The 144,179-nt window shown below is 46.5% G+C and overlaps 1 protein-coding gene and 1 pseudogene across 2 annotated transcripts; both read right to left on the bottom strand.

Annotated features, from left to right (window-relative positions):
• Nucleotides 1-69,087: 69,087 nt before the first annotated feature.
• On the bottom strand, nt 69,088-128,598 carry TMEM260 (transmembrane protein 260). Of its 2 annotated transcripts, XM_058666488.1 has the most exons (16): nt 128,350-128,598; nt 124,019-124,050; nt 123,162-123,313; nt 98,703-98,880; nt 96,031-96,144; nt 91,991-92,170; nt 91,148-91,188; nt 88,306-88,389; nt 86,031-86,145; nt 84,503-84,672; nt 82,435-82,606; nt 80,208-80,356; nt 76,365-76,541; nt 74,123-74,176; nt 72,325-72,415; nt 69,088-69,456 (listed from the first exon to the last, which is right to left on the bottom strand). In XM_058666488.1, the coding sequence occupies exons 1-16, from the start codon at nt 128,507-128,509 to the stop codon at nt 69,187-69,189; spliced, it is 2,139 nt and encodes a 712-aa protein (XP_058522471.1). In that variant the 5' UTR covers nt 128,510-128,598; the 3' UTR covers nt 69,088-69,186. The 2 variants fall into 2 exon arrangements, with proteins under 2 accessions (XP_058522471.1, XP_058522472.1); XM_058666489.1 differs by lacking the exons at nt 123,162-123,313; nt 124,019-124,050; nt 128,350-128,598 and adding an exon at nt 100,931-100,949.
• LOC101535605 (small ribosomal subunit protein uS2-like) lies at nt 107,330-108,236 on the bottom strand (annotated as a pseudogene).
• Nucleotides 128,599-144,179: the final 15,581 nt, after the last annotated feature.

The following is a 144,179-nucleotide window of genomic DNA, read 5'->3' as shown; positions in this document are numbered from 1 at the left end:
GGAGAAATGTCACTGAGCAAACAAGAAGCTTTTGCTGATTCTGTATCTGAAATGACTTTAGAAATGCAATACAGCAGCTTGTTGCATCCAAATTGTAGTAACTGGAGTTATTCTGTGTGGCAAGCCAACCAAGCAAATACGAGCTAAGACCCAGACTGTCCCCATCCAAAAAGGGTATAGATAGAGCACCATGCACCCCAAATGCTTGGTTCTCTTCCCCAAGGGCACCTGACATCAGCTGTTGCTTGTATATCCCTCCAAAGGCATTTTATGCCCACTCACACTTGCTTAGAAGGGTCCACGTCCTGTTACGTGGCAGCACATGGTGCGTGAGTCTCTCTGTTTCTCTAACCTGGCAATATGAAGAGCCTGGCTCCATGTAGGGCATCTCAGTTTTTTAAAGGTTTGACTAGTAATTCACTTAACCCATTTTCTTTTGTGATATAGGCAAATCTCCATATGCCAACTAATGGGAAACACTTCAGAGTTTGTGGGGAGCGGAGTTAAAAGGTAAAGTTTGTTCTGGTGCAGCACACTTTGAAATCTATGCATAGTTTTTCCATATTGTGCATTTCGTACACATTTTTGAGACTTCTCCTATGCATAGATTGCAAATTTCTTTTGCACTTTGAAAAAAAATTTAATTTGCTTATTTGAAAGGCAAAGAGAAAAAGAGACATCCTATCTTCTGCTTAACTTTCTAAACACCCACAACAGTTGGAATTCAGCCTCGTAGAAGCCAGGAGGCTGAAACTGAACCCAGATCTCCCAAGTGGGTGGCAGGAGTCCAAGCGCTTCGGCCACCATCTTGGCACATCAGCAAGCAGGAAGTTAGAATGTGGCATGGAACCGGGACTCAAACCCAAGCATTCCAACAGGAGATACAGCTGCACCATGTGGCATCTTAGCTACCAGGCCAATCACCCATCCCAAACTTACATTTTAATTTCCACCTTCCATAAAAATTTTTTTCTGCCTCCCCTTCCATCAAAATTTTAAAAGGGCTTATTGATTTATTTGAAAGTCAGGTTGAAAGAGAGAGATCTTCCATTTGTTAGTTCACTTCCTGATGGCCAGTGCTGAGCTAAGTAGCTAGTAATTTCATCTGAGTCTCCCACAAGGGATGACAGGGGTCCAAACACTTGGGCCATCTTCTCCTACTTTTCTCAGGCCACTAGCAGGGAGCTGGGTCGGCAGTGGAGCAGGTGGGACTAGCATGCTCATATGGGATGCCAGTCACAGGCGGCGGCGGCTTGACCTGTTTTGCCACAACACTGAGCCCTATATACTTGTTGAAGTAGCCTCGTATGTCTGTAGGAAAAATTCCTGGAAGTGGACCTGCTGGGCCAGCATGTGATAACTGTCTCCCGCTTGCTTTCCAAAGGGGCTGCACTAACATGAATGTCCAGCAACAGGTGGCAGTGCCTGGTTCCCTGCTCATCACCCAACCCCAGGCATTTCTGGGGTCTGTGCTAATCAGGTAGGTGAGAACAGGTATGGCAGGGTAGTTTTAACTTGCATGTTTCTATGAACGATGTTATGGCTGAGAAGGTAAAGGGCATGTTTGTGTGTGTGTGTGTGTGTGTGTGTGATGCACATGCGAATCTCTAATGCCACAGTCTGAAGGATTATTGAAGGAATGTCACAGGCATGTTTCCACACACTGAACTGTGAGACCTCTGAAAAGAGGGGACACATCACAGCAAAACTCTTCATGGCCTCAAGGAAATACGTGGACAGCAAGAAAGCTGCAAAAGGAAGGGCTTGGGTTGTTAATGTGAGGTTATCTCTGTCTTGCTGTATAGGTTTTTCTAGATGAAAGAAAAGTCTTTTTGGAGACTCAAGATTTTATCAGGAGAGGTTGGGGAATCAGTGACCAGGCTGCTATCCGATAGAGATCTGACGAATTTCTGGCCCAGGAGGTTCCGGGGCCAAGACTCAACTTTCCTTCAGAATGGTCTCAGGCTCAGCCTTAAAGTCGGCAGGAAATCCCAATTGCTCCTAATGAGGTCTTTTGTTTTGTTAATTGCTCTGGGAACTTCCCCAGCGAGGGTAGAAAGCCTGGGACCCACCACGGTTTGGCTGCAAAGAGCACGCCTCGGTCCTTTGAGAAAGGGGCTGGTGGAGCCGCTCCAGAGGGCAGAGGGCGGGCCTCCAGAGCTGCTCCAGAGGTGGCGTGAGCCAGCTGGGCTGGGGAACCAGTAAGGTGAGAGTGGAGCTCTCCAACCACCTCCTTCCAGAAAAAGGAAGCTGCAAAAAGGGGCCTTGTGAACATTGCCCTGTGAAAAAAAAAAATTTTTTTTCTTTTTGCAAAAGTCACATTGATTGACTGGGTTTCAGCACCAGTGCCCAGAAGTCACCATGCTCCTACGAGAAACATCCGCTTCCGTTTTCATGCGGGCTGCCTCTGGTCTCTGGGTATTTGAGCCATGTTCATATTCACTAATATGCATTAGTGCTTGCACTTCTCCGTGCAGCTGGCCTTGCTCCAGACCCTCTCCCAGTAACCTGAAGCTCAGGAATACAGGGGAGAGACATCAAAAAGTCAGGCGTCAGGGCCTGGCATGATGGCTCAGTTGCCTAAATTCTCACTTTGCAAGCACCAGCATCCAATATGGGTGCTAGTTGTTGTCCCAACTGCTCCACTTCCCATCCAGCTCCCTGCTTGTGGCCTGGGAAAGCAGTCAAGGATGGCCCAAAGCCTTGGGATCCTGCACCTGCTTGGGAGACCCGGAAGAGGTTCTTGAATGGCCCAGCTCCGGCCATTGCTGCACTTGCGGAGTGTACCAGTGGATGTGAAGTTCTTTCTGTCTCTCCTTCACTCCAAAAATCTGATCTGCCTTTCCAATAAAAATAAATCAATCTTTAAAAAAAAGCACAACAACCAAAACTTGTTTTGTTGTGTTAGTTTCTTAATACTCTTCTACAGCCACAGATCTCACTCAAGATGTGTGTACATTAAAAATAGAAATAATATACAGTTAACACATGCTATGTATTAATTCAACCCATTCTTACTGAACACCTACTATGTGTCAGCACCATTTAAAGTGTTGACAACACAGCACAGAACAAGACGGGCGAATAGTCGCTGTTGAGGAGCTGACATTCTTGCGGGAGGAATATGTTATAAAATTATTATCATTGTGAATTATGAAAAATCAGTGGTGATCTATTATGCAACTTTTATCATTCAGGTGATTTCCCTTTTGAGTAAGAAAGAGCTCTGATAATCACTTTGGAACAAGAGAGATAGAGTCTGAGCAAAAGTGGACATCTGGTCACCCCAGGAATGAGGACAAAGAGTCGTCACAGAGTCACACAGAGAGGCTGCGGACACACAAGCCAGAGCCGCAGGCCCGGCATCCCGGTTACCTTGGTTACCGGTCTATGGACCAATTTTCTCCAACCCCGAGGCAGTTATCAGCAACCTTGGTTGTCTCCAAGTTCTGTCTGCCAAGCATGTGGTCTCTGTCACCATGCGTGGTCTGGAAGCCGGGGTTACAGCTTAGCTCACGCTGCGACCTTCGGCAGGGCCCATCCTTGGGAGTGTGCTCCAGACTTTCCATCCCTGTGTTCTCAATAGGAGTGCGTTTCTGCATTGGTCAGAGGGATGGGAACTGGAAGCAGAATCACAAGGCTCTTCCAGCTGACTTGACCCGGCTTGGGCTCCGCAGGGAGGATGTCAGGTGGAAATACAGCAACCCTTGCATCTTCCATCATGAGGTTCTAGAGGTCTGGTGCTCACCCATGAGAAGGGGACAACACATCTCCAGGTGGCAGCTTCCAAAACAGGGGAGAGGGGTGCCGTGTGAAGGGTGCTTTCCCTGCAGAGCATCCTGCAAAGGTGTGGGGTGCACAGCTTCCTTTCCCATCTCTGGGGTTGCCTTTATTATCTCCAAGTAAATAGACTCATAAAGCCGTCAGTCCCTGAGGGTTAAAAAAAAAAAAAGGCTCTAGCAACTGGTGAAGACAGTTTAGTCTGTAACTTGCTGCAGCTTTAAACAACCGCTCCAACTCCAGTTCCTGCCTTGCATTTAGATTCTACAGGTTCCTGGTCAACCACAGAACAAATGTGCAAAAGCAGAAGGCCTGTGCAGAGAAGGGGGCCACAGGCAAGTGAGAGGAGTGGGGGCTCTCCGGTGGCTGAACGGGAACCTGCCCACCCAGCCTCCTCCCCAACGCATCCCCCCCCAGCTCCTGTTCCCCCAACAGGTTCTTTCTCTCAGTGATTGGGAAGGTGCTAACGGGTTCCACATCTGAAATTCATATCATTTGTGTTTGACCTCCTCTGCCGTTGGAAGGGTTGCGAGGGGCACCATTTTAAAATTAATTTGCTGGGTGTCCCGTCTATCTGTGAGGTGCAGGAGGAAGCCTGGCCGCCCGAGTATTTATCAGACACGTGCCGCCCATCTGCCGGAGCTTGGCCGAGGAGGATTTGCTGTTAATCCTTCAGCCCCATCTGTAGCGGGTTCAAAATGCTGACCAGGAAGCTAGACAAGATGAGGTTTATTTAATTAGAAAACCGACTCTAGAGGTTACTAGAAATCATTTGGAAGAAGGAAGAGCTGTTGGCTTTGGCGCTCCTGCAGGGAGCGGGGAGTGGAACGCGGGCAGCAGAGGGCAGAGGTTGCTCTGGGTTGGCCTTGGAACAGTGTTGATCTTAAGGTGACTCTGGCCTCCACTCCCGCCCCCACACCCCCACCCCCGTGGAGAAAACTTCCTCCTCCAACACGAGTGAGCGGGAATCGACCACAGCTTTTGGACGCCTTGCGGAAGTTCAAGTTCATACACAGGAGGCAATGCTGTACTTGGCTTTCAAGTTTGGATCCAGAGGTAGGATGACGGAGGCACCTGATGGAGCTGGGCGGTTGGGAGAGCTCTGAGTGCCCGGTGCTGCCCCCTCCCCCACTCCCCAGCCAGAGTCCAAAAGCAGCCCGGGCTGACACCTGGAACCTACACTTTAGTCCTCAGAATTCACCAAGAGGTTCCAGGAACGGGGACTTATTGCCATTTGAGATCCATTTTTGAGGAAAAGAGAAAAACAGCAAAAATTGCATTTCTATTTTTCCTCAAATGGGAAACAGAAAAATGATTCACGTTGCAAACAGAGTAAAAAGCAACAATATACTCAACTTTTTGCTTGAAAACACCATCAGTGTCATTAGGTCCCGCAGGGTGCTGTGTGGGACCACCCAACAGGGACATTGTATAGCTGCCCACCCCTCGACATATGAGGACTGTTTCGTGGCCATGTGGCAGCCTGGCGGTTTTCACTCAAGTGCCCCCAAGACAAACCGACCCAGCTTGGTCCCAATTGCCTGGAGCTTTCTGCAGTGGTAACCCTGCTGGTCACCTGGGGAATCACATTTTGGAGGCTCAAGGTGTTTTTGTTTGTTTTTTTTTTAAGATATCACTCAGAAACCCAAATCTCAGCTGGGAATAGGCTTGCAATAAAAGCAACCGTTTGCTGTCGTGAACCAAACATTCAGTTGTAGGAATTGGCAACCGCTCAGAGCAGAAGCCCCAAGCTGGCAGCCCAGGGAACACATGGGGTGGAGCAGTGTGGTCCCTTGGTAGCATCTCCAATTCAGCTTCCGCTCAGAGTTTCCCAGCATCCGGCTAATAAGACACACCAGCAGCCCAACCTCATGAATCTGACAACGTCCGGAGCATGACAGAGGAAGAGAAACCCCAAGTGACCCTGGCAGGGGAGGGGCAGTGGGAACAGAGCCCCCTGCTGTAACTCAGTGCTGGGGATGCAGACTGCACTGCCAGCATGGCCACCTATGGACAGTGGACCAACAAAAGGTCAGTGGAGATGGGGGGGAGTCAGGTAGAACTTCCCACCATTTAGTTGTCTACGTGGTTGTTTCCCTGCCAGCCATGTGGGAGATGCGGAGGAGGCGTCTGGCTCCTGACTTCATACTGGCCAAGATCCAGCCATTGTGGCCATCTGGGGAGTGACCAAGCAGATGGAAGTTCTCTCTCTCTCTCCTGATCTCTTAAATCTGACTTTCAAATAAAGATAATTTTTTTTTTTTAAAAAAGAGAAGAACAAAAGTTCTGTTGGTAAGCAAACAAGACAGATGTTTCCCAATAATTGCTGATGCCTTATCTTACTTTTTAAGTAGAGTCCAAAATGCCTTTGAAATCAGATCATAAGAATGTAACATGCAGGCACTGGCATTGTGACACAGAAGAGCTGGCTGGGGCCACATTCCATATGCACCCAGGTTCAAGTCCTGGTTATTCCACTTGCTATCCACCTCCCTGCCAATGCAATGAGAAGGTCATAGGCGACAGTCCATCTTAGGCCCCTGCCACACTTGTGGAAGACCTGGATGCAATTCCAAATTCCTGGTTTTTGCTTGACCCAGCCGTGGCCATGGTGGTCATTTGGCATGGGAACTCAATCCAGCTCACCCACAGCCACTGCCATCATCCCAGCCTCCCATGATGTGTGAACAGGAAGCTGTAGTCAGGCCTGGAACCCAGGCACTCCATTCAGTATGTGATATGGATATCTGAGCCAGCACCTTTTTTTTTTTTTTCCAAAAGATTTATTTATTTTACTCAAAAGACTTAGAGATCTTCCATCAGCTGGTTCACTTCCCCAAATGGCCATAACAGCCAGACTTGGATGGGTCCAAAACTGGGAGCCAGGAACTTCTTCTGGGTTGCCCACATGGGTACAGGAGCCCAAGGACTTGGGTCACCCTTTGCTAATTTCCAAGGTCATTTGCAGAGAGCTGGACAGGCAGTGGAGCAACTGAGACACGAACCCCTGCCCATATGAGATGCAACACCACAGGAGGAGGATTTGCTTGCTATGCCACTGTACTGCCATCATCAAATACCGTCTTGACCACTAGACCAAATGCCTACCCCAGATGCTCCCTTTTAAACGCCAAGCTGACCGTGAATTTTGCACAGCTCAGAAAAATATTGTCATCTCATCTTCAGAGAGGTAGTCTCTCTTCTTACGCCTGGATCTATTCGGCTAAGCACCCTAAGGAACCTAGGGCTGAGGACAACACCCTCCAGTGTTCCTGGAGAAACAGTTGTTTTCAGCTTCAGCTGCAGACTTGCTTCAGGGGCCTTGTCTGCCTGCAGGGGAGCCTGGCTCACAGCCGCTATGCCAGGGATGCAAGGGCCCCGCCAGCCTCGATTTCCCCAGAATGCTAAGCTTGCTGTGTTCCTCCACTCTGCTGAAAGCTCAGGCTTAGATCAGGAAGGTTCCTGACTTGGACCTATGTACAATAAGCTTCAGAGGCCTGGGTCCGAAGGTTAACACTTGCATAGGCTGGCACAGGTGTCTGTAAGCAAGGAGCTCAGGGGTCCTCACGGTTTTAACTCCCCATGGTGAACACTGGGTGTCTCAGGGTAGGGGGCGCCCATCCCATCCTGCAAAGGAGACCTTTGAGGAGCCAGCTATGGTCTCCCGGAAGTTAGGCCTGGCTTTATCTCACTCCCAAGCTCTTATCACTGAGTCCTAGATGCTGGGATTTGCCTATAAGTAAATTCTTTGTCTCCGCTATCTCACCGCTACCCTGAGTACCTGTTTTTTTTTTTTTTTTTTAATTGAGATAATACCTTAACAGTTCCTGTCCAGGGCTGTTTCTGATGTTTGGTGCTGATAATAGTCAAGGCCTCCTGAATTCCTTCGGTCATATATCCTGGAGGTTCAGCCTGTCTGGGTTCACCCTGAGAGCTGCCAGGTACTAGCTGTGCCCTTGGGGGAGTAAATGTCCCCACATCGCACCTGAAAAGCAAAGATGATCCCATGATGTTACCCACTTCTTGCTTTAAGGAGCCAACAAGATGAACTGCTTAGTTCAGTGCTGGGTACACTGGGTGCAACGGATCAATGAATGGCCAGAGTAATTCATGCCACAAGGGCTTATCAAGGATGCCCTGGTGAGAGACGTGGTGCTCGTGGTCGAGAGGAAGGCTGACCTAATAACAGACCGGCTTGCTTTGTTGTCCTTGCGACCAGAATCTTCCCAGTGAAAACTTGTTATCTTCAGCAGGACAAGAGCAAGTGCACCAGCAGCATTGAATTAACGCCTCTTGTGCTTTTTTTCGGTTCTTCTACCAGGAATTATCATACAAAAACAACCAATAAGACTAAGGACGTGGAAGAGAGCACTCAGCACGAGGCAGACAGAGCAATGGAAAGGCTAGCTGCCAGCTCTGGGCAGGATCCATCCAGCAGATACACATGTGCGCAGAGGGCAATGGAGCATCCGGCCGTGGGCATTTGAAGAGAAAACCAACAGAGGAGTCTGTTTTCCTTTGTCACTCCATCTGTTTGTCTTTCAGATAAATAAATCTTTTAAAGTACAAATAATTATAATAGAATACTTTAAAAAAGAATACAGAGCTGGCATGACAGCTTACAGGTTAATCCTCCATCTGTGACGCCAGCATCTCCTATGGGTGCTGGCTCAAATCCTGCCTACTCCACTTCCCATCCAGCTCCCTACTGGATGGGAAACAGAGGATGCCTCAAGTCCCTGGGCCTCTCACCCACACGGGAGACCATGAGACAGCTCCTGGCTCCCAGCTTTGGATTAGCCCAGCACTGGCCATTGCAGCCACTTGGGGAGTGAACCGGAGGATACTTTTTCCCTTTCCCCCTGCCCCCCGATTCTGACTCTCAAGATAGAAGGATAAATCTTTAGATAAGTAGATGAAGGAGAGCAGCAGGCATAGGAAGGCAGCATTCCCAGATGCCAGGCATTGTGCTCAGGATGCCACACGTGTAGGCTGGCTTAGTCCTCACAATATCTCCTTAAGGTAAGAACTATGATTCCATTTTATAGATGAATAAATTGAAACACAAGAAGGGAAAGTAACTTGTCCAAGAGCATACAGAAGTTTTACACACACACACACACACACACACACACACACACACACACAGAACTTCTGTCTGCTGGTTCACTCCCCAAATGCCTGCAACAAGGAGCAGCCAGGAACGAAGCCAGGAACCAGGAGCTCCATTCCTTCCCAGCTTGTGGGTAAAAATCATGCACAGAGCTCAAAAAGCTGACAACCCAGGATGCAAGAGATACCAGAACCCAGTTCCGGGTCAGCTACACAGCAGTGTACACAGCGTGAGGATGACCCAGACTGCAGGACTTGGTTCAGCCGGAGAGGCCAGGGAGGACTTCCTGCAGGAAGGGGTACTTTAAGGAGACTGAAGGACAAACGGCACCTCCTGATGAGGCTCTGCACAAGGCGGGAGAAGCTTGGGTGAGGCGCAGGAGGCAGAGACAGAGCAGGAGAGTGTTGTTGCCCAGTTGCAGGGTCACAGGTTCATGCAGGGCCTGCTGAGGCAGGTTTGTGCTGAGCCCGTTACAGTATGTGTATATCCAAAGAACAAGTAAGTTGCTGATGGTGCTTCACAGGGGAGACAGTGGCAGCTGGCCCGGGAGGGTGGTGCTGAAGGAAAACAGCAGGTAGTTCAGGTGGATATCCAGGAGGTAACCCGCACAGGATTCAGTGATTGGTGAAGAGCTGAGAAGAGCCATTGTCCAGGAGCCCTTTCATGCTCCTGGTGCTGGTGTAAGTGTTTCTCAGGGAGCAGCACCCAATAGCTCGATGTGGCAGGAAATTCTGTTGCAGAGTGCCTGGAACCTCCCGAGAAATTTCCACGCTATCAGTTGTTGTGAATGGTGCTGAAGGAGGAGCGGGGTGCACATTCCCTGCCTTCATTCAAGCTGAATGGCGGGAGCGGATGTAGGAAGGGTGGGGTGCGGAAACTCCATTCTGTGCCCTGTCCACTGACAATGAACATGCCAAGCAGGTGCATGCCATCAATGGCATTATAATTTGTTATCCTCAGTGTGTGAACAGGAAGATCAGCTTGCAGGCCAGGCAGTGAGAGCACAGCTGAGATGGGAGTGACGCCCAAGCAGGGAGCTCACAGCCCACCTGTCACTCACTCACATGCCCCACGGGGCTCACCTGTCCCTCCCCTCATGTTTCATGCCGCCCTGGTCCCAATGAATGGAAACAGGAGCAGAGAGTGGTGAGCAAAGGAAGAGAGTGACCTGAGGAAGGCTTGGGTCGCGTTGAGTTGGAGTTCACATCCATGAGAAAGCCACGTGTGCCTAGCACCTGCCTCATTTCTGTGAGGTATTCGGCCAGGTGCTGCCTCCTCAACAACGTCCACCCCACCACTCTGTCCACACCTGCCCCCGCCCTGTCCCCTGAACCCCTCACTTTTCTCCAGCCCCACCACCACCCTGTCATTCCACATCTGCCACCATTCCATGTTCCACTGGCCACCCCCTTCAGACTGCCACCGTTCACTGCTTCCTCCCAAAGGCCTTGAACAGTGCCCGGCCCACAACAGACCCTAATCATAATCATTCAAATATTTGTCGAATGGATGAATGGAAATTATGTTTTAGCAAGACCGTGTGTAGACTCCTGGATTTGTCCAGAAGATCAGAATCCGTGCTTACTTTTCACTATTATTACGGTGATTAACCAGAATAGCTCCATGGATCATTTTTCCTAGTTTACGGACTGAGGGGTTGCTGTAGCATCGCTTGATTAGACCTATCTGCCCTTTGCTTTCAGTGTTGCAGAGAATGGCTGCTGTTTCATGATTGGTAAGATCTGTGGAGCTGGTCCAAATGAAGCGATCAAATTTTCTGTCTTGTTTCCTATTTTATCCCGTTTGTTTATCCTCACGGTATCAGCGTACTAAGTCCTTACGATATTCTACTACAGACACTAGTGCCCCGACATAGTAGGCTAAGCCTCCACCTGCTGTGCCAGCATTCCACATGGGCTCCGGCTCCAGTCCTGGCTGCCCCACTTCCGATCCAGCTCCCTGTTGATCCATCTGGAAAGGCAGCAAAGGGTGGCCCATGTGTTTGGGTCTCTGCACCCCTGAGGGAGACCTGGAAGAAATTTCAGGCTCCCAGTTTAGGAATGGTCCACTTCCAGCCATTGTGGCCATTTGGGGAGTGAACCAGCAGATGGAAAATTGTGTGTGTGTGTGTGTGTGTGTGTGTGTGTGTGTGTGTTCTTGTCTCTCTGTAAATCTGCCTTTCAAATAAAAATAAACAAATCTTAAGAAAAGGATATTCTATTACCTGGATGAGGCGTGCAGGGTGGGCAGCTTTCTTCTGTCCTGCTCTGACATTGAGTGAAGCCAGTGGCTCTCTGTGTGAGGACAAACTTCAGGCCTTGTCACCCCCGCATCCTGACAGCAACTTGATCCCAGCCTGAGAAGCCTAGAGGGCGTGTTCACCAGCCATGCTCTTAGACACTTCACATCCCCTCACGTTGTGAAGTAAAACCAAACTACTTCCTACATGATCTCCGAGGCTGCTCCCTGCAACCTCTCCCCCTCCCCCAAAACCTGTCAGTTAGCCAAGAGCCCAGTGAAAGATGGGGGTGGGGAATGGGGGAAGGATCCCCCTGAACAATGGAGCCATTACTCTGGGACTTTAAGTCCTGTGCTTGACAAATCGCACCGTCGCTGTCTCTGGAAATGCGTTCTCCAAAAAAAAAAAAAAAAAAAGAATTCCTCTTGGTCAAGCGTGCGCACGCGTGCGTCTCCCTTAGTTACCTAGAGATGCAAAGCCGAAGCCAATCCCCGGCAGCACCAATTAACTCCTCTTAGCGAGTTCCTGGAAGACCGGCTTCCTCTGCCTCCCACCGGTTCTCTGCCCTCCCTTGGTCGTAAATGGCTCCTCCCTCTGACGCTGTTTTTCACACTGAGAGCCATCCGCAGTTCTTTCTCTTGCAGGTCTATGTGGTCTGAATAGCAGAATACCATCAGTTCTTCCTATCTGGGTTCACATTTCTGTGGTGGGAATTTGGGACCCTGGAAGTGACAACCGCAGGAAAAGTGGATGTTTGCTTCCTGGTGTTTCCAAGTCCAGAGCAAAATCTGTTCCAGGCATCGCCTCCCTCAAGCCCTCCATGACTGCTTCATTGTCTCCACGCAAATTTCTGTTCACAGCACATTAAGTGTCGAGTCGGGATGCCAAGCCTGTGTACCTGGGAACGTGGCATGGATGGCACATCTGGTGGTCTGGGCCATGTTGTCTCAGGCTCTGCACCATGCATAGCACCTTCCCTTGTCTTGCTGAGTCTTTGTCTCACCGACTCAACCCCGGAAGACAGGGCGCAGGCTTGGGGACAAGCGCTGGCCATGGCAGCCTTCTCCGGACGTCTGTCCGAGACACGAAGGTGAAAAGCACCCTGCTGCAGGACGAAGGCCGCCCTGGGGTGCTGCGGCTTTGTCCTCCAGCCTTGCCAGGGCTCCGGGACTGACAGCAGTAACTACAGTCATAGCCCTTGGCAGGCAGGGCTGGGGTTTCCCTTGGCAATTCTGTCTTGCATTTTTGCTTGAATATTCAGTAGAGTGGGGCCCTAGGACCAGCGGCCTCCAAATGCCTGACTCTCTCCCCACTCAGCCCACCACCTTGGTTTATATTTTCCCTTGGCCCTGTGTGTGTGTGTGTGTGCATCTAAACCCATTTATTGCAAAGGCAGAGGGGAGGCAGGGACAGATTGACAGAAATATCTTACATCTTCTGGTTCTTGCCCCTGATGCCTGTAGTAGACATAGTGGAACCAGGCTGAAGCCAGGAGCCCAGAACTCGAGCCAGGTGTCCTAGGCCTGCTTCCCATGATGTATGCCAGCAGGAGGCTGGGACTTGCGGCCAGGGACTTTAAATGAAATATGGGCATTCCAAGCACCATGTTAATGGCTGTGGCACATGCCAAATGCCTGCCTTTCTTGGCTGGGTTTTAATTCACGTGGTCTGCAGGGCCTGGTCTCCCAAGGGTTAACTCCACAGCTTAGCTTGTTTCTAAGGGGTTACAGATGCCCCGGGGGGATCTTAGAAGTTGCTTGAGGATTGGAAAAATACTGGGAGGAACTAGACAGAGTATAAAAGGCAGCCTGGAGTTTCAATACAGGGCTTTCGGCATTCTCTTTACAAGAATGACCCACTGCGTGCTGTCCTTTTTGTAACCCTAGTCCCTCTGCTGGGCTCGGGGTACACCGTGAAGTGGGCGTTGCCGACAGTGGTCTTTGGGAGTGGTGTTGTCGGGCCTTGAACCATTGTTCGGCTAGGGAATGCCAGTATCAACAAGGCACAGCTCGACATGCTGATCCACGAGGTGGACCCCTCTGTTGTTCTTTCCATTCCTCTGGTTGATGCCATGTCTTGCCAAGCCTCCCATCTCATCCTTCTGGTATTAAGTTGTTGGCTCTGTTACACAGTGGGTTGTGATTCGCATCATTGGAACTAATAGCAATTTTCAGGAAAATATTAACCAAACACACACAGAAGGCGCTCGCCTGGCTGCAGCCTCTCCAGGATTAATATTTACACCTTCTCTCACTCCAGTGTTTCCCATGCTTCACTCCCAAGGGGAGAAAATGACACTAACTTCCTTTTTAAAAAAAGATTTTATTTGTTTTTATGGGAAAGTCAGATCTACAGAGAGGAGAGACTGAGAGAAAGATCTTCCATTTGCTAATTCACCCCTCAAGTAGCCACAGTGGGCCAGAGCTGAGCCGATCCAAAGCCAGCCGCGTCCTCCGGATCTCCCACATGGGTACAAGACCCCAAGGCTTTGGGCCGTCCTCTACTGCTTTCCCAGGCCAGATGCAAGGAGCAGAAAGGGAAGTGGATCAGCTGGGATATAAACCAGTACCCATATGGGATCCCAGTGCATGTGAGGACTTTAGCCACTAGGCTACTGTGCTAGGCTCACTAAATTGATTCGATACAAACTAGGATGATCATCTAAGATATTCTAATTCAACTTATTTGAAATGTGGGATTGGAGAACAAGAGTGTGTGGCATGTGTAAGAACAGCCTTTGCACAGACACCAGGCACCCAGCCACACACTCTTCCGGGCCTCCCAGGGCCGTGCTTGCCTTCAACTTCAGTTCTGATGGGCTGAGTCCCTTCTGTGCTGCATTACAAGGCAAGTCAGGAGAGCGGAGCGTCCCCGCCCTGGCCCCCAGGATGACAGCACATGTTGGCTTGACCCTCAGACACAGCACCTGACCTGTATTCCCAATTCACCCTGTTGACTGCTCATGTGCCCGTGGCCTAGTCGTGGGTTAGTCCGAGTTCTCAGCCCTTCTGCTCAGGGAGGTGCATATCACCTTTACTGAGCAGCCAACGATGAAGCGTTTTGTTGTTAAGACAAACAAAACCAGAACCCAATGCTAGGGTTACAGCAAGTTGACGCACCGGCTGGTGCTGATAACTGGCTGGTCACCAGCATGCTGGATTCCACCCACCTCCCCGCCTATGCGCCTGGGGAGGCAGAAGAGGATGGCTCGAGTCCTTGGGTCCCTGCGCCCACATGGGAGACCTGGATGTAGTACTCTGCTCCTAGGGTCTGCCTGGCCTGGCCGTTCGAGGATTCAGCTGGTGGTTGATGGGAGAACGTTTGGGCACTGCTTCCAGTCCTGCCTGCTCCACTTCCGATCCAGCTCCCTATTAATGTGCCTGGGAGAGCAGACAAAGATGGCCTAACTGCCTGGGCCTTTGCTGCGCATGTGGAAGGCTCAGATTCAAGTTCCTGGCTCCTGGCTTCTGCTTGGCCCAGCCCTAGTTCCTGGGGAGTGAACTAGTAGATGGAAGATCTCTTTTTCCTTCTCTCTCTCTCCCCTTTTCATTCTTTGTGTAACTCTGCCTCTCAAAAGAAATAAGCAAATGCATCTTTATATTAGTATGCTGATTAATCAAAAAAGCCAATGTCTCATCTATAATCTTGAAAATCGTATGAAATGAATGGGGTAACATCCCTACTTTACATCAGAGTACAGGGGAGGAGTGGATAGACTGTGGGACATTTCCAAGGCCAGCTACCGTGTGAGTGGCTACAGTGCTGGCACTGTGTGTCTGCCCTGACCAGTGCATGAAGTCCCTGCTCTCTGCATTGGGAGTTACAAAAGGTGAACCTTGACAAGGCCACGAATACCAAAATGGCAAAGTCTGCACATGGGTGCATCTTTCTGAGGTCAGGGGTCCACAGCTTCCCTCAGTTCAGTGAACAGTCCCTGATTTCACAGGTAATTAACCCCGGTGTCGTGGGCCTTCTCCCAAGGAGCCGTGACTGGCCGTGGATTCACATTCTGTGTTTGCACTTACACGTGGCCTGATCCTGGAGCACCAGTTGTAAATCAGTGTCTGTCCTCTGTTGAGCGGGACCTAGCACGTGCTTGCTCTGCCGGGCACTCTCATCCATTGTAAGGCCCCAAGTAAAGGGTGGGGAAGGACAGTGGCTTTCATTCTAGAAACTTCCATGTAGCATGGCAGCTCTGTAGCTCCGCGGCATCGGGTCTCCGGGTTCTGATGTAATCCAGCCCCTTCCCTCTCGCAGCATTCCAGGTGTCTGACCGGCTTTACCCCAGCCCAGGCTGAGGTCTCTGCACCAGAAGCAGAGCAGTGAGAAATGAAATGCTGATGTGAATGCCAGCAAGCTGGACTTGTTTGTCCTCTTCCGCCACCCACAACAAAGTCTCTAGACGTGATACTCATCACTTAACACCTCCGTCTTCAAAATGAGATGATTACCAGGCCCCCACAGTCCCTGTTTGTAAATCGACTACACAAAATATTAGAAAGGAGTAGGTGGGGCCAGGCACAGTAGCCTAGTGGCATGCATCAGCAGCCTATACAGGTGCCAGTTTGTATGCTGGCTGCTCCACTTCCCATCCAGCTCCCTGCCTGCAGCCTGGGAAAGCAGTCGAGGACGGCCCAGAGAATTAGGACTCTGCACCTGCGTGGGAGCCCTAGAGGAAGCTCCTGGCTCCTGGCTTCAGATTGGCTCAATTCTGGCCGTTGCAGCCACTTGGGAGTGAACCAGTAGATGGAAGATCTTCTCTTCTGACTCTCCTGCTCTCTCTAAATCTGATCTGCCTTTCCAATGCAAGATAAATAAGTCTTTAAAGAAACAAAATTTTTAGAGTTTGAAGCTAATGAGTTCTCAACATGCATATTTATATTTTAAAGATTTATTTTGTTTATTTGAAAGGCAAGGTTACAGAAAGAGACAGACAGATTCCCAAGATGCCTGCTGTGGCCAAGGCGGGGCCTGGTCAAAGCCACGCGCTTCTTTTACGTCTCCCTCAGGGATGCCTGTGCCCAACCACTTAGGCCATGCTGTTTTTCAGGTGTATTAGAGGGAGCTGGATCAGAAGTGGAGCAGCCAGGACTCAAGCCAGAGCCCCTATGGGATGCTGACTTAGCAACTAGAGGCTTTCCCCACAATGCCATAATTCCTGCCCCAAGTTCAATTCAAATTCATTCATTTCACTGCCATCTTGAAATACTTGTTTCCCGGTATTACTAGGGAGTTAAATCGGGGGCAGATCCTATTCCCCTCCCGCCTGGCCTCAGGGAACCCTGTGTGGTCAGCACAGAGGAGCAGGGGTATAAGACAACCATAATGCGAGGTAGAATGCAGTGAATGGTACAAGAAAGTGGTCATGGAACCTAGATGAGTCTGTCTGCACATGCGCATCAGAGCCACAGTCTTCCAGAGATATTTCATCACCTGGTGGCCAGTGAAGGGTCAGGACACACGTTGCCATCTGACACGGGTTCTGGAGAAAACATTTCTGGATTAACTAAGATGGAGCTCGGATGTAGACAGCTGGCAGGGCAAGGTGGCAGCGCTGGGGTTGGAATCAGGCAAAGCATGGTGCTGTTGTGGCTGCTCCCCTGAAAAGAAGCCTAAAAATGTATGAATGATTAGTTGTGCTGTTGAAGTGTAAGGAGCAGTCAGGAAAGCAGTGGGGAAACATTCTAACAGCATTTTGGGTTTGGGGCATCAGGGAGAAATCAGGCAAAGGGCACAGTCCCCTCAAGAAAGGGGCAGGCTCATATCAGGATGAGAAGAGGGGAAAACTCTTGTTCAGGTGGCATGGGATGGGCAGGAATCAGGGAAGGCATCACGTAGGAGGCAGCATTGGAATCCTTGACAGGATCGTAACAGGCAAGGGACATCTCTGAGGGTGTGAAGAGCCTCTGGAAGGGCCTATGGGATCTGGGACACATCCGGACATTCAAGAGCTGCTCAGACTGACTGCAAGGTTGACTCCTGTAGGCCACTGGAGGAAGGTACACTGCCTCCTTGAAGGCCAAAAGCCTCCCTTGAAGTTTGGGCACTATCATTTATTTGAAAGATTTACTTTTATTGGAAAAGCAGATTTACAGAGAGAAGGAGATACAGAGAGGAAGATCTTCCATCCGCTGGTTCACACACGAAATGGCCACAGCGGCTGGAGCTGAGCTGATTCAAAGCCAGGAGCTGCTTCTGGGTCTGCCATGTGGCAGCAGGATCTGAAAGACTTGAACCACCCTCTCCTGCTTTCTTAGGCAACAAGGAGGGAGATGGATGGGAGGTGAAGCAACCAGGACACGAACTGGCACCCATATGAGAAGCCTATGCCGGCTGGTAGAGGATTAGCCAGTTGAGCCACTATGCTGGCTCTGGGCACAGGATTTTTAACAAATCTTCCAGGTGATTTTTAATGTGCAGCCAGGGATGGCAACCACTGGGATAGGCTTCAATGACCCTCTCAGCCTCTGTTAAGAGAATTGTGCCCTTCTGGTTTGAAAATGTGGGCAACTCCTTCTATCCCTAACAGTTGCTGCAGAGCTGACTTTAGGCTCTCCATCCTCACCCCAAATGTTCTATTCTGAGAGTTGAGTCCAAAACCCAAAGGCTTAGGTTATCTCTTTTGGGTTGCCTGGGCCTGGGCGGGGTACAGTGGATGGAGGGGGTTGGTGGGCATTTGAGGAGCTCCGCCCCATCTCAACCGGGCATCCCCAGTCCAGGGAGTTTTCAAGTGGAGCCAGAAATCTGGCCAAAGACCTTGATCTGATTGTTTATAAAGGATTCAAGTTTCTGATGAAATACCATACAACCCAAAGCGAACACCAGGCCCAGCCGGATCCAGCCAAGACGTGTTCGGTCAGTTTGTCGCAATTACAGCGCTCATCATGGAGTGGAATCGGAAGACTTGGCTTTCGATTTTATAAAGCAACTGCTACCTGAACAATAGGCATTTGAGAACGGCATGGTTGGGTTCCATTTTTGTGTCTGTTTTTTTTTACTTGTCTACTTGGGTTTTTTTTTTTTTTTTTTTTTTACTCTACTATCTAGCTGAGAAAATAAATCAAAAGCAAGCAAAGTTATTAACCAATGACCGATCCTGTCTTATTCTGAAGCAAATGCTAGATATCATTTTTTTCCATACAGATTTAAATGTAATGCAATTATAACACCCAAATTAATAAATGTGTTTTACTATTAGATTTTCAGTGTTAAAATTCCAATCATCTCAAATATTCCTATTTTTTTAAAAAAAATGAAATTAGTTCATTGGAATCAACACTACAATGGATGGACGTGCTTGTATTTGCTTCTGATACGGTTTTTACAGACATTGATTTTGGCCGAAATGGCTATTACTAATCTGTGCGTAACCTTCCACTAAAAGATTTGTTAAAATTGTAATGAAGGTCTGCAATGGAAAACTCTGTGATTACATTAGAAGTTCGTTTGATATAGTAAGTCTTACAAACAGCTGAATTCTGTCAAAGAAAAAAATCCACTTTTAATGCATGATTGAATATTGATAATTAATGGGAAGTATGAGGAAGTCATATGCAAAGATTAATTACCAACTGAGCTCCAAGAACGTTTTCCCTTCCTTTCTAATCTTACCTCCTGAGAGAAATTGTCTGCATTGGTCCTAGAGTGAATTGACAGATACATCCAGAAAGAAAAGCCATAGACGTTAATCTTTATTGGTCATGCTTAATTGGATGTACTATTATTTTTTGATTTGCAGAGACACGATTTCCCAGCTAATTCTTTCTGTACTGCTGGGGAGGAAGGCAGGGAGGCCGGGACCTTCTCTCCAGTCCTGGACTGTGTGAGATGGAGGACTAGCGTTCTCAGTATTAGTGACAGAACAGGAATCCGGCCACACATGTGGTTTAATTTTTGGTGATTTCAGCTAAACTTGGTCAAGAGTGGTCTCACGATTAGTGCATGGAAAATTCCAGAAATAAACAGTTCAGAAGTTTTAACTTCTGACTCTGTCTCCCCCCAGGATGTGACTCGTCCTTTTGTTCCATGTGTCCCGTGTGTCCTTGCTGCAGATACCTGCCACCTGTTAGTCCCTTGGTAGCTCTCTAGGTTACCTGAAGGACTATTGCAGCACTGAAGTGCATGCGTTCAGGTACCCCTGCACTGCACTTAAGAGTGGTGATGCTGGCATTTCAGTTATGCCAACAGAGAAGCAGCCACATCCATTGTTTGTGCATGGTTACAAGGAGGATGAATATAGCACGGCAGGATCTTTTGAGAGAAAGAGAGAGTGTGAGAGAGAAATCAAGAGATCACGTTCACATCGTTTTTATAGCAGATTATACTTGCTCTATTTGATTTATTGTTGTGGTTGTTGTTACTGTGCCTAACCGATAAGTCAAACTTTGTTACAGGTATGCATGCGCAGGATAACCCTTAGTGTAGGTAGGACACATTGTATCCTCCTCACCTGGGGGTCCCACGCAGATAAGGAGCGGCTCCTGTACTTCAAATCATCTCTTTACTGCTTCTTGCTTCAGAATCTAACTTGGGTGACACTTGTTCCTGAAATCAGAGTTCTTTCAATGGTAGGATGCATGCCCCCGGCCTCGCTGAGACATGCCTGCATATCCACTTGACGCCCAGCGTAAAATCGCTTCTGATTAAGACTCCACTGGCCGAGCCATGAATGACAGCAGCCCAGCTGTGGTTTGCAAAGGTGGCTAGTGGCTAATTACATGTTTGATGAACTTGTTGTTAAGACAATACCCCACGTGTCCTCTCCCTGGCTGCAAATCACCAGCTCACTGGTGAGTTTCTGTATGCATGCTAATTATACCTAATTTGGCCCTGTAATTTCTGCATTCGTCTTTCTGTCCCAAAGTTTGTGATTCTGGATGGCCCCATGGATGGGAGCAGCTGGGGACATGTGATGGCTCACATGTATAAGCGGCCCATTGGGAGCCTGGCGGTGATCAGCTGTTTTCCCAAAATACTGCCATGTTAGCATTCCCAAGTAAGCTTGCTCTCTTCCCATGTTTGTTTTCATAAATAACCGATTCACTGCAAAACACTGATAGAGCTTCTGAAGGAGCTGAAGTGAGAAAGAAACCGCTATGTGTTACCCCATGAAGGGCAAGCGGGGCCAATCCCACTCCATGGAGGAGAGGTCAAGGGGACCCCATTACCCCTGCAGAAGAGCTCTTAGCAGGGCTGATGGCAGTGGCTCAGCGGGCTCATTCTCTGCCTGTACTGCTGCCATTCCATAGTTTGAGTCCCAACTGCTCCACTTCCAATCCAGTCCTCTGCTTTTGGACTGGAACAGCAGTGGAGGATGGCCCAACTCCTTAGACCCCTGTATCCACATGGGAGACTGGGTAAAAAGCTCCTGGTTCTTGGCTTCAAATCAGCCCAACTCCAGCTGTTGAACCATTCGGGGAGTGACCCAGAGGATGCAGGGTCTGTCTCTCCTCTCTGTAAGTCTGCCTTTCAAATAAAAATAAATCCTGGGCCTGGCGCAGTGGCTTAGCAGCTAAAGTCCTTGCCTTGCATGCGCCAGGATCCCATGTCGGCGCTGGTTCTAATCCCGGCAGCTCCGCTTCCCATCCAGCTCCCTGCTTGTGATCTGGGAAAGCAGTCGAGGACGGCCCAAAACCTTGGGACTCTGCACCCGCATGGGAGACTTGGAGGAGTTTCCTGGCTCCTGACTTCGGATCGGCACAGCACTGGCCGTAGCGCTCACTTGAGGAGTGAATCATCAGATGAAAGATCTTCCCCTCTGTCTCTCCTCCTCTCTGTATATCTGACTTTGCAATAAAAATAAATAAATCTTAAAAAAAAAAATCCTGAAAGAAGAAGAAGAGGCCCTGGTCTGAACGCCAATGCCCAGCAGCTTCATGGCCATGGCATCCGGGGCTCTTTTTTGGACCAGTTCTCCTGGCTTTCTGAGCTCACTTTTGCAGGTAGTTAAGACACTGGTTCTCAAGCAGGCTGGTGTGGTGCAGCCACCGGCACAGGGTGGGTCCAGGAAGGTGAGGCTTAGAACGGAGGTGACCAGCATTTCCGGACTTGATTTGGGTGCTGGGAGTGTGTAGGTCTCTAGTGGAGACCACGGGACGTAGTCCCACTGGGCAGGAATTGGGGAATGGAGGACGGCAGCCGGCCTGGGTCCTGCGTTCGAGCTGAGGCTCCGCTTTGTAGGCTGCAGCCACACCTGAGTGAGGTCCAGGTATCTGAAGTCTGCAGCTCCGCTGTGCAGATGCGCCAGGCTTCTATCCGCTGAACTGCATCTGGGTCTCCCATGAGAATGAAAGAAATCTAAACACTTAGGCTTACTTCCAATGCTTTTCCCATTAGCAGGAAGTTGGATCTGCAGCGGAGTAGCTGGGACATGAACTCAGGCTCTTATGGGATGCCAGGGTCGGCAGGTGATGGCTTAACCCATTCTGCCACAACACCCTCCACCTTCCACTGGTGTTCTCACTCATGGGGAAGACGAGCATCGGAATCCAGTGTAGTTGTAGATTTCTGAAGTCCGGGGTAATTTCTGTTTTGTGGTGTAAAAAAATGGAGACGGAGACAAATGATGAAAACTTGCAGTCACTAGATAGTGGGTGTTAATATCACAAAGCCTCCCTGCATTCCAGCACATCACCTGTTCCACACCAGGGACTAAGGACACAATAGCAAACAAAGCCGTTGAGATGCATCCTCCTTCTGTTGCTAAGGAAGGCAAGGAACAGACACAGGATGGGCAGTGGTGAGAGATGGTTCCAAGGAAGCAAGATGAGCAGAGAATGAAAGCGTGGCTGGCTGCTCCCCCGGGTGGGGAAAGTGGTGGTGTGGTGGTGGTGGTGGTGGTGGTGGTGTGTGTGTGCAACTGCATTGCATGGTGGGTGGTGGTGGGCAGTAGCCTAGGCAGGGAGTAGAGAGAAGAATGGGGGAAGAGTCAACATGGTGAAGCAGATGTTTCTAGGCCTGTGGGCTAGCCTGTCTTTTTGTTCTCTTCCGGCACTCCCGGACCACCCAGCATCCTGACCTAACACACCCTCTCTTCCCGCCCAACCCCCTCCACACCACCATTTGCCTGAGACCTTGTCTGGGCTCCTTCCAAAGCCACACAGTTGGTGTTGCAGTTTTCCAGAGCCTATTCAAGGCACAGGATGGCGGGAGATAGGTTTTATCCTGTGCAAAATTATCTGATTCCACACTATATTGACATTTTGATAGGCTACAAATGTATTTTAATGTCCCAGGGCTCCAACAAAGGCTTATCTCTACTTTCTCTTTGTTGATGAGCTCATCCAGCCTCCCGGCTTCACCACACCTGTAAATGGCTAACGCCACCTTGCTATTCTATTGTGAAGAGATAACTTGGAATGAATTGCTATTTTCCTCCTCTGAGTAAATGGTGACTTTTTTTTCCAGCCACTCAGTTCAACAAATCTGGGGATCTTTTACTCATTCATAAAAAAAAAAAAAATGTATTTATTTTCATTTGAAAGACAGATTTACAGAGAGGAGGAGAGACAGAGAGAAAGATCTTCCACCTGCTGGTTCACTCCCCAAGTGGCTTCAACAGCCAGAGCTGATCCAATCCAAAGCCCAGAGCCAGGTGCTTCTTCTGGGTCTCCCCTTCAGGCACAGGGTCCCAAGGATTTGGGCCATCCTCCACTGCTTTTCTGGGCCATAAGTAGGGAGCTGGATGGAAAGTGTAGCAGCAGGCACACAATTGGTGCCTATATGGGATGCTGGCACTTGGAGGTGAAGGATTAGCCAGTTGAACCATTGTGCCAATCTCTACTCCTTCATTCTCATACTCAGAAAAGGTTGGCTTGCCTCCAAACGAAAACAAAAAATAGAATTATGATCTTTTATCATCTTTTTAGAAAAGAATAAATTGAACTTTTAATCTCCTTTTCCCCACGAGGTGTTTAATAGTTTATCCTTTCAACCACTGGAAAAGTAGAACTAGAGTGAGGGCAAGAAAGATGGAGAGAAAGAGAGAGGGAGAACAAGAGAGAGGGAGAGAGAGAGGGAGGGCTTCCACGCTGCTTCACTCCTTAGATGGCCACAACAGCCATGAGCTGGGCAGGCTGAAAGCAAGAACTCCATCCGGGTCTCCCTCGTGAATGGAAGGGACCCACGCACTTTCTTCTGCTACTGTTCTGGTTCAAGCCTCCATCGTCTCTTGATTGTTCCAACCTTTTAAAAAGGATTTTATTTGAAAGAGTTACAGAAGGAAAGAGCAAGACATCTTTGCTGTGCTGGTTCATCCCCCAGCTGGTTGCAATGCTTGCAGCTGAACTGGTTTGGAAGCCAGGAGCTTCTTCTGGTTCTCTCATGTGGGTGCTGGGGCCCAAACAATCAGCCCATCTCGTGCTATTTTCCCAGGCACACTAGTAGGGAGCTGGATTGGAAGTGGAGCAGCTGGGACTGACGAGGGAAAATTTTGAAATCCATCTTGAAATGGGTCCTTTAAAAATTAGTGGAAGGTCTGGATTATGGAAAAACTATGTGTAGATTTCCAAATTGAGGGCACCAAAATATTAACCTTTTATCTCCATTTTTCTGGGAAAAAAAATTAACTTTCAAAAGAGGTTTTCTTAAAATTTTTTTTTGTTTCCTCTAGTTGGAAGGCAGCGTAATAGACATGGAAAGACAGAAGAAGATGTGCCATTCTTTGGTTCTTCCCCCACATGGCCAGGAGCCTGGAGCTGCATCCTGGTCTCCCGTGTGGACAGGGGATGGGGGGTGAGCACTTGGGGGCATCTTCTGCTGTCCTGCCAGGTGCTTAGCAGGGAGCAGCGTCAGGAGCAGAGCTGCCAGGACTCCAACGGGCACTCTAATCCAGCAGGCCAGTGGTACTGTGTCACACAGAGTCGCTTTACTGCTGTGCCACAAAGCCAGCCACATGGGTCCTTTGGTTCTGTTTCGTTAGAGGCAGAGAGAGTGCTTCCATCCACTAGTTCGCTTTCCCAGGACCCCTGAAGTGCAGTGGCAGTGCTGAAGGCGAGAGCCAGAAGCTGCACTCGGGTGCAGATGGCAGGAAGCCTAGGACTTGAAGCACCGCAGTCGCCTCACAGAGTTGGCCTGCAATTGACAAGAAGTTGAAGTCAGTAGAGTCAGGCACTGAACCCAGGCACTTCCATCCGAAACAACTCGAAAGTGTCCCGGTGTGCATTCATCTATGTTAAAAAGACTTGTTGATTCATTTATTTTAAAGAACAAATGAGAGAGAGGAGAGAGAGAAGATTGGGAATCTTTCATGTGCTGCTGGTTGACTCTCCAAGCAGAGCTGGACCAGGCCAAAGCCAGGGATCCACTCCGTCCACTCCAAGCAGCGCTCTACCATGGGATGCTGACCTTGCCGGTGACAACACCTCTCTTAGCATGAAGGAAATCAGATCATGTCACTCCTTGGGGTCTATCCCCAAGGGGCTGCCACCTCACTCTGAGGAATCAAGCTTGAAACTCAACCCTGCTCTCTGCTGCTCTGAATTAAATAAATAAATAAATAAATAAACAAATAAACAAACCCAAGAAACTAACCCCAAACCTGGTCTTCCCTAGATGGCTCCTTAGAGTATCCCTCTAAACGGGAGCTGGGTCCCTTGACCCCCTGTTGCAGTTCAGGCCACACCCCTGGCTGCATCTAGAGCTGATTTCCAGTGCAAGTCCGTGGAACAATTTTGAAGTGGTTGGGGCAGATTTTCTAAGAAGTGCATCCCCTTTACATGCCCCCCTCTGATCCCAGAACTCTCTGTCAGCCCTGTTCCCACCCGCAAGGGAGACACGGGTCTGTCTGTAGCCCCCACCCGCAGCCCCTGGCCTCCGGGCCCTAGCCCACACCTATAGGCAAAGCCTGTTTCAAGTCACGTTGCGCTCAGCAGCTTTCCCCCCACTTGGCTCTCTCATCACCTACCCACCTCTTTTTCCCCGCTTTAAGAAAACTAAGTCCGTTTTCATTTTCTGGGCTTGACAGAATTAGGACAATAGGACAATGTTTGCTTGGATCTTTTTCTTTTTTGGAGGTACGTGAATTTTTTGGGCAGAATCGGTGTTTGCAAGAAGCAGATAAAACTTGACTGCTGGAGAACCCTGCTGTAGCCAGCAGCTGCCTGCCAGCAAATCTCCAGTGAACAGAGCAGAGGAGTCATTGTTAGCCAGGTAGGGGAGATGGCAGGGGAAGAGAGAGCTTGAGCGCTTCCTAGTTAGACTCTAAATGCATCGGTTGTTTAACAATTACTGCAAAGACAGCGGATCTGGGTACATGAGCTCTCTAAGATAACATCTCATCCCTGGTGCCCTCTGTCCTCAACACGGGCAGATGTGGATGCTGTGGGGAGGCCCCGCTGGCCCCCGTGATATTTTTATTCGCCTCACACTCCCAGGAGTTCACTGACTAGAATTCAATAGGAACTGTTCTCTGTGTGAAAGTAATTTCAGAAAGTAATCTAGTTTATGGAAATGAAAGGCATCAAAACACAAAAAAACACTGTTTCTCTACAAGTGCTTTGCCTCAAATATTTGACATGGAAATTTGTATAATCCCTCTGGGGGCACGTGGGTTTCACCAGTGTTAACATCTTTGGAAATGAATTTCACAAATGTTTATTTGCCGTGCCCGGCTGACAAATAATTTCAAATATCAAGGCATCTTTCTGGAATCAGATTTAATGATACGGATCTCCAGTGGCAGTAGGAAGTTAAAAGGTGAGAATTTTAATTGGACATCAGGTGGTGATGTTATTTGCAAATACTACAGCTCCACAACTCCCCTTCCCCTCCCCCACACCAGGGTGCAAATGCAGAGGTATTGCAGGGCCCAGTCTCCCAAGGGTTAACTCCACAGCTTAGCTTGTTTCTAAGGGGTAACAGGATGCACAATCTTGGCCTGATACATTTAGCCCCTGGCTAGACCACAAGTTCCTGTTTCCCTGCTTCCCATTTATCGAGATGCCCCTGGGGGATCTTAGAAGTTGCTTGAGGATTGAAAAAATGCTGGCAGGAACTAGACAGAGTATAAAAAGGCAGGCTAAATTCAAATAAACGGCATTCTCTTTACAAGAATGACCCACTGCGTGCCGTCTTTTTTGTAACCCTAGTCCCTCTGCTGGGCTCGGGGTACATCGTGACGTGGGTGTTGCCAACAAGGTATCCCTTAGCTGTCTGGACCCCCAGACTTCCTTCTGCATAGGTAATGCACCTGAAGCGATGACAATGGCTTGTCCACGTCCAGGGCTCAGCTTTGTCCCCCATGCAAGCAACAGGTCTTCCAGCAGCACCTGCAGGGAGGGAGGGGGAGGGGATTGAGGCAACAGATGTCTGATGGGGGTGACCATGCTGCAGCTACCTGCTTCCCACCAGCAAAGAACGGCAAGAGGAGCTCTCCATAGAATGGGCCTAAGGGGAGACTCAACAAAGATGGAGAGAGGAAAGCAGGCGTTTCCATCACCTGGGGAGTCTGACAGCCCAAGCAACCCCCTCTTTTTTTCTGGGGGACATGCTGACTTGCCACCTTATTATTATTATTCTTATTTTTAAAAATGTATTTATTTGTTTGAAAGGTAGAATTACAAGGAGCAGAGGGAGGGTGAGAGAGAAAGAAGAAGAGAGATCTTGCATCCATTTGTTTACTCCACAAATGGCCGCAATGGCTGCAGCAGGGCCTGTGCAGGCCAGAGGGTGGAGTCTAGGACTCCATCTCGGTCTCCCACCTTGGTGGCAGGTCCCTACCATACATGGACTGTCTTCTGCTGCTTTCCCAAGCATGTTAGCAGCGAGCCGGATTGGAGTGGAGCAGCTGGGACTCAAATCAATGCTCACATGGGATGCAGGCTCACATGGGATGCAGGCTCACATGGGATGCAGGCTCACATGGGATTCAGGCTCACATGGGATTCAGGCTCACATGGGATGCAGGCTCACATGGGATGCAGGCTCACATGGGATGCAGGTTCACTCTGCTGCACCACAAGGACAGTCCCTGACTTGTTGATTTAGAAAACTCCACATGGTCCTGCAAGGTCCCTTTCCTTCATGTTCACTTGTTCCTCAGCCCTAATGACAAGGGCCCTCCCCTGGAGCCAGGGCTCCAATCAGAGATGTCACATGCAAACCATCCTGAGAGCTCAGCCACTGATTCCATTGTCCCAGTTCAATTGCAGGGCCAGCTGTTGGCCTGGGTCTGCATAGTGGCTGGGCAGATTTCAGCCTCTGCCCTGCCTCCACCATCAGCCTTTGCAGCCTGAGTGATGTCTGACTGTGGAGAGCTGTACCCAGCCCACTGAGTGTCTGCTGGCACTGGGAGCCATTCTCCATGTTTCAGACCCAAAGCAGGGCAGCCCGTGCATCCCCTGCCAAGTTCTTGAGATTCCTCAGGTGGGTCTGTGTTCCCTCCCCTGTGTCTCTGACTCTGCTTGGCCTCTCAGAGGACTGGGGGGCATCTCTGCTCCCACCTCCAGACTTTTGGGTTACCCTGGAAGACATACCACCCCCTTCTGGGAAGAATAGGTGGAGAGATACAGAGTGGGGAAGAAGCCTGTGGACCCAGCTCCCACCTCGGCACCTGTGCCAACCACACAAGGCACCTGGAAGTTGTCTAACAGATGCATCAAAAACAAAAGCAAATGGGTAAAGTTCATATCTTTTATATGATCCAGGATGTGGGGGCGTGGGGGAAGTTGTAACAGGTAACTGATAATAAAATAACTGAGTTTTTTTTTCATTTTGTTACCTTTCCATTTTAAAAATGATGATTTATTTCTTGAACTTTTTAAAAAATTTTATTAAGATTTACTTATTGATTTGTTTGAAAGGCAGAGTGATAGAAAGAGGGAGTGACAGACAGAGAGAGGGACAGAAGAAAAGAGGGACTCTTCCTCTGCTGGATCACTCCCCGGATGTCCTCTAGGGCATTGCCAGGCTGCAGCAGGAGGTTGCATCCAGGTCTCCAATGTGGGTGCCAGAGACCCAAGCACTGGAGCCATCAACCATTGCCTCTTTCAGTATGTTAGCAGGGAACTGGATCTAGGGCTGGGACAGAACAAAACCATATCTCAGTGCAGAGCAATAGGAACCGAAATACTTAAGCCTTCACCTGCTGCCTTCTGGGGAGAGCATCACTGGGAAGCTGCATCAGAAGTGGAGTTAGCAGAGACTCACCTGATGTGATGCCTCAAGTGGCACCTTAGCTGTGGTGTCAGGTGGCCGCCCCTACACTCCTTTTTGGAGGAAGCTTTCAAAATCCTAAGCCAGGGTGGACATTTGCCCCAGGTTGAAGGAACTGGTTAAGACATCTGTTCCCACTTTGGAGTGCCTCGGTTTGATGCCTGGCTCCTTGCTCCTGAATTTAGCTTCCTGCTGACGCACCTGCCCTGAGAGGCAGTGGTTTAAGGTGTCAGGTTGCTGGCAGCCACATGAGAGTCCCAGATTGAGTTCCCAGCTCCTGACTTGGGCCTGGAAAGGTCCCAGCTATTGTGGGCAGTTGGAGAGCGAACCTACGGATGAGATTGGGCTCTGTCTGCCTCTTAGCTTCTCCAATCTAGAACAAAAGCATAATTTGAGGCATATTGTTTGTATACGGAGCTTCTCGGGTGAGTGCAGGAGCGGCAGGTGCCCCACCCACCTCCAAGATCCCCCTACAAGATCAGCAGGAAGGCATCCTCGAGGGGGAGGCACCTGGGCAAGGTATCCCAAAGAATGAAGAACCCTTCCTTGCAGCTTGGCGGATGGCGATCCATGTGACAGGCCCTGGCGCCTCCCTCAGTGGTTAGGTGGACTCAGTCCATCTCCCTTAAGCAACATATGCTGCCAAAACCCCTGTTGGTGAAGGCGCACATGGGCCATTCAATTTAAATAAGAGCCTGCTTTCCGGAAGAATCAGCTTCAGGATTGCTTAACCCGGAGCATTCCTTCTGCGTGTGTCTAAAAATAAATCCATTTATTCTCGAAAGATTTAATCACATTGCATCGACATCTCTGGAAGGTAATACAGCATCCCTGCCATGCAAAATGCTTCCTGGAAGTTGGGTGGGGGAGGGACGGGAGCTTATGTTGGAAATCCTGGCAGACGAGGGCGGGGAGAGAGTTGTGAGTTCAGACTGCAGCCTGGGCATGGCAAACACCAACACGTGAGCCTCCTGGGGGTGGTGCCCACCCCTTCAAAAATCCCCCCCTCACCAGTCTAGTGAGGCCCTAGGCATCAACTCCATGGCACCTGGAGGCACTTGCTCCCAGAAGGCTTGCCTACCCTCCTGGCTCTGGTTGCTCCTCACCACTGGCCTGCAACTCATCATGGGGTCCTGTCTTCTGCAGTTGATTGGTTGAGACTGGGTGCTCAACAAGCTTGGCAGGGAGACCTCGCTTCCACCCCTACTCTGGGTTTTGTTTGGTTCTGTTTGTTTTTGTGTGAAGGAAACCAAGTCAATGAGTGATAGTGGAGGCTGGAAGTTGCCTGGGCTGTTCCATCCTCAGAGCAGGGCTGGAGCTAGAGGAGGGAGGAGGGAAGGGGCGGGGAGGGCTCCCCCAGGTGTGGAGTGCCTTGTTCCTATTGAGCATTCTGTATACCAGAGCAACCTTTCAGAACACACCTACCTGCTAAAGGTGGTGACTTGGCTTCCCCGGCTTGTCAAGCCTGCGGGTGCAAAGGAATAGAGACCCACTCCTTTGGGCCTGGAAGCCATTGAGTTCAGCCAGACCCTCGTGCTCAGTGGGGCTTGGTGCTGGGTTTATTAGCTCAGCTGGTGTCCCGGATGACCAGACATGTATGGAATCTGTGGTCCTGTTCTTCTGTCTTGCCCTGGGCCCTCCCCAGGATGGAGTCCATTCTGTGCATTTGCCTTTCTTCTCTAAGAGACCATCAGTGGAACCAGCAGTGTGGCATATCATGTTAAGCTTCTACCTGTGGTGTCTACATCCTATACAGGAGCCGGTTCGAGTCCCAGCTACTCTACCTCCAATTCAGCTCTCTGCTAATGTGCCTGGGAAAGCAGAAAATGGCTTAGATGCTTGGGCCCTTGTATCCATATGGGAGACCCAGAAAAAGATCCAGGCTCTGGGCTCCTGACTTCATATCAACCCAGCTTTGGCCATGGCAACCATTTGGGGAGTGAATCAGTAGATGGAAGCTCTCTCTGTGTCTCTCTTTCTCTCTGCATAGTAAAAATAAATAACTGTTTTTAAAAAGAGAGCGGGGCCATTGAGACAGAGAGGAGGTTAGTAACTCGATCAAAGCCGGAGAGCAGCTGAGCTCCAGTCTGAGAATCCATCTCCAGCCAGACTGCCCAAGCAGGGGTTGACACACAGCGCATGCGGGGGCTCTGCCAGGAGAGGGTCATCCTACTGTGCGGCTCGCGTGACCCAGAAGCTCCCTAACACGGCACCTTTACCAGCTGCTGTTCCACTTCACCCTTTTCCCATCAGGGAACAGAAGTAGGGGTAGGTGGGAACAGGGCGACCGGTGTCACAGAGCGACTATTCTGAGGGAAGGAAATGTTGGCCTCGTTGCCAAAGCTGACCTCATCCCCCAATTTCCCCAGCTGCTTTGTTGACATAGCAACAGTGAATTCTGCAAAGGGCTGTTATGATATTAATATGTATTTCATAGTGGGTTTACCCTGTGTTCTTCTCTAACCGCACCATCCATGTCTGAAAAAAAAGGGCGATTTAGGCTTCTGGCCACAGCGAATAAGAAACCCCCACAGTCCAATGCGGAGTCAGTGAGGAGCAGGTGCCTTGGTCAGCACATTCCCACAACGGGGTGGAGCCCAACCCCAGCGTTCCCTGGTTGCGCCACCTTCCCTGGAGAGAAGGAGCTGGCAAGCTAGATATTTTAAGTAATAGCTGCACCTTAGGATACATTTCCATCCTCCTACTACTCAGAGTGCACACCGCAGCACCTGGGAGCCATTGTGTAGAAAATCAATTATACCTTGGGCCCAGTGATAAGAATTTGTTCCCCTGAGCTCATTTCTCAAAAGGCTTCAAAAGGCCTCCCACCTCTTTCCCTTTTTCCAATGCAAATGAGCAACACTTGGGAAATTTGCATGCCAAATTTCAGCATGGGTTTCAAGAGAGTAAATGGTCATATTTATTAGTAATAGCAGTAGTAGATGAGTAAGAGGTATTTAATAAACGTATGTGGAATGTGTTAGCATTTCTCTAGCACTTAACAGTTTCCAAAGCCTTTTTTTTTCCCGCCTCCTGAACAACATTTATTTGATCCTTAAACAAGCAAACAAACCCCCAAAACCCTGCCAGGAGGATAAAGAGGAATTACTGTCATCACTTTTTTTTTTCTTATGGGGAAGCGGGAGGGTCCTCGGAGAGGGGAAACTCCAGAAAGACTTCATTTTGCCCAGGGTCACAACTAAGTGTCAGAATTAGCATGCAGAGTTTGAGTTCATTTCTTGGTGCCATGTTGCCTTGTGGTATTCTAGAAGGGATGGTGTGGTAAGGGTGGTGCTTGGTGCAGGGGTGAGGATGCTGCGTGGGACACCTGCATCCCATAGCTGAATGCCTGCTTCTGAACCCAGCTTCTTGCGAAAGCACACTCCAAGTGGCAACAGGTAAGGACTCTATGGTGGGAGGCCTGGATTGAGTAGCAAGCCCCTGGCCTGGGCCTGGCCCAGCCCTGGCTGTTGTGGTATTTGGGGAGTGAGTGAAGCAGTAGGTAGTAGAAGAAATTCTCTGGCTCTCTCGCTCTATCTCCACATTTCTGCATTTCAAGTAAACGAAACCAAGTAAACTTAAAAATAACAATCATAAAAAGAGGGACAGAGAGACAAGACAGTTTACTCTAAGTGATTGCCAGAAAGTGGAATCAATAGCTAACTTTGCTAAAGGTTTTCTGTATGCCTATCACAGATAATATCTCATTCACTCTTTACATTTTTAAAGACTTTTTTTTAAGATTTATTTTTTTAATCTTTATGGCAAAGTCAGATATAGAGAGGAGGAAAAACAGAGAGGAAGATCTTCCATCTGTTGATTCATTCCCCAAGTGGCTGCAACGGCCAGAGCTGAGCCAATCCGAAGCCAGGAGCCAGGAGCCTCTTTCGGATCTCCCACGTGGGTGTGGAGTTCTAAGGCTTTGGGCCATCCTTGACTGGCTTCCCAGGCCACAAGCAGGGAGCTGGATGGGAAGTGGAGCAGCTGGGACACAAACTGACACCCCTATGGGATGCCAGCGCATGCAAGGTGAGGACTTTAGTCCCCAGGCTACTGCTCCATGCCTAGCCCCTAGTCTCTTTTTAAATATAAGATTTATTTGTTTGTAAAGCAGAATGGCAGAGGAGACACATACAGAGAGAGATCTCCTGTCCGCTGGGTCACTCCTCAGATTTCTACAACAGCCAGGGCTGGGGAAGATCAGAGACAGGAGCTGTAAATTCCATCCTGGTCCTCCAGGTGAATGGCAGAAACCCATGTGCCTGGGCCATCAGCTGCTGCCTCTCAGGCACATTAGCAGGAAGTTGGTTCAGAACAGTAGAGTTGCCTGGAAGCAAAGCAGTGCTCTGATATGGGTTTCAGGTGTGCCAAGCAGAGGTGCTCCTGCTCTGCCACCTGCTCCTGCAGGCTTGGTTTCTTTGATTTTTTTAATTTTATTTTTGATGATGTTTACATAGTTGGTTAGGGTGGGAAAGGTGGAGGCTTAGGAGAAAGTGGGTAAGACATTGTTTCCAAATTTTCTTTTTCTAAAAAAAAAAAATTCTTTTTCTTCCTGTGTAGGTGGGTGGGAGGGAGGAGCTGGGAGATAAAGGGAGAAGGCACACCGGTCTCCCAACCGTCTGGGGATGGGGAACATCCACCCAACGTCTTCCCAGGGCCCCCATGGGGAGCATGCTCTGAGGGTTCTGCTGAAGTGGTTTCAATAGTTCTAAAATGCTGTCACCAATCCAAGGATGAGAAAATCCTTCCAAGGCCCATTGGCTGACACAGTCCACCTTAGAGTCTCCCTTCACCCAGATAATTGCTGTCAACACTTGGCTGGGGTAGTTGACCAATTTGTTCTGTCCTCCTTCCTCTGCTATGGCACCAGATGTCCTCTGCAGCTTCTAATGGATGGCCATGACCTCCACGCACATCTGGGTATGCTGTCCACTGCTCCGTGTAAGTCTGCAAGCGGAGCTTCTTGAGCCACTGCCTAACTGTCCTAGTTTCCCCAGCCACTGTGAGCACCCAGTTTTTCTTTCTTTCTTTTTATTTATTTATTTATATATATATATTTTATTGTATTTTTGTTGACAATCTTTACATAGTTAGTTACGGTAAAAAAAAAAAAGGTTCAGGGGGTATAGGGAAGTGGGTAAGACTATTATGTCCATATTGTTTCCATCATGTATCTGAGATAAAGGGGGATATTGAGGGAGAAGCCCCACCCAGTTTCCCACCCACCCCAAGTCCCGGATGTGGGGCATGCTCTGAGATCCTTGCTCAAATGGTTTTAATAGTTCTCCAGTTATGAATCGCTGCCAGTTTCACTCGATGAGGTCGTCCACTGATTGACACAGTCCATCATAGAGTCTCCATTTGCCCAGTATTTCGCTGCCAACATATAGCTGAGGTGGTTGATTGACTTGCTCTGTCCTCTGTCTTTTCTTGGCTAGGGTTCTGAGTCCAGCAGTTCGATTGGGGAGATCTCCAAAGAAACTTTGAGGTATTCCCAGACCAGATTCTTGTATGTTCTAGCACGCACAGGGCCCGGCACAGTCCGTCACCCCGATCAGCTGGTGGTTTCAATTGCTGGGTTGGTTCTGTTTTCAGTCCCGATTTCCACTGGAACCAATGGGGAGCACCCAGTTTTTCTACTTCCTTATCAACATTCAGCATCATCACTGGCTCAGTCCTTCAGATAGGTTTGTGCTGTTCTTCACTTGGACGTTACCTTTCCCTAGTAGCTCGTGACATTGAACATCTTTTCACGAGTCCTATTATTTATAACCTCATTAATGAAATGTTTCTTTGTGTGGTCATTTTCCATCGGATTGTTGGGTGGTTCTCTTTTTGGAGTGTGTGTTACTATGGAGTTCTAAGAGGTGTTTTTTTTTTTTTTTTCTTTTTTTGGGTATTCTAAATACCATTCCTTGACAGGATATGTGATATATTTTCTCTCCCTCCATAACTTTTTTCTTGTAGCTTTTTTTTCTAATCTTAGGAAGCTTTTGTTGAAAATCAAAATCAATAATCTTTACCTTTAGGAACCACGCTGGGGTTGTCAGATGCAAGAACCCCACATGTAGCCCTAGTTCCTAAACTCTCCTCTCTGTTTGCTTCTGAAAGTTTTATAGTTGTGCTTCTTGCACGTGAGACTCCGATCCTTTCTGCATTCATGTGCCTGTCAGGAGCAAGCTCAAGGTCAAGGCTTGCCTTGTTTTATTTGGCATCTTTGCCATGGGTGTCATTTGCCATTTGTTGAAGTCTCTCCTTTCTTGTGTTGGTTTCCTCTGTTGCAGCTTTGTCCAAATTCAGTCGGGCTTCTTTGGGTGGGTTTAGTCCCAGGTACTTTCTTCTAGCTTTAGTTTTCACAGTCCTTAGAGATAAGTGCCTTTGCCGTCTGTCCTCTACTCCACTCAGGCGGAAAGAGCCCAAGGTTTATCACCCAGTGTTTGCAGTGGAGGAAGACACACTAGTTAACCCTTCGACTGATGAGGAGAAAACATTACTTTAAGGACGGCTGTGGCCACGTTAGAATCCAGCCCATGAAGGGTTCAATCAGAAGGGTTTTACAGACAGCATCATATCTCTCATCAGAAAAAACGTAAAGGCACAAAATGACTAGAGTTGGCTCCGTAAGTGACTAGACTTATCACCCCGTCAGGTACCATAAAGATCACTTTGTTGTCTAACAACGCGATGAGAACCATCACCTGTGAAGAGACAAGGTGTCAGTGGGAGGCTCTTTACCTGTTGACAGAGCCCCGTGGCGGGGAAGCTGCAAGGCAGTGGGATGACACTGAGAGGGATTCTTTCAGACCCAGCTTCCTAAGCCATATGCCTTAGTTACAGCTTCTTTTATTTCTGTTTATTAATGAGGGCATCTTCCAAAAATGCAGCTTATGAAAAAAGTGTAGGCCGATTCCAGGACTACTGTTGTTGTTTGGTTTTTCTTTGTTTTCGTGCACCAAAGTAAACTTCTCATTCCATTTCCCAGGAGCTGTTGGAATCCCTGCCTACCACCCCTTTCTGTGGGAGTGCAGGGGTGACCATCTCCAGGGAATTTTCATGCAGCTGGGCACTGCATGAAAATGCATTAATTTATCTGAAAGGCAGAGTTAGAGAGAGAGAGAGAAACATCTTCTATGCACTAGTTCACTTCCCAAATGGCTGTAATATCCAGGACTAGGCAGATACAGTCAGGAGCCAGGGGCCTCTTCTAGATCTCCCCTGCGGGTACAGGGGACCTAGCCCTTGAGCCATCCTCCACTGCTTTCCCAGGCTCATCAGCAGGGAGCTGGATCAAAAGGGGAGCATCCAGGATTTGAACAGACACCCATATAGGACATCCATATTGCAAGCAGGGGCTGTGCCCACCATGTCCTAGCGCAGGCCCCATGGCAGGACTTTTAAAACTGTGGTGTGTTTAGGAAAGATTCAAGTACAGGTACCCAGATTGGCTTTAAACCGTTTTCTGATGAAATCGGAGGCTGAGTAATATGACCTTTCAAATAAATAAGCAAAAAAAAATTAATATTTATTTACTCCTTTTTATTTGACCAGAAGATTTATACAGAGAAGGAAACACAGCGAGAAAGACAGAGAGAGAGTCTTCCATCCACTGGGCCACTCCTCAAATGGCGAGAATAGCTAAAGATGAGTGGATTTGAAGCCAGGCACCAGCAGCTTCTTCCAGGTCTCCCACACAAGTGCTGTCCACCAGTGCTTCCGCAGGCCATAAACAGGGGGTCAGATCAAAAGTGGAGCAACCAGCAATGTAAACTGCAGACAGAGGCTTAGCCTACATAGCCACAGCCACCAGCCCCAATAAACAATTAAAAGAAAATGTATCTTTAGGTACAGGCATGGTGGTAACAGGCTGAACCCTCATTTGGGGATGTCTGCATCTCAAAGATTGTAGTGCCTGTTTCTGTGCTAGCTTCTCTACTTCCCGTTCTTGTGTGCCCTGGCAGGTGTCAGGTGGCGATTCAAGTGCCACTCACATAGCAGAGCTAGATGGGGTTCCAAGTTCCTGGCTTTGGCCTGGCCCAACCCTGCTTGCAGTGAGCACTTGGGGAGTGAACCAATAGGTCTATGTAAGATATCTCTATCCCTTTGCGTCTCCAGAAGATAAAAACAAATTTAAAAAATATGAAAAACGGGACCCGGCGGCGTGGCCTAGCGGCTAAAGTCCTCGCCTTGAAAGCCCCAGGATCCCATATGGGCGCCGGTTCTAATCCCGGCAGCTCCACTTCCCGTCCAGCTCCCTGCTTGTGGCCTGGGAAAGCAGTCGAGGACGGCCCAATGCATTGGGACACTGTACCCATGTGGGAGACCCGGAAGAGGTTCCAGGCTCCCGGCTTCGGATCGGCGCGCATCGGCCCGTTGCGGCTCACTTGGGGAGTGAATCATCGGATGGAAGATCTTCCTCTCTGTCTCTCCTCCTCTCTGTATATCTGGCTGTAATAAAATGAATAAATCTTTAAAAAAAAATATGAAAAACGTATTTCTCTTCGTGTACACATGCAGTAAGTGTCTCCTTTGCAGGTCAGATAATGCAGTAAGCCAAGGGACACAAAAGGAGAGACTACCCAGAAATTTGGTGTGGTGAGGCAGACAAATCAACCGCCAAGCCAGGCTAGGCCAAGAGGAGACAAGCCATAGCATGGAGGAAGCCTACTGCTGCACACCTGTCCCCTAGCATGGGCATCCCACCCACGGGCCTGCAGAATTTTGTAGGAACAGTCTTCTTTAAATTCTTTTTTAAGATTTCTTTATTTTTATTGGAAAGGCAGATTTACAAAGAGAAGGAAAGACTAGTTCTCTTCCCAGTAGCCACAATGGCCAGAGCTGAGCTAATCTGACATCAGCAGCCAGGAGCCTCCTACAAGTCACTCACATGGTGCAGGGTCCCAAGGCTTTGGGCCATCTTATACTGCTTTCCCAGGTCATAAGAAGGGAACTGGATAGGAAGTGGAGCTGCTGGGATATGAACCTGTGCCCATATGGGATCCTGGTGTTTGAAGGGGGAGGATTAGCCAGTTGAGCCAACATGCCGGACCCAAAGGGAGTCTCCTTACAAGTTCTCTGTATATAAGGATGACCTACTTTGGTTTCTTCCCAAACGGATAAGGGCCTAGGAGCAGATGGTTTAATTTTTAATCTTTATTTTTGTTCGAAAAACAAGTATACAGAATGAAGGAGAGAGAAAGACCTTCCATCTGCTGATTCACTCCCCAAATGGCCACAACATTCAGGCTGAGCCGATCCAAAGTTAGGAGCCAGGGGCCTCTTCTGGGTCTCCTAAGCGGGTGCAGGGTCCCAAGGCTTTGGGCCATCCTTGACTGCTTTACCAGGCCACAAACAGGGAGCTGGATGGCAAGTGGAACAGCCAGTACATGAACTGGCACTCTTCTAGGATACCACACTTGGAGGTAAAGGATTAGCTAATTCAGCCATTGAACAGTTCCCAGGTGGTTTATTTTGAGAAGTGGCCCAGGGATCTGGAATGGTGGATCCAGGGACAGATGAAGTGGGAGGGAGAGTATAACATGCAGGAGGGAGTCACCCATTCCTGTGGGCAAGCAACTTTCAGAGGGGCCAAAGAGAAAGGCGTGGGAGAGGGGAGATGTTCCTCAATGATTCTAGAGTCCATGGCATTGGATGTCCTCAGCTTTCCCAGTGTGGGTGAGCCTGCACTGGGCGGGGGGGGCAGGGAGGCGGGGGCAAGCTGCTCCTTCAGCTGAGAAGCTCCAGGGCAGGAGGCAGGAGGAAGCAGGTGGAGTTGAGAGCAGGGCAGTGAGGCCCCCATGCAGGAACAGTTGGGGCCAGGAGCTGAGTGACATCAAGGATGTGAGAGAGGAGGCTGGTTCCCGCCACAGAGTGGTTCTCCATATTCCACCTGGCCTACCTGGAGTTCTCCATGAGGGCACCAAATTGCTGCAGGGGGGACGGATGCAAGGGCAGGCAAATTCTGACAAGTGGATCGCAGAACAGCCTTGGACAGATGGTGGTGGTGGTGGAGCAGGAAGGCCTGCAGGGAATACTTGCTGCCTTGGAAACCCTGGGAGAAGGCCAGGGTGGGTACCTCTACAGGCAGAAAAAGAGTGAGATGGAGCTGAATGGAGACACCATGCAGGGGTTGTAGGGGCTTCAAGGAACTGCAAGCAGAGGAGGCTTGGAGCAGCGTGGGGAGTCTCCCTTCGCCTCACACTGGTGTCACTGCAAACCCAGGCCCTTCCACACGCCTGAAACCTAAGACACGGTTCCCCAGAAGGCAAGGCCCCTTCCTGGACAGGTTGTCCCAATGAATAGCCCTCTCATAGCTCCACCCAACTTGGGTTTCGTTGGCATTGAGTTACACAGTGCTCCTTTGAACACACAATACTCCCCAGCTGGGAGCTGGGATACCCTCTCGGAGGCCAGAACTCTGCTCTCCAACAGAGGAACTGTCAGAACCACTAGGCATCAATTCTGATTTCTCCTTCCTTACTGGTGTTGGAAAACAGCTCGAATGGCTTTCAAAACTAATTGCCCAAGTGGATTTTTTCCTCCCTGAAGGCCAAAATTAGCCTGGAGTTCCTCAAGAAACCCTGGCCTTGCAGGCATTCTACCTGTTTTATTTTTTTGCACATAACCTATAGTTTACAAAGACCCTCATGCACGGGCTACACTTCCCAAACCTGGAGAGGAATATAGAAACTTATCTGTAAGCAGAAAGAGCAGAGTTTAAAAGCTCCAATGTCATCCATTTAGTATTAGAGCTAGAGTTTCTTGTATGGTCCCTATATGCCAGGTCCCACACAAGATACAGTTATCTCATTTAATCCTCACAATTCCACCAGTGAAGTGTCAGTTCCCCTACTTTATTTTAAATAAAAGATTTATCTATTTTTAATTTGAAATGTAGATTTGCAACAGGAGAAACTGAGAGAGAGAGAGATCTTCCATCTGCTGGTTTACCCAAATGGCTGCAACAGCCAGAGGTGAGCTGATCTGAAGCCAGAGGTGAGCTGATCTGAAGCCAGGAGCTTTTTTTGGATTTCCCACATGGGTGCAGGGGCCCAAGGACCTAAGCCACCTTCTGTCAGGGAACTGGGTTAAAAGTAGAGCAGCTGGGACTAGAACCGGCACCCATATGAGATGTCAGTGCTGCAAGGAGGAGGACTAGCCTGCTGATTCACTGTGCTGGCCTCAGTTTGCTAGCTTATAATCAAGGAGCTCACCCAAGAGCAAAGAGTAGAGCCAGGACTCGGAATCAGATCTGATTCCAAAGCCCATGCTGAATTAGGGGGAAATTATGTTTATAGTCAAGCATAAAAACACTGGGGTAGCCATTTGGCCTAGTGAATGCTTGGATCTCCCTCACCCATCCTGGACTACAGTGCCTGGGTTCGAATCCCGGGCTTCCTTGCTAAAAGCGAGGTGGCAGTGGTTGCTCTAGGAACTGGCTCCTTGCCACACCCACAGGAGACTGAGTTCCAATCCCTGGGATTCGGACCATCCTAGTCCTGGCCCTGGCATTTAGGGAGTGAACCAGCAGGTGAAATATAATTTGTTGTCTGCCTTTTAAATGAAGTATGCAAAGAAATCATTTTTTTTTTTTCCTAAAAGAGTAAAAATATTCCCCATGAGAACAAACACTCGGGCTGGCTTTGTGGTTCAGCAGGTCAGCAACCCACAGCAAAGGGCCGGCGCCTGCCTGGTCTCCCCTGCTGCTGATCTGGTTTCTGCTCCTGTGCCTGGGAGCACAGCAGAGGACGGCCCACGGCCTTGCGCCCCTGCACCCGCATGGGAGAGCTGGGTGGAGTTCCTGGCTCCAGGCTTCAGGCAGCCCCAGCCCTCGCCATGGAGGCAAGTGAGTCAACAGGTGGAAGATGTCTGTCCTACATACTCTCTGATGTTTTTCAACTCTTTTTTTTTTTCCCTTGAGAAAACAGACATCTTTTCTACAGAAGGATGAGTGCTGAGATGTGTTGGAGAACACTTCATCCCTGCCCTAGGCACCGGGCTGTGTCTCTCTTTGCACCGCCGCTCCCCCGGGAAGGGTCCCTCTCCTCCAGACTACGTTCAGTTTGTCCCTCACTTCCCCTGTGCAGGCATTTTGGGAGGCAGAGCGTGTAGTCTTGAAACACCTTCCCTTCTAGAACATTCCTTTCGGGGCTGAAGATGAGTCTTGGCCAGTCAGAGCTGGGCACACAGGTCCCTGAGCCAGCGGCCAGTTTCCTCTGGTCTTTGACGGCAGTTGAAGCAGAAGAGACTTGAGGGGGGGCAGGGGCGCTGGTCACCAGTGTGACTCTCCTCCCTGACTGCGGGGGAAATGGCTGACTCGCCTTTTTGCTCAGGGGACCGCCCCTCTCCCTCTCACACACCTATGACCCCTGAACCTTTCTAGGCCACTTGTTAGACAAAATGATGCACTTAAGAGAACTGAATAAACGAACTCTCTCGTTAAAGATTTATGTATTCATTTGAAAGACAGGAAGACAGGAGATTGAGGCAAAAAGAATCTTCCATCACTGGTTCATTCCTCGAATGGTCACAGCAGCCAGGGCGGGTCCAGACCAAAGGCCAGGGGCCCAGAACTCCATCTTTATCTGCCACATAGGTATTAGGGGCCCAAGCGTATTTCCATAACTCTTGGAGGGCGCCCAACATTTGCCCACCTTCTTCAAGGTTGCTCTCTATTCTGCATGTTGGGTAGGGTGTGGGGGGGCTCTGCTCCTTGTGGAGCAAGACCATTACAATGCCACCATTCTCTGTCGTATTTAGACCATGTTTGCAGACTGCAGTGTCCGAAAAAAAAGCCCGCCAGGAACTCTGCTGGCCGCACAGATCAACAACAGAGAACAAGCAGTGGATTACTACTGGAATCCTTTTTTTTTCTTCTAAATTGTAATCAACTATATTGGATGCGCAGTTTGTCCATTTTAAAAATTTAATAATGGGTTTTGGTCCTCTTGGTTCTATCAAAAGGGCATTTATAAATATTAATATGGAATGCCAGGGAAAGAACAATACATAACAATAATGAGAATCACAAAATCCCATCACATTCGACACTGTCATGTCCTCAGCTTAAGGATTAGCAGGTTAACCTGAGAGTTAAAAATATTGCTTTATGATTAAAAAAAAAAAAAAAATCTCAAAATAAAAAAAAAAGCTCCTTGTTGCATTTATATATGCCTTTCGGCTTCCTTATTTCTCTCTAGGTGATGGGATCACTGCTTCGATTAACATTTTGGGGGTGAGTCGGCTTAGAGGAAGGGGAGGCTCCCACTCCTACCAGACCTGCTTGCCCCAGTCACACAGAGCTTGGTTTCTGTCTGTCTAGCCGCTGCCCCCGCCCTCCCCCCGACACTGCTGGACTCAGAGGTCAAGCAACTAACACCCACACCTTGCACCCCAAGCTCCCTTTTAAATGGGAGGCTTTTTAAATTTTCCTCCACCTCAAGCTCCATTTTAAATGATAAAGTTACCCAAGGTGTCAGTTTTCACCCGTGTTTCTGAATACATCTAGTAAAAATGCAGCAATTTCATCGAAAATCCAAGCTATTGAGATCTAATCACCGCTTAAGCTGTGGCTTTATTCAAATCAGGATCACCAATATGGCTTAAGATGTAAATGAAGTGCAGAGAGAAATAAAGCAAGAAAATCTCCGATGGCCTTTCTCTCTGCTATTTGATGCTCCGGGTCCTTATCAGTCAATTAATGCAGCTAAACTTCAGTAGCAGCCTGGGCACCAATAGTGGCGGTCCTCCACCAGCCGCAGCCAAACCAAACGCAATTTTCAGGAGCCTTAATATGAAAAGGGGGGAGTGGGGTGGGGAGGGGGGGAGAAAAAGGTCAAAATAACCAGGCTTTGCCAAATAAATCCCAAAGATCCATTCTAATTTCCACCCTAGGATCTTTTAAGTCGTCCTGGATGTTCTTCACGATATGTTGATTCACACTTTACTTTCATTAAAACTTCGTGGCTTGCTATTTTTCAACCCTATAGCTTCCCTAAACTAGTTCTCAAAGTGTTCGCTAAGCCGCTCTGCATAAAACTACTTTGCTGTCATGGTAGCTTCTAATATCACCTAAATGCAGGCGGCGGCCGTGCTGGCAATAAACCTGACCTACATGCCTCACGTCTGAGCTTGGGGAGGACCTGGCTTTTGTAAAGGGTGCCGCCCACTTCAAAACCCTCCCGAAGCCCCCTGCAACCAAATGCAGAATTACCTACCCGACCCTGGTTTCCCCCTGGAAGCATTCTGCACTGAGCCACAACTTGATCAGCTAGGGTTTCCTATCAACGGATGCAGAAACATTTGGGAAGGGGAGAAGGACCCACCCAGAAAAAAAGAAAAGCAAAGATCTTTTCCGACAATGGTGTGGCCAAGATAAAGATTGGAACTAAACTAAAAAGGATGAGGTCTCCCTAAGGGCCACACAGGGGACAGATGGATGTGAATTTCAAAATGGTAGGGGAAGAAAGGGTAGGGTTGGAGAGGTACCCTTGGCTCTGGGCAATCTTAAAAAGTACTTTCCTGCTGGCAGGGTCTCCTGGGGATGAGGTCCCCCACCCGTGGCTGGCCTCCATCCTGGGATCTGCGTTTCTTCTTTTATCAACTGCTGTGGTCAGGATCCGTGACTGCAGTTAACACTGCTCCTGGCAAAGCACTGCAAACAAGCCAGAGATCACTTTTCTACGGGAAAACGGGATTAGAGAAAAAATAAAGAAATTAGCAAGGCTGAATAACAGATCCTAAGGTAACTTGCGTGGCTGCTTCCTGAAGCTCCACCCTGTATAACAAGTGGACAGCCTTGTTCAGTGTCCACAGGCTGGGGCACCGGCGGGGTAGCCATTCCTCATGTCAACTGACCTGCCTTCCCCATAACCTTTGTCTCCAGGTGTAGAAAATACAGCATCAGATCTGGCTCCAGGCCTGCACTGATGCTTATAAACTTGAGCTTTGCAAAGTTGAATCAGCTTAGATTGGGAGTTTGACCCTACCTACAAACTGCTGAGAGACCTTCCATGATTATTTCTAAGACTTGATTTCCTTTTTAAAAAGATTTGCTTTTTATGTGTTATTTTTAAAATTTTATTTGAAAGGCAGAAAGACACAGAAAAAAGAGAGAGATGGACAAAGAGAGGTCTTCCATCTGCTGGTTCACTCCCCGAGTGGTCACAGTTGCTGGGGCTGGGATGTGGCAAAGCCAGCAGCCAGGAGCTAGTTCCAGGTCTCCCACTTGGGCCATCCTCTGCTGCATTCTCAGGTGCATTAGCAGGGAGCTGGCTCAGGAGTGGAGCAGCCTCTAACCGGCAGGGCTGAGCCAGGCCGAAGGCAGGAGCCTGGAACTCTGCTGGAGTCTACCACGTGAGTGGCAGGGATCTGGGCCACCACTACTGCCTCCCAGGGTGTGCATTAGCAGGAAGCCAGATCAGAAGCAGAGCTGGGCCAAGCTGCCGCAGGAGGTACTCAGACATGGGGTGCAGGCATCTCCAGATGTAACTTAGCCTCTGTACGAGCCTGCCTCCTCACCTGTACAAGGGAGATGATGCCAGTCGTTCACCCTGGTGGCTTGGCACCTGTTTGATGCTGCCCGTGTAATGTACCAGTTGTGATCCTGTGATTCTGCAGCTGCCAAGAACTGGGCTGAAGGGCAAAAACAGAAAAGCCTTTTGGAAGAAGACTGGGAGCCATACCGTGGGCCTCACATGGGACTGGCACTCAGCGCACCACCCCCTCTTGGCTCTTCTTAAGGCACCAGTCAAGAAAGAAGCCATGGCTCTGTTCCCTAGTCCAGCTGCCCAGTGGGCTTGGTGCATGTTCAGGTCTGTCTTCGTACAAGGAGAATCTACCCTTAGGACCTGGTTCAGAAAAGCTAGAGGGGGTGGCAGTGGAGGAGGAGGGAATAGCCATGAGGCACTGTGTGTATCACCCACACGGATGCACCAGGAAGAAACGGGGCAGCTGTCTGATGGCATCAGACTGTTCCTGACAACCTGGCCTGCTGCGCAGGGTCTCATGCATGGAAGAGTAGGGAGAAAAAGTCCTTGGCAGTGCATCAGGAACCCCTCCCCTCATCCTGCCACAGGAGAGTTGTTGCACTTGATCTCTCCAAATCCTAAGAGCCACATTTTTCCAATGAGATGGATGACACATGGACAGGCACTTGGTGTAGCATTTACGGCACCACCGGGGACATCTGCACCTCCTATCAGAGAGCCAGGGTTTGTGTTCCGGCTTCACTCCCCGTTATCCTGCTTCCTGCTAAAGTGCACCTTGGGAGGCAGCAGCAGGTAGCTCAAGTGACTGAGTCCTTGCACTCACATGGGAGATCCAGACTGAGTTCTTGGCCCTGAGTTTGGCCTGAGCAGCCATGGCTATTGGGAGCATTTGTGGAGTGAGGCAGTTGGATAGGAGTTCATCTCCTAAAAAAAATATCCTTTTAAAAATGTAAGCTGAGAATTATAAACAGTGAGTTTAGTAGGAAGGACTTTCATTCCCTATTTTAAACACATCTATCTGTTGAACATTATTTTTACAACATGAAGTGAAGAACTAGGACTAGCATCTCTCCTATGAGGTCCAGAGGAGATGGTGGCCGAGGGCAGCAGGGTGGCCAGGCAGACACCCTGAGGACGGGACCCTGTGCTTTCATCACAACCAAGACAAGGTCAGGTCTGGAAAAGTGGCTTTGAGATCATTGGGTGGGAGGAGCCAGCTTAACCCGGACCCAACCAAGACCCGCTTCCCATGAACTGGACAATCAGACCACCTTCTCTATGTCTCTAAGTCTACTGGTTCTTTGGAACATCTCTTAGACCTCAGAGTGGGATCCTTGGAAAAGGAACAACCACGAGGCTGGCAGCTGCCCCTACAGAAGATAGTCCCTAGGCTCAATCCAGGAAAGCCCTTATGGTGGAAGCTAGTCTGACTTTGCTGGAGGACCCCGACTCCCTGCAGTGTGTCTGTGATCAGAGGCTCCAGGTCTCCTGCATGGGAATCCACCTTTTCTGCTCCTGCCGCCCCCACCACCCCCTCCACGGTAACCTCCTTGGGGACTCCGATCCTACTCATTCCTCCCACCAGAAGGTCACCCAGTGGTGAAGGTCAGTTGCCCCCTAGCTTGGCTTTCTATCAGAAGTGCCCAGGGAATAAGTTAGCGACAGATTCCTGAGCCCGTTGTGCCAGGACGTCTAGTCTGAGTGGAACTTGACCATCTGTATTTCTTTGGAAGCCACGGGCCAGTACAATGACATCCCTGTTGCATTCAAGGCCAACTGTGACCAGCTTTTCCAGATGATTTTCTTAGGGCTGCCCAGGTGCAGTGGTCCAGGCTCAAAAGCACAGTCACCCGTGAACAAACCATCCAGACAGGTGAACCTAAATGTTAATCCCAGCCTGCCAGTAGACCAGCCCAGGTGGGTGATCAGCCATGGGAACTGTGCGTGGGGCTCAAGGTGTTTTGACAATATTGAGTGCGCCTCACCTTACCCCTAAACAGTGTGCCTCTCCCCACCTCCACTTGCCTTTCTCCTCCACTCAATGGCAAGTTAACACTCAAACGGAGCAAACCTCGGAAAACAAGAACAATTCTTAGCAGGGAGCATTCTGGGCCTCTGGGAGAATTCCAGTCCCATTTGCCACCAACATCAACGCTTGCTTTCGCTGGTGCTGATGTCCCCAAACTATCAACAAAACAGCCTTTCTCTGCTCATTAAGATCTTTAATGACACAGTTTGAAAAGCAGCAGGTCACCCGATCGGGCGGATGGGACTGCACGCCCTCCCACTCTCTGCCCACCTGAACGAAACATGTTCTTGTCTGCCCAGCTCCCGCACACCTCAGATGGGCTTGCAGTAAATCCTGCCGACTGAACGCCTGGCAAAAGTGCTCTGATGTCAGATACAAAGAATGCCACCTACAGCTTAATGTCGGACAGAAAAAATTCTGAGGGCTGCAAACAATGAAGGGTTTTGTCTTCTTAATGCCCAGGATGCAATCGAGTGGAAATGCTACTTCCATCCGTAATCTACAAATGAAATTAAAGTTGTTGAAAGACACGAGGTAAACCAGAAGCCTTTGTTTCGAGGCAGAACAGGAAAAATTTAAACCACTAAATGTTTTAGCAGATTTACTAAATTTCCAATTAAATCATGAAATCTATTATGGCAGGGCTCTGAGGAGGCAGTCTCTCTCCACCCTCCCTCTGCCTGCCTCTCCCCTGCAGACACAGCTGTACCGGCTGGCATATGCTGGCCCAACTCCTGGCATCCCCCACGTGCATGTGGAAACACCTCAGGAAGTTCATGAAAAATCAAATAAAAAGATGTTTATTTGTTTGCAAAATTAAAAAAAAATCCATGCATAGGCTTCTTCATGGAACACGTTTTCCATGAACTTTTAGAAGACCCTTTGTATAGCCTGAAGCTGGGGACATCTGGGGTGCAGAGAGGGGCGCACACAAGCTGGAAAGTGAATGAGGCCAAAGAAGCGGAGAGGGCCTCGACCTGCTTCTGGGAAGAAAAACGCAGCAATTTATCCCCCTCCACATGGACCGCCTTCCAAGGCCCCCAGTGGGTCTGGGCCGGCAGGCTGGCGAAAGCATTGGCTGCGTGGTGGGGAGGGAGTCACATCTGCTATACAAGAGCACCCTCTGCCAGTTGGCACAGAGGGCTGGCTGGAGAGGCCTGTGGGCCCGAGCCTGGGAAAGGGCACCGGACCCTACGCACAATGCCTGGTGGGGCTGGGGGCCGGGCAGGAGACAGATTCTATCTGCAGAACTAGACAGAACGCTCACCTCGACAACAATAGCGGTTGCAGGCAGGGGCGATGCTGATTTTCCAAGGGCTCTCCATGTTAATCCTCCCCCACCAAATCCAGCCACGAGGAGCCTGAATGGTCCTCCAGACACCCATTCAGGAGAAAATGACGGGTGATTTTTGCCCTTGTCTCCCGAGATCTCCGGTGAGCACCGCTGCTCCGGCTGACATATGTTTGTAAAGATAAAGCACTGGGCTACTTTGGGGGCCCTCCCAGGCTATTACAAAGAGCAAGTGGTGCCAACTCGGCCTCTGCATGGCTTTTTAGAATTGAGCTGTTAATTTTTTTTATATGCACCTCTCTGAAAAGGATTTGAAGCAACTTACAATAAAGGCAAACACAATAAGGTCATTCAACTAAAATTAGAAAAGCAAAGCTATGGCAAGGAGAAAGCAGCAAGCATTAACTACCAAGTCTAATAGAGTTCCCGGGATTCAGCATCAGATTAGGATCTGAGCTTCCTGGCAGCCAGGGCAAAAAAAGACACCCAAGGAGTCCATTCAACCCACTGGAAGGAAGCGGGAAGATTCTCCAAGAAGGGGTTTTGTTTTTGTTTTCTATATAAGTTTGCTTGAGGGAACTTTGTACAGGGCACTCTGAAAGCTTCATCTGGGTGTTTTCTGACAGAGCTCCCCTTTGGCCTTTGTCAAGGACATGTACCAATCATAATCTGATAATGATAGATGGTTTTCTAAAAGTGATTTTTAAAATTGATTTGAAAGACAGATGGGCCCAGCGGCGTGGCCTAGGGGCTAAAGTCCTCGCCTTGAACGCACCGGGATCCCATACGGGCGCTGGTTCTAATCCCGGCAGCTCCACTTCCCATCCAGCTCCCTGCTTGTGGCCTGGGAAAGCAGTCGAGGACGGCCCAAAGCTTTGAGACCCTGCACCCGCGTGGGAGACCTGGAAGAGATTCCTGGTACCCAGCTTCGGATCGGCACAGCACCAGCCGTTGCGGCTCACTTGGGGAGTGAATCATCGGACGGAAGATCTTCCTCTCTGTCTCTCCTCCTCTCTGTATATCTGACTTTGTAATAAAAATGAATAAATCTTTAAAAAAAAAAAGAAAGAGAGAGATGAAGAACTTCCATTCAAACATTTACTCCCAAGATGCCCACAGTAGCCAAGGCCGGTCCAAGATGCAAGCAGCCGAGAGCTGCGGCTCAATCCTAGTCTCCCACCTGGGTGGCAGGGACCCTCTGCCTTGGAGCCATCGCTGCTGTCTCCCAGTGTGGACAACATCCAGAAGCTGGAATCGGAAGCCGAGCCAGAGCTCAAACCCAGGCTCATGGATACGGCAATCGCAGACAGTGTCTTAACCATAAACCCGAACTGTCACCCAGCAATGGCCAATTTACCGGGAGGAAGAAGAGGCGAAGAGTAGCTAGTCAAATTGTGTAGAATCCTGGTTCTTGGATTATTATTTCTTTTTCTTTTTTTTTTTTTTTTGAGTAATTCATTGACTTTGTTATGTACCTGCTAAAAGTGAAAGTTACAGAAAGGAGAGACAGAGAAATCTTTCATCTGCTAGTTCACTCCCCAAATAACCACAACCGCCTAAGTATAAGACCAGCTAAATCCGGGAGTCAGGAGCTTCTTCCAGGTCCCCTATCTGTGCGGATGCAGGGGCCCATCTTTGGCTGCTCTCCCAGGTTCACTAGCAGGGAGCGGGATAGGAAGCAGAGCAGTTGGGACAAGAACCAACCTCATATGGCATGCTGGTATCATAGGGGACAGCCTTGCCTGCTGTGCCACAATGCCAGCCGCAGGAAGCTGAACTTTAGAATGAAAAACTTTTGCTCAAAGTGTACAGCCTCCCAGTAAAATAACAACAGAAGACTAAATCAATGAACAACCCATTGCTAAAATGACAGGACCAAAGGGATGTATAATCATTGTTTAATGGAGACTATCATATCCAGTAGCATGCTATTTAACTTCACGGCATTGTAAATTTCTATTTTTCTTTCTGGTGTTGATTTTGTGTTCTGGCTTTTCATTTAGGGGCAATGTATAGTAACTGTGAAATGGAGTCTATTATATCCAGATATGGGGTTACAATGCAGTATGCATCTCTACTTCCAGATAAAAGATGGACTCCCAATGAAACTGTTTACTATACCTTGAAATTGGTTGCTGGACTCTGCCATTGTCCATGCCTACAATGATGGACATATGACTGTTTATGAAGAACTACATTATAGTGATGATATAGGGGAACTCAGTGGGAGGGGGACTTAAAGAGGAAGTAATAGAAAGCCCAGGGCTTATGGAACTGTATCATAAAATAATAATAATAATAATAATAATAAAAAGTTTAAAAAAAGGTTAAAAAAAGAAAGAAAAGAAAGGCAAAGAGCACATGTCCTTATTGAATGTGAACACTAAAGTTTATATAAAAAATTAAGACAGGAATAGTAGCTATCAGGGTCTGGGGAAAGCATGAGGAATGGAGAGATGGTGAGAGGATTGTTAATGGATATAGTACAGTAGAATACTGATGATCGAATATTTGAAAATAGTTAATACAGATAGGAGTTTGAATGTTCCCAACACAACAAGCTACAAATGTGTTCAGCATAATCTCATTATGGTTTATCGTGTACATGTGTGGAAACACCACACTACATCCCATAAATATGTCTAACCAAGATGTGTTCAGTGGCATATATTGATAAAACATACACACCAGAAAAAGAACAACTTCTGCTCTGCTGAAGATACTATCAAGAAAATCAAAAGACAAACTGAAGACTGATAGAATATATTGGCAAAGCGCTCAGAATATACCAAGGACTCTTTAAAACTCAACAAGAGGATAAGAATCCCAATTTAAACATGGGAGCAAGAGCTCCACACCCACCTCACCAGAGGAGGTATACAGACAACAAGGAAGCCTACGAAAGAGTCTGAACTCCAAGAATTCTCAAGAGATTGCAAGTCACAACGAGCAGCTACCATCTCACACCTATCAGAGTGAGCCAAATCCCCAAACACCGATGGCATCAAATGATGGTGAGGACCTGGAGGTGCAGCAACTCTCAGTCGTGGGGGTACAAATGCAAAGACAGTTTAGCCACTTTGAAAGGCAGTTGGGCAGCTTCATCCAAAGCTGAACACAGTCTTACCTTCTGGTCACCCCTCACACTCACAGGTATTTTATACTGCAATGAATTGAGAATTCTTATTTACATGCAAACCTGACTTATTGGGGCTGGCACTGTAACACAACAGGTTAAGCTGCAACACTGGCAAACTCTACTGGAAGAGAAGTTCAAGTTCTGGTTGCTCCATTTCTGTTTTTGGAGCTAGGAAGGTAGTAGATGAGGACCCAAGTGTTTGGATTCCTGCCATCCATGAGGGAGACCAGGATGGAGATCCTGGCTCCTGGTTTCAGTCTGCCCCAGACTTAGCCATTGCAAGCATTTCAGGGGTGAACCAACCAACCAATGACAGGTCTCTTTCTTTGCCTATCCCTCTCTGTCACTCGGCCTTTCAACAAATAGGTAAATAAATAACTTTCTTTTTAAACAACTGGTTTGTTCACAATTGCCAAAAACTTGGCAGTGGGGGGGGGGGCGGGGGTGGTGGGAGGGAATGAAGATAACCTCCAACAGATGAGTGGATTGAATGGAGAAACAAACTGCAGCACATTCATGCAACAGGATATTATTCTGCAACAAAAGAAACGAGCCGTCCAGTGAGGAACCTTAAATGTGTGTCATCAAGTGAACAAAGCTGGGCTGCAATAACATGACCCCAAGGAAAAAGCAAAACCATGAGATAGGAAACAGATGGGTAGTTGCCAGGGCCTCCTGTGAGGTGGAGATGAATAAATAAAAGGAGCATGGGGGATTTTTAGGGCACTAAAAGTACTCTGTATAGTCCCTGGGGACACAGGGCACATGGTGTATTTGTTGACACGCGTACGAGTAAACAACACAAAGCATGAACCCTAATGTCAATGATGAATGGTAGTTAGTAGCAGCTGATCAGGACCATCCGCTATAAGATGTGTTCCCCACTAATGTGTGGTATTAATAGAAGAAACTGTGGGGAAGAAAATAATATAGGAACCTCATTATATTTATTTCTATATTACACAGAGGGTAATATAGAAACTTTCTGTGCTTTCTGCCCATTTTTCTGTAAACCTAAAATTGCTTTTTTTAAAAAAAAATTAAGTCTACAAATCAAAAATAAATCCCTTATGATGTGAAAGGTCCTTTGTTCCCAGGGTGATACCACCTCACCAGCCTTAGCCCCACAAATCCTCAACCAGGTATCTATCACACTTTTTGACTTTATCCTTGTTACCTAGACATGTTATGTTATTCCAGGGGATCCATACTGTTACACTTGGCTTAGAATAGTGCTTGTTGCTTTATTGGCTGGCCAGCTCTATTCATCAAGGTGATTATGGCTTCACATTCAGACTCTAGTGCCAGACTTGTCACAATCCCCACCTTAGCCCCCGGTCTATTGGAGAATCAACTTGGACAACCGTCATCAATACTTCACTGGAGGATTCAGGTTCAGTCAGCCCACAGTGCCAGAGTTATCCTCACCGTCTTCAAATGGCTCCTGGCATCTTCCCTTCTTCTCCAAATAGTAACATCACCCAGTGGTGAAGCTGAAATATCAGCCACCAGGGAAGCGCCCATGTCTGTTCCCATCCTACAGGAGAGCCAGTGAGGGCATTCATAAGCACCCTAGAAAGCTAGAGCTACATGAAAGATGCTCACGCCCTCGATCCAAGTTGAAGATCAGGCCAAGTTAGCATGGCCTACCTCAGAGAGCAGTGAAGAGGCCTTGAAGGTGTCAATACAGCCCTACCCCAGGATGGCAGTGGGGGTGAATGACACATACAGACCTCCATTCCTTACCTACTTCCCAACAGCTAAGGCAGAATCGCACATTCACAGCCTTGCCATGGCTTCCCATGAGCATGATGTGTTTTTCCAACCTCTTGACAATGACCTTGGCCAAATGACCTGTGTTTGCCTGTGGGATGTTAGCATGGGTAGTCAGGCCCTCTCTGTTGGCTTGTGTTGGCCGGGTCAAGTCTTCTCTGTTGGATTCTGTCATTGCATGAACAACATCATCTGCTGATCCCAGAAAAGCAAGAAACACCAAATGATGGAAGCCAAGGTCAGACAGTCAGCCCAGCTCCAGTTTAACCACCCAAATTCCAATGTCATCATGCGCAGGCAAGCAGCAAGCAAGCTTGTAAGCCTCCTCCCGATCTTTCTTAGCTCCTCCCTCCACAGAAGGACTCATTCTTCCCTCACCTGTTTTACAGTCCATTCTCTTCACTGTGTCATGGTCTGCAAACCATTTTCTTGCTCCATCTTGTCAGCATTTAAACAGACTCTCCTCCCTCCTGTCATTCCATGGGAACCTTCATGATGGTCGCCAGGCAGGGGTCATCCTCTCGCTTCTTTGCAGGCCTGATTTCCTGGAGGGTTGTCCAGAACCAAGGCTAAGCTACTTGCCTGTGCATCCTCAACCTTACTCCTGCCATTTCCGTTACCCTGAACCTGCCCCTACAGCTGTGCTCTGGGACTGTGCCCTCCCTACTGTACTTGACCACGGGTCATTCCCTGAGAAGTTCTTCCCCGTGGGTCCTTGGGTACCACAGAGGCTGCTTCCTAATTTCTCTCTAAAGGACACCACTTTCTCTGCCCTTTCCTGACTCAACTCCTCACGTCGTAAGCAGGCCATCGGCTGCTGCCTGCTCTGCTCTGTGTTCTCATCAACCTACTGTTGATGTGTTCCGCCCATCACCTTAGTAGACACATGCGCATCGGCCCTTGTGAGCTTCTCCGCTGCTGGGGACAGCGGAAGTGTTACAGTCCCCTGTGAGGTTGCTGACATATGTACCCATGAACTCTGGCTGGAACACTCCTCTTCAGTTGTTAATTCATCCATCTTTGAATGTGTATCCATTTTTGTGCTTGTTTTTTTTAAATTTTATTTATTTTATTTTTATTGGAAAGGCAGATAAACAGAGAGGAGGAGAGACAGAGAGGAAGATTTTCTGTCTACTGATTCACTCCCCAAGTGGCCGCAATGGCCAGAGCTGAGCCCATCTTAAGCCAGGAGCCTGTAGCCTCTTCTGGGTCTCCCATGAAGGTGCAGGATCCCAAGGCTTTGGGCCATCTTTGACTGCTTTCTCAGGCCACAAGCAGGAGGCTGGATGGGAAGCGGGGATTCTGGAATTAGAACTAGCGCCCATATGAGCTCCTGGCGTGTGCAAGGCGAGGACTTTAACTCCTAGGTTACCACGCAGGCCCTTGCTTGCTTGTTTTAAAATAAACTATTCACTCTTGTGTACATCCCAGAAATAGGCCTTTTTTCAAAAAGCATGCTTTTGTGCCTGTAACTGAGGAGCATTTAGTCCAATCACTGTCTAGACTGGCTTCTGAATGTGAGGTTGCAGAATTAAACCGTGTTTGCTCAACAACCTTGTGATGAGGGTTCTTAACAGCAGCACAGCTCAGTGGTCCAGACACACGCACCTGGCAGGCAGCAGGTGGCCTTGAGGACAGGCACAGGTCTGTTCTCCAGCTGCTGAGCAGCACAGTCAGCGCTCTCTGGGTTCCCTGTGTCTCCTCACCAGGTCAGTGGGTGCTCCAGATGCTCTGCAGGGGGAGGAGCTGGTCAGTGGTCGCAGTGACCGGTGGCTTGCTGCAGGTGGCATGGTTCTAGAGTTTGGGGCAGATGTGGTGGCTTCCCACTAGTTATAGAGGGCCACAGCTCCACTGGTTGCCAGGTTCTGCAGGGTGTTTCTGAGTTATATTCCATCTAATAATTTCAGTCATTTAAGACCTAATGAGAAGTCCCTTCCCCAACCCCTGCTTGCACTCACCGGAATGATTCTGTTCTTTGCAATGAAGTTAGGACCCATATATCACGGGAAGAGGTAATTAGAATGCTAAATCTTGCTTCTGGGGTCAGTGTTACGGAACAGCAAGCTAAGCCTCCTCCTCTGGTTCAAGTCCTGGCTGCTCCATTTCCCATCCAGTTCCTTGCTAATGCCCCTGGGAAAGCAGCAGAGGACAGTTCAGTGCTTGGGTCTCTGCACCCATGGGAGAGATCTGGAAGAAATTGTTGTATCTGGCTTAAGCGCAGCTCAGCTCAGCTCTGGCCACTGAGGCCATTTGGGGCAGTGAATCAGTTGATGGATAACCTCTCTCCGCCTTTCAAAAAAATTTAAGATTGATTTTATTTTTATTTGAAAGGCAGATTTACAGAGATAAAGACAGACAAAGAGAGAAAGATCTGATCTGTCCTCTAATTCAATCCCCAAATGGCCACAATAGCCAAAGCTGAGTCAATATGAAGCCAGGAGCCAAAAGCTCCTTCCAGGTCTCCCACGTGGGTGCAGGGTCCCAAGGCTTTGGGCCATCCTCCATTGCTTTCCCAGAGCAGAAGCAGGATGTTGGATGGGAAGTGGAGTAGCCGGGGCATGAACTGGCACCCGTATGGGATGCTGGTACTTGCAAGTGGAAGATTAGCCCATTGAACCACCATACTGAATTTTCCCCTTACCCCAAACAAAAAGCCTTTAAAAAAAAAAAAATCTAGCTTCTAAGCTTCTAAAGTAAGAGAAGAATCATTTGTCTGGTAGGAGAAGGTAAAGTTAGACTTTTTTTTTTTTTTTAAAGCAGCGACAGCTCTGTAGGTGCCAATCATAATTCTTGCTATTTTGCGGTGTGGATTGGATGTGTGGTGACAACTAATATCCAGAGGATTTTAAGAAGTGAATGGGAGATAAAGTTCTGGACGTCCAAACTTTGACATAAATCCCCAAGGCATCCTACAACCTAGACATGTAACCCTGCTGGTCTACTGGCCTGCTTTTTTTTTTTTTTTTTTTTGCTACAAACTTAAGTTTTATTTTTAAATTTTTTTGCAAGAGTTACAGAGAGAGTATGTCGGGGGAAGGAGAGACAGAGAGAGAGAGAGAGAGAGAGAGAGAGAGAGAGAGAGAGAGAGAGATGAACATCTTCTACCTACAGATTCATTTCCAAATGGCAGAAGCCAGGAACTTGGTATTGACAGGGATCCATGCACTTGGGCCACCCTCCCAGAATGGCCGGCGTTTCCAGGCACACTAGTGGGGAATTGCATTAGAAGCAGAGAAGCGGGGGCTTGAGCCAGTGCTGACCCCCCAGACAGCTTCACCAGCGGAGCCTCTGCCACACCCTTTTTAATGACCTCTCTGCTGTTTCTCCTTCCAACCCCTCTGCACAGGAACCCTTCACTAGCGCCATCTACTCCCCAGCAGTCCTCAAACCCCTGCGATCAGAAGAGAAGTCCATTTATAAAGAAACAGTGTTGCAGAAACAAACTCCCAGTTGCAATGAGAATAGACCAACAGTGCACCTGAGCCCTGGGAGAGAGGAGCCTTATTCCTGAATGAAAGGGCCAAGCAACTCAAATGGGTGGAGACTGACAGTAACAGATCTAGGAGTTTGCAAGTCCCTGACAGAGGCGTGGCCCAACTTTTTTGCTTATCTTTTTAAAACCCATCCGCCTATGCAAATATCCTTTATCTGTCTTCTGACCATCCATAGATCATCAACCAATCCATTATCTATCTTGTCTACCCATCATCTATGTATCATCTATCAATCCATCCTTCTTATTCTAAGATTGGGTAATACTTGCTCATGGTCATAAAGGACAAGGAGTAAAAGGACGTCTGTCACCCTTGGGTGGCCACTCATGCCTTCCCACCCACTTCCTCTGCTCACTTTCCCACTGGGGCTCCTCTGAGCGACTCTGCAGAGGTACCTGAAACTGGGGGGCAAAGAGCCCCAGGAGAGGAGGAGTGGGGGCGGGGGTGGCAACTCCCAGGCCAAGCTGAACAAGGCAGCCTGTGGTTGCAATTCCCAGCCATCTGAGAATCAGGAAATAGCTGACTCCCTGCACTGGACAGGCCCCACTGTTAGGTTTTACTCTGTTGGGGCCTCCTTGGCCTGGCCCCACTGCCCCCACCCTCCTTCTTTCCTCCCTCTCTGTTTTCTCTTCAGCTGCAAATTAAAGTGCTTCTGGGTGTGTGTTTGTTTGTAAATGTCATGTTGCTGTCCCCTGGGAACAAGTATGTGCAACTGGGGAGGGAGACGCTGTTTGTTTGTTAAACTGAGTGGAACTGCCAACCCCCCTCTGCCCAGATCAAGGAAAGTTGCCCCAATTGGAGTTGACACAAGAAAAACCTGTGCCAATTGTAACAGAGAGAGAGAGAAAGAGAGGGAGAGAGAGAAACCTGAATAATCTTTTGGCAATGCTGAGTGACAGAAGATTCACTCCCTTCTTAGCAATTCTCTGCCACATTCTTGATAATTTTAGGGTCTGCTATGTCTTTTGCTATGAGAATTAGCATCAGCAGCTTTCAAAATGACTTACCCGTTAGCCCCTCCAGAAATCTTAAGACATTATTCTTTTCTTCTCCGAATTTCCCTTCTCTAAGCCTTCTAATTCTCCTTCAAATTTCCATCTGTAAAGTTAATGCAATCCAATAAGAAAATAATGTGCTCTTGAGACGTTGACATGCTCGGAGCCATTTTATCCTGCCCGAAAGCCTGGAAAGTTTGAATTTTCCTTGGGATAAAAAAAAAAAAAGGTAAGAAATAATGGAATAATTCACTGTACTGTAACAATTAAATCCACCAATTTAACATTGCACATCGGTGAATGTAATGCCCCCGACAAGCAGCAGTCTCCCATGTATTGACAGACACAAACAAAGTTATAAATCTAAACCTCCTATTCCGAACCACATTTCTAAATGTAAATACGCACCCATGCATGCGGCCACATATCTTTACAGAAGCCATTGCAAACACTCCAGCCGGGGGCCACCCAGGCACCGGTGAGCACAAGGCTTCGCTGCTGCGCCCCCTACTGGATGGAGAGCACAAGGCAAGGCGCCTGAGTAACCGCTCGTTCTTGGCATTGTCACTGTGCATCTGTTTTAACAATGCAAGGCGTGAAATCTAGAGTAGCAGGTTTAATATTCCATCCAGCCAAAATCATTTAGCTACAAGGACTTTACCTTTGGTGGGGTATTTGGAGTTGGCACTTTTTTTTTAATGCATAGATTGCTTCTTGCCTTCTTGCAACCCACCCTCCGAACTCTCAAGCTGTCACCCAACTCCGTGCGTGGCAGGAATAATTTCATGCTGAGTAAAATGTGTTTAATTTCACCTCGTGGAAGAATAATTGCTTAGCGTAATGCCACTTATTATGCATTTTTTTTATCTGCAAATGCCAATGAGGCTACAGAAACTTGAATCATCCTTCAAAAGAATTAGGGGTCCAGGGTGCATTCCTCTCCGCTCCTACTTCTCCTGTGGTGGCTGCCTGGAGAGAGAAATCAGAACTAGAGGAATACTCCGGATGCAAGGCTGGGATCCTGCTGTCTTAGTGGCTTTGAGGGGAACAGAATCTCTCCTCTCCTGAACTTTCCAAGGAGCCAGAAGCAGAGCTGCCAGTTCCCCAGAGAGTCACACCAGAGCCAGCAGAAAAGGGTTCCGAGCAGGGCCCTAGGCCAGCCTGGTGGCCGGCATGTGGCCTTTGGCCTTAAGGAATCTTGTGCCTTTGATCATTGGTGCACCCAAGTAGCGAAGACCACTCTCTCATCTATTGTTCATCTGGGAAAGCAGTCGATGGAGATTGACAAGAAGTGGTTGGTGGTGGTGGTGGTGGGGCGAATGCAGTGCTTTGCTTTAAAAAGATTTTTTTAAAATCAGTTTATTTTGAAATAATTTTTAGGATCAATAGGAAGATTGCAAAAACAGTTCAGAAAGGTTCTTTGCCCAACTCTGCCTATAATGTGATGTTTGATGTTAACACAATGATTGAAGCTAACATTTAGTGCAATTCCTCCAGCTACCCTGTGGACTTCCATTCAGAAGACACGCGAGTTGAGCTGTTTTGTGTCCCTTGATCCCACCCGGGAGCCCGCACTGCCCTTGCAGGTCCTGTCCCCTCACTTCTGTGCCCCCTCTCACTCCCTCCTGGACTTCCACAGTCTATTGCTCCTCAGGGAGTAGTGGTCGGGGACTGGCCACAAGGTTCTCAGAGTTTGGATGTGTGAGATGTTTTCTCGGGGTTACACTGAGATTGTGCAGTGTTTAGCAAGAATGCTAACAAAGCACTGATTACTTCTCACTGCCGCTTTCCTGCACCCAAGGAAGCAGGGACAAGCCACGAGGACCTGCCTCAAAGCAGCCTGCCTGGCTCTGGGGAGAGGCAGCCCAAATCCAAGGCAGCTTTCTCTCCCCTGCTTCCTTACTCCGTTCCTCGAGGTGCAACGGCAGAATGGAATAGTTCTTTGTCCTAAGTAGAATGTGCTTGCATCTCTTTAATCAGGTGATACTGGGTGGAAGGATAAGGGCTAGCCAAGGAAGGCAGGTGCTATAGACACTTGCACGAGGACAGACGGGGTGAAAATTGGTCCAGTGTGGCCCTTTGTGGATTCAGCAGCAGCTCCAGATAACCTCAGGAGACGACGCAGGCTTCTCAGCGGGTGGGACACCTGCAGCAGTCAGGGGCCGGGTTGATTTCCCCCTCACTGGGTAAGACCTAGTGGTGGTGAACAAGGATCCTGGGGCAGATTTTCAGATGTACAAGTGGGCTTTCTCCTCTTCCTTCCACAGTGGGAGCTCAGGAGGGGACACGCTCCCTGGTCTGTCTGGTTCCCCTCGACCTGGTACAGTGTAAGAGCTCAAGACATGCAAATGCGCGACCTGAGACTGGAGTTATTCGCAGGACATAGCACGGGGCACCGCACGCTCTCCACGTGAGCATCTATGACCTTGTCTCCCAGAGTACCTTGCATGCAGATCAAATGTAAAGATAAACAGTTTGAGAAGAAAAGGCAGACAGTAATGACAGGGTGGTGTCCCTCCAGAGGCAATTTAGTTGTGGGAAATCAGGAGAACGAGGGCAGGAGGGTCACGGTAATGGGGCTGCATGGAGTGAGTTGCAAATACGCAGTTTCAGTTCACACGGAGATGTACAAACTTGTGCATTTTCCTTAGAGATAGGGCTGATTTCATTTCTTCACTTGTTTCCTGCTAATCCCTGCAAAGCACGAGGAAGCCATGAAGACGTATTTTATTAATTGGTTCTGATGAATATTGATACAAACAGCCAACAGGAAGGGCAACTGGTGTGCACCTCACAATGTTCAATGCACTTTCTCATCCCTACTCCCAATCCATGCTGATGGTCCCATATGAGGTAAGTGTACTATGTCCCCATCCTACAGAAAATGGAATTAAGTAGGCTGGCATGGTATAGTGGGCTAAGCTACTGGCCTGCCATGCTGGCATCCAGTTCCTGTCCCAGCTGCTCCATGTCTGACTCAGCTCCCTGCTATTGGCCTGCAGCAAGCAGCAGCAGACAGCCTCATGTTCTAGCCTCTGCCCTCCTTGTGGGAGACCTGAATGATGCTTCCAGCCTTGGTCAGTGCAGCCACTGAGGAATGAGCCAGGGCTGGAAGCTTTCTCTTTCCATCTTCCCCCTTCTCTCTCTGTAAGTCAGACTTTCAAATAAATCAATACAAATTTTAGGGGAAAAAAAAGAGAGAAGGAAAATGGAATTAAGATATATATACATTCCAAAATTTGCTCCAAGTCATACATCTAGGAGGTGGCAGTGTGTGTGTCCACTCTAACACATACTGCTGCAGGGCCTCCAGCGGCACCTTCAGGGGCCTGGGCTTTCTGAATGTGAGTGGGAGAGGGCTGGGAAGGACCGGGTTTGCTCTTGTAGGGTGGAATGAACACACTGGGCCCACATCTGCACCTGTGCTTCTTCATGCTAAACTGGAGTTCAACCTTTTCTCTGTCCCTGGGAAGTCACAATGACTTCCTGCAGGAGACAGTACATGGCCACAGGAGCTTCAAGGGATGAATTAGAAAATGGGGATGTTTGTTAAGGTGCTTTTTAAATGCAGGTGTTCCACAATGGAAAAGGAAAAATAGACACCGCATTTTATCAAAATTTCAAGCAGATCATACACACTTAGTGTGACAAGGTCAAAGGCATAGGGGCTCAGGAGTTCGCTTTACAACAAAATTCTGGTTCTGTTTCGCTCTTGCATAATTTCATACATTTATTTGGTACAGATATTGTTCATGATATTCAACAGGTTTAGGTGCTAAACCATTTTGCTCATGAGGGGATGAATAAAACAGAAGTAACATCTTTTTAATGGTTAACTTGTGAAATAGGTTATCTATGCTTTTCTCAAATGCACAAAGTGTTCAGGGTGGTTGTGTGGTTATGTCAGAAAGCGTCTTTGTTTAATGAATGAGGAGCGTCAGGTTGGTTTTTTTTCTTTTATTTAAAAATTTATTTTCATTTCATCTGAAAGTCAGAGAGATAGAAATTCAGAAAGACAGCAGATCTGATATCTGCCCAAAGGACAATAGCAGGCAAGGTCAGGCCAGACTGAGCCGTGACCTGGAACTCCATCCTAATCTCCCATATGGATGGGGACCCAACATGCTTGAGCCATTATACACATTGGCAGGAAGCTGGATTGGAAGTGGAGCTGGGGCTGGAACCCTGGCACTCTGAGATGGGCTGCCGATACCCCAGCCAGCACCTTTTTTTTTTTTTTAAAGATTTATTCATTTTATTACAGCCAGATATACAGAGGAGGAGGAGAGACAGAGAGGAAGATCTTCTGTCTGATGACCCACTCCCCAAGTGAGCCGCAACGGGCCGATGCGCGCCTATCCGAAGCCAGGAACCCGGAACGTCCTCCAGGTCTCCCACGCGGGTGCAGTGTCCCAATGCACTGGGCCGTCCTCAACTGCCCTCCCAGGCCACAAGCAGGGAGCTGGATGGGAAGTGGAGCTGCCGGGATTAGAACCGGCGCCCATATGGGATCCCGGGGCTTTCAAGGCGAGGACCCTAGCCGCTAGGCCACGCCGCCGGGCCCCCAGCCAGCACCTTAACTGCTACCCCAAATGCCCATCCTGAGGCACCAGGGTCATTTGCCTCCTCCAGTCTGAAGGGAAGGAAAAGAAAATTAGGTGATTTCAAATCACTGAAGTGATTCCGTGGATGACAAATGTCACCAAGATTAGCTGTTAGAATAGTAGTTGATAATATTATTACATGTATTTTTACAGAGCCTATATATAACACAAGAGTCAACGTTGGGCAAAGCTGTTGTCATCTGCACAGTGAACTGGCAAGGGAGCCTAAGTAGTTTAGAAATGACACTGAGGCCCTTAATAAGAGCTCTGTGCTTAGATGCTTCACATTTTAAATGGCTGAACCCAAGACAATGGTCATGAACGTGGGCTCTGGGGGGGTCTTGGCTTCTAGGAAGTTAAGTCTACTTCCCAGAGCCACGAACCTCTGTGCAACACAGAAATGTGGGACTCTGTGTTGAACTCCACCTGGGAGGGTGGAAAAATATGTAAACGAATGCAATATTTTTTCAAATGAAGCTTCCAGCAGCTGATTCAGCTGGAATGTAATTTATGCTAATAAGATCCTGAATTTCAAACTGACTTTTTTCTTATCACACTAAAATCCTTTAATTTGGGTAAATATTCCTAAATCCAGAATTGCTAGGAAAAAAAAATTTGCAGCCAAAAGCCAGGGATATAACTGGCCCTGTTTATAAAGAAAATAGGTGGTAAAAATAATCCCAGGCTGGAGGAGTGGGGAGCAAGAATTTCAGTGTGGGGGGCTTTTCAGCAATTTCCCCAGACACAGTCCTTGTCCTCACACACCCTCCATTTCCGGAAGAGCTTATTATGATTTCAATATGGCTGCAGTCCTTGAGTGCTTGTGCCATTGGTAGGATGGTGGTCTCACCCGCTGTGATGGATGTGGGGGAGAGTGTACCAGACTGAGCCATGCTCAAGTTTCAGTTCTGCTGCTACCTAGCCATGGGACGCTAATCAGGTCACTTCCCCCAGCCAGGCCTGTTTCTTCATATACTGAGCTAAATTATATGCGGTGCTTATATCAGAGGACCTCCTGGGAAGCCCTTTGGCATTAGGTTATCCAAGCTACTGAGTGGCTGTCAAATTTACTGAACCACAGTGGGAAGCGGCACATTTTATATTATGATCCCCCTAGAACACGCACTTACAGATTTACAAATAGATGTATACACACACACGGTGTTACCAATGCAAGCATACATGTACAAGACACGAAACTGAAGATCTCATGAAATAGCACTCTAGTAACCTCAGATGAGTTCCAGTATCCTAAAATTCTCTTTTGTTAAGAAAGACCTGATGAGTTTTCAGCAAATGATCTGTAGGGTGATGATCATTCTATCACAGTCCTGCCAGCCTCAAGGTCAACACTGGGGAACATATAGGTCAACAGGTAATGGTCTCAGAACTACAAAGGTCCTGACCTCAGTTATTCCGGTGAAAAATCAGGACATACTAAGTAAAAATCACCACAAAGTATACACGATGCACTGCAGTGAGTTCACTCAACCTGCTTTAAGTTCTGCGTAAATAAACCTTGGTTCTTCTTTTATTGGCTAAATTGTTTTTCACCTTTTCAATCAAAAAAACCCCAGTAGAACCAACCCAGCAATTGCAACCATCAGCTGATCAGGGCAATGGACTGTGCCGGGCCCTGTGCTTGCTAGAACATACAAGAATCTGGCCTGGGAATACCTCAAAGTTTCTTTGGGGATCTCCCCAATCGAACTGCTGGACTCAGAACCCTAGCCAAGAAAAGACAGAAGAAAGAACAAGTCAATCAACCACCTCAGCTATATGTTGGCAGCAAAATACTGGGCAAATGGAGACTCTATGATGGACTATGTCAACCAGTGGATTCTTCAACGACCTCATCGTGCTTGGAGTGGCAAAACTGGCAGCGATTCATAATTGGTGAACTATTAAAACCACTTGAGCAAGTATCTCAGAGCATCGCCCACGTCCGGGACTTGGGGTGGGTGGGAAACTGGGTGGGGCTTCTCCCTCAATATCCCCCTTTACCTCAGATACAAGAAGGAAACAGTACGGACATAATAGTCTTACCCACTTCCCTATAGCTCCTGAACCTTTTTACTGTAATTAACTATGTAAAGATTGTCAAAAATATAATAAAAATAAATAAATTTTAAAAATTTAAAAAAACCAAAAAAATAAAAAAAATTTAAAAAAGAAATGAATCATTGAAGTCAGCGTGACGGTTCAACTAACTACCTTTTACTTTCAAGGGCAGCATGCTCTATGGGTTTGGTTTGTATGCTGGCTGCTCCACTTCCCATCCAGCTCCATTTGTGGCCTGGGAAAGCAGTCGAGGACGGCCCAAAGCTTTGGGACCCTGCACCCGTGTGGGAGACCTGGAGGAAGTTCCTGGCTCCTGGCTCCTCATGGGCTCAGCTCAGACCATTGTGGCCACTTGGGGAGTGAACCAGCTGATGAAAGATCTTTCCCTGTCTCTCTCTCTCTTTGTAAATCTGCCTTTCTGATAAAAATAAATAAATCTTAAAAAATCCTTAATTTTTATTTTAAAAGCACTGTTGTTAATAAAGCAATTATGTAGTATCTTCCATTTTCAAAAATGATTGAGGGAAGACAGTATAATAAGATTCTAGGCCTTGAACCTTGTATCCACTCCTCAAACAAACAAACAAAGACAAAAACAAAAAAAACACTACTGTAGTTTCTTAACCCAAGCCTCGCATGCTGGGGTGTGGAAGCGATTTCCATTTCGGAGGACACTTGAGGGTTCTGGACACCTGGCCCTCGGCCGGGGAGGAGAAGATATTAAAGCTGTTCCCAAGGATTTCAACACTGAAGGAAATGTTTCATTTACTGAGAGAAATCTTTTCAATGAATATTATTATTTTTTTAAAGATGGAGGGGATGCCACTTGCTTTTGGGATGCGCACATCCTAGACTGGTGTGTCCAGGGCTGAGGCCTGCCTCTGCTTCCAACCCAGCTCCCTGCCAGTGTGCACCCTGGGAGGCAGCAGAGAATGGCTGAGACATTTGGCTTCCTGCCACCCACATGGGGGATCTAGCCAGAGGCACCAGCTCGCTCCTGGCCTGGGTCTGGGCTTGGGCCAGCCCCAGATGCTGTGGGCATTTGGGGAATGAGCCAGGAAATGGAAGATCTCTTTCTCTGTTTCTCACACTCTACCTTTGAAGTAAATAAACAAATTGTGGGGAAAAAACTGTGCATTTTCTATGCACAAATGTATATACATCAAATATATTTGATAATATATACTGTATGATGAATTTACCAAGAAAGACTGTATTCTATTGCCATGTATTGCATTCCATGTATGATATGTTTATTCCTGTATATCAGAATTATAACAATTCTTAACATTTAAGCTTATGAAAAGGTTAAGCCTGAGCTGTGGCTTATTTCTAATTATCTGTTATTCCACTTTATTTTAACTCCATTGTCCTCCTCTCCGGAAATTCTGTAGTAAAAGACTCCGAACAACTTGACTGCTCTGTGAACTTAGGTCACTGGGAAGGGGGAAGGACTCAATTATTTGCCTTTGTGGCCTTGACCTTTACCTCAAAACTGTTTCAACTTGATCATCTCAACCTTTCTACTGTCACCACAATATGCATTTTTAATAGTATTAAAAACAACTGTCCCCCATAATACCTTGGGTTTGCAGAAGGGAGAAAGCCAATTCCATTTAGGGATCAATAGTTTCTGATTTCCCATTTACAGCTCTGGAACCTCCCCTTATTGTTCCTTCCATCACCATCACTTCCTTCTCCCCGGGACAACCTGGGCTAACCTCTCCAAGTACAAGTTCCTCCAAATACATGGCACAAAGTTGGAGTGCAATCAGAATTTCTTTCCTGATAAAAACCATTTTCCCAGGTATGTTGATATTACTTTACTTTTCCCCTATGCAGGTAGAAAGCACAGGGTACTCTTCCTAGGGTTTCAAGAAGGAAAATATGACACGTGCTGATCCAAACCAAACAGACCTCGCAAGGTCCTGACAATGACGTCTTCATTGGATATGACCGCTCTGAAGGCGTTCGCTGCTTGTCTGCTCTCGATCACTGCGCCAAGGCCTTGGCCTTCAGATGCTCCAGAAGCCCCCGGGAGCATCGCCGACTCGCTTCTGATTACAAACAGATTGGTTTTGCATCCACAACAAAATCTAAGAATCGATGAAATCCCGCCCATCTCCTACTCGGTTACTGTTCTCTTTGCTTGACCACAGGACTCGGAGACCGTTAGAATCCCAAACAACATCCTAAGTTGGGGGGGCATTTATAAAATACAGCAGGAGTGAAAACAGAGCAAAGGATTTGCTGTGGCAAGATTTATTTTCTTCCCCCAACCTTTGGTATTAAAATTTTCTTCTATTAGGCATTAACATTTCGAATTCTGAAGGATGCTGATAGGAACTGTGATTAAGGACTCCCAATGTTTTAACTTTTAAAATATAAATTTAAAAAGCTACTCTACATAGTCTAGCCTTCAAGGATATTAGCAGGGGATCAAGAAAGAACCTTAGCACTCAAAAATGGGCTTTAAATACCACAAAGGTTAAACTTCAGTTATATTATCAGAAAATACTAAGAATATGGGCAGAAAAATTTTTTTCACAATTTCTTCTTCTGTTTTTAATTATTTATTTATTTTAAGATTTATTTTATTTTTATTGGAAAGTCATATATAGAGAGAGAAGAGACAGAGAAGAAGATCTCCTGTCTGTTGATTCACTCCCCAAGTGGCCACAGTGGCCAGAGCTGGGCCCATCTGAAGCTAAGAGCCAGGAGCCTCCTCTGGGTCTCTCACATGGGTGCAAGGTTCCAAGAGTTTGGGCTGTCCTTGACTGCCCTTCCAGGCCACAGGCAGGGAGCAGGATGGGAAGCAGGGATGCTGGGATTAGAACCAGCGCCCATTTGGGATCCCTGACACGTTTAAAGAAGGTGAGAACTTTAGCTGCTAGGCTACCACGCCAAGCCCAATTTCAATGAAGGTTCTCGCGATAGTTCAGTAGAAATCGTTTCACTATTTTGGCTCCATCTGACAACAAAACACAACTTTTTTTTTTTTTTTTTTTTTTTAACAAAACAGGATCCATGCACAATCTCATCAGAGGGAATGTACCGGCAAGCGGGTGGAGCACACCAGGGGCTGGTCAGGACAGCCCAAGCCCAGCGCCCTGCCTCTGCTCGCCACCCCTCACCAGGGAAGCGGGGCGCCGGAGCACGTGGGGAGGCAGACAGTTTTGCTGGCTCCCACTGGCTTCTCGGGCCCACAGCCCGGCAAAAGTTAGCATCGTGGGGTTCCTGTCCTCGTGCCAACCCACAGGGCTCCAGGGGCTGACTGAGAAGGATGCTGGCCAAATCGTGTGTGAGAAGCCACCTCTTCCACTTTGTCTGCCATGTTGGGAGGTGAGACTAAAAGAAGCCCCTTGCAGGAGACTTTGCAGTGCTGGTGCCAAGGCGTGGCGAGGGACAGGCCCAGCCAGCAGCTGGCTTCCCCCTCGCACCAGGCAGGATTCCTCCCAGGGGCCGGCCTGGCGGCGGAGCCGGGCACGCCTCAACCTCAGCCAGGGCACTCTTTCCGTTGATTTTTTTTTTTTTTTCAAATTTAAGTAATGATGATCTTATCTCCTTGGGGCCCTGTATTGCTTTGCCAAACAGAGAGTAATCCAGGCACTGGTTGCACGCACACACACACACCACAGCCTACCTATCAGTGGAAAACAACACAAACAGTGTATTTAGGTGAACATGGAGCTCCATGGTACAGAAACAAAGTTGAAGAACAGACATTCTGGAAAAGGAGTCCTCATTTGCTGCCATTCCCAAGGCCAACAGGAAATTAGGAAACAAGTGAGGTCCCTCCAGCCTCGCGCATGTGAATATGCAGACACCCAGATGAATATCCGCACGTTCTGATGCAGACGCCCACCAACCCACGTGACAGCCTCCCCTACAGGCACCCCAGCTCTTTTCCGAACCAAGAAAGATGATGCGCTTTTCAGGAAAGTTCGCATTTTATTGCAGTTTTTTGTTTTTTTAAGAAAAATGAAAATCAGTACTCTCACACCATTTCTGGCAAATGGACAAACTTAGACAATTTATCAACACTTCCTTAAATTTTTACACCACACTGCACTCCAACAGGTTTTTGTTTTAAGGTAAACCCGGTTTTCGGCTCTTCCCTGTGGAGAAGTGACTTTCAAGTCAGTGAAAGTTCTTGGCCCATGATTAAAAGTCTTTGCCAATTAGTCCTCAACAACTTCAATTCATTTTCTTCTGGTTCAAGATGAGTAGAAGCCTAATAAGGCTGTGATAAAAGGGCAAAAGGCACCCGAGAGCCAAAAGCGGATTAATGAGCTCCTCCATTTATTTGTCTTTCTAACAGCTGAACTGTTACAACTATTGACACTCTTCAAAAGGTTCCGCTCTGAACCCTGTCCAGGCACTGCAGGCTCCAATGGACATCTTCAAATCCAGAGAATGGGGCGGGGGTAAGAGCTTCCCCTGTGTGATGCCAAAACCAACAAAGCCCCACGGATCAGGTAATGAAACTTCAGCTTTTCCCCCTTTGAGATTTATTTACTGGCAGCTGACAAGGGGCAAATTCAGCTCGAATTGTGCAGTCAAGGCCCTGTCAAGCTTTGCGAGGCACCCTTGTCTTGAAGCACCTTCATGACTGGCATTTCGCTCAAAAGCCCTCGGCACTGGTCCTTAACAGCTTATGACATCACAAAGGACACTCCAGACAGATGCCTACATGGCATCCTGCAGCATTTTAAAAGAGAATTAGTGGTTTTAATTATGGTCGTGGTATGAAAGGGAACCAGGCAAGCTCCACGGGAGACCTTTGATCAGGCCCTTTTGCTAGTACAATGCCACGGAACTGTGACTATTCCTGGTAAGGGGCCTTTTCTTGCTGAATGACTCACCAGTGATCTTTGAATGCAGACAAGCTCCTTGCCCTCCCTCTTCATTAGGGAGCATTTCTATACAGGGGCCTATATAGTGCTTGGAGTCTAGGAGCTAGACAATTGGGTGGAAAAGAATCCCCACCGATTCTGGCCTCTACTTAGGAAGTGCTGAAGGACTCCGAGTGACTTTATTCATTAAAACAGGTTGCTATTAATTAACTGTCATAATAAAATAAAGAACTATTATTTGCATGTCTTACTATGTTCTCTTTAGTCATATGTATAAAAGATGCTTGTAACAGAAATGAAGTTATTGAACCACGTCCCTCTTCCCCCCAGCCCCTTGCCCCGTCCCGGCCTCCCTTCCCAGTTGTCTTGCATTTTGCTAGCAGGAGCTTACTAATTATTAGGCCTACATCTATGGGTCCAAATTCAAGTGAAACATAAATATAAAAAATGAATCAAGCACATACAAAAATCCTTTTGACTTGCCAATCGGTTTCTACAAGTAAACTTGGCAAAGAGCAAATTAGCTTTTCTTTTCAGTGATTTCAGAGAACTGGGTAAGATAATAAAACCCAAACTTGTTTTTCAAAACATCATTCACTTGGTATTTAGCTTCAGGTGTGAGATTATGTGACAACCACAATTATTTTTTAAAAAAAGTAACTTGAAGCATAACAACATTCATTCTCTTAAAAAAAATAAACAAACACCATTTCACTTTCAGAAATCAGAAAATGTCTTTGGTCTTGCATTTTGGTCTTGCATTAATATCTTAAAAAAAATTCCTCTTTTAAAACTGTCACCCATGAGCAAGGCTCTTAAAGGAGTCATAAGGTGACACTGCAGGTGCATGGAGAGGACACGTTCTTTTTCTTGTAGAATCTCTTCAAGCACAGTCACTTGGTGAAAGATTGTGGAAGTGGGAAGATTTTTCCAGAAGCTTCTCACTGTAATGCTCACTGGGTAATGTGGGATAAAAAGAAACTTTGCATAAATAGTACATCTCAGCCATGAAATACTTTTTAAACAGTACGGCCCGTGCCAAGTTACTTCCATCTGGGAGGCAACATGGCTATTGTGTGTGTGTGTGTGTGTGTGTGTGTTTTAACACACTTTCTTTGCGTGGAGGGTAAACTTCTGGACTCCAGAGCTTTGGGTGTTGGCTGACCAGCAGGTTCTTCACATTTTGCTGTCTCGCACGGGTTTCCTGTCTCTCAGATTCTGCAGTTCTTTTCGTAAGTGCTTGACTGCGGCTAAGATGTCGGCTCGCTGAGGGTCCTCCCGCGCTTTCCGGGCATACAGGTGGAAGTGTTTGATGGTTTCAGACAACAGGACTTCGGGGTCCGCGTCTCGCGCCCCCAGCCGCAGCATGCGCTCACAGGCGATGGCGTAGTTCTTGTCCCAGTTCACGGGGTGCTTCTTTTGTGAAGAGACAATCTCCTTATAAAGCTGCAAAGCACACAGTGCCGGTGTTTCACTGTCAGCCTCTGACTTTACTGTTTTTACTCTTTTTAAGAAAAAAAGAGAGTATAGAGGAACAAATAACACAAGGGGAAAAAAACACGAAGCAGCTATAGTAAAAATCTAATCGTTGCTAGGCCATGCGGAAAACGCGAGACAGTGGCAGGAGGTTGAGTTTGCTCCTGGGGCTTTCGGCTGGTGCAGGGGGTTCTGAAGGCACACTGTGTCGGGACAAAATGCTACTCCTCCAGGAAGATGTTCTGGGTCTAATTCATGGGTCTAATTCACGTTCTGGTCTAATTCATGGAAAACTATTTGCTCAACAGGCAGAAAGGTTGAAACTCTAAATTTAGCTGTTGGACGGGGGGCAAAAATAGCCTTCTTTGGAAGGCCGAGTGGAAAAAGAACTTGAAGAAATTTACATGTGGGCCCGTGTTATTTACCTAAATTTCCCTGTGTGTTAAAAACAACGCCAATGACAATAGCGACAACAGAACAATTCAAACAAATCCTCCGGAGGCTGGGGGCAATGGGACTCAGATACATGCTTGGAGAGTTAAACTCTTCCTGGTATTGTGAAATGGTGCCTACAGTAGGCATTGGGTATTTGTTCCTCAACCTCCAGGGACAGCAGGGCCCCGGAGCAGAGTGGGGGGCTGCTCTGGGAGCTGCCGCTGTGCAGTCAGAGCTAGTGACGTCATGTTGTGACCCAGCACCCAGTCCTGTTTCTTCAGCTCCTACTGCGGAGCAGACAAACGCCAGAACTAGAGCGGCATGCCAATGACCAGCTCCCCAACCCCGGGGAGGTCACTTCCACGTTTCAGAACCCTCAGGCTTCCAAGGCCTTCTCGTTCAATCCCTTCCTTTTACAAACCAGGACACAGAGTGACACAGAGACGCCAACGCCCACTGCCAGCCCTCTACCCTCACATTCTGTTGGGAAAGCACACCTTTCCCAGTCTCTGCTGTTTTGCTGTTTTTCTCTATCAGCTGCGTGGTCCTGTGTGCCATGACTTCCACATGCACTCATACTTCCTCCTCTCCCCGTATGTGTTCCTGGGATCTCACTCACAAAGCTATTCTTACAAAGCCAGTGCTGCAGGTGGACCTGTGTGGACTCCCCTCATAAATGCTGTCCCGACTCTGAAGTTAGATGTTAAGGAGATGGGGATGGTCTGTGTTCCCTGAAAAAACACAACTTGCTGACCCAGTGGACTGCCTAGGGCTCTAACAGCTGACCACGGAGGAGGCCGCTTGACAGAAGATGAACTACTAGGACATCCTGCTGCTTTTCTGTAGAGTTACAGGGTGTTAGGAGAGATGGACAGGATCCGACAGGAACAGGATGTGAGAGGTGAGTCCAAAGTTTACAGTGCACATTTCTAAGAAAGAAGTCAGGCCTTGGAATGACTGAGTTGAGTCAGAGCTTACAACAAATGGCAGAGGGGACTCAGAACCGGCACCTCCTGGCTGGCACACAAAATTGTCACATGCTGCCTACTGGGACGGCATCCTCGGCCATCCCTGAGTGGGGTGGCCTGGTTGGCTTCTGCCCTGGGCCCTCGGTTTTCTCTTTCTGGATTCCCCAGGCTCCTGCTGCCCTGCCTACCATCTGTCTGGTCATTTCCTTATCCTTCCAGTGGAGCCCCTACTGGCATCCCCTCTGGAAGCTTTCCCACTCTCCCTGTGGCCCCCAGCTTGGTCCAGCTCTCTGTTCCCATAACACTTCTTCAGGCTCTTCGGGACACTTCCAAGATGGGCCGAGGACTTGACCTTCAGCCTCCCTCTCTAGCCTGATCTCTTTTTGAGAGCAGTGATGAGGCTTGCTGGCCTCCAGTGCCGTATCTGGAATAGACTGGGTGACGAGGAATGCTGTGTGAGTGAGTAAACAAACCATGGACCTACAGACTCCTGAACGGGCAGCTGTTCCTTCTGAGCCCCCTACAAAGGCCATGGCTGTGCAGATCTGTGCAGATGCCCCAGGGCTCCGGCCAGGACACAGCCAACAGCCAGACCATCTCTGCAGCTGGGTGAGGACCCAGTGCTGCTAACGGCAGCAAAGCAGACGGGCCACACATGCGCTCCTGCCGGCCTCTCATCTGTGCAAGAGCCACGTCCGATGCGCCTGTCTCCTGCGGTTCTGCTCAGCTCCTAAGGCTCGCTGGGACCCTCTGTACTCACCGACTCTGCCCCAGCTCAGGCTCTGCCACTTCCTGTGTGACCAGGCTCATGGCTTCTGCACAGCAGGTGAGCGGTTGGTGCCGCCACTGCTGCCGCTGCAGGAACCCCTGGAAGACTCAGTGCCCGAGGGCACGAAGACACCATCATGCAGGCCTGGTGCCCTCACCATGCCTGGTCACCTTCTGGAGGTTTTCAGGGACAATGGCCTTCCTTTTCTATCCTTTTCCAACATCCAGAGGCTACCCGTATTTCTCGGCTTCTGGCCCCTTTTCCCTCTGGAGGGCCAGCCATGTGGCATCTTCTGGAAGCTTCTCTGCCTGCTCTCTGCTGCTGCCTCCCTCTTATGCGGACCTCTGTGATTACGCTGCATCCCATCTGGATAACCCAGCATCTCTGCCACCCCAAGACCCTGACTTAACCTTGTGAGCAAAGCCCCCTGTCTAGGAAAGGCAGCGTGTTCCTGGGTTCTGGGGGTTTGGACAGAGACACCTTTGGGACTTTCTCCTGTCCACCACAGTCTTGCACTCAGACACTGTGCTACGACTCAGTGCTCACCACTCAGGCTGCTGTACAATATGCCAGGGAAGCCAGAAACAGAGGAGAGCTCTAATACAGCCAGCACACTCTCTCCAGGGCCCTCCCCAAACCTCGCTCCACACGTCCGAGTCCACATACGCTATAGGCATGGGTGTAGAGTCGCGCCTTCACGGTTGCAGGGACATTAGCAGTCTCTGCCAGGTCGAAGATGAAGAAGGGCGTTTTCATCCTGGGGGTGCAGATGGACATGGTCACACTCGGGCTCAGTCTCCCCGCCTCTCCCATGCACCTGCACTGCTCGGAGGCCTTCACTGTGCTATTTGGAAATCTCTGATCTACGCCGCTGAACTCTGGACCCACAGCAGGTACACCTGCAGCCTTTTCCCAGTGTGCTCCAGGAGGACAGGGCGCATTCCTCAGCAGTTTGCAGGGCCGAGCTCACCTGCTTCCCTGCACCCAGCCCACTAGGTGAATGCTGTTGCCAGAGCAGCCGGGAAAAGAGAGAGATTTGTGGGACTTCTAGGCACAGCCATGAAAGCACCCACCACAGTGGCTCGCTTCATGTGCAACCTGTTCTTGGGAGGCGGCCAGCCTCTCGGATGACAGGAGCCCGTCCCAGTTGTACTTGGCACCAGTTCAATCAATACCCGCCCCAATAGTGAGCTGCTTCGCCTCTGGCATGACTTCCTCCCAGCGTTCAGGAATGTACAGACCCAGGGAGCCAAGGTAATTCCAAAAGTCCATGGAAAGGCAGAGGTGCAGTGCATTCTGGCATATAAGATTATGAAATCTATGAATATGCAGGAGGGGGCAGGGTCTAAGAAGAGTCAACAGAAATCACACTCATTTTGACAGAACTATCCCTGGGTTTCAAAATTTTCTATGCCAAGAAAAGTGTCATTTTATTCCATTTTCCATGCACTTTTGGGATTACTCTCATACATATCTAGTAAGTTCTTTAAAGCAAGTGTTTGGCCCCATGACTAGACCTGTAACAAAATACTCAATTTTTTATGTTGGAAATGCTACTGCACAATACTATCTTTGTAATCTTTAGTTTGCAGTTGCATTTTTTGACACTTTCTTAAAAATCTCTTCACACAGGCTTTTTGTATCACATCCTAATTCTCACTGCACAAGTGCAGAGTAGACATCTATTTTCAAAGCTCATTCTGGCTTTTTTTTTTAAACTTGACATTATTAAAATTTAGTCTCAGATTTGTGAGCGCTGGCAGTTCCAATGATTCTAAAATTATGGCTGGAAACCTTGGGCCCGGAGCAATGGCCTAGTGGCTAGTGTCCTTGCCTTGAACGCACCGGGATCCCATATGGGCACTGGTTCTAATCCCGGCAGCTCCATGTCCCATCCCGCTCCCTGCTTGTGACCTGAGAAAGCAGTTGAGGACGGCCCAAAGCTTTGGGACGCTACACCCATATGGGAGACCTGGAAGAAGTTGCTGGCTCCTGGCTCCAGATTGGCAAGGCACCGGCCATTGCGCTCACTTGGGGAGTGAATCATCGGATGGCGGATCTTCCTCTCTGTCTCTCCTCCTCTCTGTATATCTGACTTTGTGGCCTCTCTGCCAACAAGAGGGAAGCATGGATCCGGCCACAGGAAGGCTCAACTTCCCTTTTGCAGAAGCCGCACCTGACAAAGTTGAGTGGCGAGCATCAGATGGCCTTGAACCCTGCAGCCCAGTCCTGAGCCAAGGCACCTCACACTCCTACCCTGTTTTTTGTTTTTATAAAGCAGAGATAATTTAACCTCTTCACTTTTTTTTTGACATGGGAACAAGATGATTGTGTGTATTCATGAGGATGAGGGTACAGAACAATCACACTGACGACCACTCTTCCCTGCGCCCTCTAGGAGCCGCACCACAGCCTCGCTCTGCCACATGAACAGCAAACTGCAAACAGACAAGCAGGGACTCACCTGGCTTGCCACATCTCTTCGTTGGCCACAGACTCCCAGGAGGATGGAGAAAACCTGCAGTTACAAGAAAACAGGCACACTTCCCATCAGCTGTGCTTGGGCACTACGGACAGGCAAATAACTGGCTTTGTGATCTGACAAAGTCCACAAAGCAGGCCGGTCTTGAAATGCTAACAGCCACCAACTAATGTGTTTCTTTTCCTTCCAAAGCTTCCAGGGTCAGGACTTTGGGTTTAAGTGTACATGCATCCCTTGGTCTGCATATTGAGCACCAAATGCCTCGAGGGAGCAAGGACAGAGTCAAGGGGCAGAGCTGGAGGCATGTGGGGTTGCTGAGGGATGGCATAGCGGGGAGGGTCGGACGGAGGGGGCACAGCTCCGGGTCAAAGAGCTGCAGGCAGGGAGGACAGTGTGGGTCTGCTCCAATACTGGCCAAACCGCCGGCTCACGCTTCCTCCTCTTCCGTGTCTGCTGGCACAGAATGGAGATAATGACGCATGTAGTATTTGCCAGCTCTGAGGGAAATGTTACTTGCTTCTTTGCCTTTTTAAAAAACTTATTTATTTTTATTAGAAAAGCACATTTACAGAGAGGAGATACAGAAGAATCATCCAACAGCTGCTTCATTCCTTAAATGGCCACAACAGCTAGAGCTGAGCTGTTCTGAAGCCAGGAGCCAGGAGCTTCTGGGTCTCCTGCATAGGTGCAGGGTCCCAGGGCTTTGGGCCGTCCTCCACTGCTTTCCTAGACCATAAAGAGGGAGGATTGGAAGGGGAGCAGTCAGGACATGAACTGGCACCTGTATGGGATCTTGGCGTCTGCAGGCAGAGGATTAGCCAGTTAAGCCATCATGCCAGGCTCAAAATACTGCTTTTTAAGTGCTTCTTCTGAGGGCTGAGGGTCAGACTGCTGTCTTTAGACCTGACAGCCCATCTTTGTCTGCCACACAGCATCGTGGACTCAAAAACCCATAAGGCCTTTTACTATGCAAACTCACCTGCCTAAGCAGTAAGTCAAAGAATCCTTAATTGATTCATAGTTTAAAATAGGCAATGGAGTGAAGAGTGTGTAATGTCTTTAGCTGGTGATTCATTTTCTGTATAGAAGGGAGTGAATTCTTTGAAGAAATGCTTAAAGGAAGACTAGTAATGCCCCAAACATAACCAGTTGATGTCAAGCAACTTTGGAAAAAAGTCACCGGGGCAAGTCGTACAGCACAGCAAGCTGAGCTGCTGCCTGCAATGCCGACTTCCTGTATGAGTGCTAATTCAAGTCTTGGCTCTGCCTGCCAAGACACCTGACAAGGTAGAAGACAGCCTGGTACTCGGGCCCCTGCCACCCACGCAGTAGACCCAGATGTAGTGCCAGGGTCCTGGCTTTGGCCTGGCCCAGTTCTGTCTGTTCTGGCCAACTGGGGAGTGGGCCAGAAGATGGAAAATTTCTCCCATTCTATCATTTGCTTTTCAATGAAATAAATATTTTTTTTAAAAAGCTGCTAAAATCTCATTCTCCCTTGCAGTGAAGTTATCTGTCAATCCTGAAGAAAAGAGGACAAGTTGATGTTCAAGGAATAGGGTGGTTTTTCAAGGTCAAGTGCAGGTGATGAATCTTGTCCATCTGCTTGTTAGGTCATGAGATACAGGTCAGTGAACAAGAGAGCATTAAAGGGCCAGAAATTGGGAGATGACCCCCATCAACCGAGCACTGTGGTACCCACCTAGCCACAGCCCCCGCTCCATGCCCCACTCTCACCCTCTGCTTTGTAAACAGGACAAGAAAGACATGCCCAATTTCTGCACCTGCTTTATGGACAATAAAGAATGTTAATTAAAAAAAAAACCCTAAAATTAAAAGAAATCTCCAAAACGAGTGCCTTCTTTAGGCAACCAACAGTCACTGTGACTGCTTCAAAGCACAACGGGGGCTGGCACTTTGGTGGAGCAAGTTAAACTGTCACTGGTATCCTACATTGAGTCCCTACTGCTTCACTTCCCACCCAGCTCCCACTAAGGTACCTAGAAAAGCAGCAGAGGATGGCCTGTGTATCTGAGCCCCTGTACCCATGTGAGTGACCCGGATAAAGTTCCTGGCTTCCCGGTCATCATGGCCATTTGGGAAGTGAACCAAAGGAAGACCTCTCGCCCTCTCTCTCTGTGTGTCTCCCTGCCCTTCTCTCTCTAACTTTTTTTTCACATTAATACAAAACAAAACAAAACAAAAACCTGACAACTTCTGTTCATACCGCCCGTATTCTTCCGTCCAGTTGTAGAGATTCTGTGTAAGCTTAATCCATTCCTCGGGGTTGAACACCCACTTGGAGGAAACTAATTTGTCACAGGATCCCCAGGGCCACAGGGAATAGCTCTTCTTCCATGTGGGGTCACCTTCATGAATTCCTATGCAAACGAATGTTTCTTTTCTATTGAAAACAGGAAAACACAGGACGTATTTTTTAACTCAAATCTTGGTAACCAATAAGCCATTTCCAAATATTTTGGTTTACTGAAATGTTTCCATAATAGACTATATGAAACGTATCTTACAGTAAAAAGGTTTTTCAAGGGGCTGAAGGGAAGCAAACACACTTAAAAAAAAAAAACTACCCATTCCCATGTTATAAGAAATCACTTAGTGACAAGAACTGTTATTAAAAATTGCTGTGGTCTAGCTGCATATATGGAAAAGTTTATGGAAAATGTAATTAAAACAAGTTTATCTTGGTGCAGAAATTTTGAAGTTCACTCACATAAGAGGTCTAATGTGTGCTCTGAACAAACCTCAGGGCATTCAGACACATTCTGCAACAAAATACTGATCTTTTAAATTCCATTTTTTCCGCAAAGCTTCTCGAAGCCTTCTTGTAGTTTATGAATAAAACTGATTAGATTGGAATAGTTCTTAGGACCTTCAAGTTGTGCAAAAATCAGTAATGGAGATGGTTTAAGCAAGCTTAGTTCATAAAAAATGGTGCAGGGTATTGTGGCCCAGCAGGGTCAGACCTCTTGGGACGCTAGTATTTCTGCAACTGGCTGCCAGTCTGAGTTCTGGCTGCTCTACTTCTTATCCAGGTTCCTGTTCATGAATGCATCCTGGCATGCAGCAGATGGCGGCTGCAGGCTTGGGACCCTGTCACACCACCTGGGAGACTTGGCAGGAGTTTCAAGACTTCTGGCTTTGGTCTGGCCCAGTCATCCAGGGAGAGGACCAGCAGACAGATGGGAGATTTGGCCCTCTGCCTTTTAAGGGAATAAAAGGCAAAAACATTTTAAAAATGAGAGAAAAAGAAAAATGAATAGTAGTTCTATCCCAATACGTGCTTTATGCTTTGACTGTGAGTGTGAGGGTAGGAGGTAGCAAGTTAGGAGAGACTATTTCAAAGTAAAACACTTTTTGAACTTTGAAACAACATGTTTCTAGCTTAGATTTTAGATTTGTTCCCACCTTTCATATCATGATTTTGGAAAAATTACTTAACTACCTGCATCTATTCTCAGCTGTGAAATGACTCTGATAACCACCTTTCAGATCTAAAGAAAAATAACAGGACTTTGGCTTACACTACGTTTTCAACAACAACAACAAAAACATGTGAACTGCTTGTTTATTTATTTTTATTGGAAAGGAAGATTCACAGAGAAGGGGAGAAGGAAAGAAAGATCTTCTATCTGCTGGTTTACTTCCCAAATGGTCACAATAGCCAGAGCTGAACCAATCCGAAGCTGGGAGCTTCTTCCAAGTCTCCACGCAGGTACAGGGTCCCAAGGCTTTGGGCCATCCTCAACTGCTTTCCCAGGCCCCAGGCAGGAAGCTGGATGGGAAGTGGAGCAGTCGGGACACGAACTGGTGTCCATATGGGATCCTGACGTTTGAAGGGGGTAGTTTAGCTAATAGAGCCATTGTGCAGGGTCCCTGTGGGATGCCTGTGCTTGAAGGTAGGAGAATATCTAGTTTAACCATGGCACCAAATTTGTCAATTTAAAAAATATATTTGTCAATTTTGAATGATAGGACCATATTTTTTTTAAATTGTGAGAAACTATTTCTGGGGCCAGTACTGTGATACAGTAGGTTAAGATGCCACTGTGGGATGCTGGTATCCTGTAAGAATCCTGGTTGGAGTCCTGGCTGCTTGCTTCTCATCCAGCTCCTGGTAACATGCAGGAAAAGCAGCAGAAGGTGGCCCATGTGGCTGGGGACCCTGCACCCACGTGGGGGACCAAGACGCTAGATGGGGTGCCCACTCTTGACTTCACCTTGGGCCTGTCTAGGCCATTGCGACCATTTGGGGAAGGAACCACAAAATGGGGACATCATTCTCTCTTAGCTCTGCCTTTCAAATAAATAATAACTACAACCTTTCTTTTAAAAATCCCTTGTTGTGCAATGGACACATACTACTTTTTAAGTAAAAAAAATATATTTTCAAAACTGACACCAAAAATTCTGAGATGTTTGATGGCCAACACTATTTTATAGGCCATGGTACTCATCACTCTGCTGTATTACAACAGCAAAAGCCTAGGAACAACTTAAAAAATGAATAGAATATTTATTCGGTTATTATGCATTCCATGAGAATACTGTAACAGCCACAAAACAATAGTAATGAAGATACTGTTTACATGGTAAATTCTCATGATGTGCTATTAATGGGGAAAAAATGGACCAAAAAGCAAGATATTCTCCCAGCTACCTAAAATATGGCATGTGTGTAAATATCTAACTGTGTATGTGAATAACAATAATAGTTCATGTAACAAATTAATGGACTCCAAGAAAGTGTGCTGAGATGTTAGTGGCAGTCACCCCTGAAAGACAGATGACACTCATGGTCTTTGTCCTTTTCTGTGTCGTCTGAGAACGTTCCCTAAGGAACACACTAATTTTCCCTGAAGCTGTTCTTGGAGCATGGCAGACATCTGACTTCAGAAACACAAGTTATATAAATGTTGTCAGGCCATATGAATGGATTCCTTCTCCATGCACCCAGAACACCTAGTGTACATGCCGATCACACACTCAGCAGACAGATGCATGGAGTCTTTACAGACCACTAGTACCAGACTGACCCCATCTCACTGTGCTCAGCTCTGCTCACAGCTGTGCATGTCTACACTGGACTGGGGTCTACCCAAATTTGGAGTTGAGTCTCACTCATTTTCACATCACTGAGGCCTAATAAAAACTGTAACATGGCATCTGCTATGCTCTCTACGGGTTCAAGTAAATAAAGGTCATAGAAACACCAATGTGTGAATTTTAAGGTTCTTAATCTTCTACTCCAGAACAGTGTAAGCCAATGTTATTCTTACAGGACCTGTATATTGTATGTCACCTGCCATGTCATTCCGTGAGCCACTGTGAACACAGCTCAGACACCACAAACACTGTGTTGGTAAGTCCTTTGCAAGAGACTGACAAAGATCTTGCGGAGTCCTCTTGGCAAGAATAAAGAAATCATGAAGTGAAACTTTCTTTTGCAATCTGTAGACCATCCCAAGCATTTCATGAACAGAGAAATAGTTAGCATCACACCACTGAGGGCATTTACTCTTGACCTTAACTTGGAATACTCTCAGTATCTCAAGTACAGAATTCACAATTCTCATATTTTATCCCAGCTGGCATAAACTGTGGGTGTTTTTCTTATTTATAAAAATGTCTTATCCTTTCTAAAAAAATTCTAATGCTATTTTTATAGAGTGATTATTCCTGACAACATTTGCTTTCCACTTAAAAGGAGGCCATGGTGCTGACGGGGCGGGGGGAACTATAATTGCTTGTGGTCCACCTGCAATGATTTCAAGTAGGCAGGCACATCTCCAATTTCTCTGAATTGTACTAAGATCTTATTTGCTGTTCTTGCTAATCTGTTTTTATTTTTCCTTTACCCGGAACAATAACATTTATTTCTGCCTGGCCTCATTTATGCACAGATATTCAATTTAATTACAAAGATAATCTCAGCGGTGACAGGGAAATAGGTATAGAAAATTGGTCTTTTCGATGAGGCACAGCTGCTACAGAAACAATTTTAGAAAGGCTTAAGAGTTTAGAAAAGCTATTATATGAAAATAATGCTTACTGTTTATTTATTTCAAGAAAATGATGAAGATTAAATGTGACCATTCCGCTGGGTAATACTCCTTCCACAGGACTCCACCGGCTCCCAGGAAAGCGGACACCTGGCAAGTGCTTGGCCATCTTGGGTAAATACCACTCGTAGGTCATCATCTGCCAGAGACCACACAGGGAGTCATGCTTTGTAACTGAGCTCTTAAAAAGAAGGACCAAGAGTATCAAGCACAACGGCACACAACGGGAGGGCTCCAAGTTGTCAATCTCCTCGTAACATGCAAATACGACTCATGTGTGTGGCCTTGGCTGCCCTTTTAATGATCTCAACTTCAGATTTATTTTTTAAAGATATGTTTATTGGAAAGTCAATTTACAGCAAAAAGGAGAGACAAAAAGATCTTCCATCTACTACTGGTTCACTCCCCAAGTAAACACAACAGCTAGAGCTGAGCTGATCAGAAGCCAGGAGCTTATGCAGGGTCTCCCACGTGGGTGCAGGATCCCAAGGCTGATCCTCTTCCACTGCTTTCTAGACCATAAGCAAGGAGCTGGATGAGAAGCAGAGCAGCTGGGACACGAACCGTTACCCACCCGGGATCCTGGTGCATGCAAGGCAAGGATTTAGTCACTGAGCCATCACACTAGGCCTAACTTTGGATGTTCTTAAGAGATCTCTCTCACTGGTCACACTGTTAACTGGCTTTACATCACCCCACAAATCTGAGTTCCCAGAAAGATGGCCTTCCATTCCCTCATCTGCACGAATACACTGAACTGCTTATGTTAAAATCCTAAAATCTCCCACTTCCAGACTACTCATTGTGTGAGATAAAAATTCCATAGTATGGGGATGGTGCTGTGATGTAGCGAGTTAAGCCTCCACTCACAGTACCAGCATCCCAAATGGGTGTCACTTAACAGTCTAGGCTGCTCCACTTCTGATCTCTCTCCTTTCCAATGTGTCTGGGAAAGCAGTGGAAGATGGCTCAAGTTCTTGGGCCCTTGCACCCACACCTGGGATGTAGAGGAAGTCTCTGGCTCCTGGCTTCAGCTCAGCTCTGCTCTGGCCGTTGTGGCCATTTGAGAAGTCAATCGGTGGATGGAAGATCTCTCTCTTGGTCTCTTTTTCTCTCTGCAAAGTTGCTTTGCAAATAACAAATTTTTAAAAATTCATAGTCTAAGCTGTTCTTAGCATTTTGTTTTTTATGTTGAGAAGCATGCTAACACATATTAATAACTTACATTCTATGTACAAGCAAACAGAAGCTCGGATTGGGAAACTCTTAAGGCTCATGTTACACATCCAGGAAGTGACAGAATGAGGACTTGCATCTAGGTCTAATTCACTTTGAAATTCATGCTTCTTAGCTATAGTCCTGCCATTCTAAATAGTATTTAAAATCACAGGGTGTCACCATGTTATCAACACATAACCTGGTGCTTTCAGAAGCTAGACTCTGCACATGATATAAATGCAAACTGCTCACAAAAAAATACGTGCCAACTGCCCTATCGAGCATTTTTTGTAAATGTTTGGTTTCCTCTGAAAATTCAGCTTAATCTTTCATTCAATGCAATTTATTAATAAGCATTGTGCCTAATAATTTGCTCAACTGAACTAATCATATTACTCTCCAGATTAAGAATTTTCCTTTTCCTGATGACTGCTCTAAAAACTTTTGCTTTTTACGTAAGATTGGAATAATAAATCCTTTGGTTTAAATCTGGTTCTTCAGTTCCAGAAAGTTATTTTAATAGTTACTGAAAATTTCATAAGTCTCATCCTAACATACTGTCACAAGACTAACCAAGCTAATACAAAAAACTCTCTTGTGTAATTGTGATTTTTTTTCTTGAGTGAAATGTTTGTTTATTTACGGTATCATTTATATTCAACTCATTTTTTTTAAATCCTGGGCCACTGGGCAGTGTTAATTTGAATGGATGAGTTTGCCTAAATGAAAAAAATACGTATCTACAATGTAGTAAGCATGTGCATGGGCTGTTACATAAACAAGAAACCTACACTGTTACTTGCATTTAGCATGAAACACGTTAATTCTTAAAACATTCAATTTAAATGAAAAAGAAACAATCCACATGATTTATACTACTGAAAAAAAAGATACATTGTACCTCATCGGGATTACAAAAATAGGATCCATTCACTGCTTTTTTTTTTTTTAAATCCATGTTTTAAAATGATTATTCCAGCTTGTTTTTGATCCACTTACTTCCTGATCCACTAAGGTCAGATCTGGCCTGAGCCCCTCGCAGTAATGCATGTAGCGAAGAGAATTTCCTGGCAAGTCCCCTCTCAGTAAGATGATCGCATCACGAGGCATGGAGGCCAGAAGGTTCTTGGCAAACTTATCGATCACATAGTTGGTCCTCTGGTCACAAATGCTAAAGAGGATCAAATAAATTAGAACAGCAACTTGCTGCTATGCTTTTAATTAAGACTAGAATTATTTTCCACAGCATTCCTTTCCCATCACACAATCTACCTTCAGTGTTTCAAAGCATTCTAATCTATATTCCTCTAAGAGGAAGCGCATATGTTTGAAAAGAACTCTATTATCTGATTTAAAAAAAAAGCAGGAGGGGTTGACTGTGCAATAGTCAGTGGGCTGCCTCATTTCTGAAATCTATCATCATTTCCACACACTACCCACCCCCCAACCTAAACAATCTAATTCCATTTTTCATAGCGTTTTTGATTGCATTTGTGATTTAAGGTAACTGCATGTTCGTTGCAGTCACTCCAAAGGAACTTTCAGGAACACGAGGGGGAGCCTGCCAGCATCTGACCCCCTTTGCAGGACACCGTGCAGAGGGTGGCACTGCCCTGGCTCTCGGTTTGTGGGCACTGCAGACTTCAAGCATGCCCCCCTGCCTTCTAGGCTGGGCGATGGCGCGGGAAGGCAGGGACAGGCTTTGCAGCCAGCTTACTTATCTGCAAGATGTTATCTGCTATTGACAAGAACAACAGTACAGTTCTTTTCAAGAGTGAGGGGACTTTCTTACTTCAAAAGAAAAAGTGGCATGGATTCTGAGAGCTTCCTGGACTAAACAGGAAAAAGACTACGAGGCAAGTAAGGGTCTCCAGCCTCGGAGACAAGCAGCGCCTCTCCTGTTGGCTCTCAGGCCCACTGCCGGAGACGGAGCTGGGAGAGCGCCTCCAGTCGAGCTGCTGGGTTAGCATCACAGAAGAAACAGACCCCAAAACAGAGTACCACCCTGCCTCTGTCAGCCACAACACAGGCAGATGTCGCCTGGGATTCCCTACAAGCCTGGGTGTTAACTCACACCATGCCACCCAGGAAAGCTGCGGCCTATTCTCTTCCCCTGGGACAAAGGAAAACGACACAGCAAGATACAAACATCCCATCTGTGCAAGCCTCCTTGGTGTTGAATCAGGACTGTCCCAACAAAGCAAATCGAAGAGTAGCATTGAAAAAAAAAAAAAGTGGGGGAGGGGGAGAAGAAATATGCAGGAGACTTGGAGCTTGGTGACTGAGTTGTGACACTCAGTCCCTTTCTTTGAGAATTCCTGGTGACACGGCCTTCTGACATGGGCTCCTGCCCCGCATTATGAAGGACACGGTACAGCACGTTAAGATTAGTTGAAGGAAGAAAATGTTATCTTCTAGAATGCCAGTCAAATCACAGGGTAACCACACTCCAAATGACTCAAACTTCCACTAGGGGAACAAGCTGACATGGAAAACTCACACGTCTTCTGTGTTAGACTGGGATTTTCCACCGTATAGCTATTAGGCAGAGTTTGAAAAACACACAGATGACTAATAACTGTGAGAGTTAAGACAGTTAGAGCTTAATTTAAAAATAATTGGTATTGACTCCAGCTGGGTAAGTGGGACAAGGGGCAGGCATTCCTCAAGGGGTGAGGTCCCTGAAGCATCCAGTGTGATATGTCAGGCACACACAAAGCCCCAGTCCCTTTGGCCTCCACCTGAGTGGTACTCTGGATCCTGGAAGTTTCCATATACTACAGATTCGCCAAGGTTTCTCAAGGGTTCCTAACAAGGAAACACACAGGTTATGTGCCCCGCCCAAATCCCTGCTTGCCACCACCGGTGACTACGCATCAGTCACTCAGAACTGTGGGTCTGGAGGTTCAACACACGCAAAGCGCAGGCCTTCTGCCTTCACTCAAGCTGCTGCCCCCCAAGTCTTGCAAACCAGCGGAAACTAAAGATGAGAAAGTCCTGTGTTCTAAACATCCAAGTGTCTCTAGCTCGTGTGCTAACTCCCTTGTTATGAATAACTATGCATTACCTGTAATTGCAGTATATTTGGTAAGCCACGAAAAGGATGGCGGAAAGCCACTCCAGACGCTGAGGCCCGCTGCCACTGAGCCAGCGGCCGCTCTCCGATGCAAGCGCAGCCAATCCGACACCGGCGAGGACGGCCACCACGGCATTGCTCTGCATCCAGAACCGCTCCACCTGCGGGAGAGTCACGTCAGCGCCACGTCCTGGTGACTGCACGCGCACACCCCGCGCTGCTCCGGCTGCCTTAAGTCCTGCTGTGGGATGGCCCTGCGGTGTTCCCCTCGCAAACGCTCCTGCTTCCCGAGAGGGCATGCGCACACTCACTTCACACTCAGCTGCCACCGTCAACTCCGGCCCGATGCAAGGTACAGGAGGCAGATATGCCTTCCTCAACTCCTGCGGGTGCCTTCCGTGGACTGACTGCCCCCTGGAACACGGACCCTTCTGGGATGCAGTGTAAGGAAGTCCCCTGGCCCACGTACAAAGCACTTTCTCTAGTGGCAGCACTGTAAACAATAAGGCTAATGCTCTCACCCAGCATAATGCTTTATCTTGTTTCTCAAGAGGTCCGGAATCCAGGCGCTCATCATCAAATGGGGTATTCTTTGCACCCCATCCACTTCCCGCCCCACACTGAGTTCAGCTGGCAAAAAGAGCTGCCCACATTTGGTTCACTTCTTTGAGAGGGAGAGAGGTGACTCCTGCTGACTCCTCCAAGGCCTGTAACGGAACTCCGCCTGGCTTTCCCACTGGGTGGAGGGACTCAGCTACTTGAGCCACTGTCTGCCGCCTCAATGCCAACAACAATATAGCTATTCAAAAAAAATCTAGGAAAAATACACTTGTACCAATATCCGCAGACGTACACATGTGCACACATACACACAACTTCTAACCTGTTTATCTTAGAATTCTTTTTTTTATTTCACTATGTTTAACAATGTAGTTTTTGTTTCCTAAAGAGGCTTCAGCCTTGATGGTTCAATAATTTTAACTTTTTAAAAATTTACTCATTCATTGATTTAATTTGAGAGAGGCAGGAGGGAGGGGTAGGAGGAGAGGGGAGAAGGAGTGGAGGTGGGGAGGAAGAGGAAGAGGAAGAAGAGGGGAAGAAGTGGGGGGGCAAGGAGGAAAAGGAGGAGGGGAGAGGTCACGGCCCAGATGCTTACAGGAGCCAGAGTTGGGCCAGGTCAAAGTCAGGAGCCAAGAACTCAGTCCAGGCCTCCTGCATGGGCGCAGGGACCGGGTGGCTGAGCCGCCACCGCAGGGGCGCAGGGACCGGGTGGCTGAGCCGCCACCAACTGGCTCCCAGGACGATGGGATGGACCACAGAGCCAGGACTTCCGGCCCCCACACTCTAACACAGGCTGCAGCAGCTTAACTGCATCTGCCTCAGACATTTAGTTTCTGATTTATAAGCATGTGTACAAAATATTCAATATTTCTGGAACAATTTGCTTTTCTAATGAAAGCCAAATGTATACAATCTTTACAAACCTTTTGGTCAAAGGATAAAGTTAAGCCAAACTTACCACACCCATGAAAAGCGGTTTTGAAATATCTAAATTTGCCCTCCAAGCAAAGAACAATGAATAAATGCAGAACATTCCAGTAAAAAGCCATACTAATGATTGATTCTGTTTGTCCCTACAAAAAACAAAAATATATTCAAAATCATGTATCTGTATGAATAGCAGTAATAATAATGCATTGCCTTAAACTATTAAGGAATAATAGTCAAATCCTAAAACATCCCGTTTCCAACTAACAACAAAGAAGGATTTGAAGTTGAAAAATTGAAACTGAAACAGATCCCTGATGAACCTGAATTATATGTTGTGAACAGCTTGGAACTATGCAGCAAGAAGATACAAAGTTAACATTCACAGCAGACCAAGTAGAAACTGCCAATTTTGTTACATTTAACAAGTAATCAAAACAATATTTCCGTGCTCAAAATGTTCTAAAATGACAAAGCTCAATGTTAGGTAGGAATGTAGAAACGAAAATGCACATCAGTGTAATCTTTTGAAAAAAAGTTAATTTGATAGTATCTCTCCACAGTGTCCACAGTCATTGATGCGGTTATTTGACAGGCATAAATCTCCAAGCAATAACCAGAAATGTACATAAAAATTAATCCACAAACGTGCTGTTATTATAGCAGTGGAAACAATGCAGGCAACGTCAAGAACCTGAAACTGAAGAACATTTTAAATTGGCTCTACTCTGCTCCTAGGATGGGATCTTATACAGATATTTAAATTATTTTAAACAATTTTTAGGATATGGGAAATGTTAAGCAAACAAAACTATAGGGATTTGTGCACATACACATTTACTTACAAATATGAGAACATTTCAGTAAGTTGATGCAAAAAAAAAAAAGGTATTAAAATACAGGTTGAGGGCATGGGCATTTAGCCTGGTGGTTTGGCTGTGGGCTGGGGTGGCCATGTACCTGGGTCCATTGTCGGCCTTAGTGTCCCACCCCACTTTCCTGTCATGCTGATCCCAGGGGGAGCAGTGAGGCCCCAGGTCCCTGGATGCCTGCCACCTCCCCCGAGCCCTGGCCGAAGCTCCTGCCTCCGGCCTTGCCTCTTCCTGCCATCGCTGCGGGTATCCGAGGAACCAACAAGCAATGAGTTCCTGCTCTCCGTCTCTGTCACATATTATATCCTGTTCTCTTTCTCTACATCTTACATGAATAAAACTTAAAAAACAGGTAAGTTTATTTTGGGGCCCAAAACTTGGATATTGAGTCACACTTATCTCACAATACACATTTTCTCTTTGCAGATATCTTGTACATATCCTGGAAAGTAAATGACTGAAAAATTAATGCATGTTTGGAGGCCTGAGGCCTTTACTGTGGTACTGTGGTACTGTGGGTTAAGCGGCCACTCACGATGCTGACATCCATGTTGGAGTGACATTTCAAGCTTTGGCTCCTCCACTTCCAGGCCTGCTCCCTGCTAATATGCCTGGAAAAGCAGTGAGTCGAATGGCCCAGTGCTGGGACCCCAGCCACCGCGTGACAGACTCAGCCAGGGCTCCTGGCTCACAGTTTGGGCCTGGCCCAGCCCTGCCAGCTGTGGTCATTTTGGACTGTAAAACAGTAGATGGCAGAGCTGACTCCCTGTCTCTCTCCCTTTTACACTGTTGCTCTGCCTTCCAAATAAATAAGTCAATGTTTTTTTAAAAAAATTGATGGAAGCTAGTAGTGCAAATTTTTAAGCTTCCTTCTGTCATCAGAGGAATTCACATAGTAGTTTTTTTCTGCAAAGCAAGCAAAATAACTGCTTGTGGGCACAGTAAGCAATGATAAAACCACAAGTTAAACATAATAAATGAGTGGACTTTTTAAAAAAGATGTATTTATTTGGAAGAGAAGAATGACAGAGAGACAGGGTGAGACACAGGGAATCTCATCTGCTTGTTCACTCCCCACATGGCCGCCGTGACCAGGGGTAGTCCAGGCGGAGGGCAGGAGCCTGGAACTCCGTTCAGAACTGAAACACTTGGGACATAGTCTGCTGCCTTCCCAGAACTCAATAAACCAGTGCTCATATGGGATGCCGGCATCTCAGATGGTACCTTAACGCGATGCGCCACAACACTCAAGTTGCCTATTGACACCATAATGTATTATTTAAAAAAATACTGACTTTTTATAGGAAGGAAAAGGAAGTTAGCAAGAATTAAATATACATTTACCTTAATATAAGTGGTTAGGAATAAAAAATATGCTCTACTACAACAACATAGAAAACATTCATTGATGAACATGGGAATTATAATACTCACTTCCTTACAAGACTTATATTTGCCCAAACTGCAAGGGCTTGGATATTGAATGAGAGTTCAGTTTTCATATTTGTTACTTGAGAACTGTAAAACAAAAAACCAGCTTAGTGATAGCAGAAAACCTGTTTAATTCCAAATAAAATCTTTGTAAAATCTATTTGAGTATACACTGAACAATTTTAGGGTTTGGAGCCACATTCTAAAATACTGTCTGCTTTGAAACCCAGAAGCACAACAGGAGCTAAACTGTCGTAAGGTGTCTTCCAATGATCGAACACACATCATGTGGGACAGGATCAGGCCAGATAGCGTTTGTGAAGCCGGTACACTGGGTAACGTTACCTCCGATGGGCTTGGTAACAAGTTGTCTAAAATGGGTTTTAAATTTTCTTCTCTCGACAGGACAGACCCAATGTCCAGGGGTTTAGCAACCAAGAACAAGACTCAGTTTGAGTAATTTTTCTGGAGATCCGGGTATGAAGAAAATGGCTGCAACACCAGCGATTTCCTGCCGTTACTTTCTGGGTTATCTTCCTCCTGAGAAGGCTTCCTTGCTTTCTACATTATTTCGTTCGGAAAATATTTGCGCTGTCTCGGAGAAACACATTCTTTTTTCGCCTACAAGTAAGCCAGTTTCCCCATTAACTAACGCACACTTTGCAGGTGCTGTGTGGGTGCTGAGACACCGACTGCTCCAGGAACCGTCCCGTTTTATACTATCCTTCATCTCAGAGAACTGTCTCCTCCCTACCGGCTGTTTTACAGGAAAACATGGGATACCGTCATTACGGAAACCACACAATGTGTATTTGACTAATGGAGCCTCATCTACTGCCAAGCAGTACCCTTCCTCATTTTCAGACACACTTGAAAAATTGATTCCAGCATGAGGCCCATTTCTGACCATTCTTCAAAAGAAATGAAGTCCGTCTCAAAATTAATTCTTGGAGATCCGTTGCTTCAGTGTCAGCTCTAAATGGTGGTCACTGCCTAAGGTTAGATTCAACAATTTCCCTGCACAGGGTTTGGAATTGAGAGATATGCAGGGGGAAGAATTTAATTTGCTTGCCTGGGAAAGGGTAGATGATTAGGGTTCATAATTTTGAAGGATTTCTCTCTGAAGTTCATTGTGAGTGGCCTTTCTCCATAGCCCTGTCCACCTGAAACAGCTTCCCATGCAGAGGGCGCTAGGAAGAAGCCTTCTGTCCGCATGATGACTGGGTGCCCACACACTGTGGGGATGAGAGAGTATCACTTTATTCTGGGACAGAATGTAACTGCTGCTATTTTAGTGTAAAAAAAAAAAAGTTAAGTCTGCCCAATACCTGATTTCACTGTGTAACGAAGGAAGGCTAGGCGTAGGGTCTAGGATTACTGTGGAGGGGCCTTTGAAGTTCACACACGATGTGTCAAGGCCAAATATGCCAGTCATTCTGACAGCTGCAGCCAGCAGCCCAGGAAAGTGAGGAGAAAGGGGCGGCCACGAGGTGTCGCGGAGCGTGAGGAGTGAGTGAAGCTCAAAGGCGGTGCTAAAACTGGCTTCAACTCGGAAAGGAGACCAAGCTTCGTATCTCCTTTCCTCAACAAGAAAGAAGGCAATATAGATAATTCTAATTTCCTTATTTTTAGCTACTGCTATTTTCTGTATTTTGATAACAACTGTGTATCCTTTTTGCACTGGAAAAAAATTGTTCAAAGAGAAATGACAGAAACTAAGGGTCCCAACGTGACAGCCTAGTGGCTAAAGTCCTTGCCTTGCATGCGCCAGGATCCCATATGGGCGCTGGTTCACATCCCAGCAGCCCCACTTCCCATTCAGTTCCCTGCTTGTGGCCTGGGAAAATAGTTGAGGATGGCCCAAAGCCTAGGGATCCTGCACCTGTGTGGGAGACCCAGAAGAGGCTCCTGGTTCCTGGTTTCATTGCAGACTGACTTCTATCCATTGCAGCCATTTGGGGTGTGAACCAGTGGATGGAAAAGCTTTTTCTCTGTCTCTCTGTAAATCTTTCTAATAAAAATAAAGAAATCTTTAAGAAAAATAATACAAAAATTATTAAGAAAAGAATTTATATCTGCTTTATATATAATGTTAAAAGATTTTCTCGATAATTTGTTCAAGTAGCCTCAGGGGTACCAAGTAAGAAATTAGTTAAAAGTTTACATTACTGTTATAGAAACCCCTTTTCCTCCAAAATTTTATAATGCAAATATTTTAAGTAGTACGGGTATTTTTCAAGTTGCCTTAATCTGTGTAGGTTTCAAAGCAAATAAATATTAACTCACTTCTCCAAAGAACACTACTGGAAAATACAGATGAAAAATACTTGCTTACGCTGGGTCTAATAAAATTGGATGTTAAAAATATGTAAGTCAGAAACAGAGCTCATACAAACAGCCTTAAGGAAGTGATAAGAAATAAATATGCTGAAAGACTTGAGAGAATTAAAATACATTAAATGGAAATGACAAGAAAATAACTGTTCAACTGGTGTGGAATACAATGTTACAGAATGTCGCAAAAGGCAAGGTAATATAAAAGCCAGGGCAAAGAATAAATTATTTATATGCAACACAACACTGCCTAACTTTGCATCCAACTGGAAGGTGAAACACTTGATTCTCTAGACTCGATGTGGTCTCCTAACATCCTTATCCATGTTGTATTTACTGCTCACTTTGAGTCTTCTCTCAGTGAACACAGGGAGGGGATGCCTGACAACTGTTAAATGGCCAAGTACAAACGGCATGTCAGACACCTCCTCACAAGGAGACAGAGCAGAGCCGACACTCAGGGACTCCTGGAGAATTCACCGAAAAACAATTCCAAATACTTCGTACTCACAGTAGCATTTCAGACATACTGGATCCTACTTCAGATTTGGCCTAAACACAAGAAAGAACATTTTATCTGCGTAAGTATTAAATGCAAGCTTTGTGAGGCTACTGCGTTCTAATGATTTTGGTTTAAAAGACAGATGTTTTAAATGGACACTGCAGTATCTTTCTTCAAGGTCTTTACCTCAACACATCACTGAATTTTTAAAGAGGCAACAATGAAAACTAAACATGGAAATCTCTAGTTAACAATTTACAAAATAATAATTAGCTGAGGAAGGGCTGTGGCATAACAGGCTAATCCTCTCCCTGCTGTATCCCAGATAGATACTGCTGGTTTGTGTCCCAGATGTTCCACTTCTAATCTAGCTCCCTGCTAATGCTCCTGGGAAGGCAACAGAAGATGGTCCAAATACCTGGGCCCCTGCCATCCAGACGGGAGACCCAGATGGCATCCTGGCTCCTAGTTGCAGCCCGGACCAACCCTAGCTATGGTGGCTATTTGGGGAGAGAGAATGGATGGAAAATCTCTGACTCTCCCTTTTAAAAATTAATATACTTAGTCACAGCCCAAGAGTCCTGAGTGGGACGCAACACCAGAAGGCTGAAACACCCTGGTGATGGATCAGGCTCCTCTGCGTGCCTGTCAGCCCAGAAAGCAGGTCCAGGACACAACCCCGCAGTGTCAGCAAGACCAAATCTGATGACTTTATAACCGAGGCTGAAGGCCACACTCAAGGACAAGCTTGTCACAGACATAATAGAAATAAAAGATCTTGCTGCCACTACAGGCAGAGAACTGGGAGCTCTGACATTGATTTCCTTTGAAGGGCTTTAAACGCAAGTATACCAGGCTGAATGTCCCATATTCTTCCCTGAGAAAATGTGTCAGAAAGCCCAGCAGCGTTGTCTGGTCTCCCCAGGTCCACCGGGCTTGGCCGAGGTAGGATGAGACTGGCAGGTAGACGTAGGGCAGCAAACCAGCAGAGAAGCAGGCGCCAAGCTTCAGCACCACGCCCACGGACAGTTCCTGCAGTGGAGCACATGAGGTTGGCAGGACCATGTTAATTTTAGTTGATGCATCTTGGAACGTCATGGGAAACATCAAATATGTTTACACAGGGCTGATCTCTCCATTTATATTAAGTCACCACAGAATACAATGCTAAGCCTTCCGATTACTGTGAGTTACTAGGAATTTGCATCAGCTTTGCATGAACTCCTTTGCATGGAAAGTGGAATCTGAGGGAAGCAAATATTAGCTGAGACTCTCCAATGTCGTGTTTACTGCACCTTTCACGTTTCGAACTACTGCACAGCTGACATGACCCACTTGCCTGCTTGAGTTGGAGTATGTCACAAAGATGGCTGCACTATCAGTTCACTGCCTCACTGTTCCCGGGAGCGGGCCATAACTGCAAACCCTGTGACAACTACACATTCCCAACATCATTCTTTCCACAACCATTTGGACATTTCATGGACATGTCTGGTACAAACAAAGTGAGTTTTTCTATAACCTCCAGGCTCATCCAGATGCTTTCCCTCCTTCATTTACTAAAGCAAACTTGTGTAACAATGTTGTCCCATACGCCCTGCTTGAGGGAATACAATTCCATTATGTACACTTATTTTTATTTATTTATGCATTTACTTGAAGGATCAAGGGATCTCCCGTGCACCGGTCACTTCCCAAATGTCCGCCATAACTGGGGCCGGGCCAGGCCAACACCAGGAAGCAGAACAGAACTCAATGCAGGTGTCTCATCTGGAAGGTAAGTACAGGATGGACCCAAGAACTTGACGTGTGTTAGGAGGAAGCTGGATCAGAACAGAGCCAGGATTTGAACCCAGAAACTCCAACATGGAATACAGCTTATCACAAGTGCTGGCTTCGCCTCTGCGTCAGACCTGCGTATTTCTAAGACAAGAGGCAGTAACCGCTGTGAACTCTGGAACACGAGAAAGATTCAGACACCAGTGATTTAGTAACTGCAAAGAGGGGTCTCCCGCACACACTGTGCCTGGAAACTGTCAGCTTCCACTTTACAAAAAGGAGAAACTCCTATGAGGATTAATACAACAACCAAGGTTTACATTCACTAGAACACGCAGCTGATTGATATTAGCATTTTCAAATAAACATTCTTAATTGAAAATGAAGTGTTTTTATTCTAGTAGTGATTTCATTTGAGATTTCTACAGAAGTAATGAGATACATAAAATCTGAATGCATGAAAAGAGGGTAGAAATATCTAATCTCACAATGTGCCTTTGCTGCTCTGAAAGGGGCTTGAAGGAAAGTTAATCTATGTCGTTGCAGTTTCTGAGTGTTACAAACATGAATTTAGAAGGCAAGATGCAGCTGCTCTAGAAGTTTGCTTTAGTGTGAGAAACAACAGGAGGCCTCACAGGCGAGCTGTTGTTCAGGGTCCTGGCAGGGCTGGTGTTGCTCAGTTCTACTGACTCAAGGCGATCACCCGGGGTTTCATAAAACCACCCATGTCTGTCTCACCACACATCAATCCTACTGGCATTCTTTGAGAGAGCGAGAAGAGGCGTCTGTGTAAATATACTATTGACCTATGTAAGACATGCATACCTATCTCTCCATGCACATATGTGCACACACAGTTTTCAAGCTTCCCAGGCAGAACAAGCACTGTGGTTCAGAGGGCTAAGCCACTACTGGGGATGCCTGAGTGCAAGAACTCACTCCACTTCCAATCCGTCTTCCTGCTCATACACCCTGGGAGGCAGCAGAGGCTGGCCCGAGTCCTTGGTCCCCTGCACCCTTGTGGGAGGCCCAGATGGCATGCCCAGCTCTGGACGGTGGCCTGGCCTGTATCCGGCTGCTGGTGGCATTTGCAAAGTGAACCAGTGCTTGGAAGAGCTCTGCCTTTCTGTCTTTCAAATCAATAAATAATACTTTCTTTAAAAAAAAAAAGCTTCCCACATAATTTAAGTGATTGAAATGAATGACTTGGGACTTCTTGCTTTACCTCAAATCACCTATTAAATAATGGAAATGAAATGGACGCTTAAGAGTTTGGGTTTCCCAAATTTCTCCTATAATCATCAGTAGCTCATTTAGTACAGGTATGTGTATTTATGCTAAAACCTCACCTCACCCCTTAGTTCATCCTGAGCACTGCGTGTCTCCTACAAAGGCTATGGCTCTCCCTTTGGCTAACAAGCACCAAACACCTGCCTTCCGCAATCTTGGCAGAGAATGCTGCATGGTCTTCTCCTGACGGACGCCTGGGTGTGAAGGCTGACTGGGAGGGATGGACCTGTTGCTGAACCCACTCTGCCCTGTGCGTCCACCAGTTATAAGGAAAAAAAAAAAATACAACCTAATGGGGCTTCCTCATCTTGAATTTGACATAAAAGCCATCACTGAGTTTGCCTTCTTATGCTATGTAGTTATTTTCAGCTAAGTGCTTATATACCAGCAGTTCATATCGAGAACTTTCTGGAAGGATACCCTAAACAAAGTGCCATTCTAGACACTGCCCGCTCCTTCCAGCATGACTTATACGGCTTGACATCATAACAGCCAGTCCCAGGAAGAAGCTGCTCTTCCCCGTCAGCTGTCCTGTTTGTCTTTTATTTACTTTGAATCACAGTAGGAATTTTATAACCTCTATGCTATCCTTTTCATTTTTTTTGTTGCTTTTTGTTTTTGTTTTTGTTTTTTTATTACAAAGTCAGATGCACAGAGAGGAGGAGAGACAGAGGGGAAGATCTTCCGTCCGATGATTCACTCCCAAAGTGACCACAACGGCCGGTGCTGCACCGATCTGAAGCCAGGAGCCTGGAACTTCCTTCTGGGTCTCCCAAACAGGTGCAGGGTCCCAAGACTTTGGGCCGTCCTCGCTTGCTTTCCCAGGCCACCATCCAGCAGGGAGCTGGATGGGAAGTGGAGTTGCTGGGATTAGAACCGGCGCCCATATGGGATCCCGGGGCATTCAAGGTGAGGACTTTAGCCGCTAGGCCACGCCGCCGGGCCCATTCTTTTCATTTTTTTGCCAAGGAGCTGAGAAGCAAACGTGTGTCCGAGCATAGCCAATACAGTTCCCTAAGGATTTGGCATAATTATTTCTCTATTACTATGTAATAATTTTGTTTTCTGTTATAATTCTTGATGATAGCTCTGGGTAATTAACTAATAAAATGACAAGTGAATGTAACTGAGGTTTTTTTCCCCCAAATAATAAACATGGTAAGTGAAAGGATTTCACCCCGGCTTTGTCTGTGAACTCCTTCGCCTCTGGACGGACATGAGACAGACGAAGGGCTTTCATCCTTCCACGGACCCGTATGCAAATCACCCTCTCCCAGGGCCTCATCAGACAGTTTTCTGTACGACTTCCCATTGCTGCTTTAATTAATGTTTCCTCAGATGAAGAAACAACAGTAAGTCCTTTTTCCACTTTAGGGAAGTAGGTTGTGAGAAAACCAAATGAAACTTATCTGAGAAGTTGCGCTTGTTCTTGGCAGCGGGGATGTTGTGTTTGTCGAGGGCTTGGGTCTCCAGCCCTGGGAGCAACTCTGAGGTGCCAAGGAGGCATGGAGGAGCAGGGTGCCCCAGAATGCTTGTCAAACACAGAAGGAAATGGAACATTGCCGTGTTAAGTCCGTTAGCCTGTCTTGACTAAGGTGCTGGTCAGAATCATGGAGAAAGAGACCAGATGCCACCATAATCAATACCGCATGATTTCTCTATGGCCCATTTTTTTTAGCCACTGTTGTTAAGGCCTGAGATTATTAATGCTTTACATAAGCCTCAAGAGAAAAAGTTTATGCCTCAACCTTTCTGATGGTGTTCCCTTACATCAGATTGAAATAAAAGAACATAAATTAGTTGTACAACATGAAAGGACCTACCTTCTTTTTTAAAAGTCGAAAGAGAATCCAAGGTGCTATACATACAACATACAGTACTATTGTGTGCTGATTACACAAGCTGAGGCCACAGCAGAAAGCACCAATTTTGGCTATCTAGAAAATAAAGAAAAAAAAATATGTAAGTTAAAAATTCACCAAAATATGTAAGTTAAAAATTCACCAAAATTCAAAATGCTATTCTGTTCTATTAAAGGCAGGCACCTGCATCACAGGCCAGGCTAACGTCCACACTCCCTAGACACACGGCTGTTTCTCCTTCAACAGTTGCTAATATTTATCAGTGTCGCTTCTGTTCATACTTTTCATTATCGCTCAACAATTGTAGTTTGATTTTAACTGTGTGCCTTCAAAGTCACACTTTTGAAAGTTCCTGGCAGTAGCAGGTGTGTTGTGTCATTTTTCTTCCAGTAAAACCTGCCACTGAAGCTCAGCAAATCTGCTTTGCTTTTTCTCCCCAATTAAATAAACGAAGTATAACCCCTTTCCCCAAGAAGCCTGGTTCTCTCTCGGTGGTGTTTTTTGTCTATTTTTGAACAGATGGTAGCTTCATCGCCAGGCCCCAAGGTCAGGGCTCTCAGGTGACCTCTGTCCTTATACAGGTCACGGATCTTTTTTTTTTTTTAAAGATTCAATTTAATATTTTTCATTACAAAAGTCAGATATAACAGTAGAGGAGAGACAGAGGAAGATCTTCCATCCAATGTTTCACTCCCCAAGTGAGCTGCACATGGCCGAGTGCTTTACGCGCCGACCCAAACCCGGGAACCGGGAACCTCCTCCAGGTCTCCCACACGGGTGCAGGGTCCCAAGGCTTTGGGCCGTCCTCGACTACTTTCCCAGGCCACACAAGCAGGGAGCTGGATGGGAAGTGGAGCTGCCCGGGATTAGAACCAGCACCCATATGGGATCCCGGGGTGTTCAAGGTGAGAAACTTTAGCCGCTAGGCCACAGCGGCCTGGCCTGGTCGTCACAGACCTTTATAGGAATACTGCCCTCAGTCAATGTGGCCAGAGCTTCCAGCTCTTCCACATCTGATCACATTTGACACCGAGTTTGGACGCTGCAACTACCACCTCCCCTGGGGACCATGCCTCACCACCACCCGGCCTGCCCTCTGCATGTGATCCTGTTAAGTCAGCCAAGCCAGAGGCCTCCTGAGCCCTGAGGATTCCTCCCGGTGAACTTCTCATTCGCCAACCTCCACCCCAGTTCCTTGGCCAGCCATTCTTTATTGTACTTGGAATTGAGCCTGCTCTCCCTCCTCTACTACCTCAACTCCACAGAGCAGCGGGAGCCCCACGCCTGAACCTGAGTAAAGTATAATCTTATTGGTTTTTAACAAATGGCATTGGATATTCTTTTCTCTTTATATATATTAATATATATATAATTAATTACATTGCATTATGTGACACAGTTTTCATAGGCTCTGGGATTCCCCCAACCCTTCCCCGTACCCTCCCCCCAATGGTGGATTTCCTCCACCTTGTTCCTGTATTACATTTCAAGTTCAGTCAAGAAATGAGCCAGGGCCCGGCGGCGTGGCCATAGCGGCTAAAGTCCTCGCCTTGAAAAGCCCCGGGATCCCATATGTGCGCCGGTTCTTATCCCGGCAGCTCCACTTCCCATCCAGCTCCCTGCTTGTGGCCTGGGAAAGGCAGTCGAGGATAGGCCCAAAGCCTTGGGACCCTGCACCCTCTGTGGGAGACCTGGAAGAGGTTCCTGGTTCCCGGCATCGGATTGGCGCGTACGCAGCCCATTGCGGCTCACTTGGGGAGTGAAACATCGGATGGAAGAGATCTTCCTCTCTGTCTCTCCTCCTCTCTGTATATCCGGCTTTCCAATAATAATAAAATCTTAAAAAAAAACAAAAAAAAAAAAAAGAAATGAGCCAATCCCACAAGGTTAGATAACACATTGGGTATTCTTTTCTTGAACATAATCAGAAAAAAAAGTTATTTTAAATAATAAAAACCTCTAATAGCATCACAGATCTTTTGTGGAAAACCACAAACAAAACACAACGCTCTCTTTTCTGTACTCGTTGGCGACACAAGCCTACCCAAGATGATCTGGCATTCTCTAATGAAGGAGACCTTAAGTTCCTGCAGAACAAGACTCTTTGACATTTCCATTGGTTTGAAGACAGCTGAGTTGGAATTCACCGCAGGTCTTTTACATGCAATTCTCATCTCTCTCTCTTTTTTTTTTTTCAATGAGAACATAAAAAATCATCATTTAGCCTTCTTGCAATGAGGAATGGAGACAGTAATCCACAATGGTGTAATATTTGGGGCAGAGTCAATCTAGGATAGCACACACACACACACACACACACACACACAAATGGTAAGCAATGCATCCACCCCCAAGCCTATCTCTCCCATAGAATGCAGGGGGCGTCTCGTATAATGTCCTTATTCTCCACTCGGAGGAGGGAGAGGGGGCTCCGTTTCCTCTGGGCTTACTGTGGTCCCTCTTGGGCCGTCAGAGGCCTGACAGCCTCTCTCCTCTGCCAACACACCCAGACTGCCTTGTCAGTCATCAGCCGAGATAAACAGTATCTAAACCCAAAGTTGAGAAGAAATCCAGCGTCTGGCTGAAAATTAAAACAAAACAAAAATGATTTCACTTTGATCAAAATAAGTTACCTTTGATCTCTCCCTTGCAGAGGATGCCTCCTCAAAGTGTACGACGAGAGCCATCAGCAGCCCCACAAACAGATTGTTGAAGCTAAAAACCTCAGCTGCGATGGACCACTGCCATGTTAGACGAGAAAATGAAAACACCCCCGCAGCAAGGATTCCTCCAGCGCGTGAGCCAGAAAGCCTGCAAACACAGATAACATGAAATCTCCTTTCCCAACAAAAAGAACTGACTTTCCTCTCTTTTTTCTAAACTCTACCAGCAGAACTGGTGACAGTCGCCCAGCACTCTCCTCCACACATTTTCTGGTTAATACGTTATTTCATGTAATTACTTTCTTCCAGCAGATTTTAATTAGGAAGGCTGGGTGTGAGACAATCAGCAAACGAACAGGACAAACCCACAGATGGGATGGAGTTCACCTCTCTGATGTGACTCCTGAGGGTCAAGTTGATTCAGAAAGCCTGCCCAGATAGTAGTTAGAGATAACAAACCTGTGTTGTTTTCTTAGCTGGAGTCATGAAGAAAGAAGGACTAGGTGAGAATAAAATATGCTTGATAGCAAAAACGAATGAAACAGCAGAAACACTCATTCTCACTTCCGGAGGAGAATGGTTGGACCTAGTATCTTCTATCTTGATCTCTCAGCATGTGGCAGATAAGCTCAGTGTTTGTGGCACAGTGGGGAAGGCTGCTTCCTACAATGCCTGCAATCCCACATGGGTGCCAGCTTGTGTCTTGGCTGCTCCATTTCTAATCCAACTCCTTGCTACCAGCCTGGAAAAGGCAGTGGAATATGGTCTAGGCACGTGGTCCATGATACCCAGGTGGGAGACCTGGAAGAATCTTCTGGCTTTGGCCTGGCCAGGCCCCAGAGGACAACTGGGGAGGGAAGCAATGAATGAAAGTTTTTGCTCTTTTCTGCTCTGTCTCTCTCTCTCTCTCTCTCCTCTCTTTCAAATAAATAAATGAATCTTTCAAAATAACAAACAAAAAATGTAGCAATGACAGCCACAACATTTGGAGATTTTAACATTTTATGCAACTAGGTTCTTACTACATTTTAAGATTGATAATTTTTATCAGAAACGCAGATTTACAAAGAGATTTACAAAGAGAAAGCTCTTCCATCCACTGGTTCACCCCTCTAAGTGGCTGCAAAAGGCTAAGCTGAGCCAATCCAAAGCCAGGAATTAAGAGTTTCTTCCGGGCCCGGCGGCGTGGCCTAGCGGTTAAAGTACTCGCCTTGAAAGCCCTGGGATCCCATATGGGCGCCAGTTCTAATCCTGGCAGCTCCACTTCCCATCCAGCTCCCTGCTTGTGGCCTGGGAAAGCAGTCGAGGACGGCCCAAAGCTTTGAGACCCTGCACCTGTGTGGGAGACCCGGAAGAGGTTCCAGGTTCCCGGCTTTGGATCGGCGCAGCACTGGCCCGTTGCGGCTCACTTGGGGAGTGAATCATCGGACGGAAGATCTTCCTCTGTCTCTCCTCCTCTGTGTATATCTGGCTGTAATAAAATGAATAAATCTTTAAAAAAAAAAAAAAGAGTTTCTTCCAGGTCTCCCACGCAGGTGCAAGGTTCCAAGGTGCAGGGTCATCCTCTGCTGCTTTCCAAGGCCACAGGCAGGGAGCTGGATGGGAAGTGGAGCAGCTGGGACATGAACTGGCGCTCATGTGGGATACTGGCACTGGTAAAGTGAGCCATTGTACTGGGCCTGCTGGGTTCTTATTTTTTAATGTTCTTGTCTTTAGGCAAAGTTGAGGTTAGAAAAAATTAAAGCAAAGGGATAAGAATGTGAATTTTCAGTCACACTGAAAGACTCAAAGTGCTATATTTGGAAACAAATCTCTCACTCGTAAATGCCAACAGGAGCCATGAACTTGAAATCCATCAAGAATCTGAATTGCAGGCAGCGGTTTGATTTGAGACTGGTAACGCGGTTAAACACACTGGAACGATGTCCCATTTTACCACAGAGCTAAAACCATAAAGACTAAAGCCATCACTGAACATCTCTCTCTCACAGGGCTAGAAAATTCAGCAAACATCATTATTTCAAGTCATAATGACACGATATGGTCCCAAGTCATTAGTTTCGAACTGTACTGTTTTCTATAAAAATTGTGGAGACACCCTATGAATTTTACATGATAAAACTTGTTTTTTTCTTTGTGTTTCTGTTTACACTGGATTTCTATTTCTTTTCCCATTAAAAAAATCAGCAATTTCTTACATCTTTCAGGGTTCTTCGTTCTCAGGTGATCCTGACTCAACTCCCTTAGGGTTTTTCTTCTTTCCAAATTATGTTCATACCTGACCACTGCTTTCAGTTTCTATTTTCATGGCCTTAGACCCAATCATGTTGTTAAGGAAGATTTATTTATCTGACAGGCAGAGCAACAGAGGGAAGTGGGAGCTCTGAGGGAGAGAGAGTGATACACCAATCTTCTATTTGCTGATTCACTTTTTAAAGCGTCATCATACCAGGGCTGGCTGAGGTTCAAGTTAGGAGCCAGGAGCCTCATCAAGGTCTCCAATAAGAATGTCGGGGGCTGAAGGGTCCCCCTGCTTTCTGAGGTGTGTTAGCAGGGACCTGGATTGGAAGCAAGGCAGCTGAGGCTCCAACTGGTACTTCAATATGGGATGCTGTGCCACAATCATGTGACTAGTTCCCCAAAGTGTCCTCTGGTTTCCAGTCTCTTCCACACAGCAACATCATACCAACTTTCCCAAACCATTCTCCTGATGACTACTCAGTTCCAATCCAAAGGACCCTTCCTTGTCCGAAATCTAAGTTCTAAATGAGTCAACCGGGAGCCTAGGTTTCCTAATCACAGGGCCCCATCCATCCACTGATTTCCAACAGTGCTCTCTGTGGCAACTGGCTGGTGCCCCAAGAACCATGCCTTCACTCAAACTGTACCCCCAAACTGTATGTCCTTCTGGCTTCCCTCTGCTTATTCAAATGAGATTCCTGTCTCCAATTCCCCTTCAATTACCAGGTTGCTAGCCTGTTACATTTAACTGCCTGTATCTGTTTTTCCAACATTGATTTTGATATACGAGTTGGAGTTAAAGAAAACTTAGTGAATGAGAGAATGAGTTAAAGTATTTTTAGCAATTTTAAAAGTAACTTTTAGGTTTCATCGTCAATATTGTCTTTTGGAAAGTCAGCATAAAATATTAACATCTTTCCTACACTCCAAATTTAATTAATTAATTGGGATTTCTGGAGAGATGGCTGGCCACAGGGCTGGCACTGCTGGAATACAAACTGAGCCTGAAACATCGAATACTGGAAAGGAAGAACTTGGGGTAGGGAGGGCCACATGGTAAACAACACCTGAGCTGCTTCAAGGGGCTCGCAGCCAAACTGGAGATAATCTGAGTCTCAAAATAATTACAGTAATGGATTGTAACCCACTAAGTAACTAAGAATCCAAGACTATGGTGATACAAGGAACAAAAATGGGAGAAAAGAAAGCAGAAGGTCAATTAATAGTTGTAAAGGAAATGATGCAATTCAAATCCCCCGCTACAAGTCGCTCATTGCTCATCAGCAGTGGGTGTTTGGCACCACAGTTAGGGTGCAGTTTGCGACAGCCGCATCTGATGCCAGAGCACTTGGTTCCAGTCCCCACCTCCTGCTGGTTCCACTCCGACCCCACTTCCTGCTGAAGTGTGCCCACAGAGGCAGCCGCTGATGGCTTAAGTTGTCCGGTTCCTGCCACTCATGTGGGAGAAGACCAGCCAGGCTACTGCAGGCACCTGGGAAGTAAACCAACAGACGGAAGCTATTTTCTCGGTCACTCTGCCTTTCAAATAACAATAACACAACTTTATATGAAAAAGAATAATTAGCCGAGAATCAAGATGGCAGAATAGGGTACGAGCACATTTAAACGAACGGAAAAACATTTAATCAGGATGAAGCAGAGATCAGGAAATAGGAAAGGACAGAACAACAGCAGAGGGGTACCTGGAGACTGACAGACACAGGAAAACAGCAAGAACAACAGTGTGGTGTTGCAGTGACTGATACTCCAGTGGCATTCAGCTAACAGCAGCCGGAACTCCACCAGCAGCCGGAACTCCACCAGCAACCAGGTGGGAAGGGACTTTCACTGGGAGCTTGGGAGGTGAACCCAGACAAAGAACTGTCCATCCTGCTGGTCTGTTTGATTTGACCAGGAACTGAGACAGAGCAGCAGATCTCAGATGGACAGTGTGAGAACAGAGTGGATTTCATAGCTCAGTCAGCCCCCTAGAGCTGAATTGGGCGCCATTTTGCTTAAGGAAGAAAAGGCAAGGGAAAGGACTGAGCATGCACTGAGCTGGGAGTGAGCTCATTTCTGACTCGGTAACTGCAACGACGTGGCATTCTACGGGTTCCACCCCGGGGGAGGTCTGGGTAGCCCTCGAATCTGATGGCCAGCAAATCGAGAACTGTAGTGGTGGTAACGTCAGGTGCCATTTTGTACACTGTGGCAATAGCTTTGGGACTGCAGAAGACAACACTGAACTGCACATGTGCTGAGCTCGCGAGAACTCGCTGAGTTCATTGGATTGCACAGGTCCCACAGGAAAATAATACCGACTGTGGCATCGTACCAGTCAAAATAGGTCCATGTGGCACCCAGACCTAACGTCCAACAGGTTCCAGCAAGATCAGCACCACCAACAACCTAATTATATAGGTCACCTGGTGTCTCTCTAATCCTGGGACCTGCTCCAACCGGAAGTGGGAGAAAGCTTGCAGAAACCACAGTGCAGCCTCAGCACGGTATCACAGGAGGTGGAGAGTGGTGAGCCAAGAGCTGGGGCTGTGGAGACCATGGTGGAAATCTGACATAAGAACCCATACCTGGAATGCGCTGGAGGTTGTGGCACAAGTAGCTGCAAGCAAAAAGTTGTGTACCAACTGCAATAAGTAAAATCGCATTGTAGACCTGTGGGTGACACAGCTTAGAAACCTGCCCCAAGGAGAAGACTCTGCTAACCAGAAGTACAATGATCAGGAGTAAAAGAAGAGACAAAGGCGCAATGAATATTACCGAAAACTCCCCTGCAAAGGAGCAAAACCCTTTGCCAACCTCAGAGTTAACTGAGGAAGACACTGAGAAAATGGGGGACACAGAATCCCATAAGACTCATTTTAAAGCTTCTGATCAACAATGAGAAGCTCATGCAAGAGTTCAAAGAATTTAAGGAAGCAATAAAGCAAATCAAGGCTGGTATATCAGAAATTAACAACACAGTAGAGCAAATTAAAAGTACAGTGGAGAGTCTCCAAAATAGAATGAAGAAAGCGGAAGAAAGAATCTCAGAATTGGAAAAATATTTCCTGTCACCAGGGGGAAGCAAACAAAAAGCTGGAAGCAGAGCTGGATCAGGCCAAATAAAGTATTCAAGAATTGAAAGACACTATTAAGAGGCCAAATGTAAGAGTTATGGGAGTCCCAGAAGGTGCAGAAAAAGAAGCTGAGTTTGCAAATGTATTTAATGAAATAATAAAGGAAAATTTCCCTAATCTGGAGAAAGAACTGGGAAACAAGATCCAGGAGGGGTACAGAACTCCCAACAGGCTTGATCAAAAGCGATCTTCACCAAGACACATGATTATCAAACTCTCTTCAATTGAACATTAGGAAAAGATCCTTAAATGTGCACATGAAAAAAATCAATTGACATATAAAGGAATGCCAATTAAACTCACAGGAGATCTCTCACAGGAAACTCCACAGGCAAGAAGAGAATGGAGTGACATATTCCAGATTCTAAAAGAAAAAAATTGCTGGCCTAGGATAACATATCCAGCAAAGCTTTCTTTCATCTTTGAAAATGAAATAAAATTCTTCCACAGTAAAGAAAAGCTAAAAGAATTTTCCTCTTTCAAACCTGCCCTACAAATGATACTTCAAGATGTTCTCTTGGCAGAGAAGAGGAATAGCACTAAACAAAACCAAAGGCAAACGGGAAGAACATCCCAGTAAAAAGACAACAGAAGACTAAGCCAATGAACAACCCATTCCTAAAATGACAGGACCAAAGTACCACCCATACATATTAAACTCTGAATCTAAATGGCTTAAGCTCAATGAAACTTCATAGATTAGTAGACTGGATTCAAAAACAAAACCCATCAGTTTATTGTCTGGAGGAGACACACTTCAACAAAGATCAGCAGAAACTAAATCACATGGGATTTGTTGTTTTCTGTTGGTTTCATCTCTTCAAAACACTTCCTTCTGATTAAATCATTCAATGACTCGTAGATCAGGCAGTGGCATCATTTTCTTCAAGAAGGTTCTTGATTTTCATTTCTTCAGCTACACATTAGTCATTTAATAGCATGTTATTTAACTTCTTGGTGTTGTTAATTTCTTTTTGCTCCTGGATGTTTATTTTGTTTTGTGGCTCTTCATTTAAGGGGATGTATAGTAGCTGTGTAATGGAGACTGTCATATCTAGTAACATGTTATTTAACTTCATGGCATTGTAAATTTCTATTTTTCTTTCTATTGTTGATTTTGTATCATGACTTTTCATTTAAGGGGATGTACAGTAGCTGCGAAATTGAGACTAACATCCAGATGTGAGGATGTAGTGTGGCATGCATTTCTACTTTCAGACAAAGGTGGACTTACAATGAAACTGTTTACTCTATCTTGACAATAGGATTCTGGACTCTCTGCCATTGTCCATGCCCACAATGATGGACATATGACTGAGTATGAAGAACTATATGTTAGTAATGATATAGAGGAACTAGGTGGGGGGGAGGGAATTGGGGAGGAGATAAGGGAATATGGAACTGTATCATAAAATGATAATAATAATAATAAAATGTTAAAAATAAAAAGAAAAATTAGCCAAGCTGGTGAGTAAAAAGTTTTGAAATAGAATTTGTCCATAGTCTTAAAGTATCGCCTCATCATTAATCACAAAGGGGGAAGTGGTGACATCATAGCAGGAGACCTTAGCCATGTGACTCTAGTGACCAGCCCCAGGAACGGCACAAGCAAACATGTGCCTCCTAAATGATCTTCCTAATTGAACCCAGTGAAAAGAATGTCACATCATGTCTAAGGGACCTAGACCTAACGGAAGCTGTAGGACACGCCACACAATAAGCAGCCCACCTCTGTCAGAAACGCCAAAGCCCCACGGACATGAGCAGCAACAATGACCTTGAGGGACGGTGAAAGACTAAGGATGCTAAAGGAAGTTGAAAGGCGTGGCCTGGGACTTTCTCTGCTGCCAAGGACAGGATTGGCACCGCTGATCCAATCTGACTCAGATGACTGTGTTCCATCCCAGATGGGTACCTGATTCCAAGATCTGTGACTCTGTAAGGATGCTTTCCTGGGTTTGAAAAACATACCCCGGAGCACTGCGAGGTAACAAAGCACTCTGCCTGTGGCTTGTTCTCTGGTGATCCAGAACAGAACAAAATGAGACACACCAGTCAAGGCTAGCGAGAATGCGACAAAATACCAACATCTGGGGAACCCGGATGAAGAATACACAGAGGGGCTATTCTTGCTACTTTCCTCTAAATCTGAATTTACGACAAAAAATTTTTTTTAAAAAAAGTGCAATAAAAAGCAGTAATTCTTGGTTAGTAATTTGCTAAAATGTATGGGGTTTTCTGGCTTCTGTGCGTTAGGAATTGCTCTGGGTGCACTCCCTATATTAACTACTTGACTCACAAGGAACCCTATGAGTAGATGCTATTTGTCTCCTTTGCACAAATGAGGAAGCTGAGGCCCAGAGAGGCCAAGGAAGCTGTAAGGAGGCAGCAAGACCAGGGCTTGTACAGGCCTTGCCCACTACAGAGTGCAGTAAGAGGTGGCTATTTCAGTCCAAATGGCATGTGAGGCAATGCATTCTGGATTAGCGATAACTTGTACTTTTACTGGGTTAGTTCTGTACTTTGAGAAGACTGGTCCCACACACCAGCAAGGTCTGCAATCTGAATTTTCCCTCTCTAATCTCCACTTCCAAGCCCAGGATGGTTTTGCAATTGAATAATCCATGATAGTATTCCACCTAGCTTTCACATGAGGCTACTGAGTGAAGCTGCAGAAAAGAAGTAATACTATAAAACATAAAACAAAACTACAACCGAAAGCACCTCTGCATGGAATGACTGCTCGGAAATAGAGCCAAGCTTCAAGGAAAATTTCATGTCAATTCATGACAAAAGGAGAGTGGATTTTAAGTTTTTGTTTGTTTCTCAGCAGTGGCGTATGAGGCTCTGATTTCTCTAAGCCGTGTTGCTGGCTGGCAACAACCCAGTGAAGGAACTGCTATCTGGTTGAGATTTTTTACACTTTTTTTTTCCTGAAAGACAAAGATTTACCATCTGCTGGTTCACTCCCCACCTGGCCACAATAGCCAGGCTGAAGTCAGGAGCTAGGGGAACTCCACCTGAGTCTCCAATGTGGGTGGCAAGGGGCCCAAGTACTTGAGCCAGCACCTGCCTCCTCTCAGGGTGCACATTATTAGTAGGACACACAGGCAGAAGTTAAGGAGACATCACCGGATCCAGGTATTCAGTACCGGTTATGGGCATCTCTCTCTTTTTTTCGTCAACTTCACTCCACCTCTGCCTCAGACTGCAGATCATTTAAGACCACTCGGTGGTTGTTCCTACCCATTCAGTGGCCTGAGCCGTGGGGGCTGCAGTCTTCAGTGGCAGGCTGGGCACGCCAGTCTTCAGTGGCAGGCTGGGCACGCCAGTCTTCAGTGGGCAACTGCTGGTTGGGCACGGAAGGCACCTGCACAGCCTCAGATCAGTCTGCAACCTCAGACTGGGTAGCCGGGCTCAGGAGCGGGGGCGGTCCATTCACCCAGGAACTCCTGCTTGGTCACAGCCTTTTCAACCGCAGCCTGCTCTTCTTTTTCAATCTCTTCAGAATCACAGTAGAAGTAGAGATCAGGCATGACCTCCCACGGGTGTTCACGGGAGATGGAGCCAGACATTTGCAGAACCTCCCAGGCCAGCATCGCCCACATCAAACCCACGGAGTGGGCTCCCTTGTTGTTGCACAGGATGGCAATGTCCACATAGTGCAGAGCAGAGTCCGTGTTGCACCGGGGGATGGTGGGCAGGTTCACGTACGACACCTCTGTGAGGGGCTGGTGGGATCTGGGATCTGTCACCACCAGGAGCTGCCGCTCCCGGAAGGTGGCCTGGATCTGGTTAACGAAGGTGCCAGGAGTAAAGCGGCAACTATGAGAGTAGCTCCAGTGGCAGCAGCCAACTTCAGCACAGCCCTCTGGCCAGTGTCCCGAGAGGAGATCACGCTGACCTCCGCAGGGTTCTCGATGGCCACGATGGCCCACGCCGCCAGCAGGAGCTCTCCCAGGTCCTCTTGAGGTGGATGACATACATAGATGCCATCACTTTTCCTTTTGTAGATGTACTGCTCCATCTGGAAGTCGAGGTTGGGGCCTCCCAGGTGGGTTCCTGCAGCCAGGAACTTGAGGACCTCCTCCTCATTTGTCTGCAGGACATCAAGGGCTCCGGACATTCGTGACAGCTTCCCTGTAAAGTTATGCCGGGAATCAAAGACAACACCGCCGTATGGAGCCCTCGCCGGGAGCGCAGAAAGAAGGTTATGGGCATCTTAACAGCTATGCCAAAAGCATATTCCTTACTGAGTTTTGACTTGAATTTCCCTAATGGCTAGTTACGCTAAGTGCCCTTTTTTGGGTTTACTGGTTATCGCTTTATCTTTCTTGGTGAAATGGTTATTTAGATTCTCCGCTCAATTCTTAAATAGGGCTGTGTTTTTAATACTGAACTGTATTCTTTCCAACTTCATTTAATGCATTTCTTTTTGGCTAGACATAATCTGAGTCAATTACCTGCCACCAAGAACACATCATCTTCTCTCTTTATTGTAATTTATAACATGTTCTCAAGGGAAACCATGAGGAAATTCTGAAGATAGGTGCTGAAGCTTTCTTAGACTTTTAGAAAGTAGACGAGAGGGAGTTTGTCTCCCAGAGCAGGACGTCATGGGAGCATCTTCACAGAACAGAATATGACACACCTTAGAACCCACACTGCTTTACCATTTAGATGGATGTCTATGATTCCAATAGCATCTTGTAAATGTAACTTCATATCCGCCCTAGACTGTCTTAAACACTGTCTTTAAATGTTTGCTTTATGTTGAGAGTAAACCATCATTTTTCCAAGTATGTAAACATGTGGAAATCAGTGAGTGAATAAAAGTGGAGATATTTGAATCCTCTGTTGTGGGGGGCAGGGAATGCAAGCTTGGTGGTGACATAGCCCAAGCTTTGCGGGCAGCAGTCCACGCTCGGACCTGGAGGGGCGGAGGGAGTCCACTGGAGGCAGTTTCCTAAGTAGAAGGGACAGCAGGACAAGATGGAAAGAATGCTGAAAGCCCAGCCATGGCATGTGGGATGGATAGGGAAGGAAGTCAAGCCACTGGAGGCTGATAAGGAGAAGATAACAAAGAGCCAAGATGTGAAATGAAAGCTAAAGTCACACCAGGGAGTGCAAAGTGGGTTAGGGAAGGCAACACACAAGTTAAGTGAAACCAGGTTCTATTGTTTCAAGACGACCATAGAAAGAGTTGAAGAAAGCTGCTCTCAAAAATCCCAGGATTTTCATTAACGCCAAATAATTATGATGAAAGCATACTGGTCGCTGGGTGCCAAGCATTAACAGGGCTGCAGGCTGAACACACGGTGGGAACCAAGTTGTGTGGCCTGGCATCCCAGCGTCACACACAGGCCAACAAAGAGATGGGATCCCCACACCAGGGTGCAGCAGGCTGAGCCTGCGCCTTAGTCTGACAAACCCAAGGGTGACATGAGCCATGACAGTCTTCAATTCTTCTACTGACCCTGGAGGAGGGCAGTCTCAATACACTGTTTCATGGCTACTTCCTGAGCATTACCTCAGAATGTTTGCTTCACCTTAATGAGTCAGAGATAAATGGCTCAAGAGCAAACCAAGGATGGAAGAGAACTCTCTCGGGTCCTGGCTAGGCTCCTTATCTACCAGTCTCACGCTGTGCACCCATCAGCAGTTTCCACCCTTTTCACTGTAGCACCCTCGGCCATTATCCACCCCCCACCCCACCCCGTCCTCCCTGTGGTGTTGATTGCTGCTGGGAAGCCCTCCTCCAGCCAAGCTCTACTGAGCTCACACCTGGGGACCCACAACCCCATGCTGGTCTTCTTAAAGATCTGCACTTTCCTTCGTCTTCTCCCAGTGTCTCCTCTTTCGCCATTAACTCCTTTAAAGCTGATACTGCTCAAGATCCCATTCTCTTTGCTCACGCAGTTGCTCTTGTCACGCTGCACGATGTGTCTGTGGAGCCTGCTTTATGCACTGTCTGGATTCCAGCTGCCAGCAGGGAACTGGAAGCACCCACTGTGCCCCAGCACTGCCCTGTCAGCATCAGATGTTCATACATCCGGCTGCCATCCGCCCCTGCGCCACACCAACTATGAATGACCCACACAAGTCCAATGTCAGCATGGGCATGATTCATGCTATCAAAAAACGATTCCTGCTCCAGGACACTTCCACTCTCTTTGCATTCCATCAAAGCTTTCCCTCACTGATCAACAGTTCACAGCCTGCCAATGGTGCTCCTAATTATTTTGGAGACAGACCCTTGTCCACACGACTCTGTCCCCTTTCAGCTCTCTGCCTCCAGGCGTGTGCCTGCCATTGCCACCAGGGTGGGACATGCATAACACATCTGCCCTGAGGCGTTTATGACTTCCCTTTTAATCGCAGACCACAATTCTAAGCTCCTCATCATGACAGAGATCTTTCATGAAGCTGGTCTCAGGCCACCTGTGGTTTCCTTTCTTAGTAGAACCCATCGCAGTGGCACTGACTAGCTCCTGAGTTCCTGGACCCACACAGGGCTTCCCCACCCTGGGTTTCTGTGCAAGTGGGGCTGTTTCTGGATCCCAATTTTATTTTCATGCAGCTCATTGCCAGATATGGTTTAAAATTCTGTAGCCAACACCTTCCCCAAGTCCTTCCAGAAGTACTTCTGTGAAGACTGGCATAGTGGCCTCATTACCAGGTTCTTAATGATTTAAATAAATTAAGTGGACCCAACGTTTAGGTAGACTTTCTCTGAATTTCTAAAATAATCTGAATCTGAAGCATACACATTTTTAACTGTCTGTAACCCAATCAAAACATAAGGAAATCAAATTTGAAGAACTTTAAATCCTCTGTGTAATGTATTACAAAACTAAAATAATTTCATTTTGTACTACTGGCACTACTGGATAACCACATCAGCATATTAGCATACTTTGTAGATTAACAGTATGTTAACCCTTTTAAATGTGTGTGTATGTCCCTAGAAAAGTTACTCAACCTTGTAAATTGAAGGTTTTATCATATATTCAATTTCAGACAAGTTCTCTACAGGTTCAGCACTCTTCAAACAGCAATGGTTCCTAATGATCTCAACTTAAACCGATTTTAAAATATCACTTAAAAATAGTTGTCATTATAAAGATTTTTTTTTTAACTTCAAGAGATTAACGCAGAAGGCATTCTGGTGTTGGAGTAAATTTTCTTTCAGAACCACATCCCTTAGTATTGCTGACCTTTGCTATCAGAAAAATGGTGTCTTGGCAACAAATGAAATTGACAGAATAAGGATTCATTTTGAATTTGTTACATAGATTTTTTTTAAGAAACCGTTAAGTGAGGTACATATGGATATGGTTTTCCCAGAACTAAGAAATATTCACCTATACCTTCTGTCCTTTAATTCAAATGTTAAGATATTCTTTTGGCAACAGTATAGAAATAACATTTTACTTAAAAACACAGTTTATTAAGCCTGACACAATGGCTCAATTGGCTACTCCTCCCCTTACAAGTGCCAGAATACCAAATGGGCCTGGCTTTATGTCCTGACTTCTCCAGTTCCAATCCAGCTTCTGCTTGAGCCTTGGAAAGCAATGGAGAATGGCCCAAAGCCTTGGAACCCTGCACCCGCATGGAAACTCTGGAAGAAGTTCCTGGCTCTTGGCTTTGGGTTGGCTCAGTTCTGGCCATTTGGAGAGTGAACCAGTAGATGGAAAACCCTTCTTTCTGTCTCTCCTCTTCTCTCTGTGAGTCTGCATTTAAAATAAAAATAAATAAATCTAAAAAACCCACAGTTTATTTTCATATAACTTGACTTATTTCTTGTCTATAAATATTTCCAAGGCAATCACAGAATCTAGAAGGTTTATAGTTTTTATATGGTCTTTCACAAAGAAAATTCCTTGTGTTACTCAAAATTTTTGTAAAATTTCAAACCAAATCCCTCAGGGTCCTCATCTTATGGTTTTTGTTTGTTTAAGAGCCAAGAGAGTGAGTGCCCATGCATATTTACTTCTCAAATGTCCACATCAGCCAGGGCTGAGCCAGCCCAAATTCAAGAGCAGGAGATCAAGCCAGGTCTCCCATCCCTGCCGTCTCCCCGGATGCAGGATGCACACTGGCAGGAAGCCGGAGCTGGCAGCTGAGGCTGCTATTGAACCCAAGGACTCCAACAGGGTGTGGCCATCTTAACGATGCCCATGCCCCTAATCTAGGTTCTACTGAAGCAAGCATCAATGAATCCCTCCTATCAACAAGCTACTGAATATCAGACAGAACACACTAAATGTGCAAATGGTTTATAGAGGCAATGCTGCACAAATCACGATGAATATGTCTGAAGATAAATCTAGTCTTAGACTTGCTCAGAGGAAACTGGGAAGTATTTCTAGCTCTTGTTTATTGAGCCTAAAAAAGGATTTTCCCAAGAACTTATAGACTTTCCAGTCTTCAATAGACTCAGTTTGTTTTTGGTCACCGGGGCCTTCCATATCTTTTATAACCAGTCAAATGTCATTCCAGTTAATACAGGGGTGCTCTACAATAAATGATTAGTTAAGTTTGCTGCAATCTTTAGGAAATAATTCTAATGAGGGCACACATTCTCTACAAGTATCCTCCCACTCCACTATGCCTCCCAGAAAGGCTACAATCCCCATGAAGAAAATGTTTCAAGAATGCTCCCCCAACCTCTATCTGAAATAAATAAAGAGATCTTCCAACTGCTGGTTTCCTCCCCGAATGTCTCCAAGTGCCAAGTCTGGGCCAGGCTGGAGCCAAGAGACTGGAACCCAATTGAGGTCTCCCCAGTTCCTGAGTTCTCCCTGCTGCCTCGCCGGGTGCACATAGCAGAAAGCTGCTGGATGGGAAGCAGAGGAGCCAGGACTGAGCCAAGCACTGTGATATGAGATATGGGAATCCCAAGAGTTGGTTTAATGGTGGCACTAAACTCCTGCCCCTATTTAGCAATTTTCTGGCAAAGCAAAATAGACTGAAACATTACTTATAAATTTGACTGCATGGAATACTGTTAAATAAACTGGCTAAGTAATCTTTCTTTTAAAAATGAAGAGAAGGAATGTACAGTCTGACATTATAATTTGTGTGAGAGTTTTAAGTGAAATTGTTGATCTGAGCCTTTAAAACAAGCTGACCTCTATCCTATGCAAAACAACTGTAAATATAACTACCCCAAAAGACAAAACAATTGTCACATGATTGGTTTTTGGTGCAGGGGTTAGATTGCTACCAGGGAGGCCGGCAATGTACAAGTGCCTGGTCACAGCCCGGCAGCTCTGCCTCTGATCCAGCTTCCTGCTAATAATGCACAGCTCCAGGACTAGGTCCCTGCCACCCACATGGGAAGCCTGGACTGAGCTCTGGGCTCCTGGCTTCAGTCTGATCTTGCCCTATCACGGCATTTGGGGAATGAACCGGCAGATGGAACATATGTTTCTTTCTGTTTCTCAAATAAAATGAAAATAAATTTTTAACTGCCCTCCCACAGGTTAAGTCTCCTAATGTTTTCCCCAAAGAAAAATGATATAACCAAAAACAGTGTAATGTCAGACCCGGTGTGGTGGTTTAGCAATTGAAGTCCTTGCCTTGAAAGGCCCGGGATCCCATATGGGCACCGCTTCTAATCCCAGCAGCTCTGCTTCCCATCCAGCTCTCTGCTTGTGGCCTGGGAAAGCAGTTGAGGACAGCCCAACGCCTTGGGACCCTGCACCTATGAGAGAGACCCAGATAAAGATCTTGGTTCCTGGCTTCAGATCGACGCAGCTCCAGCCGTTGTGGTCACTTGGGGCGTGAATCACCGGACGGAAGATCTTCCTCCCTGTCTCTCCTCCTCTCTATATATCTGGCTTTGCAATAAAAAATAGAATAAATAGTGAAAAAAAATAGTGTAATATCTGCATTTGGTAATCCATGAACCCTACCTTCAATTTTCATTTTATCTTCTTGAACAAATATACTTAGGTAATTACTATTTTTAAAACTGCATCTAATGAATTGTTAATATGCTAAAGTAGAACCTTAAAATTGGCTCATTAACCATTTTCCTACAGAAACAAATTACTCTACCCAAACTAATAGAAGTTTGGAAAAAAGGAAGAGAAATCCCAATGAGAGCTCTCCACCAGATCTCCCTAATATATTCTAAATAGTCTAAACTATTTTTCATTTTAACCTCTGAACATTTTACAGTGAATTAGATACAAGATATAATCCAATCTAACACTAAGTAAGATCAAAAGAGATATGGCTTCAAGTGACATACGTGCTTTTATAATCCAACCTGACTTACAGAAAGGTCAATTTGATGAGGCCATATGAGGAAAAAATCATACACATCAAACATGATTGTGCTGATAATCTTAATAACATGACTATAACGTAAAAGATATTCATTTGACAGGACCAAGAGTCAAAATCAAGTTTTAATACTGTTAAAGAGGCATACGTAATTCCAAGGTACTAAACTAATGGGCAAAAGCAATGATATAGCTAATTTAAAACATTAAATCCAAAGTCACTGGAAGAATGGTTTATATAAGTAAACATATTTAATATTCTCTATGTAAAATATATTTTATAGTGTGTTTTCAGTCAGGGAGTTTTCCTAATTGCTTCTTGAGTTAGCACGAACAGCATGCTCACACTCCAGGAGAGCACAGTACTTGGTTAGAGGGGAAAGACACACCAACGGGGCCCGGCGGCGTGGCCTAGTGGCTTAAGTCCTCGCCTTGAATGCCCCGGGGTCCCATATGGGCGCCGGTTCTAATCCCGACAGCTCCACTTCCCATCCAGCTCCCTGCTTGTGGCCTGGGAAGGCAGTTGAGGATGGCCCAATGCATTGGGACACTGCACCCGCGTGGGAGACCCAGAAGAGGTTCCAGGTTCCCGGCTTCGGATCGGCACGCATCGGCCCGTTGCGGCTCACTTTGGGAGTGAAACATCGGATGGAAGATCTTCCTCTCTGTCTCTCCTCCTCTGTGTATATCTGGCTGTAATAAAATGAATAAATCTTTTTAAAAAAAGGGGTAGGGAACGGGCTAAAGTTACATCCAGATAATGCGCATGACAGGAAGTTCTCCCTCAGGGGAAAGGAAGATGTGATGAGTATCCTAACTCTTTGGTTAAAACACAACTGCCTTCCTTGTGGCCGGCAGAGATCCACGTGACAGGGTGTGATTCCTGAGAGAGGAGCCAACTGTGTGGCGGCTTCTCACTTACCGAGCAGTATCCATCTGTTGACACAACGGATAAGCCAGGAGGTTACAATTTACACCACTGACACAGGTTTGCTATTGATGATAAGGTATATTTTTCTTTCCATCACACAGTATTTGATTTTCATGTGTAGTCAGATGTTTGTCTAACCCTCAATCAAAAAGCAAATAACGGAAACCTGAAATTCTTTCAGAACACACATTTGATGTGCTTCATAAAATTCATGAATGTATTTGTCTTCAGTGTCACTTGTATGCAAAGAGCCCAGCTTGGAGGGGCCACTCCTCTCTGTCCAGACTGAGAGCGACTGCCTGCAGTAGGTGGGATTCGAGTAGGCAGGCCACCATGCAGCAGGGTAACATCAGTGTTTAATAAATTACTATCGGTGTCAACTCAGACTGACAACTGAAACCTGGCAGTGAACTACTGGGAAGGAGTACGGGAAGGCGGGACACAGCCAAGAGAAAACCTCCCATCCTTCCCCTATCACGTTCTTATCTTCCTGGGTCCTGTGGGTGCACATGACAGAGATGTTCCCTTCTGGCTCATGTATAAAATTCACACCACGCAGTTACCTCTCTAGCCTACCTGGAGAGCAGTCAAACTGGGCAGCTAGGCTTCTGAAAAACCTAAGTACAGCTAACCCGCTTTCTTTGGGTTACCATTCGCTCTTTCAACAGACGCATCCTTGGCTCTGAATGTATGCCAGTTGCTCCAAAGGAAAATTCCAGTCCGTGGCCACTGACACAGCAGCCGCATCTGCATCTTTTCCACTGATGAGCTGAGATCTAATGAACAACGCAGAGTGCGCCGTGGCGAGGCCCGTCTCCGAAGCCGCTGCCACTGGACCTGAGACCATGCGTCTGTGTCTCTCAGAAACTCACTGGTCAGTCGTTTTCCTTCACTTCTCAGTACAAATTTTCTCTCACAACAGATAAAACTACCAAAGTTAGTGCTCTTCCACGGAGTTCACCCACAAGGACAGCTGCCTGACCTGGGATTTTCAGTTCCATAAGCATGATCTATGAGTATGCTAAAGGTACAGGCACAAAGTTATTCCTGTTGATTTAAAAACCACTAAGGAAAATTGGGATAAAAATCCAAAAGCCTCCAGCAAGGAAAAAAGCACAACTGAAATGGAGGGGTTAAGATGATCAAGATGCTCCTGAAATGAAATGCAATTCCAGAGTTTCCATTAGCATTCAAATTAACGCATTAGGGCCTGGCATGGTAGCCTAGTGGCTTAAGTCCTCACCTTGCATACACTGGGATCCCATATGGGCGCCAGTTCTAATCATGGCGGCCCTGCTTTCCATCCAGCTCCCTGTTTGTGGCCTGGGAAAGCAGTCGAGGACGGCTCAAAGCCCAGCACCCACGTGGGAGACCCAGATGAAGCTCTTGGCTCCTGGTTTTAGATTGGTGCAGCTCTGGCTGTTGGCTCTTGGTCACTTGGGGAATGAATCAGCAGACAGAAGATCTACCTGTCTTTCCTCCTCTCTGTGTATCTGCCTTTCCAATAAAAAAAAAAAAAGATTTATGTGTTAACTAACAACTGATGGAACTGGGAAAAGTCTAAAACTGTAACCTTTTATTACACCCTCATCAGCTTATATGATGATGGGCATGAAAATGAAACGTTGAATGAGGCTGACTTTCTCCAGCGTTCCCCGAAGGCCAAACAACACACCCGATGGAAGGGAAACAACCTTGGGGAGGTACGGCCTGGTGGAAAGCAGCTCCCAAATGGCAGGTTTTAGTCAATTTGGCCTGAAATATGTAAAAAAAGGAACCATGTGATTTCAAGAGCAGCCGTTATTCAATGTCAACAGTGCCTTCTGCATTCAACAGCACAACTCGAGCTGGATGATAGTCTAGCCGGCATGGGAACCTCAGTGGCACGGGCAAAGCATGTCATCCCACTGAGTCCTTCGCACCCGAAGACTCTGAAAATGCTGCAGGATTTTGTAAAATGCTAAAACACAAAAAGTCTACAAGGTGAACTTAAAATATCCAAGGAACTGGGACCAACAAAATGAAGGTATGAAACTGCTTTTATTACACCCTTAGTCAAGTTGGTAAATCGCTTTGACATTAAGTAGTTCTATTGTGTAAAGTTAAGAAGTGTATGTTAATGTTCTGATTCAATTTGATTGATTTCCTATTCTTTTTTTTTCTTTTTTTTTACAGCTAGGGGAAACAGCCCATCTAGCCAAGTTGCGATCTCTAATTTTATTTGTAAGTTTAAGAAATCTATGCATTTGTCATCACAGCCATAATAACTGATGACTGGTTCCGGTGGTAAAATCTCGGCAGGAAACAGATTAAGCAATTTAAATGTTTTATAAGTTTTTGTAATTGAGGAAACTTTTCATAATCTGACATTTGTTAAAAACCACTTATTAGAAATTATGCAGCACAGTAGCTGTGGAAGTATGAGCTAGCTTCACAATTATAAAGTCAGCCTATGTAGCCCTCTGCTATTGTATATAGTGGCATAAACCCCACGGCGGCCTATCAGCTAACTGGCAGGCAGGGGGCTGCTCTATTCAAAGTGAGAGATACAAGCTGCAGGGCAAAAACCTGGCAGCTCCCATCTGACCCCACAATCCCCTACTGGTGACAGCTCCAAGCTCCATGGCAAATTAGGCCTTCTCATATTACAATTGGAGAAGACAGATTCCATTAGCAGTATCTGAAATTGAGTGGAGAGCTGCACTGTTATCAGACTTGACTCATAAGCACTGCTATTAATCAGAGCTATGATAGCATTTATATATTTCAAGCTATCTGCTGCCGCTGTGATATTCTGCTACAAAGGGTTGATGGGACTTAGGAAAGTGAACAATAGAGCTTTCTGGGAAAAGCAGAGTAAATCAAGAAAGTCTATGACTTCCGCACATTCTGAAGGGATTGCGGTTTACATAAATTTTCTCCCAATTGGAGATTGAGCTCTTCCTCATCTTACACATGGGATTTAGTTGTCACTCAATGGTAACAGCTGTGAAAAGGTGAAGCGGCCCACCGCTCGGAATATTGCCTTCGCTTTTAAAGCAATTAACCCATGAACAGGAGGATACCTGGTGATATCAAAGGGATTAGGCCAGGCACTGCATTATTAACATTTCCTTGAACTAATTCTAACTCCGACTAGCTGTCAGAGAAGGCTCCACAGTCTTAGGAAGAGTTCTTGCCCTGCTTTTCTCCCTTCCCAAGGCAGCGCTGCTATTTGAGCCTAATATGTCCCTTTACTTAGAAGGAAATGCAAATGAACCAAGCTCTTAATATGCTTAACCAGTCTGAGTCAATGCAATTTTCATGCGAATATGAGAGAAATATATGATCAATTAACCAGGGATCAAGAGAGATATTCTCCTGAATGGAAATGAACGCTCCAGTATGTCCCATTCTTCTCCAACTACAAAAACTTGGTGACGATTTGTTACTTATGCATAGTTACTTCGGAAATTAGGAAGAGCTTCACATTATTCTCTATGGCAATAATCTAAAATACTCTTTGAGCTGGAAAATCCAGATGTCCTGTAGGCAGGAGATTCTGCATCCTCCGAGGCATGGCATTTTAACTTCTCCTCTTTACTGAGTGCAGTCCAGAGTGAAGCTCCGAGAAAGGCAGACAGGGTTCGGAATCGAGCATTTGCTTTAAAGAAATTTAATCAAATTAATTTTCAGCAGCAGCATAAAGTTTAGAAATGCATCATGATAAAAACTGGAAAATGCCATGCAGAAAACACTGGCCAGAAGACTTTTAAGTCTTACTGACACTGACCCTAACTTCCCTGTGGCACACAGGCATAGTTTAAATATGTCTTATTAATATTCATATAGCCTAGGTGATCTGGCCGACATTAGAAGAGATCTGATTTCTTACTGTACTATGTCAGTGGCAATAGAACATGTTCTATGAGAAATCTTCCCGGAAGAGAGCCTCTTGGAAGAAGGTGTCTGCGAAACCGCGTTTGGAATGGTTAGTGACTGTCTTCCTTTGCTTTAAATAAGCACAAAGTTTGGACCTCAGACCCTGGGAGAGTTCTCTTTTCTGTTTAGTTGCATGCTCAACAGCTCTGAGAATCCATTTCCCTGGGGTTCCAATTGCCCCCAAACAGCTGGAAAGGGAAAGGCTGACCCCCAAGAACCTCACCTGGGCTCACAAGCCAGACAGGCCTTTCTGAGGTGGGCTTTTCCTACACTGCCGGCCACCCGCTCCTTCTCTTCCGGGAGACGCTGGGTGAGAGTAACCCCACCACTCCTGCCTAACTCACTATGTGCTGCATTTATCAGATGATTAAGCAAATTTAAGTGCTATTCACACTCATGATACAGGAAACGCATAGTTTTTAAATTTCATTTGAGTGGGGTTTGTGAATTTCAAATAGAATAGGGCACTTTGACATGCTGCTAAGTTATTTTTTTTAGTCATTTACTTCCATGCCTAGAAAGAGAAAACCCTGATTCTCATAAACTACATCATCTTAAACACAAAGATGCACACATTAGTAAAACGAATGCCACTTCATATCAATGCCAAGTATCAGAACAGATTCCCCTTACGTGATACATGCTAAAAATGCTCTCCTGAAGAGGACGGCACATAAATACACACACACAGAAAACAACTACCACGACCCGCCTGTTCTTACTTGAAGAAACCACAGTGACACTTAGAGCTTTCAAAGTGCTGCTACGCTTGCATGCTTTCTCCACTAGAGCAAGGCAAACATGAGTGCTTACCAACCATTAGGGAAGACTGACCAAAAAAATGTGGCGTTAATGATATCTTACAGCTTTTAAAAGCAAGACAAAGATGCAAGAAAAGCAAAAATTACACAGCAGTTGGAAATTGTTTTTTCAATCTAAGTCATGTTTACTGGAAAAAAATAGGCTTTATACATCAACACATTTAAACAGAAATTTGTTTTTGAAATATAATCTTTGTTTAGAAAGTACAGAAGGTCTTTATGTCTGCCCCGAGAGCTAAGTGTAGAGAATGCTATGTGGAATAATCACCTGAAAAAGAAAAAACTAAACCTGTTAAAAGAATTAATTTATGCACACCAGTCAGCACTACCCTGCATGTACAGTGGTATTCTCTTAAGTGATGGAGGAAAGAAAAAGTTTTCTTGGATCAAAATCTTCAATACGTGACATCAAAATGGAATGATGATTTGGCCCATAAATGAAGGAAGTAGTGAAATGTCTCTTTAATAAATTCTGACCAAGGAATCAACGTGTAAAGGCACATGTTTCACTGTAACAGGGACTGGAAAAAAGCCGTCACTGTAATGGCTACACAGACACTGTGTCCTGCTGTTGGGTTTATATTCACAGGAGAAAGGTTTTAGAGGTTAAGTTCAGGTCATACAACAAATGAAATTGTAACAAGCCAGCTGACATTGTATAATGTCTTCTTCCACTCAATCAATAGGCTACTGTTAGTCCTATTACCATAGAGATGGCTTCTCCTTTCTGAAGGCCGCCTATTGTTTGACAAAACAGATTTGCCACTTGAACCAGGTTGCTCCCAAAGGACGTGTACCTTGTCAATTATTTGTATTCAAAATAATGAAGCATTTTCATTTTAAAATGTAGGGAACAGATAATAGTGTTACATCCTGTTTTTGAAAGAAAGCAACTTTTCCAAAACTACTGTAGCACTAAATCACTCTAACACAGTTTAGTTACAACAATTTAGATTTAAAACATGTGCCAACCAAAAAAAGTGCCAACCAATACATTTTTCATTAACACTCTCTATTAAAAGAAAAGGGTCCCTGGCTAGAGTGCTCATCTCAAACCCAAACACTTAAGCCTAATGACCAATGAAAACTATTTTTTCATGTGGACAAATCAGAAGAAAAATATTGTCCAAACTATTTGCATTGTGAAAAGACTTTATAGTAAAAGTGGAATGACATCAACGATGCATTGGAAGAAAATGCAGAAAGTTTTAGGAACAAGTCACTTTTATTTTAGTTCCCTAACAGCTAGCTGCAGCACGTAATATTTAATGTATAATCAAGTTACGTACGTGACCTAAGCTACGAAAGAACTACCAAAATAACTGTAAGTATTACATTTCTTTAAATGTCTATCTGAAAATGCCTTACGAAAATCAGTTCACTTGCAAGTTCAACACAGGACAGTACATTGCAAATTTCAAAAACAGATATTCAAAAATAAAAGATTATTTTTCTCTCTGTGGAAATACTGGCAGGCTCCCCTTTAGGAAAGGCTCAGAAGAAGTCATCCTAAGAAGGACTGTCCTGGTAATTTAGAAAAAGGACTCAAAGCACTAATCAGTGCAGAAGAGATGCTGTTTAAGTATCTCAGCTTTGAAGATCTGGTTACCACTGCAGAGTGTAAGACTCGATGGAAACAGACAAAAACAGAACAAATGATCAAATTGTATTTAGAAGCTGAAAGCTTTGTGTACAAAATTCACACTTGAGAGTTAACGTGAATCTTTCCATAAACAACGAAAAGAATTCAGCTAAAGGTAAATATTATTATGACTTTATTACACAAGTCTCTAAAATAATATTTGAAATTATATCTACTCAACTTATACTACATTTACATATAAAATGTTTTGTTTTCATCATAAAACTTCAGAAGTGTTTTAATCTGGTGTTTTCTCTTTGCAGAAACAATTGTTTTATGTCTGGTATCTTTTTATTAGGAAAAGGTTAGGCTTTAAGAATGAAGGATACTATATGAACTAAAATTGAAATGTCAATGAGCTAATCATAGGTCGTGGCTAGGACTTGTTTTCCTTTTTTTTTTTTTTCTTTTTAATATACTGGTTACTCAAAACCATGTCAATTCCATAACATTGCAAATTGCTGTTGATGTTATATTGGGACTCTTAATTGACTGTGATGATATCCTGCCAGCTCAAACTTCAGACCAGAAAAGGTCTCCCCAAGAAACTGTTCAACCCATCTGGACAATAAGTAGCTGGACTCTATGCTTGGTATATGTTTGCAATGAAAGAATCTTGATTGAATTTGAACTGTAATACTGCATCAAGGTGGAGGAATCCACCGGGGGGAGGGGAGGGGGAGGGATGGGGGGGATTCCCAGAGCCTACGAAACTGTCACATAATGCAAAATAATTAACAATAAAAAAAAAATTAAATCCTGACACAGCCCAACTGTCAAAAAAAAAAAAAAAAGAATGAAGGATACAGAAATATCAAAGATGAATGAATTTTAGCAATATCCTAAACTAATGACCAATTTTTAAAAAACGAGGTAGCCTTGCTAAACCAAGAAAGCTTTCCTCAGGGAAGCAAGTGGGGTCTAATCTGCCGGCCTCCCCTACAGCTATAATGGAACAAAGTGAAACCTTATTAAAAGCACATCACAAATGTGATTTCCTGAGTTAATACCCTCTTTTTTTTTTTTAAAGTATGCAACATGTTTGTATTTAGAATACAATAGAATTAGATCTTAGCAGCTGCCCATCAGTGACCCTGTGAGGAATTAAATGATATTTGCCATTTACCAAAAGGTGAACTTGACATCGTTGAGTTAAACTGGCCCATCTGCATCTTCATAAAATGACAAACCTCGTTAGTTCTGCCTGCCCAACGAGTTGGGATAATGAACCAGTGACACCTTCACTCCACTGAGGGAAGCAGAACAAATTGTGTAATCATTTGAGGAGTCGAATGCAGACGAAATTACTGTAAATGAAGGGGGTGACGTCACAGCAAAGACAGAGGGAACAAAAGGCTTCTGTCGTGGGTGTATCTGACCAGAACACAGCGACATCTCCGCGGGCTCAGGGGGAGTTTTAACTAATCAACTACTTTACCTGAAAACGGTGAAAAAAAGCAACGATGCAGCCACAGCTCCAAATAAGCCGCAGAGAAGGTTGACCCGGTAGGCGACAGAGCCAAAGGGGCACAGTGTGATGGCCAGCTTTGACAGCAGCGTGAACAGTGGGTAGCCGGGTGGGTGGGCAACCTGGGGGCACATGAGCTGCAGTGAGCAGGACAGGAAGTGTCACACTGGCTGTACCACAAAGCAGCCCCTTCCTCAGGCCCGGGTGCGGGGTAGGCACCGAGGCCTTGCCGTCTGAAGGCTGGGTGTTCTATTGTTATCCTCTTGTGCCAATACAAATAAATATTTTCTAAGGTGGATTTGGCACTATCACATGGTGCATCACAGAGAAGAAAAGGGTGATATATTATTGCATTGTCAGCTCCTTGGCAGCGTGTTCTAGTATATTAGGGTCATGGAAAAGGCTACTGAAAGAGAGCAAGTTGGGCAATCACGCCTTGGTTGGAAAGTTGAAAGACCACACTGCTATCGGATTACCACCGCAGCCAGTCGGAAGGTCTTGCCTAAAGGGATCATTCACCATAATCAAGTTTATTAAATAATAAACTTATTAAAACTGTTAACCCGATTTATTTTATTCTCCACAGCTTATACAAAATTTGGGGTGGTAATAAGCCAGCCACTGTATATATAGGGAAAGCTTTGCTTTATAATTTCGTTTAATTGGATTTAAAACTTAAAGTAAATTGTCACGTACTGTACTTATAAGTTACTAAAAACTGGGGTTTGGAAATAAATTAATCTACTTTACTCCATGCTTAATTAAACTTTCTTAATTCCTAAAACTGTTAATGAGAGCATTGATTAAACAATAAAACTAATACTTACTCCAAGCTCATGTGCCGCTGTGATCAGTTCCCCTGTGAAAAAATAATGTAAAACCAATAATTACTATTAGAGAATGACACTCCTCCAAAGTTTTCAAAATCCAAATGCTTGCATTGGGGTTTTGCATTAATTTGACTGGCTAAGACTATAAATCTGCAGAGATTAAACAGCATGAAGCGGCCCAAGAATATTTGCTCCTGTAGGTCTTACAGAACCAACTATCTTCGATGGCTTTTAATAACTGGTCAGTGGCAATGCAGGTGAATTCTGGCTTTTACTAAGAGCTTGTTTCCCCTCCTGAAAAGTTGCATTCACTTGCATACAAACACAAGCAGAATTCAAAAGCATCTGAGGGAGGGTGGGAAATGGAAATCAACAAGTTTCTTTTGGTACAAAAAAAAAAATTTTTTTTTGGAAAGCAACGCACCATTTTTTTCATGCTGTACATTTCCTGGTCACATACTGAACCACCCCAGTTCCATCACAGGGCATTCATGTAATGTGCTGTGTCATCCCTCAAGAATCTAGTACCATCTATGACCATGTAGAATGTGCAGGTGTCTGAGGTCTGGGCCACTTTACCCTAACACTACTATCTGTGCGCTTTCTCTGCACTAATTAGGTCAAGTGTCTTCTAACCATAACCGTTCTCAAGGTTCTTTTGGTCAGCTCGATCCCGTTTCTTACCCTGAATCATTAAATCATTGCTGTCTTTGATGGTTTCCCATGATCTCGTTCTAAAACCACGATGCAAGTAACTCAGCGAGTGCTTGTTACCACTGCAAGTATCCAGCGCACAGCGACTGTGCCCGACTTCTGTCCGCCGAGAACAGTGAAGTACAAGCATGTACTGACGCTGACGATTTTGTAGAAAACAGCCAAGCATCTCTAATCAGAAAGTCTGAGATGTGAAATACCGCAAAATCAGTAGACCTCAGGCTCAGCGGAGCTCTCAACTGTGGAGCGTTTAAGGTTTCAGACTCTCCGAATCAGGATGTTCAGCTGGTGAAGTCTATGCACATGCCCCCAAATCTGAACACTTGCAATTCCAAGCAGGTCACACTCAACTAGGATGAGCCGCTAGGACATGTGTCCTTCCATACATTTCAATGTGGGCTGGCACTGTGGCACAGCACGGAAAGCTACCGCCTGTCATGCCAGCATCCCATGTGGGCACCATCCAGCTGCTCCACTTCTGATCCAGCTCCCTGCTGATGTGCTAGAAACGGTGGAAAATGGCCCAGATGTTTGGACCCCTGTCACCCACATAGCAGACGTGGACTAAGCTCCGGGCTTTGGTAGCCTGTAGCAATTTGTGGAGTCAGCAGGTGGAGGATCTCTATTTTCTTCCTCTGTGACTCCTCCAAATAAGAAAATCAATCAATCAAAAGTACATCTCAATATGCTTTCATTTTCACCCAACCTCAGCTCAGGTCTTCATCTTCTCTGGCCTGCACTGGAGCGACAGATTGGCCGATTGTTCATCTTGACATTGGAATCATTTATCTACCTCTGCCCCACCCTCCCACCCCAGAGTGTCTTAACATTTCTCAGTGTCTGCCTCCTGCTTCCTGCATGAAACTGACCCGCCAGTGTGACAGGCACATCCCTCTGCGAGGCCTAGATCCTTGGAACCTATGCCTGTGGGGTCAGGTCTGATTCCAGCTGAGCCTTGCCAGCACTCCTCGGATGCCTCTGTAGCACTCATCCTGTCCCCACTGCAGTATCTTCCCCAATATTCTCTGCTAAACCCTTCAGGGCCTGGCTCAATCCCCCACCTACCCTGACACAATGCGGCCTCCTTCACTGACGCTGCTTGGGCCAATTTAGCACTTACTTAGATGGCCTTGTATTCTGGTTGGTTTCAATTTTCTCTCCCACTAAGTTTAAAAACATTCTTCTACCTATTTCAGGATCCTGCTAAGTTTACGGCCACCTCTCCCTCCTCCAGCCTGTATCGCCTGTAATCTGAGTTTGCCCACGGGCTAACAAAAAGAACACATTACACTGATGTACTTGCTACTCAAATACCACTCTCAAGTGAATGAGGAGCAGCCCTAGAAGGGGTACCCAAGGACAGACAGTTGCTCGACTTAAGTCAGTTCCTTCAGGGTGCCTTTGAAGTTTTCTGAAAATAATTCAGTGGCACCCTAAACCCTAGCCATCCTGTTCATATCCCAGCCCCTTTTTATGATCTAGAAAAGCTTAGAACCACTCCCTTTCCAACCACTAAGATATTTTATGATGTAATTCTGCAACAGATAAGCTCTTAGGTCTTCGGGTTTTTTTTTGTTGTTGTTCTTACCCCTTTAAAAAGCACGTGGAGGCGTTGGCCAAGTCCAGTTTCAAGGTCACTGGCCGCTCTCCCCCCACCTTAGATCTAGCACTAGGAGCAACAGAAATAGCTTCTTTCACCATCACAAAGTCAACAGGCTGTTCTTGTTGGCTGCTTTACAGATAAATCTGGAATGTGACAAACTTCCGTCAACTCTTATCAAGTGTTAAACCAAAATGTAATTAGAAAAGAGGCCATTCTTTAAAGCCTACAAATGCATCCCCATTAAAGAAGTCAGGGGAAATAGGACTTGAATGTGATAAGCAGGGAAGGATAACAAAGAAAACCTTACCTCCCCCCACCCTCACCCAGCCCTCCCCATCCTGCATATGGGAGAGCCCTCAAAGGTGAGCCCTACAGCATCCACAGGAGTGTTTTCCAATGATGGAGATTCCTTGACTGTACCCTAAACCTGCTAATGCAATAGACCCTCTGGAGTCAGGGCCCAAGTTTCCCAGGTGATTCTGAGGTACAAGCAGGTGCCAGGCTCAAGGCCTTGCTGTCTGGTTGGCAAACTGCAGGTGAATTTGCAGCCTGCGGGAGGTACTCAACCTTTACAACCAGCATATTCATCCATCAAACCTGTCTTTAACTAGTACAAGCCTTTATCTGCCATCTACACGCACACAGAGAAGCGAACCCAGCATTTCCACCTCCTTCCTCTCTGAGCTTGGGCACTCTGGCCTTTAAACTGTGTGTGTGTGTGTGTGTGTGTGTGCACAGTGGTACAACCCACACAGTCTGATAGATTTACAGCCCCTTCTGGAAGAATACATACTTGTCATTGGTTTTGCAATATAGTCCATTTATTGAATTAACAAGCACATTTCATAAACAGGAAGGGCAGCGCATTTAACAAAGAACTGCCATAGATACGATTCAACAAAATTTCCATACTGGCATACACTTGGAAAGCAACTTTATTAGTCATCCACCCAAATCAATGTAAAAATGTTAGAAACAGCCACCACCCTGCATCAGTCAGCAAACTGGAACACCTTAACGGTGAATATATAACTTTATTTCTTTTGGGAAAAAATAATAAAATGCTGAATGAATAAAGTAAACATCACATATTCGGACTAAGACTTTACACATCATTGTATATATCTACGTGGTGGCAGCTAAAGAATGCCATTTCCAAACGATGACAGAGGGGGTGAAGACCTGCTGTGGTCTAGCTGCGGGACACTGGGTGTGACTTAGCTTTGCTCATCCACAAAAGGGACCCCCAGACGACAGCTGGGCAGTGACCAGAGCACCCGAACGGCCCCTGCATACAGCAAGTGCCCAATGAATGCTAAGAGTTATTGTGTACCCTACCCTCAGCCCTTGGGCTCCAAACACGCACTGAGTACCTTGGCTGGATTTTATTTATTTATTTTTTTTAAAAGCAGAACTACCTAACCTCTGAATAATGCTCTTTGATGTCAAAACTTTGGCAAGGATCAAGTTATTCCTATTATTTCATGTAAATCTTAGTAATAAGGAGATCCTAACCCTAACATGTTCTGTAAGAACACCAGAAAGGACTCCCCAAGTGGCCGGCAGCCTTGGACCTGCAGCCCCGGGGGTTCTCACTGGCCTGACCCCAGCCCCCTGCACTACGGCCTGGATTAGCGAACCTCCTGGCGCCAAACAGGCCAGGGGTCTGTCACTCCGGAAAACGAGACCCTATACCAGGGCCTTGCCAGGAGCTGCCCCGCGGGTTCTCCTCCTGACTGACCCAGCAAGCCGCTGCCTTTCTCTGAAACCGAAGCGGCTTGCTTTCAATCCCTTCCACTCCCAACGATCACCAGGTCTTGGGGTTCTGGGGGAGCTCCGACCCGCCCACTCCAAACCGCATTTCCCCGTGACTGCCCACATCGGAGGACGCCCCGTGCTACGTCCAGTGACCCACGACGAGACTACGGAGGGATGCAAAGGACCGACTCGGGAACAGAAAACTGCACTCAACCCTGCGGGGGCCCCCGAGACGACCCTGCGAGTACTTTACCCGAGTCTCCCCCCGGCACCGAGGGCGGCAGCGTGCGGGCGAACACGGCGGCCACGGCGGCGAACACGGCCACGCCGCCGCCGAGCCCGCCGGAGCGCCGCGGCCCCGCTCGGGCGGCCTGCCCCCGGGCCTGGGCGCTGCCGTGGCCGCGGGGAGCCATGTGCGCGCGGGCGCCGAGGCGGGACGAGGCGGGAACCGGGACGGCGGCCCCAGAAGCACGACGCCCGCCGCCTGCCCGCCGCGGCTTCCGGGTCGGGCCGCCGCAGGCCGGGCCGCACCTCCTCCCGCCGTACCAGGGGAGGACAGAATGCCGGGCCTCCGGGCAGCCAGGCCGCAGGAGCCCCGAGACAGCATTCCGGGCATGGGTGCTGTTGTACGTGCAAGGAACTCATGGGCGGGGCAGCATTCCTTTAAGGAAAGTGAGGCTGGTAAAGGGCCATCGTCTCTCTGGCTCCTTTCTCCCTCCCCATGTTCACGGCGACTTGGTCGATTCCGACAGAGACGCACGAAGCGCCGTAAACCGCTCGAGGGAGGGCTGCTTCCGCCACCTGTGGTGTGGGGTGGAACTGCAACCGAGGACGGCGTGGCTGGCTGTGTTGAAGGCGCAGGTGGTGCGTATACTGGGGGTGCAGAGAAAGCCAGGAAACACATCATACATTTCTTACCATTGACCGCACTGAAACGAGTAATGCTAAACCTGCGTGTTAATTATCAAGACGTTGAGTACCTTTCAGAGATTTTTAAATACCCCCTCCCCCCAGATTAAGGAAAAGGTTGGAGACATAGTTTCTATATTAATACAAAACAGTTCACTGTAACAAAGACGCTTTCTACCTTTACAAAGAGGGCTTTGACTGCAAAGCGGGCAATGATGCAGAGACTCAATACAGTTAGCTGAAATGAAAACAGAATGGGAGAACCAGCCCTAAACAGGGGCTCTTAGCAAGGCCCGCCCGTTTTTCCTGTTACTGGTGGGAGAGGGGGCAGCCTCCACGGACTGTTTCTCAAAGCACATTCAAAGTCGTGACAGGCTCAAACGCGACCTGAGCAGTCTGACACCAGGGACACCGCGTCTGGAGGGTGGAGCGGCGTGCCCCCAACGGTGACCGGCAGCGTGGCATACCCCTACAGCGGCCCACAGTCCTGCCTTAGCCTTTTCCAGGGGCAGTTGGTTTTCCGTGTCTGCAGCTTTTGCATCTGCACACGCAACCAGTTGTAGCTTTTAAACACGCATCTGTTCCCAACAAGCAGAGCTTTCTTCTTGTGCTTCTTCCCAGAAGCTGGCCCATGCTTCCTCGGTACCTGAGGAAGACGGGAAATGAGCTCTCTGGAAATGTCACTCTGTAGTTCTGTCATTTCTCACGGGTCGCTGAGTAACTGGCAGCTCTTAGGGGAAAATGAAGCTGGGAAATGTACCTTTGTTGCACTTCAGCTTCTCCAGGCTTTTATTACAAAGAAAGAAGGGACAATAGGCAAGTAGAATGCCCAGAGTAACTGAATTTGATGACAATTGCAGAGACCAATTTCAGTAGAGAAATAAATTTGGAACCAAGGACCGAGCAAGTGGAAATAGAATGCTGGGGTGGGCATTTGGCACAGCAGTCAAGTCACTGCTTGTGACACCCACAGCTTAGTTCAGAATACCTGGGCTCAAGTCTCACTCCACTTGCAACTCCAGCTTCGTGATAATGCACGCACGGGGAGAGGACAGGTGAGGGCTCAAGGACAGGGGCCATGTGAGCGCTCGGGAGACCTGGATTAGTTGCAAGCTCCTGTCTTTGGTTTATCCCAGCCAGGGCTATTATGAGCAGATTCAGAATAAATCAATAGAGGGAAGATCTCTCTCATTCTTTCAAAAAATAAAAACAAGTAAGTAAAAAAAAAAATAGAATGTATTTGCAAGAAGTCTGGCAGTGAAGGTAAAGAGAGGAGTGGCAGGGAATCCCAGGGACCAAAGTGTCAAATGAGCCGTGATTTTCTCCTTTGGAGTTCAGGAAGGTGGGCCTGGCACGGTACCTTACTGGCTAAATCCTTTCCTTGCAACCACTGGGATCCCATATTGGCAATGGTTCATGTCCTGGCTGCTCCATTTCCTATTCAGCTCCCTGTTGGTGGCCTGAAAACGCAGCACAGGATGGTGCAAAGCCTTGGGACCTTGCACTCGCGTGGGAGACCCGGACGAAGCTTCTGGCTTCAGATCAGCTCAGCTCTGGCCATTGTGGCTCCTTTGGGAGCAAACCAGTGGGTGGAAGATCTCTCTGTCTCTCCTTCTCTCTGTTAATCTGCCTTTCCAATAAAAAAAATAAAGACTCCAGGAAGAGACAGAGCAGTGAGGTAACAGCGGACATGGAACTGGAGGAAGTGAGACCAAGGAGGACAGGCGAGGACAGAAAACAGATAGTACTGGAAGCAGAGGGAGAGGAGGAATGGCCTTTAGGGAATGAATGATGGTTGAACCTGCTCGAGGGGTGCACCAACAAGCCACACAAGGAGTGCTCACTCTCTGTTTGCTCTACGTCACTCCTTGGCAGTCTAGACGCAGTTACCATAGCATATCTAAAAGCAGAGACATATCTAAATCACTTGGGATTCAAATATGTCACAGAATTCCAGGACACTGTGGGATTTTACTGCAAGAAATTGCCTTCTGTGATTGTAGACAGGGATACAAATATCCATAGCCCCCCAGTAACAACCCCAGGCATCCATCAGTGGTAGGTTACAGAAATAAATCCTCACATAGCCATTCGGTAAACTAATGCACAGTAAAGAGAAGGAACAAGGTCCAGCTCACCACACTAGACCAAATGGATGGATGTCACAAACAAGATATTGACCATAAGTAGCAAGTTATGAAAGAATACATCTAGAATGATCCAGTTACTTAGAGCTGAGAGATGGTGAAACTCTATTGCTTAGCGATAGAGCCACAAGACTTAAAATGAGAAAGAAATCATGTTCACAAATATGAGGATAATGGAAGGTCTCTGGGGGGTAGGTGGAGGCTGTGGTGGGAGATGGGTCCATGTGGGATTTGGCATACTGTCGAACTTTCTGGTCCCCGGGCCAGCATTGTGACGTCATGGCTGCTCCTCTTCTGATGTGATTCTCTGCTAGCATCCTGGGATAAGTGGCAGAAGATGAACTGTGCCTGGGCTCCTCCCATCCACGTGGGTGACCTAGAAGAGGCTCCTTGCTCCTGGCTTTGGTCTGACCCAAGACTGGCCATTGCAGCCATCTGGGGAGTGAGCTAGTACATGAAGATCCACTCTTCCCTAAACCTCCCTCTCTCTCTCTCTCTCTCTCTGCCTCTTCCCCTTGCTCTGTAATTCTGACTTTCTAAATGAATAAATAAATAAATAAGTCTTTTTGAAAATGTCACTTCTCTTGACCCAGAGAGTGGCTAAATAGGGGATATGCTTTATAATTAATATTTATACTATTTATAAATGCCTCATTCACTCTTCAAGCTCTATGACATAGCTCAAAATTTTAAAACTGAGTAGGCAGGAAGATTAGGGAACAGCTATTTCATAGACAGTTTTATAATGACTATTAAACAGCATATTACCTTGAGTTCACATTAGATCAGTTATACATTTTTCTGCATATTTTCATCGCCATGTTTAATAGAGATGATTATATGGAAGTATCTTATACACAAGGGCAGATCTCTGTATAAAAGAAAACTTTACTTCAATATCTCTTGTGATGCTAATGTAACAGAGAAATAAACTCGTAAAACCAATTTTCGTTTTGAACATAAACTTTGCATCCTAGAGTAAGACTCTCAATACAAAAAGAAGAGAATAAATGGGGCAAAGATTTTCTGCCTGGGAAAGCAATCAACCAATCAATCATATTTGAGTCAAGATAATTGGAAAATTCAAACCATTAACTCCATACACAAATTGGAAAAGATAAATTGTCTGGCCTCACCACTGATGGATCTTGTAACAAAAATTACAATGTTACTTTTGCAAAATCAGGTAAGTTTCTATCAGACTGATTTAACGAGAGTTTCAAAATGTTTGTTAATTTCAAAATCTTTCTATTGCAATTCCGGTTCAGAGAACCAAGTTCTTTCACACTGAGTAAGAAGATGATAGTAAAAAATGACCCATCAGGTGGAAAAAGCATACTGTGCATTGATTCAGTGCCTGGTCTAGCCCACAAAATACAATAAGTGCACAAAAACTGTTAAATGATTGGCAGGCAAGCAGATGTGGAGGGATCCCCATCTTTGCTGACTTTTCTGAAAAGATTATACCTAGACCACTCACTTACTAGGCTTGAGGTATAACCCAGCAACCAAGGCAATTTTCAAGGCGTATGATAAATGATCACTTAGAAGGTATGATAACCTAGTGGCTGAATCCTTGCCTTCTGTCCTCCAGGATCCCACATGGGTGCCAGTTTGTATCCTTTCCAGCTTCCTGCTTGTGGCCTAGGAAAGCAGTAGAGGACAGTCCAAACAAAGCCTTGGGGCCCTGCACCTGCGTGGGAGACCTGGAGGAGGCTGTTGACTCCTGGCTTTGGATTGGCTCAGCTCCAGCTGTTGTGGCTACCTGGGGAGTGAACCAGTGGATGGAAGACCTTTCTGTATCTCCTTCTCTCTGTATATCTGCCTTTCCAATAAAATGAAGAAGAAGGCAGTTATGGAACATTCATGATTCTAAGCATTATTATAGTAGCCCAAGAAACAGCATCTCTTTGATTTCTGGCTTTCCCAAGTCTTTCTGTGATTTTCAACATTTCCTAAATTCTCTGGCCAGCATATTGCTTATTCGAAGAGTGAGAGCCACAGCAGTGCTATCCTCAGAAGTTTGATCTGAAAACTCAGTAAAATAATAAAAGGAACAGAATCTGACCCATTGTGAGCAACAGTAAACACTGGACGATGTGATCATTAGCTAGCATTCAGGAGAAAATCTACAAGAGATGGTTTCAAAATAAGGCAAATAAAACTCACGTGAAGTTGTCTTCCAAAAAAAAATGATGGAAAACGTGTTATGAAAAAACTATACGTGCATGTCAAGAATTTTTCACACCAAAATAAACCCATGCTTGAAATCCATCATCCACAAACTTTGCAAAGTGCGCACATACTTCTCTGCTGCTTCCATCTCAGAACTAAATTGTGAAAAACTGAACATCTGGAAAGGGAGCCAAACATCCATCTGTAACTTAGCTTTGATCTGGCAGACTCCTAGCTCCCTAGAGATTTAGTCAGACTTCATCATCAAGTTCAGTTACATGCTCTGTGGAAGCCCAAAGTCTGTCCTAATATTTCCAGAGTGAAAAAAAAAAAAAAGCTCTCTGCCAGTTTTCCCTTAGCCTCTACCCTTCAGTCATGCCACATGAGCCCAAAGGCAGTCCTTTCTTCAGTTTCCATAGAGATCCTCCTTAGTCAAGCAGCTGTAACAGAAGAATGGCAGGAAGAATGGTCAGCCCCCACCTGCTGATTCCTCCTTAGCCCCTTCTCTTCTGGCCTCACCTCTGCAAACCTGAGTTCCCCTCCTCTCCAGCGCACAACACATAAACCCAGCTCATCACCCACCCCTGTACAAGCATCCCCAAAGTCATCAAGCTGTTTAGTTAGCAGAGAACATTTATGTATCAGGATTTACAGGATAATTAGTGATGTAGTAGTTGGATCCCAGTTTAGTATATTTTCTTTTATCCTAGGTTTGCTGCCTTGAGGTTACCAAAATCTAAAGAAAAATTGCCAAGAGGTGGATATGCATCATCTTGATGAATCTAAAATAATTGGTAACATGAATGAGCATATTTTCCTATATGCAAGCAAGCAGAAGTTCTTTGTGTGATTAAAGTCTACCTACTACGGACTAGGCTGTGGACACTGGAGTCTCTGGATGGGACTCTTTGAAGACCAATAGCCCAAGATCTCCATGGCAGTCAGGTTTGTGCTGTGTCTCACTGAGTTGAAATTCTTATGAAATTCTTAAATTCAACCACAATGACCACCGAAGCTGAGGGTGTGTGTCATCAACAGAAGTTTGCTTGTGCTGATCTAATCTTAGGAGTTGGGAAGCAGAGGTGTCAGACTGTACTGTAAGGCTGTTTAGAGACTGGCACGTTCCTTCTCTAGAAAAAAGCCACATAACAGGCAGAGTTTAGAAGAAGGCAAGTGTCAGCTCTAAGGATCAAAAGACAATGGTTCACAGTCCATCAGACATGCGCCTTGGTTAGGTTTGTCTTCCTATGGTAAGATAGGTTGTCTTTCTTCTGCTTGGGTATTAAGAATGATTAGTATGTGGGAGAGGGAAGCCCTGAAGATCTTACATAACAGGGCCCAGTGGGGAAACTGGCCATTCCCAGAGGAGAGCACTAACTAGGAGGGGAGTTGGTGGAGATCAGGGAGCGGGCAGCTCCAGCAGGGTGAGCCCCACATAGACCATGGCTTTTGGAACTGGTTGATTCTGCTAAATGACACCTTCCTTCAATCTGCACCCCAGTTCACATCTTCCCCAAATGAAAATGGGAGGATGTTGACAGTCAGCCCTCATCTTGGAAGATTCTTTAAGAGCAAGTCCACAATAAGCCAAGGTTACGCCGAGATGAGGAATGTCCAAATTCACAGAATTTCTACTGGACATGAGACAGATATGAGAAGCTGGGCAGGCAATGGCGATCCTCATGTTTTACTGTCCCACAGACTGAATGAAGAGCTCTATTTTCCTTTAAAAATGCCCTTCATTGAGTGTGTGTTATTTAGCTGAACCACAAGGTTGCCGTCAAGACATTTGGACTAGCCTCCCTGTACTCAGCAGACAGTCCAGGGGCTATATTCTGCAGGTATTCTTCTTAAGACTCCCATCCACTACCCGGGGTACAAATGGGATTTTCTCCCCTGGGAGTTCAGTAGGTTTTATAGTCTTCAACTTAGAAGACAACATCTCAGCTGTAAGAGTACTGCATAAATCATGCATGAGTATACACATGGAGGAAGGTTGCAAGAGCAGCAGGAGTGGGAACAGGGAGTGAGGAAGTAGTGAGGAGACCATGGGCAGCAGCCATGGGTCTTTGGAACTTCTCCCAGTATGATGGTAGTCTTGCTGGAGAGCTAAAGCAACGGCTTCTTCGGGACTCTGGCACAGCAATTAAACTTACAGGCTTTGGAATTAGACTCCCTGCGTGTGAATCCCAGATCCGGTAGTTACTAGTTGAATAAACTCCTTTCCTCTCTTACCTCATTTTTCTCATCTACTAAGTGGGAATATTGTGAGAAATAAATAAACAGATCTAGGTTAAGCACAGTCAGACTTGCACAGAGCAAGCATCCAACAAATTTCATTTCCGTTGGGTATTTATTGCGTGTCAAGCTCTATGTCTCGGAGTTTAGGCCTGCCAGCAGGCCCCAAGGTCACCAAGGGGGAGGCAGACAGTGGCCATCGGCCACAAAAACCACCGGAGACAAGCTGGTTAGGATTGCCCACTTCATTACAGGTTTTAAAGGGTAAGGAAGGGGAGGGCAGGAGGGAGCCTTCCAGCAGACCCCACACCCACCAAAGTACACGTCTATTTCCCTAGATCTTCCGGTCATATCAGAGGAGTACTCCCCCTTAACCTTGTAGCCATGTTGGGGGTCACATTCCAAGCGTAGGCCTGAAAGCTGTGCCTCAGGCCATGGGGAAGGGTAGGCTTAGGCCACGCCCTCCAGGCTGCGGGGCGGGGCCTGGGCCGATTGCTTACATCTGTGCACTAGTGAATGAATTTCAGCAGAGGCGTGAGCATACGGCAAGGCAGCTAAGATGCCGCGGGGGGGCTCCAGCACACCGTGTGGGAATGCTTGGGTTCCAGGCCTGGCTCGGCTCCCATTCCAATTCCTGCCGATGCGCACTGCGGGAGGCCCAGTAACAGCTCAAGTAATGTGTCCTGGCATCCATGTGTGAAACCTGGACTGAATTTATAGCTCCTGGCTTTGGTCTGGCACAACCCTGCCTGGATGTTGGACAATGAATTAATGGATAGAAACTCATTCTCTTTCTCTCTCTCTGTGTCTCTCTTCCTGTTGCTCCCCCCTCCCCCATCCCTGCCCCGCTTTTCAAATAAAATAAATAAAAACTTAAGAAAACAGTGAATGGAGTGGCAGGCATCACTTCTGTTTCTCTAGGACTTACAAATCAGTGGGAGATGTGATTGATAACCTGAAAATCTAGCTTCATAAGGGCTGTGACCGTGGAAATGCAGGGTGTTACATTCACATGGGTGCCTTCAAAGAAGCAGAGCTTGAAGTGAGACAGAGCTTGCCACCTGAGGAATGCTGGGAGAGGAGTGAGTGGGCAGTGTGTGTTGGAGGTGAAGAGAACACGGCACACTCCTGGAGGCAGGTGTGTAGGCACTGGGTGCAAGGTGCAGCAGGGGCTGTCGGGCGAGGCTGCTGCAAAGGTGGCGATCCAAGTGGAGTGTCACCCTGTCTCCCTTTCTTCCACTGTTGCAGCTTCCACCAGCCTTTGTTTTTTTTAAAGATCTGTTTATTTTTATTGTAAAGGTAGATATATAGAGATTAGGAGAGACAGAAATATCTTCCATCCATTGATTCACTTCCCAAGTGACCACAATGGCCGGAGCTAAGCCAATCCGAAGCCAGGAGGCAAGAGCCTCCTCCAGGTCTCCCACACAGGTGCAGAGTCCCAAGGTTCTGGGCTGTCCTCATCTGCTGTCCTAGGCCACAAGCAGGGAGCTGGATGGGAAGCAGAGCTGCTGGGACACCAGCTGGTCGCCATGTGGGACCCGGCACATGCAGGGCGAGGATCCAACCACTAGGCCATCATGCCAGGCCCATCCTCTTTCAGTCTTTAGTCTTAGGTTTTGCCCATTACAGACTCAGAGTCTCCATCTGCCTCAGAACCTTCCAGAACCTAATCTATGAACTTTGGACATCACTCCCACCCCTACAGTTTCAGCTACTCTTTCTTTAAACCTGCTTTTGTGACATTCTCCCCCTGGGAGGAGCCAATCCCCGCGAGCCCAGCAGGCACACTAAAGGCAGCAGTGGAACTGCCTTCCTCCCTGCTAGCTCTCCTTTCGTTTCTCTAAGATGGACATAAAAAGACTTAGTGATTGCACTGGCTTCTTTGGATTGGAAAGGAAAAATATTTGGAGTTACAAAACCCAAAATCCAAATTGGATTTTACTGTGTAACATTCGTTACCCTGAGATGTTAGGGGATTTTCAGAGGAGTCAAGCGGTTTGTGCTGTGGAGTTTCTTCTCGCCGCAGTGGAGGCGAAGAGAAGAAGACAGAAGCAGGGAAACTGGTTTAGAAGGAAGCCAAACACTAAACTAGGTGACAACCGATCTTGGCCCCATCTAGAGCGGTTGTCACAGAGTGAGAGCCTGAGTTTAGTGTATTATATCATTAATTAAATGTAGGGGTTTTTTTTCAGATGATAGCTTTTTTCTATTTTTTCCCACTTTTGTTTTTATCATCCTGCCACATCCTTCTGATGTTTTGTCTGAAACATGTTCTTAAGTAATTTTTGAATATCCAAATGTCTGAATATAAATTTTCTTGATTCTGAGTGATAATTTGGCTGGGTATAGAATTTTAGATTCTTTATCCTCATCCATCTACAACACATTTATTGCTTTATTTCCTCCACTAACATCCACTTATGGAAAATCTGTTCTCAATCTATGGTCATTCCTTTAACTATTTTTCCTTTTTTCTCTGGCAGCATTTATGAGCTTTCATTGTTTTAAAAGTTTTGGTAATATCTCTGGGCATAGATATTTTCCAATTTATTGGCTTGATACTTGTTATTTATTTGTTTTTCTGGATTATTTTAAGGTTGAGATATTTTCAATTTGAAAAAAAAAAAGTCTGCGGTACATACTGGCATGCATGGGAACCAGGGTAGGGGCAGGCCTGGTAGGGGTTATGGGGAGTTGCCCCAGCTAGGCTACAGCTCTCATTGGTTTGTTTGAGAGCCGAGTATGAAGTGGGCAGGATCGGGCTGAACTGCAACACCCATCGGTTCGCATAGAAGACAGGGCTGAAAACAGGACTGACCCAGCAATTGCAACAACCCGCATGTGAATAAGCTGATTGGGATGATGGATGGTGCCAGGCCCTGTACTGGCAAGCACACACAAGAATCAGGTCTGGGATCACCTCAGAAGAAGTTTCTTTGGAGATCCCTCCAACTGAACTGCTGATCTCACAACCCCAACCATGAAGAGATTATGTCAGCCAGTGGATTCTGAATAGATTTCATCACAATTGGAATGGCGAGACTGACAGCAATTCAGAACTGCTGAACTATCGAAACTGCTTGAGCAGGACCCTCGGAGCATGCGTCACTTCGGGAGCCTGGGATGGGTGGGAGGCTGGGTGGGGCTTCTCCCTTTGTTTCTCTCCTGACCCCAGATACAGGGGGAAAATGATGATATTAGTGTGGAAACAATAGTATTATCCACTCTCCTATAGTCCTTGACCCTTTGTACCCTAATCAACTAAGTAAGATTATAAAAAATAAAATTAAATTAAAAAAATTATTAGCCATTATCTCTTCAGAGGTTCCTTCTCTAGAATTCTTCCTGGGTTTCTCCTTGTTTCTGTATCTCTTGCATATTTTCCACTCATGATCTCTCCGTACTACGTTTTATAGCTGGTATGTTCTTGGTGCCTCAGGGACGGTCCCATCACATTTACTTCCACGGATGTAGACTTTCCCATCTGTTACACCTGCTGACTGTCTTTAAGCTATTGGTCTTGAGACGATTGATTAGATACCTGCTTTCTACTGTGAAGTCATTTCCACATGTGCTGAGTCCACGCCATGACTGCATATCATACTGATGAATACGCATCTTCAAGTGAGGGTTTTTTCCCTTAACAGCTCATCACATGTGATGATGCTTGACAAGTCCCAAGTCCCGATTTCATTTTGTGACTTATCCTATGTCCCTGGAGGCTTGTCTGTTTTCTCCCTTCTATCCGATGCCTTCCCTTCTAGTCCTTCCATTTCTCCATTCTTACTTTTTATTATGAGAACTTTAAACATACACACAGGTAGAGAGACTGATGGCGAGCACCCAGCACCTGGCATCCAGCTTCAACCCTTTCAGACACACGGATAAGCTTGTTTTATGTGCATCCCTCACCCTCTTCTGTCCTGCTGGGTCATTTTTAATAAATCTGACATGTCATTTTTATCCATAAACGTTTGGCTTGTGTTGTTCAGTGAAATGGTCTGTTTAAAAAAAAACAGAGCTACGTTGATAAAATCTAAAATTAATTTCTGAGTACAACTACCCTGTTAATGTTAAATGTCTCTGATAATGTCACAAATATATTTATAGCAGATGTGTTTGAATGAAGGCTCACGGAAGATGAAGATATTGCCTTCGGCTCATGCGTTTCTTAAATCTCCTTTTATCTAGAACATGTCTTCCTCTCAGAATTTAGGGAATTCTACAGTCCAAGAGAAGAAGCTGGATTCTACAGGATTCCCCACATTCCGGGTTTTGTTGATTGCCTCCATGTGATACTGCTGAGTGCCTGTGTGACAGTTATCCATTGCTTCGTCAGCGCTGCGTAACAAAACACTGCAAAGTCTCAGTGACGTACAAGAGGGGCTCAGTATTGCTGCTGCATTCAGGGCCATGGGTAAGTCGACTTTGCTGATCTTCTAGAAGTTTGCTTACCTGGCTGGAGGTCAGTGGATCAGCAGCTAGTCTAGCATGGCCATAGTTGGAGGTGTGGGGTGGTTTAATTCTCCACGTGTCTCTCACTGTCGGTCCAATTACACCTGCTCCGTTTCCTCACTTGGTGAGTAATCGAAAGTCATGAAGGAATTATAAATTGCTCCCTTATAAGAAGTGGCACTGAGGAACATGACTGAGTAAATCATCCTTTGATGAACTGATCTGGTGACGCACCTGTCTTGGCTGTCGGGATGCATAGCAGGGGATTTCACTTTTGGGGGTGGCAGCATGCCACGGAAGCCTGGATTCTCATTTCACTTTTACTCGATGAAAAAGAGAACCCAGGCACATTGCCTCAATGACACAACGGACTCAGTGGGGAACTTGGTGTCCGTGCCCTGCCCAGCTGTAGTTCTGTGCTGCTGCCTGAGTGAGAAAGAAAGCTGCTGGATTTGCTTCAGCTTCCGTAACTTACACATAGACTGAAGGAAGATCAAAAGAATCGGCACAGAGACAAGGGCAGCTTGGGGTTCTGTTCTTCACACAAACCACCTGCCTGGGCATGCTCAGAAGCCTTCTTAGAGGCCCACAAGCCTGGCGCTTTGGGTACTCATGGTCTTCATGGAATCAAGAAGGACTGGATGCCAGGAAGAGCCAGTCCTGCAGGAGCCAGTACCCCTCCGTTTTTGGAAGGGAAGCCTGCAGGTTTGTTTGAGATCTTAAGGTGGAGTATTCCCCATGCCAGAAAAGTGATGACTGAGAGATGTCCCAGGGGTTGAGGCTCTGGCTAGAAGCTGGATGCACTAGCCACTACCTGCCTGGGCTTGGAGCGACATGGCCACAGCACGTGTGCTTCTTTGATTTAAATCCTGCTGTGAGTTGGGAGAAGCTATGAAACGTGCTGGTGGAACTGGCTGAAGAGGCAGATCCGAATCTCGCAAATGACCAGTTTCATTTTCAGTTTGGGTCTAGTTACAAGGTCTTGGCTGGAGCAACCACACGGACACATTGAGGGAAGAAGTCATCTGGGGTCTGATGCTGTTTGAAAGCCCAGGGGCAAGGTCACTGGGAACTGAAGGACCACAGTGAGTAGAGGGGTTTTGGAGATCTTCTACCAGGAAGGAGTGAAGATGAGAGAGAGTGCTCTGCTCTCGTAGAGGCTGGAGGAGGAGGTGGCGGAGATGCTGGGTGTGTCGCAGTTACACTGATGAACACAACAATCTTCCACACCACCAACACCAGAGAGGATGCTGGGATGGAGCTCCCACCGCTCCCGAGGGTGCAGAGGACAGCAGGATGGGAGCGTAGGGCACCACCACCAAGAGAAACCTTCTGTACCAGGAGAACAAGCTGACAGTGACAAAGGTCAGCCCCTCGTGGTTGGGGATACAATTGAAGAAACAAATGACAGGATAAAAATGGAGACACATCCTTATGTTCAGGCTCCGTTCTTGCTTCAAAGGAATAAATTCTATCCAAATGAAGCCCCTGGAGTTATTGCCTGAAAATAGAGCTTACACATGGAGGGGAAATATTCTAAGACAACTTCAAAAAGTCAATGGAGGGCCCAGCACAGTAGCCTAGCAGCCGAAGTCCTTGCGTTGCATTCATGGGATCCCATGAGAGTGCCGGTTCTAATCCTGGTGGCCCCACTTCCCCTCCAGCCCCCTGCCTGTGGCCTGGGAAAGCAATCAAGGTCGGCCCAAAGACTTGGGACCCTGCACCTGCTTGGGAGACTTGGAAGAGCCTCCTGGCTCCTGGTTTCGAATTGACTCAGCTCTGCCTCTAGCGGCCATTGAGGAGTGATTCAGTGGATGGAAGATCTTCCTCTCTGTCTCTCCTCCTCTCTGTATATATGACTTTCCTATAAAAATACATATTTTTTTTAAAAAAGTCAACGGAAAAAGTGAAATTAAAAGATGATGCAGAGGTGGGCATTTAGGTTAGCTGTCAAGACACCTGTTGAGCTGCCTGCATCCCACATTGGAGTACCCGGCGGTGGTCCTTGGCTCTGTCTCCTGACTCCAGCTTCCTGGGAAACAGCAGGTGTGGCTCACGTGATGGGGTAAGCACCACCTGTGTCAGAGATTGGCCCAGTCCTGCCCACACAGGTACTCAGGGGAGAGAACTGGGACATGTGAATTCTCTACCTATCTCTGTCTGTCTGCCTCTCAATCAAATATAGTTAAAAACAAAACAAAAAAAATGCTCATGGAAACTTTCCAGGTGCTTTTTTGAAGCCCTGTGGTATTTCTCGTCACTCCATCGGAGCCAAGTGGAGCACATTCAAAAACAAAAAGCCAAATTTCTAGACTTACTGCAAATGGTACTTCGGTCATCAGATGGAAAAAGATTTTCTAGCTATTTGCTGCTTGTCCTTCGCCAGTTACAAGGACAGTGTTCCGGATCCTATGGCACTACAGCACACTCTAGCGGTTGCGAAGAAAAGTGAACACTGCGGAACTGCCAAGTTCACCTGCGGCTGAGAACGCTAGATACTCCAGGCTTGGGCACAAGGTTAAGCAGGCTGCTCTCATAGAACAGCAAGGAAAAGAACAGAGCGTCAGACGAACCCTACTTTTCTCCCCGAGGTATAAAAGCAATTTTTTACCCAATACTCAATGCCAAGGGCAAACAAACAAGAATTACTAAAAATCTTAATCTGAAAGCACATTCTACGCATCAAAGATTATAGGAAATCTTTTGTTTTTTCTTTTCTTCTTCAACCTGAGCCAGAGCCACATTTTGTCCTTGGAGATGCTGTTTAAAGAAGGGAAGGGGGCTGATAACGGATATAATACCGAAGGCAATGCCTGTGGAACAGCCATGACAGTGCTATTCCAAACCTCAGTGAGTGCCATTATTTCAGACACGTAAAAACAATGGACCAGAACCAATTTTACATAAGGAAATAGTGTGCAATTTGTTGCAATCCTTGTTGGAGACTTGTCTGGTCTTTCAGGTGAGGGTTATGTAAATAAGTGAATGTCCTTGCTTAAAGATCATCCTCTGAGAAATAAAAACAAATATTTTTCATCAGGTGGCCATATTGTGTGTGTGTTGTGTTGCTAAGCCTAAGGGCATATATCCATCCAGTTTGAAATGTAAATTATATTCTTAAAATCAAACTCACACCAACTGGAAGGGGAGAGAAAAAAATATCTAACATCATACATCTAAAAAAAAATAATAAAGTAAGAAACTTTTTTGAAGCCAGAAAGCTTTGTATTCTATTGTGTTTGGACTTAAAATATGGAACTATTTAGAAAGAATTAAAGAGATTATGTTTATTTGATTTCAAGTTATCTCAGCAAGAAACACATTTTTCATACCTCTTTGGAAAAACAGCAGGTCAAATGACACATTTGTGAATGCCTGTTTGAAATATTTCAGCCACGCCACAGGGTTCACCTGACCCAAGCACCATGGACTGAGAGAACAAAGCCTTGTGTTTTAAATGTTCTTTTAAGAGCCTTTCTGGAGGTACAGTCCATGTTTGTGTGTGTGTGTGTGTGTGTATGTGTGTTGGGGGTGGCTGGGGAGGGAGGCTGCCCAAGGCTTTGCTTTTTATTTTTGTCCTATGACACTAATCAGTTTAATTATATTTCTAACCTGTGTCTCAGGCGCATAATGAACTTCCCCAAATGCAAACAAAATGCAACATAATTTGGCAACTCTGAAGGAATAAACACTCTGCTGCAAAGTCACCCACGCCCTTTACGCTCCAACGAGTTCACCGATCCGTGCCCATTTATTCCTCCCTTTGAGTAGGATTTGTTTTCCACTGCATTCGAGAGGGAACAGGTGTCTCCATTCTCAAGGCTGAAATAAGGCACAGAGTGGGTTTGCGAAAGAAGACAGGTGGGCTCTGACAAGGTAACTCGTTTTCTCACCTGAACGTCAGACAGGGACACAGGGATCCTGGCGCTGTGTGCCTCCTGTGCAAGGGAATCCATTAGCAGAATGAGCGCCTCAAGATCACGGCCGAAGGGCTTTCTGTGAACATCTCAAGGAGTAACTAAGCCAAACAGATGGCCCACGACCCCAGCTGCAAGAGGAACTCAGTATAAGGACTTGGGAGTCAAACATTGAGTTCTCTAGAACTATAATTCTTTGTGACCTCCTTCGAGAACTCTTCTCCCCACCTAAGGGTTAG

The sequence above is a fragment of the Ochotona princeps genome, chromosome 6 (assembly GCF_030435755.1).
Source record: "Ochotona princeps isolate mOchPri1 chromosome 6, mOchPri1.hap1, whole genome shotgun sequence".
Taxonomy (NCBI): Eukaryota; Metazoa; Chordata; class Mammalia; order Lagomorpha; family Ochotonidae; genus Ochotona; species Ochotona princeps.
This window is presented reverse-complemented; position numbering and strand designations above follow the sequence as displayed.

Coding starts and splice junctions, on each gene's coding strand:
- TMEM260 (XM_058666488.1), bottom strand. CDS start 128,509: ATGGCTCCCCGCGGCCACGGCAGCGCCCAGGCCCGGGGGCAGGCCGCC. Junction 123,314..124,018: donor CAGCGGCACATGAGCTTGGA/GTAAGTATTAGT, acceptor ATGTGCCCCCAG/GTTGCCCACCCACCCGGCTA. Junction 74,177..76,364: donor TGGACGGAAGAATACGGGCG/GTATGAACAGAA, acceptor TTGTAACTGCAG/GTTTTCTCCATCCTCCTGGG.